This window comes from Talpa europaea, assembly GCF_964194135.1.
Source record: "Talpa europaea genome assembly, chromosome: 4".
Classification (NCBI taxonomy): domain Eukaryota; kingdom Metazoa; phylum Chordata; class Mammalia; order Eulipotyphla; family Talpidae; genus Talpa; species Talpa europaea.
Genome location: NC_140070.1, coordinates 83,096,760 through 83,240,938, shown reverse-complemented (window position 1 = coordinate 83,240,938; position 144,179 = coordinate 83,096,760).

Genomic DNA, 144,179 nt, shown 5'->3' with positions numbered 1-144,179 from the left:
CCAAATCTTTAAAGAATAACTAATGTCTCTGATCCTCAAACTTTTCCAAAAAATTAAGAGACTAAAATTTCAAATATATTTTATGAGCCCAACATTACCCTGATGTCAAAATCAGAAAAAGACACCACACATACTCACACACAAAATGAAAACTACTGAGTAATTCCTCTGATGAAATAGATGCAAAAATCTTCAACAAGTTCTTAGCAATATAATAATGTACTGAGGGGGTCGTACACCATGACCAAGGGCAGTTTATTCTAGGGACACCCAGATGGTTCAAAAACAGTCAACGTAATTCACTACATCAACAAAAAACATAAAATCTTCCCTTTTGATCATATCAATGATCATATCGATATGATAGGTGATCATATCAATACATGCTGAGAGATCATTTAATAGAAGTTACCATCCAGTTATGATAAAGAAGCCTAAACTTAATATGTGGATTACATGGCAAAGATGAATTAATGCTACAGATGGAATTAAGCTTGCTATGCAACTGTCTTTGCCACAGAGGGGTATATAGGATTATTTAGCTAAGTCAAATGTCACAGGGTTTTATAAATTGAAGAGAGGCAGAATAGAGAAGGCCAGAGAAATGACAGAGTGGCATGATTCTGTCTGATATCTCTGACTTTGAAGATGGAGAAAGCATAAGTTAGGAAAGTGAGTAATATCTATAAAGTAGCAAAGAAAAGGTATAGGATTATCCTCTCTAGTCTTCAGAAGGTGTGCAGTTCTGCTGGCACCTTAATTTTAGTCAAAGGAAACCTATTTTGGACTTCTAATATTTACAACTATAAGATAATAAGTGTGTGTAATTTTAAGCTGAAATTTTTGGTAATTGTCAAAGCAGCAATAGAAAATTAAAATAATCAATTTAGTTTAATATTTGCTTAATAATGGACATATCAATCAATCAGAAAAAATGTGTCCAAAGATTTACATACATCTGGTCAATTGAATTGTTCCCAAGTTGACAAGACAGTGTTTCTAAAACAAATAAATGCTAAGACGATAAGCTTTTGTGTGGGAAAAACAATTAACTTTGATCATAATGTCACACAACAGTAAATAAAAATTAACTCAAAATGTATCCTAAACATAAATACAAAGCAAAAGATTAAAATCTATTAGAAGTAAACATAGGAGAATATCTCCATAAACTGAAAAAGACAATTTTTTCTTAGAAAGAAAATGAAAAGCAATGTCCTTAAGAAAAAAAAAAACATATTTCAGCAAAATCCAGTATTTACAATCTTCAAACTGTAAGAGCAGAGAAATACATAGGTAAGTCATAGACTCAGACTCAGAGGAATGTTTATAATAAATCTTTCTGACAACAGACTTATATCCAAAATATATAAATGTTATTTTATTCAAAAGAAAAAAAAACTGTCCACAAAGGTACTGATGCACAAATCTTCAAAACTGTTTCATTCATAATAGAAAAAACATGGAAACCAACCTAATACACATCAACTGGTGAATGATTAAATAAAGGTCCATGTCCAACAGGAGAGCAATCTGTATAAAAAATATGAATTTCTGATATATGCAACAATATGGATGAATTTCAAAACCTTACAATGAACAAAATAAATGCTACAAAGAAATACACTCTATGTGTTTCTATTCATATTAAATTCTAGATTGGGCAGAGAAGTCTATATCTCTGTTAGAGAACAGATTAGAGAACAGATAATGGGTACCTGAAATAGGAGGGAGGCTAGCGTAGATTGATGGCATTAGGGAATGAGGAACCATTTTAGACTTATAGAATAATCAAGGTTTTTATCGGGGTAGTAGTTGTGCAAGTATGTACATTTATCAAATCTTATTAAACTGTAATCTTAAAATGACACCATTATGTTATATGAAAATTATGTTTTTTAGTTCTCTTACCAAAAAAAAGAAATGAATCAAACGCATGTTAATCATTTGTGATATACTTATAATGTGTGATAAGCATAAAATAAAAAGTCTCTTCCTTGAAATACTCACACAAATGTTGAATATTTAATATAAAAAAGTTATAGCTAATTTTCTTCTGTGGCAATCTTTTGTTATAGATTTTTATAATGCAAAGTCTTTGGAATTAAGGGTTCAAATCTTGTCATTCTCTATTGAATAAATAAATATTAACATTGCATGAGTCTCAACTTTTTTTTCTATAGAATTTGAATAATAATAGGTACCCTGAGGGTTTTTTGTAGTGTGACAGTAATCTGTTTCATTTCAAATTTCTAAGACTGAACTGGACTGCACTAATCACATTGCAAAATATCAAGCACACCGAAGCCTCCTACATTTGCACCTTCAAAGGGAATAGAAAAGTAATGCTCAGACTTCTTCTATTTGTTTCTCTAAAACAAGACATACAAAAAAACTAAGAGACTTAAGCAATGTGTTCTCTTTCTTGAGAGCTACCTTCTACTTTGGAAGGAATGAGCAAGCACAAGGCCCAGGAAAATATGCAGTAATTGGAACTGGACTTGTAGGCTTAGCTGAAAATTATATTTTCTGGGAGACCTTTTTTTTAATGCATAATTCCTTTGCTTGATTGTAGAGTATGTCCTCCCTTAATGTTATTGATAGATTCTTGAAAACAGACTTTGTAATGAATTGTAATGAAAGCAGATTCTCCAACAATGTCCTTTTGTGAAAGTCAGCTGGAATTTCTTTTCTCATCAATGTTATAATGAAACAAAGTTGAACAAAACATTTTTATTTGAGGACCTGCTATATTAAAAAGCAAATATAGACTGTGAGGAAAACACATGAATAAAGACTGCACTTTCACTGCAAAGTCTGATATGGAAATTAAGCATACATTGGTAAAGAGATGTAAAGAGTCATTAATACAGAAAGAAATTTGAATAATATCATATATGAAGAATTAGAGCAATACCTAATTAGCTGTGCAATAAATATGACTTCTTTCTCTCCTATCCTACAAGTCCTTAATCATTACTCTGCAACTACCAAGAACCAAAATCAGGTTGAGAACCTGGGACAGAAGAAGCAACATTATTCCTTCTAATATATGACTAAGGAAGGCACCCTGATATCAGATGTTGGATAATTCTGTTTTGGCCGATTACTTGTGTTTTGTTACAGTGCTATCAAACCAAAAAGTTGGAAGCTAAATCCCATGGTTTTCAAACATGAGCAAGATAAAACCATTTCAATATTTTGAGATTTAAATAGCAGAGCTCAGACAAGAAGCTTTTCTTTCATGATGGATCCAGAAGGTTCAATAATATGCCATTGACAGAGCTCAGCAAGTCTCAACCTTGCCATTATTCCAGTTCAGTTAAATTACAGGTAGAGATAACCCTAAAATCACACCAGTCTATAAAATGTTTCCAAATGTGTTAATCCAATAGGCGGCATTGAAATCCGGGCTGGGGGACGTGAGGGAGTTCTTTCTTCCTTCCTCCCTTCACTATGTTTACCTATGACTGAAAATGCAAACACATAATGGAAATATGTGTTCAAACTTGCCAAGTATATATATTTTTTTCCTTTTTCAAAAGACAAATTGAATAGTGCTACTATTAGTAAATTGGGAAGAAATCTTCATTTGTGTTGCCAAATTAATAACTTTATAAAGATTACAGTGTCATTTTCAAAGTCACAGTGCAACATAAATAATATCCTGTTGTTTTCACTTCATTTGTGTACTTCAGCATATAAATGATGCAATGTTTCTATAAATATGTTGACACCCATCACCTAACATGCACAGCTGTTCTATTGCAAGTAAAAATACTCACACAATGACCAATATCTAAATTTATTACACAACAGCTTGCATAGGAAATTATTTTGATGCTGACACTATAGTTATGTACAGGCACCAAAAATTGGCTTAAACTGTCTCAGCAAAAGTATGGACACATACTAAGAGTTTCTTATCACAAGAAAGCAATTATGTCATTTCCTTTGCATTTTTTTCACCCTCTAATTTGTGCTGGTGTTCTATTTGATTAACAAACCCTAATTACAGATGCAAATTAGTGAAAATTATATGAGTTATTATGACTACAATTTAAGGCAATATAATCATTAAATTTGATTATTTTATAATTCAATTATATTTTGATTATGTCATTCATTTGCCATTATGTGTATTATTTAACAGATTTTTAACTGTAAGTATACATATAACACTAAGTGAGCAATATTTCTTCTTACAGTTACATATGATTTAATTTATTATTTTGGCTTATTTTGTTTGGAAACATTAATTTTAAGTAAACTATTCAAAAATGATAAACCAGTGTTGAAAGGTACACATGAAATTAAAGGAAGCATCAAATACTCTAGATGAGTTGAGAATTAAATATTTTAGTCAGTGAACTGTTAGCTGTGTCATTTATATACGAATGAAACTAATTTTTTCCTGAAATTCCTATGTAATGCTTACTTGTACCATGAACTCTAAGGCAGATTCAGATCATTGGTATATATTTTTGTTTTTTGTTTTTGTTTTTTAAATTCATATGGATGTCTTTTTTTTTTTTGTAATTTATTTATACAAGCACTGGGTACAGTCAGAAGCACCAGAGGGTGAGAGAATTCACCAGAGCCAGAGCGGGGAACAGAACAGGCAGACTGACGAAATACACTGCTGAGGGGAGTAGCGGGCGCAGCAGGAGGGGGATCGAACTGGCACTGCAGAGGCTGCAGGCAGCCCTGCAGCCCAGCACTCAACTGTTGTGCCACCAGGGGAGGCCCGGTATATATTTTTGAATAGCTTTTGGATTCTAAACATATAGTTCTAGTTTATTTTTCATTATAGTATTAGACTGTAAAAGAAAGCAGTACTTATGGAAATAGAGATCAACATAAATTGCTCTGTATGGTTATGATGGGTTAACGATAGTAAATAGTGTCAATTTTAATAAAAAAAATTTCATTGGGGGCCTCCCCAGTGGTGCAGCGGTTGAGCGCTGGGTTACGAAGCTGCCCGCAGCCTCTGCGGCGCCGGTTCGATCCCCGGCTGCTCCCCGGCCACCAGAGGAGGGTCCCACATGGCGCGCAGACCTCTCCTGCCGCCCGCTGCTCCCCTCAGCAGTGTACTTCAGTCTGCCTGTTCTGTTCCCTGCTCTGGCTCTGGTGAATCCTCTCACCCTCCCGCACTTCTGACTGTACCCAGTGCTTGTATAAATAAATAAATAAATAAATCTTTAAAAAAAAAAAAAAAAAAAAATTTCATTGGGCCTCCCCGGTGGCGCAGCGGTTGAGCGCTGGGTTGCGAAAGCTGCCCAAAGCCTCTGCAGTGGCTGCTCCCTGGCCACCAGAGGAGGGTCCCACATGGCGCGCAGACCTCTCCTGCCGCCCGCTGCTCCCCTCAGCAGTGTACTTCGGTCCTTCTGCCTGCTCTGCTCCCCGCTCGGCTCTGGTGAATTCTCTCACCCTCCCGCACTTCTGACTGTACCCAGTGCTTGTATAAATAAATAATCTTTAAAAAAAAAAAGGTTATTTCTTAAAAAAAAAAAAAAAACTTTCATTAATGAGTTAGGCAAAGAATATAAAGTTAGACTTACTGCTCTAGAGAGAGCTAGGACCAAGATTTGGAAAATAGAGTTAATAAATTTCCACTCAACATGGAAAAGAACTTTCAGCAATGAGAGCTACCCAAGCATAGAAAAGTCTGCATCTCAAGCAGTCAGTTCCCTGTCATTGGAATTATTCGAGCAGAAGCCAGATATATGACTATCATTTGGGGATGGTGTGCATGTGGTGAGAAACGAGATTATGTGACCTTTAAGGTCCCTTCAAATCCTGTTATGATTATAAGTAGATGTCTGATTGAAGCTAGTTTAGCATACATATGGTGATCGTCAAATTCAGCCAGAGAATAAATTGCAGATATCATAGTGATTGGGGAGAAACAAGTATATTTTCTAAAATCTTGTAGCAAGGAGTTGCAGGGTAAGACACTGCAATGAATCAGTGCTTGGCATGAAGGAGACACAATGATTTAGTGCTTCAGCCTCAGTCCATATGGAGTTACTTATCAAATGGCAGCAATTGCTGTAAAGCATGCTAGAATGAATCTGCTGCCCACCACACAAACACTGTATAATGTCACTCTTGATTGCAGAGTGCTTGCTTCTAAACATAACAACAACAACAAAAAAAAAAAAACAATGACTCAATGATTGGAGGGGCAAACTCAACACTGTGTTTAGTTGTAAAATAAAAAAGGAGGGGGGTTAACGTTAGGACAGAATACTAGTAAGTGTGAAAGTTGAAGTTGTATATTATTGTTCAACGCTTATCATCATAAACTTAGTTCTAAGATAAGTACAGAATAAACTTGAGATGGATTTTCAAATCTGTGCTATGTCCATGTCCACCCAGATCTGTGCTCTGATAGGGTGAGCTGTACAGACATATAATTGAGATTTCTTGCTTTGGGCTTCTGGATGGATGCTGACACTGGGAAGTCTGAGGGGCTTGGAAGACATATGGAGAGTGAAAATAGAAGTCAGATTAATTATTATCATAACTTCTGTGTAGGGAGGTGGGTCTCACGGTGTTGCATACCTGATCTAGGTTCCAGTTTCTATGAGGAGGCCTTCTCAGCCTCTTTATCTCTGAGTTTCAGGGAATTTCTACCCACACCCGCCCTCCTCCCCCCCCATGCCTAAGAAAGGAAGAGAAACCTCATCCTCTTCTTTCCCTAAAGGCTACTAACTCTAGGGCATTGCACTATGTTATTGCTAATCTACACCCTATGAACAGTTTTACTTAATTAAACTGACCCACTGGCAGCTTGCTGTATTTTCCTTCAGGTCCCAGACCGATGCTCTTGGTGACTTATTCGTTGCACTACCAGTCCTATTTGGTTATTCTGGCTATCACACATGTTTTAGGGTAAATTCGTACTGCATGGAGCTTAATGAGAATGAACAAAAGAATTTCAAAAGACAAGAAATTTGTAACCAGCTACATACTTGAACTTTTGACAGTTTAAAGGTATTCTAACGATTATGATAAAAAATGATAGTCTAATCTCACAGAACTAAGTTGAATGATCACTTTGTGCTATATATTCATGGTACAAACCCATAAGTATGTACAATATTTTCAGTGTATATTATATGTTATATATGTGTACAATAATATGTATATATTTCTTCTAATTAGCCAATAATGGCCAATTTTGTTATGTTTAAAACTAACAATATAATTTCCTCTAAGAGTATTTGATAAACTAGATACTTTGAAATGAGCATAAGAAAAATGAAATACATGTTAAAATTATTTGTTTCTGTATTGGTTTGGATAAGAACCTCCTTTAAATTCAAATTCTTTTTTTAAAAAAGATTTATTTATTTATGCATATAAGAACTGGGGTACAGGCCAGCAATGCGAGGGGTGAGAGGATTCACCAGAGACAGAGTGGGGAGTGGAACGGGCAGACTGATTGAAATACACTGCTGAGGGGAGCAGCAGGTAAGACAGGAGAGGTCTGCTGTGCCATGTGGGTAGCTCCCTGACCAAGGGATTGAACTCCTGCTGCAGAGGCTTGGATAGCTTCACAGTGCTGTGCTTGACCCCCTGTGCCACCAGGAGGGCCCTAAATTCAAATTCTTCTTGGAACTTTAGAATGTGATTTTATTTGAAAATAGGGTCTTTATAGATGTAATTAGTTAGGTTGAGAAGAGGCTATATTGGAGTAGGGTGAATCCAAGTCCAGTGTGACTGCTGTATGGATAGTAAGAGGAGAAGAAATACAGAAGAAAAAGACACAGAGAGGACATGAAAACATCATTCAGGGGAGAAAACCATGAGAAGAGAGAAACAGAGACTGGAGTCAGATTTTACAAAATAATGAGTGATAAGGTGGCCAGAAACTACCAGAAGCTAGAATAAGCAGAGAAAGATCATTCTTAGAAACTTTAGAGAGTATGATTCTCCTGATGACTTGATTTTGAACTTTTGTGCTCCAAATCACTGAAAGAATAAATTTGTGCTGTGTAAGTCACCCAATGTGTGGTACTTTGTTATGCGAGCTCTGGGAGACTTGTAAACAGGTCTATTTAATACGAAATATCACCTCAACTACTTCTTAAACATATCTTAGAGAAAGCTGATATTTTTAATTTATTCAAGATTAAATTTCATCCTCAAGATGATATATCTAATTTACATAGTTTGGTCAATATGCAAAAGGAAATACAGGATGTGAGAGGTAAATTATCTTATATAAAATAATGTTCATTTTGTTATTCACATTAATAATCATGTGTCACTATTTTATTCTGGTAAGCTATTTCATATTTAAATGTCTACAGATAAAACTATACTAAGAATATATGGGTTTGGAATCTAAATCACAGTACTTATATACAAAAAAAAAAGCTAGACTATAGCTCAAATTATTATGAAGAATAGTGTCTTAAAGAAAATATGTAGTTGTTGCAATACAAAAAAATTTTTAAATTGTTTTTTAAAGATTTATTTATTTAGTCGTTTATTTATCTATCTATCTATCTATCTATGTATCTATCTATCTATTTATTTATTTATTTATATAAGCACTGGGTACAGTCAGAAGCACCGGAGGGTGAGAGAATTCACCAGAGCCAGAGTGGGGAACAGAACAGGCAGACTGACGAAATACACTGCTGAGGGGAGTAGCGGGCGCAGCAGGAGAGGTCTGTGCACCATGTGGGACCCTTGCTGGTGGCAGGGGATCGAAATGGCACTGCAGAGGCTGCAGGCAGCTTTGCAGCGCAGCAATCAACTGTTGCGCCACCAGGGGAGGCCCCTCCAGTACAAAATTAATGATAATACTTAAATAAAATTTTAATTATTGAGGAGAAATAAATCATATTTTTTAATTTAGTCAAGTTTAATTTGCATTAACATTTTCAACTTATTCTGTCATTTCAATGAACAATAATAGGATATTTAAAGCTCATCACCTTGTATTATTTGAACAACAGGGCATTAGTTCAATCAGAAAAAAATTCTTAAAAGTAATCAAGAGTTTTTTTTTTCTTCTGTTGCTTCAAATATTCATTCATACTAAAGCAATAGGTGTTTGAAATTAGTGTTATGAAAACATTGTCATTGGTGGTTCATTTTTCTTCTGTTTAACTAGTATAGAAGTGAATAACAACACATAAAACATATTATTTGACATGAGATAGCGGAGAGCAACTGTGGTTTCTTAATTAAGTCTATATGAGGAAAACAAAAGAAAGCAAATAGGCATGTGGTCATAGTAAAATACACTTACTGATTATAGGGATATAAATACCAATTATATAATTCATCTAACTGGCAGTCTCAATTGGTGATTATGTGACTTTAATGCAATCAAAGAGTCAGTTAAACTAATCAAAGAGTCAGTCAAACTGTTTCTTACTATTTATCTTTCAATACATGCATATGGCTTAAAAAAAAAGTATAAAGAACACTTTTCCCCAAAATTAGATTTATTGAGGTAAAGCAGGCTACATCTTTGTATCTGCTCCAGGGATTATAGGTTTAAAGCTCTACACATATATACTTTAACACCCTGCTGATGAATAGTGTCCCAACAACTCCCCCACCACATACCACTGGGCTTCTTCCCTCTCCCCACTCCCACCCCACAACCATACCACAACTTCCAGATACCCCAGTTCTGCAGTCAGATGTTAAAGAATTTATTATTGCTTTGGTTTTGCAAAGGGAGGACAAGCAAGGACCCATTAGCTAGAAAATATCACACATCATTCATTCATTTTTCTTGATTAATTCATGTAGAAACATTTAATTCTATGTCATAATTATTTTAGGCAGCATTCAAGATACTTCATGTGGCAGCCAAGGCAGTATGCTATGCACATCTCCCTTCTGGAAAACCTGCAGGAGTGACTTTATCACTGCTTGTTCAAATTCACCACAGCATTCACTCTAAAGGCACCTGAGATTTTTTTGAAAATTGCACTAGGTTTAAATCTATTCTTTCCTAGGCCCTTTTCCCCAGGTCCTCACTCTCCTTTCCCAAGTGTCAGACCCATGTCATGTGTCTCATATTCTCTCCACCCCTACCAAGGATGACTAATCCTATCTTGATATCCTCTTTGGTTCTATTCCTGGAGGACAAAAACTGAAAGATAAGGGCACTGAAAAATTCCTATTTTAGGGGAGGTAAAAGATATGCATAAGGGTGAATATAGCTGAATAAACACCTATTCTTTAAAATTTCATAAAAATAACATAGGCAGATTGTTCAGGCAACAAAGAAATGTCATCCTGCAGCTTTTGAATGTGTATTATATATAGGCTACATTAGGATGGAGAAAAGTAAATACTGAACATATTGGCTCTTAGATATTTGCACTAGCTCAGTTTCTCCTTCTTTTAGATTCCTTGTGCTACTTCACATCTCAGTCCAATGGTTAATGCTGGAGAAGAACATCAGAGAGTGAAGCAGAAGCCCACGGAACAACATCCTCAAAACTGAGGTAGTATAAAAGAGTGAAAGTGTAAAGAGCTTAGAATTTATTCTGGTGTATTTTTTACCTACTTGGCTTTTCATTTACAACTCTGACACATATCCTGATGACTCAGTTTGACAACCTTTATTTCAATAATCAGATAGACGGTAATGACTTACAAATCTGCAATGTTAGTCCAATTCTCTCCCCTCAACTCCAGTTGCCTTTATACCTCTTTGTTCATCTCATTTATAAGCACATCAAATTCTTCATGCCCCCCAAATTCTCTATCCCATCTCTGCCTCTGTCAACCTTACAAGCAGCTAGATATCTCTCTTCAGTTTCAGTGACCTCTACTCAGGCGCACAGCCGAGAAAAGCTGAAGAATCATTCCTAACTCCCCATTTTACCTTCATTCTGCTCCTTAGCACAGTTAAGTAATTTACCAAGTGGTATTTACTGTCTCTTGAAATTCTTTCATGCCAACCCGTTCTCTGTACTATCATGGTTACTTGCCCCAAGCAGATTCCAGTTATTTCATTTCAATTATTACAAAACATCAATAACATAAGTGGTCCTTCTCTCTCTGTTCCTTCTTACTTTGGCAAATTCTCTACACAGCAACGAAGACTGAATTAGACATCTGGCTGTTTTAATGACCTCTTTAAAATTCTTTGTAGATTTGATGTAAAATATGAACTCCTTTTTTGCTATACAAGATATTCTATATTTTTACCTCTTTGCCTATTTCTTTCTTTGTAATTTTTACATCTCATTCCCAAAATAGAAATTCAAACAAACACACACACACACACACACACACAGTGCATGCGACTCTAATCCTGCCTGAATATCAATTTCTAGGTCATTTTTCCTTCATTTTCTCTGTGTAATTTGATTACAGTTTCCACTGCCTGGGCTGTCCCTTATACCCTCTTTCATGGCCAACCCTTTAATCATCCTTTTGAGAGCCTGTCTTTCTGGAGAGAGCATGTCTTTCTTAGCTAAATGTGAAAACATGCCTCAGAAATTATTTACAGAAACTATATCTTTCATTTTTTTAACCCCCCTGACCAGAAACTATATCTTTAAATTGATACTTGGGAAGAAGTGTGTGATTCTTTGGCTGTGAATACCAATGCTTACACAAATACAAAATCCCCTAGAATGAACGCTCAAAGTCCTAATATTATCAGTCATCATAAAACATCAAGTTAAACTGGGTGGAAACTGGTATAAAGAAATAAATGAAAATAAAATGTTTCATCAATAATTTAAACCAAACTTCTTAAATAACTAAATAATTCCCTGTCACAGTGAGATTACTATGTTTAGATTTGTTTTTAAATGTGTGGCCATCACAAAAAATTCTAGACTATCTTTACACTCAAACTTGGGAAGAAAAGCTATAGCCTTTAGATATAAATAAACAGTTAAATGGGTGGTCAAAAATATACTGGGTTATTTTGTAGGGGGACACCAGCTGTAAAAAATAACAATTTGAGTCACTGTTGAGGTAGCAAATATAATGTAACAGCAGAGACAAGATGACAGTTTGATGTGAAAAAATCCATCAACCCACATGGTTTGTGTGACATAGATTCTATGGAATGGCTCTAACCTATCCATCTAGTGGAAATCTTATGAACTCAGACAAACGATGCTTTGAACTTTATGGATAGAATCTCAGAAAAGAAAATAAGTATACTATTCGGATTCATTCAAAAATATATATCAATTTCCAGCTTCCATGATTTATTAATGTAACAAGAATGCACAATCAAGTACCAAATAATATTGATACGTTTCTCAGGTGAAAAAATAAGTTTCTGTGGATTTTCAAAGCAACAAAGGATCTACCTGAGAAATGCAGCAGTCCCTCTATCTTTCACTTAATATACCTGCCTTAAAAAGATGACTGATAACAGCCCTCCAAATTTCAAATGGCTGAAATATAATTCTATTTGAAATCTAATTTATTCAAATACAATATGATGAATAATATTATGTGCTATCATTGTGTTCTATATTATGAAAAAGACATAATACTGATCACAAGAACCAATCAGTTGTTGTTATCAATAACGAAAAAGACTAGTATCCTATGACTGAGAAATAATCACAGATCCTGAAAACAATTTGTGTAGTCAAAATATGTAAAGTTGAGTCGTGATACTCTTAGCTACTACATCACTCAAACTCTCTGTGTTTTTTCCATATTTATAAAATGAAGGAAAATAATAGTACCTACCTCATAGTGTGTTAAGAGGATTAAATAAGTTAATACATATAAATTGCTGAAAACAAGGTGCTCAGTGATTGTTATCAAGGATTAATGTTTGTGTATAAAGATTAACAATAGTGGTTTAGAGAGGGATATCTTCAAGTACAGATATAGGGCTGCTTGAATCTTTCTTTCTTATTTCATAAGAAATAATTTCCAGGGAAATTATTTGGGCTCTTGAAAAATGAGCAGTAATTTCCCAGGATGACAGCTGGGCAGGCACTTCAGCAGAGGGGACAACATGCTCAAAGATAAATAAGTGAGAGTTTGGAAAATGATAAATAAAATAGAAACATAAGGAAATCCATCTAATCCACTTATTCAAATTAACTGATATCTTCTGTATGAAAAAAGTACCGAATAGTACTCACAGCATGCTAAAAACGCTCATGGCTAGGTAAAGTACACTTTAAGGAGTTTTTTTTTTTTAAATTGCATTTTAACTTCTATCATCAAAATCAGTTGGTTTTCATGAAGATTGTTGACATGTTTTGCCAGTGACATAGTTTGCAGTGACCCTGCAATTAAAAACTAGGATTGTATTATATTAAAACATCCATATTCATTTACATTTTCAAGAATATTTTAAGAAATTAGTCAGTTTTTCCATAAAAAAGGAAATTGATTTTTGCACTTTATCATGATCCTAATTATTTTGATATTAATGAGAAGAAAATGAATCAGCAGCAACTCATTGACTTTCACAGTTCATATTGTAACTTACATGCATATTGAAGAAATATATTACAATTTCAGAGTTAAAAAAAAGTAGTTGGTTTTCTTTGTAATTCTGTTTCTGATTATTGCAATTATTATATAATTATGTAATTAATAATACTTAATTCAACTAAGGGAGTTCAAATTAAATAGTAGTTACTATAAATTAAATGATTTGTAAATACTTATAAAGGTGTGTTATTTAAAAATTAACTGGTAAATTAGGCATGAAAAATAATAATCAAACAATGAAAAGATATAAAAACAATCAGGAAAACAGCTTCAAAAATCTGTAGATAAGCCAAAACTGGAATACCTAGATTATGATGAAAATTTAGAAGATACAATATATAAAGGAAAAGACCAAATATCTCTAGAGCAAACATCTGCCAAATTAATATCTTGAAGATGTTTCATATAGTAATATAATGTTTATAATGCCAATGTATAACTTTAAAATTATTTCTTGTTTTGGAGTACACATTTTTCTCAAGCACACACGGATCATTCTCCAGGATCAATCACATACTGGGATACAAGACAAACATCAACAGATACACCAAGATTGAAATCATACCAACCATCTTTTCTGACCACAAAGGCATCAAACTAGAAATAAACCATAAAAAGAAGGCAAGGAACTCTCCTACCTCATGGAGATTGAAAACCACACTACTGGAAGACCACTGGACTAATGAGGAGATCAAAGAAGAAATTAAAAAATTCTTTGAATTGAATGACAAGGAGGACACCAATTTCCTAAATGTATGGGATGCAGCAAAAGCAGTAATAAGAGGAAAATATATAGCAATAGAGGCTCACATCAAGAAACAAGAAAGAACTCAAAGAAACAACCTAATCTCAAAGCTCAAAGATCCAGAAAAAGAACGACAAAAAAACCCAAAACCAGTAGAAGAAAAGAAATAATAAAAACCAAAGCAGAAATAAATGAAATTGAAACTAAAAAAACAATCCAAAATATCAATGAAACCAAGAGCTGGTTCTTCGAAAAAAATCAATAAAATAGACAAACCCCTAGCCAGGCTCACAAAGGGAAAAAGGGAGAAAGCACAAATAAACAGGATCATAAATGAAAGAGGAGAAATCACAATGGACACAGCAGAAATCAAAAGAATAATCAGTAACTACTATGAACAGTTATATGGAAAGAAGTTTAACAATCAGTAGGAGATAGACAAATTCCTACAACTCTACAATCACCCAAAGCTAGATAAAGAAGAAATAGAACACCTAAACAGACCAATTACAAGCAGCGGAATTCAAATGGTAATCAAAAACCTCCCCAAAAACAAAAGGCCAGGACCTGATGGATTTACAAATGAATTCTACCAAACATTCAGAATTAGTGCCTATCCTTCACAAACTCTTCCAAAAAATTGTGAAGGAAGGGACAATACCAAACACATTCTATGAAGCCAACATTACACTAATACCAAAACTGAACAAGGACAACACAAAAAAGGAAAACTACAGGCCAATCTCACTAATGAACACTGATGCAAAAATCGTCAATAAAATTTTAGCTATCAGAATCCAACAATGTATCCATAAGATAATCCACCACGACCAAGTAGGATTCATGCCAGGGATACAAGGATGGTTCAACATCCGAAAATCAATTGATGTTATCCAACACATCAACAAAAAGAAATATAAAAACCATATGATAATATCAATAGATGCTGAGAAAGCTTTCGACAAAGTGCAACATCCATTCATGATAAAAGTCCTTGAAATTCCTGGGATACAAGGAACATACCTCAACATCATAAAGGCCATATATGACAAGCCAACAGCCAGTATCATTCTCAATGGTGAAAAGCTGAAAGCATTTCCATTAAGATCTGAAACAAGACAAGGATGTCCACTCTCACCACTGCTTTTCAATATAATACTGGAAGTCCAAGCCAGAGCAATAAGACAAGAGAAAGACATACAAGGAATCCAAATAGGAAAAGAAGAAGTCAAACTATCACTATTTGCAGATGATATGATAATATACATAGAGAACCCCAAAAACTCCACAGAAAAACTTATTCAACTCATCAATCAGTTCAGTAAAGTAGCAGGATACAAAATCATCACTCAAAAGTTAGTAGCCTTCCTATACACAAACAATAAATCTGAAGAAGAAGAAATCAAAAAACCATCCCTTTTATTATCAAAACAAAAAAAATCAAATACTTGAGAATAAATCTAACAAAAGAGGTAAAGGACCTATACAAAGAAAACTATAAAACACTGTTAAAAGAAATAGAAGAAGACACAAAGAAATGGAAAGACATCCCCAGCTCATGGATTGGAAGAATATACATTATTAAAATGGCCATCCTAAAAAAAATTAAAAAAATTAAAAAATAAATAAAATGGTCATCCTACCAAAAGCAATATACAGATTCAATGCTATTCCAATCAAAATTTCAATGTCATTCTTCAAAGAAATAGAACAATTATTGATGAGATTCATATGGAATCACCAAAAACCCCGAATAGCCAAAGCTCTCCTGAAAAAAAAAAAGGGAATGGAGGCATCACACTCCCAGGCTTCAAAGTATACTACAAAGCCATAATCATCAAAACTGCATGGTATTGGAACAAGAACAGACACATAGACCAATGGAATTGAGTAGAAAATCCAGAAATAAACCCATAGATTTATGGTCAACTAATCTTTGACAAAGGAGCAAAGAATATGCATTGGAGCAAAAAAGTTTGTTCAATAAATGGTGCTGGGAAAACTGGGTCGCTACATGCAAAAGAATGAAGTTTGACCACTACCTCACACCATACACAAAAATCAACTCAAAATGGATTAAAGAACTAGACATAAGACCTGAAACCATTAAATACATAGAAGGAAATATAGGCAAAACACTATGTGATATGCACATCAAAGTCATCTTTACAGACACATCACCCAAAGCAGTGATAGTGAAGACAAAGATCAACAGCTGGGACTACATCAAATTAAAGAGCTTCTGCACAGCAAAAGAGACAATAACAAAAACAAAGAGAAACCCCACCAACTGGGAGAACATTTTTGCACACAACACTAATGATAAAGCACTGATCACAAAAATCTGCAAAGAGCTGATGAGACTCAACAACAACAAAGAAAATAATCCTGTCAAAAAATGGGCAGAAGAGCTAAAAAGAAACTTCTCTGAAGAGAAAATGCAAATGGCCAACAGGTATATGAAAAAATGTTCAACATCACTTGTAATCAGGGAAATGCAAATCAAAATTACCATAAGCTACCATCTTACACCAGTGAGAATGGCACATATTAAAAAAACTAGCAACAACAAATGTTGGCAAGGATGTGGGGAAAAAGGAACTCTCCTGCACTGCTGGTGGGAGTGCAAACTGGTCCAACCACTATGGAGAGCTGTGTGGAGATTTCTGGACCTACTAAACATAGAGCTTCTATATGATCCAGCAATTCCACTCCTAGGTATTTACCCAAAGGACACAGAAACATCAATTCCAAAGAGCATCTGCACCCCTATGTTTATAGCAGCACTGTTTACAATAGCTAAGCTTTGGAAACAACCCAAATGCCCCAAAATAGATGACTGGATCAAGAAGATGTGGTACATATACACCATGGAATATTACTCAGCATTCAAAAAAGATAAACACATGCAATTTGCAGCAACATGGATGGCGCTGGAAGGGATCATGCTCAGCGAAATAAGCCAGAAAAGAAAAAGAAAAATACCGGATGGTCTCACTCATAGCAGGAATCTAGAAAACTTAAATAAGGGACCAGGAAAATTAATAACTATAAGAAAGTGAAAATCAAAATCAGCAAAAAACTATGAACCAGAGACACTCTATAAGGAGTGGGGGGCGGGGAGGGGAGGGATTGGGGTCAGAATGGGGGGTTCCAATTGTATGGGGAATATAAAAATAAAATTTATTAAAAAAATAAAAAATATTACTTGTTTTACCAGATATTTTTAATTAAACACTACTATTGCCAATTATTTAAAATGGAATAGTTTCAGTTGTAACCTGTTTTTTTTATAATGATATGCACATAGAGAAAATTGATGAAAAATTAAGCTGGAGATATTAGCTAGATCAAATTATGAAGTACCATTTTTTGCTTTTCTAAAAGCACTGCCCAGAACTTTATACATACAAAGACTTAACGGTGTTATTAGAAGATATTTTGTGTATTTAGAAACATTTTTATTGATTCTCAAAAATGCCTTAAACTTATATAATCTGCAGTGTGTGTGTGTGTGTGTGTATTTGTTGTTGTGTCAATGTCATAGAGTGTATACTATTCTCTAAACAGTAATTCTCCAATTCAATGACATAGCATTTAGGAGATCCTCTTGGAGAAAAGTTGGGTCATCTATAAATTGTTATTGCTCCTCTAGCACACTGGCAATGGGAATTTGAGGACCACCATGAATATGCTGTCTGTCATTGACCAAAATGTCCATTATATGGTTCATGACTATAATTATTCCCATATTCAGAGGATGCAATAGTTTAGAGAATTTCTCAAACACGTTTTTGGTTTATGAGGTGTTGAGTACACTCCCATTTCCTGTGATCCTACATATTGTTTAAACTCAGTTTATGAATTACCTACTGGGTGAGATTTCCCCCAAACTCTACTGAGTTTGTCAATTATACTTGTATTTCTCCATAGTATTGTTAGAGGGTCTTCATTAAATCATGTTATAGGATAATTTCTTAGTCTTTATGGAAACATACCTCATCCACTTAGACGATGAGCTATTCAGAGACACTCCAATATCTTATACAATGTTCCCAGAATGCTTCAACAATGAACACTTGACTAGACTGACCAGATGGCTGCATTAAATACTTCTAAAATAATGGTTTATTACATAGCTCTTCCACTATGACTTCATGACTTTCTCATTGTATAGAATACAGTTAGTTTTTTTTTGGATTCTAGCATGTATGTAAAATATCCCCACGTGTTTCATCAGACCAAGCATCTTGCTTACCCCAACTCCAATTTTCATTTGTTCCAGATTCAATGGTTTCTTCCATTCCTAATATCTCTTATCCTTGCTGCATGTTTATGGTCCCGTAGGCTCTCTAAGCTTACATTTACACCTTTTGCTTATGACCTACATATAAATATCCTTAATAGGCCTCTTTACTTCCAACTTCCTGCATTTTTCCCTACTCCATTAGTCTATCTGGAGATATTCTTCATATGCCTCCCTAGGTTTAAAATTTAGCTGAACTCAAGAGAGCTGCATTTCCAAGTGTCAGAGTAGCTGATTAAGATAGCAGGCCACAAGGACAGTGGCAGTTAACCTTTAAACACAAACTGTGGTAGGTTCAACCAGACGAAGTGCTGATTCTTCTGATCCATTTCCCCTCATGGAATGGCAATAATAAAGATGATCTCACTGAAGTAGAAGCCCCTGAAGATTTTTTTGTTTTGTTTTGTTTTGTTTTGTTTTTTTGCCCAGGTGAATTTAGGGAAGAGTGAGGGAAAAGTGCGGTCTTGGCAGACTCCTGACAAAGTTTTCCATTAAGATATCTCCAGATGAAGATATCTGAACTAGAAATGCAGGCAAACACAGAGCAGGACAAATCGGGGCACAAGATTACTAGATTGCAACTCCCTTCGGAAACTGCAGTGTTGGTTTGCACCAGGTCTTGAAGGCAGCCTTTCCCCATGGCACCCACTGGTAAAGGCTTAGTAATTGCCTATGTTCAGCCCTGAAATATCACACACAGCTTTTGTACTGTACTCCTCATCCTGGAGCATGTAATCCAACGTTGGCTAGCCATAATATTTAACTTAAATTTCTTGAGGACAGGACCATTTATTTTTACATTTTCCATTTTACTAATCCAAGTACTATTTCTTGATTGAATTTAGGAAGCTCACACTTCTTACTTCCTATCATTAATTATGGGGGGTGAGGAATAAAAACTCCTTTTTTGGAATAACTATATTTACATATAGATATACATGTACCTGGGGTGGTGGTAAGTGTTACATTAACAAAGTTTGTAAATACCTTGAATAGAATAGAATCTAATAAATAGCAATCACCCAGTCATAGTTATCACCCAGGAAATACATATATTTTAAACATTGGGCAAAATATTAATTTGGTAGATTTAGGAAGATAAGAGATGCAAAAATTGCAGAAATTTATTTCCCCCAGGTAACCAGAATTTTTAGTGCCTTTTGAAATGTTCATGCTCAGTGTTTTGTTTTTTGTTTTTTTTTTAAGATTTATTTATTTTTATACAAGAACCGGGGTACAGGCAAGATGCATGGGAGGGTGAGAGGATCCACCAGAGACAGCAGGGAACAGAACAGGCAGACTGACGAAATACACTGCTGAGGGGCGCAGCAGGGGAGACAGGAGAGGTCTGCTGGGCCATGTGGGATCCTCGCCAGCTAGCCTGGAACGAACCGGTGCTGCAGAGGCTGCGGACAGCTTCACAGTGCAGCGCTCAACCGCCTGCACCACCAGGGAGGCCCCATGCTCATTGTTTTGAGCTTAAGAATTATTAAAATAATTCCCTTTTGCTACATAAAAAGCGTTTAAAAAAATCTAAAATCAAACACCTTTAGATCGAAATTTTAGAAAAAAGTATTACCTCTTGACCACCATAAAGACAACAATGCCAAAAAAAAAAAAAGAGTCTTATTCTGGCAAGTTGAAATATAGTTAATGCTTTACTCAGGTAAACTGTCATTGATGAAATGCCTGCCCCTAAGCAATGAAAGTTGCCATAATGAAATCTCTGCTGCTGACTTCCAACTTGCAGATGTGAATTTTCAAAGTGCTATTGAAAAGAAAATGTCTTTTGCTATAGTCAGGAATTTGCCTTTCCTTTTAGTAAGAGTCTGTATTGTTCTGCTTTAATTCTATTGTATCAACACGTGTTTTGCTCTCTGCTTTTCCCCCATTAGGTCTACTACAAAGACATATTGGAGTGGAGAGGAACAGGGAGGAGATATTCAGTATTTTTTGGCATTTATGAGATTTTACATGAATCAGATAAAAAAGGGGAAACTGGCTAAACTGATTTATTTTTTGAAGTGTGAACTAGCAGGGAAAGTCCATATGACAACAAATGATCAGTTAGATTTCTTAACTCATTGAACTGCAAAGATTTTGCACTAAGTTGACTTAGCTAACACATTTTGGAGGATTAATTACACCACCAAATTTCACTTAATTTATGGACTTTATTGCAAAAGTAGACTTTTCATATAAAACATTTTTTGTTTTGTTTTATTCTTATTTCAGTGGCATAAATAATGTTAACTATATTTTGAGATTTTATTGGGTAAATAGAAAGCTTGTATTGGTAAACTAAAGGATTTCATTACAAAGGACATCTTTTTGCATACATTTAACTGTTTTTTAAGAAAACATTTCATTTTCTTTCTCAGAGTTGTTTTATTAACAGCACAAGGATTCTTTATTTTTTTAAGGCCTAGAACACATTTATTAAACATGTATTTTTCTCCTTTAAAATTATTAAACTGCAAGTGATATAGAATTCAATTAGAAGCAAATAGCTATTTCTGAAAGTTTAACTACTTTCTAGTTCATATTCTCTGTTTCCCAGCTGAAGAATTTGAAACCCAGGACCTAGAAAGATTATTAAATGATTGGTGTCAGAAGAAACAGAATAAGAAAAGAATATGAACTTTCTGTTTTCTGAAAATTGGAAAGGTTTATCTTACAACATACTACCCCCACTGGTTTTAGAATTATACATTTTTTTTTATCTCACTAGATTTTTTTAATTTAAATTTTATTTTTATATTCCCCATACAATTACAACCCCCTTATTTTGACCCCAATCCCTCCTTTCCCCCCCCCCCCTTGAGTGTCTCTGGTACATAGTTGCAGTGAGAATGGCACATATTAAAAAAAAACTAGCAACAACAAATGTTGGCAAGGTTGTGGAGAAAAAGGAACTCTCCTGCACTGTTGGTGGGAGTGCAAACTGGTCCAACCACTATGGAGAGCTGTGTGGAGATTTCTGGACCTACTAAACATAGAGCTTCCATATGATCCAGCAATTCCACTCCTAGGTTTTTACCCAAAGGACACAGAAACATCAATTCCAAAGAGTACCTGCACCCCTATGTTCATAACAGCACTTTTTACAATAGCTAAGCTTTGGAAACAACCCAAATGCCCCAAAATAGATGACTGGATCAAGAAGATGTGGTACATATACACCATGGAATATTACTCAGCATTCAAAAAAGATAAACACATGCAATTTGCAGCAACATGGATGGAGCTAGAGGGGATCATGCTCAGCGAAATAAGCCAGAAAGAAAAAGAAAAATACCGGATGGTCTCACTCATAGCAGGAATCTAGAAAATGTAAATAAGGGACCAGGAAAAAGAATAACTATAAGAAAGCACATGGATTCTTTAAATGAAAGTTTTCTTTCTATAGCACTCTTATTCTTAAAAATATTATGTAGTACCTCAAAATATATTTTTTTAAAACGATAATCTTTTCATCATTACATACAAATATGCTATATTGTTCTTAATTTAGTTAGTAAATAAATGATTTCAAAGCTTCAGAAGTTAATTTTCATGTTAAAAAAAGTCAGAGTCATTTGTTGGAAGGCAAATTTTCTGATTTATTTAGATTTAACTGTGATTTTGAGATTTCTATGACCATTCTTTCATGATAACCTCCACAACATCTATTCCCTATGAAAATATTTTGCTTGTCATTAATGATTAATAATTTCTGATTTGCTTATTCAATAAGGTTATATTTCTGATTTGTCTAAAAATCAGAAATCTCCTAATGCTGTCATACTATTCCTGAATAGCAGTATCAGTAGTTTAGACATATAGAATCTTCTAAAAATTTAACAACTCCAAGCCTAATTTTATCTATTGGGGATTAGGGTATATTCAACTACTTACAAGTTGAATTTATCATCATGTATTTTGTTCTTTTTAAACTGCATGAGCATTTCAGAGAAAAACTAACAAAAACTAACAAACTAACAAATCAGTGTAATTCTTAAAGAAACAAAACTGTAAAATTAGTCTTGTCAACTTACCAAGAATCTTTTTTAAAAACCCTTTTAAAGGCTGAATTACTGCAAGCTAATTTTATGATGGATGAAACAGTCACATCAAATGAAGTAAATCATTTTTTTCCCCTTTGACAGAAATTCCTTTTAAGTTCTTATCTAGTGAAAAGAAACTTAGTGAACACAAAATACATCCATCAGTTCCGCCTTCTGAAAAACTAAGTCTGAGGCACTTAGAAAAATCATTTTAAAGATCCGGGATATGTAAGATCGGATTTCAAAAGAAGCTCTATTTGGTTTGGCACTAAAAGGCAATTGAGTTGCTGGTGGCATCATATCTTTGAATAGTAGGTAGAGGGTTAGAATTTTCCATTCATGATTTGTGATGAAAGCAAGAGAGCAAGGAGAGAAAGAGATGGGGGGCGGGGGCAGAAAGACAGAGAGAGAGAGGGAAGGAGGGAGGGAGGCCAGAAGGGAGGTAAGGAGGGAGGTAAAGAGTGAGAGCGGGGCCTCCCCTGGTGGCGCAGGTGGTTGAGCACAGCACTGTGAAGCTGTCTGCAGCCTCTGCAGTGCCGGTTCGATCCACACCGGCCTCGGAGCTACCCACATGGCGAGCAGACCTCTCCTGTCTCTTCTGCTGTTCCCCTCAGCAGTGTATTTCGTCAGTCTGCCTGTTCTGTTCCCTTCTCTGTCTCTGGTGAATCCTCTCACCCTGCCGCTGCCCTGTTCCCCGGTTCTTGTATAAATAAATCTTAAAAAAGAGAGAGAGAGAGAGAGAGAGAGCAATTGCACAAGTGTGCTAGGCTGGCTGTGGAGCAAGTATATAATAAATGCAGTCTAGGTATTTAGATGTGCTTTTGTTTGGTTAGTGTCTATGCTGAATGTGTTTAAAAAATATATATATTTATTTATTTATATTTCTCTTTCCCATGGAAACCCTAAATAAAGTACATTGCTAGACATTTTTTCCCACTTGTGTGAGTTATATTATCCTGTTATTAGTTCAGATGTATAGGATTGTCTTCCTTTTAAAGTTTAAATTTCTAATTTCATGAGTTCCATCATCTCTCCTTCCTCATTTTTTTCATCTCTTCTTAAACAATGGCCAAAGCAATTAGCCTAAACCACAGACACACATCTGAAGTACAAGGGTATTATTGACTTTGTTGCAAAAAGATTATGACGGAAAAGTTATATTCAAATTACTAAAGTTATCTAACTTCTCTACTTATCCAGTTACCATGATGTGATGTGAGTATTCTCAGAATCCTCTTTGAAAGTGCAGCACATGTATGGATTACCCTTTAGGCCATTTTGTATTCTTTACCAGTTTATATAATGCTCAATGCAACCTTTAGCCCATTACTCAAGCTTTCCCTCTAAAAGACCTAGAAAAGTGAACACAATGCTGAAGGGTCGAAGGACTCATTACAGTATTTCAAGTTTCACTAAAAACTTGCAGCGATCAAGACAGCCTAGTGTTTGTGAAAGAATCAACAGATAAATCAAAGGAATAGAATAGAAATCTCAGAAATAGTCCCACATAAATTTAGTTAACTGGTCTGTGGCAGATGCTCAAAGGCAATTCAAAGGGGAACAGATAACCTTTTCAACAAATGGTGTGAGAACAATTGGACATTCCTATATCCACAAAACCTACACTTTTCAAAAAATTAATTCAAATGGATTATACATGCAAATGTATATGACAAAACAGTAAATTTTAAGAGGTAAACATTGGAAAAAAACTAAGTGGCTGTTAGGTTAGCAATGAGTTTTCAAATAAAAAATAAGTTTTTTTAAGTAAGTGGGAGATTATTAACATGAAAAACTTTTGCTGTGAGAAATATATTAATAAAAAACAAGTGACAGTCTTGGAGAAAGCACGTACCAACACATTTCTGATTAAAGTAGTTGAACACCAACCTAACAAAAAAATCAACAATAAGAAAAAAATTCAATTTAAAAGTAAGCAAAAGGTCTAACAGAAACTTTCAGCAAATAAAATATAAAAATGGCAAATAAACATGAAAAGATGATCAACATCATTTATCATGAGAGAATTGCAAATAAAACTATGAGATATCACTACACACCCATTAGAATAAAGCAAATATTCAAGTAAAAAAAAGTTGAATTATGAATAGGTAATAGCTAGTGAGGCTGCAGTGCAAAAAGAAATTTTTTACATTGCACATGGAAACTTTAAAGAGAACTTGTGTTTCATTGCAAAGCTGAACAGCTTAACCACATACTGCTCCTAAATATTTATTCATCTGATTTGAAAACTTATGGCTGCACAACAGTTTATGGCATCTTTATCCCTATTTATTATGAACCGCAAGCAACCAAGAAGTCCTTCATTTGATAAGTGTATAAATTGAGATATATCTAAATAAAAATAATACTCTATGAAAAATAGAAATAACTATCAAAAATGAAAATACATCGATGCATTTTCAATGACTATTGCTAAGAGAAAAAATCCAATCTGGAAAAGTTACACACTGTATGACACCATGTATATGTTATTCTGGAAAGGACCAAACTATAGAAACATTAAAAGGTCCTTGGTTAACTGGGATTTCGTGATATGAGAGCGAAGATTGACTAGATGAAGCAGAGGATAATTTTTAGGTCACTGAATTTATGTTCTTATGACATTGTAATCGCCTATACATAACTCTATGTTTTTATCAAAACCCATTAATACTACAGCACAGAAAATAAACTAGAATATATTAAAATATCAATAGAAATAATTGTAGCCAGGGGAATCCCAGATGACATAGAGAATGTGATGGTTCCATCTAACTGCATTACAAGTAGATGAAATCACTAAAGGTTGTGGATGCAGAGAGGTGCTGACCTAAATAGTTTTGGAAATAAACAGGATCTATAAAACCAAAAGTAAACAAAATTGTATGTAGCACTATGCTCTTAAGTATTAAAGTGATTTCCGTTGTGGGCATAGCTTAACGTGTCTGATACTACTATGTATATACAGGAGAATTGAATAATTACATAAATGGAGGGCAGCTGAGAGAGGCAGGTTCTCACTCCTGTACTCAAAGTTTACAGATAAATAGGGGGGAGGGATGAAGTAACATTGTGGTCATAAGTTATAGCTGGATACGTCAGTATGACCTCATGTTCACTTAATAAAGAGACAGATGTTTAAATATGAAAATATTTACAAATTTGTGTATAAAGCATATTCACATGCATTTCTTAGCTGAGTCAGCTGAAATGTCCTAAAAATAATACCGATAACAATGAAAAAACCTGCTACTCAGAAATTGATTTATGTTACCATTCTCCAATAAAGGGAACTTAGGCCCCTTGGAGAAATGGGACTGGTTTTAAACTGAGGCAAAACATATATTCAGATGAGCTTGAGCATAAGATAAAGAAGTGCACAAACATTTCAATCCACACAAACAGTTGGTGGCCCTCTTCCAAAGGAACACAAGAGCCAAAAGCCAAATGAAAGCGCCCTCAGCTGTCGACACTGGCATAATTTGAGTAAATAGATAAAGTACTGAATAATTATCCAAAGAATATAATAAAATTTCAGGGGTCCATAATGGTTTCAATAATTGATTTAATAAATTAATACATAATATGGAAAAGAAAAATTTCCTTTGAAGAATTCCAAATAGTTATGACGGTTTTACCATCAAGGATGTAAAACCTAACAACTGCACACTTCCTTAGCATGGGCTGCAGAGTGCTTTTTTTTTTAATCAGGGTATAGTAAAGGGGAAGTAAAAAGAATGCTATTAGAGCAGAGAAATCTGACAAACATCCCCTCAGCAAGGCAAGCAATGTTGAAAACAACAGACATAAGTAAGATTGAAAGTATGTGCCATTGATATGATAGATTAAAAAGGTACTTTCACTCTGTGGTCTTCTATTCAATAACCCCTGTCTAATCATGACAAGCACCCTTCAAAATACATGATAGGCACACCACAAACTGTCAAGGGCATCAATAATATAAGTACATTCTAAGAAATTGTTACAACCATGTTAAACCTAAGGAGGCTTGGCAATTAAGGTGCCTATGGTACCCTGGATGCGGTCCTGAAACAAAAACAGGATATTTAGTAAAAACTATGATAAATCTAAATAAAATATACAACTTAGCTAGTAATAATGTATCATTATTGGTTCATTTATTATCACAAATGTACTATCTGAATGTTAGTCATAAAAAGGAAAACTGAGTCTGCATTTAATAGAAAATCTATGCTAACTTCACAGATTTTCTGAAAATTTAAAATGTATAATGCTAGGTTTTGTGAATAATAAAAAATTTAAAGGCAAAATGTTTATGGGAGACTCTTTCAAATAACAACTCTTAACTATAAACAAAGACACATTAAAAGGTACACATTGACACACTTATGAAACGATTGAGTAAAGTTAATTATTTTTTAAATTTCATTTTTTTTTTATAGAGGCATGTTTTATTTATTTATTTGTTTGCTTGCTTTGTTTATACAAGCACTGGGTACAGTCAGAAGCATGGGAGGGTGAGAGAATTCACCAGAGCCAGAGCAGGTAACAGAGCAGGCAGAAGGACTGAAGTACACTGCTAAGGGGAGCAGCGGGCAGCAGAGGAGGTCTGCGCGCCATGTGGGACCCTCCTCTGGTGGCCGGGGAGCAGCCGGGGATCGAACCGGTGCCGCAGAGGCTGCAGGCAGCTTCGCAACCCAGCGCTCAACCGCTGCGCCACCGGGGAGGCCCCTAAAATTTCATTTTTAACAGCAATAAGGCTATATAGTAGCTCATTTAAGAAATTGAATCCTTACATTATAAATATATGTTCTAAAATGTACATAAAATGTGGCTTAGCTACTGAAATTTGACAATGTATACATGCAGATTTATTACCATGTGTTTTACAAACTTTTTTAAAATTAGAAGTTTAAAAAATTAGTGAGTAAAGTGTTAATTCCTGTATAACTAAGAGCACCAGTAAAATCAATGGCTCCCAAATCCATATCACAAGTACAAATATTCCTCATCTCTAAACATCCTAAATGCAATTTCTACTTGAGATTCCCTAGAAAGCTTTTTACCTTTCTTAGATATCATGTCACTCTACCGAGAGAGAAACCAAAGATGAGCAAGTTTTTCTCTATCAAATAAATAAATAAAAGGGGGGGTACAATCTTTGATATAAATCTATTATTAATTTTTTTTAATGTGCTGGGGGCTAAATAAAAATATCCATTAAAATATACTATGTTAATTGTCTTGCAGTTAAGAGTTTAACTTTTTTCAACTTAGTGGTTTCCAATCTTGACCACTTCATATTTTTCAAAAAGATTGGGATTTTATGGGACATACTCTAGTAAATCTGTCTCCACTTAAACCCCTCCTGTAGCAGGATTTCCACAGAAGAAGAGCTGATTAACTTCTCTGTCTCTGTCCTTCAATTGGTGGTAGCAGACGCAGGCAAATTCTCCTTTGATATTTCTACTGGAAAATTGCTGGGACTCACTTGGAAACAATTGAGCTCTGCTTTTTTGAACTGACAATTCAAATGAACCCTTATTCTGCCAAATTTTAAGATATTTGACGACTTTATGAAACAGAATAAGAAAAGGCAAAAATTTAAGTGTATTTTTAAATGTCAAAAAAAGCTATTAGTAAAAATGTGAAACAATTGATGACCAGATTTTATTAATATACAAAATATTTTAAATATTTCTAAGCTATTTATTTAAAACAGTTTTTTTTTAACCTGTCTTTTCTTAGACTCTGTTTTATTATATTTTTCCTTTATTATGGAAACCTATTCTTGTAAAATACGACTTTACATTCCTCTCTTCTTAAGGATAACTTCAGCAAGTTTTCCCCTTTGGATGATAATTAGAGGGGGAAAATAAAAGCAATAATACATTTAAAAAAAAAAAAGGAGCATCATGCCATGGACTCATACAGCAATCTTTTTTGTTTTTATTTCTAGTGTGGTTTTACTTTGTAGGCATGAATATTTGTATATTAGAAGAGAGAGGTTAGAAGATGCTAAGTATTTTCTAAACTAGTTGCTTCTGTTTCTAACTGCAATACTACCTCTATGTTGTCATTAGAAGATGAGAAGTTCCTAAGATTTTCCTCAACTGCTTCTTTTGCATTTAATCAATTTTCTCAAATGAATAGGAACAATCAAAATCACTGAGATCAAATGGTATATATCAAATTTGGAAAAAGTATAAATGATTACAATCAAATAGTTTTACATAGAAACTAGATCAAATAATTCAGTTGCATAAAAAAGGGAAAAAAATTAAAATCTCATCTGAAAACTGTTATCTTATTCCTGTTAAAGGACACATCCATATCTGTGAAGAGGTAAAAATTTTCTCTACAGTAAAAATATTGTTTAAACTAGAGCAACTACAAAATTTATCATTAATTTTTTTATTCATTTAGATAAGTTTCCATGGAAACTTAAAAGGAGGTGATAAAAATAAATAAGATGAAGAGTTAAAATAGAAAGAGAACATTCAGAGTATGTGATATATACTGTAGGCAGATATGGTGAAATCAAATAAACAAGCTCTGATGACAGCATTTTTTGGTTACACCTTAAGACAGGAAAATCAGAAGTATTAAATTAATGTTATTTAACAACACCTTATGTTTTCTGATCTGAATAATTTGAAAATATAAAACAAGACAGGTGGTTAAACAGAAACAGAGCAATTGTGTTGTTTCCTTTATTGTACAAGACATATTTCCTGATTAATAATATTTTGATAAATGTAAATGAATTATTTTAACTATTTATCTGCATCTTTCAGATTGGGATCATACTATGTTACACATAATTAGAAAAAGTTCTTACACTGCACAGAGAACAGAGCTGTTTATATGTGATAATCTGAGAGAAGATTATTTGACCATCAAAACCTTTACATTTACTTTTGGGTTAGAGAAAATATGACTTTTTTCTTAATTCTAGCAGACATATATGTGTCACCAGCAGCCTTATAACTCAGAAAAATGTAAGTAACTGTTCCTTCCTCTTTAACTACTTGACTTTTATTAAGCCCCATATAGTTAATTAAAAATGTTATCAGTATCTGTGTGTGTGTGTTTGTGTATGTGTAAGGGTGGATCTTCTTTGAAAGTTAAAACAAACTGAGGCATCCAAAGAGGGAGGGATAAGTATGAGGTTCTAGAAGGAAACAGTGAACTTTGGTGGGGGGGCTAGGGGTGCTTTGGTGGTAGGAATGCTATGGTGACTACACCTGAGGGGAGAAATACTATACTTTCACAACACTAACAAGAATGTAAAACAATGGTACTTCAATAAAAAATTAACACAAAAATACTTAAAAAGACATTAATGTTTCTGTTAATGTTAACAAAGACAAGGCAGATCAGGGACAATTAAATCTTATGCTAAAGAATTTTCTGTAAGTTGGGCTATCATCCTGTAATAGATGGATGAGAGTGGGGTACTTCAGAAGAGGACAGGTTGTTGAGACTTGGTGATTTAAAATTAACTTGTGACTGTTTCCAAAGCTTAGCTATTGTAAACAGTGCTGCTATAAACATAGGGGTGCAGGTGTTCTTTGGAATTGATGTTTCTGTGTCCTTTGGGTAAATACCTAGGAGTGGAATTGCTGGATCATATGGAAGCTCTATGTTTAGTAGGTCCAGAAATCTCCACACAGCTCTCCATAGTGGTTGGAAACAGCCCAAATGCCCAAAAATAGATGACTGGATCAAGAAGATGTGGTACATATACACCATGGAATATTACTCAGCATTCAAAAAAGATAAACACATGCAATTTGCAGCAACATGGATGGCGCTGGAAGGGATCATGCTCAGCGAAATAAGCCAGAAAGTAAAAGAAAAATACCGGATGGTCTCACTCATAGCAGGAATCTAGAAAACTTAAATAAGGGACCAGGAAAATGAATAACTATAAGAAAGTGAAAATCAAAATCAACAAAAATCTATGAACCAGAGACACTTTTGGGGGGGGGTGAGTGGAGGGAGGGGAGGGATTGTGGTCAAAATGGGGGGGTTGAAATTGTGTGGGGAATATAAAAATAAAATTTATTATAAAAAATAAATAAATAAATAAATAAAATTTTTAAAAAATTAAAAAAAAAGCAACTTGTGAGACCCTTAGGAAGCAAGGATTTGCAAAATCTTCCTTGTTATTTTGTGTGAAAAAGAAAAAGAGAAAACAATCATGCTCTCTGAGGCAGCTAATAACATGAATCATATTCTTCACATGGACATTTCTATGATGCCGAAGAGTAAACACTTGAGAGAGAAAACTTACCCACAAAAACCTAAAACCTGGGCCTCCCCGGTGGCGCAGCGGTTGAGCGCTGGGTTGCGAAGCTGCCCCCAGCCTCTGCAGCGCCGGTTTGATCCCCGGCTGCTCCCTGGCCCCGGAGGAGGGTCCCACATGGCGCGCAGACCTCTCCTGCCGCCCGCTGCTCACCTCAGCAGTGTACTTCTGCCTGCTCTGCTCCCCGCTCTGGCTCTGGAGAATTCTCTCACCCTCCTGCGCTTCTGACTGTACCCAGTGCTTGTATAAATAAATAAAAATAAATCTTTAAAAAAAAAAAAAAAAACCTAAAACCTGTTCTGAGAGCTACTGATGCTATGCAGAAAGTCAGATACAAAGCAAAATTAATGCAATTGGTTAAGCTAAGTTCTAAGTATGCCTGAAAATGAAAATAAACTCCAAATAAGAGGTCCATGTGCCATGTGGGACCCTCAGCAGTGGTGGCGGCGGAGGGGGTAGGGGGGAGGGGGGCTAGGGGGGAGGGGGGGTAGGGGGGAGGGGGGGTAGGGGGGAGGGGGGGTGGGGGGCGGGGCGGGGGGGGGCGGTCGGGTGGAACCCGCGCTCCAGAGGCTGCAGGCAGTTTGGCAACCCAGCGCTCAACCGCTGCGCCACCGTGGAGGCCCCAGACCCTCTTTCTTTAGGGATCTGTATCGAGTTTATTTACAATGATAAGAAATTGCAGGTTATAAGAGTGTATAAATAAGGCCTCCCCTGGTGGCGCAGCGGTTGAGCCCTGGGCTGTGAGGCTGCCCGCAGCATACGCAGCGCCGGTTTGTTCCCCCGCCGCCGGCGAGGGTCCCCCCCCCCAAAAAAAAGTGTATAAATAATCAGTGGAAAAAAACAACTCTATAATGTTTCTGGTCTATGTGTGAACTACATATATATGTGTATATATAACTCTGTATACACACATAATGCAATTTTAAAAATTAGACTCCTCTAATTTATTTCCATAGTTCAAATTGTTATTAAAAACATGAATAAAAATCTTAAAACTCCCTAATTGCTTGATCTATAAATAACCCCATAGACAAGTTCTGTAAATTTTTTTCTAGTCACAAAATTCGTAGTATTTATTTTATAATTAGTAAATTTTATGCTTCTAAGGAACTCAGTTTTTTTTTTTTTGTTGTTGTTTGTTTTTTTAGTATTGCAGAGAATTATAAAGAATAATGATGACAAAGACAATTTGAAACATTGTTCAGGGACAAAACCTTAAGAAAACTGCATCATAAAAAACTGCATCAAGGGCCTCCCCAGTGGCGCAGCAAATTGAGCACCGCACTGTGAGGCCATCCACAGCCTCCACAGCGCGGGTTTGATTCCCTACCAGGTTGATTCCCAAATGGCGCAGCAGACCTCTCCTGTCTCGCCAGCTGCTCCCCTCAGCAGTCTATTTCAGTCAGTCTGCCTGTTCTGTTCTCCGCTCTGTCTCTGGTGGATCCTCTCATCCTCCCATGCCTCTGACCTGTATCCCAGTTCTTGTATAAATAAATAAATCTTAAAAAAATAAAAGAATATTAAAAAAAAAACAAAAAAAAAACTGCATCAGGGTCTCCCTGGTGGCGCAGGCTCTTAAGTGCCGCACTGTGAAGCTGTCCGCAGCCTCTGCAGCACCGGTTCGATCCTAGCCTGCCGATGAGGATCCCACATGGGGAAACAAACCCCTCCTGTCTCGCCTCCTGCTCCCCTCAGCAGTGTATTCCATCAGTCTGCCTGTTCTGTTCCCCACTCTGTCTCTGGTGAATCCTCTCACTGTCTTGTGCATCTGGCCTGTACCCTGGTTCTTGTATAAAAATAAATAAATCTTAAAAAAAAAATACTGCATCATTTACTCTATAATACGAATAAAAAATGACATTAAATCAGCCAAACATACATACAGTGTGATTTATCACATACATTACTATTTAGCATCCTATTAGATCAGTGTTAAAATATATGGTACATGAAACTAACTTTATATTATTGTTTGACTGCATAAAAATCAGGAAATTCATTGTTATAGCTTCCTTTTACAATAACAACACTTTGTTCTCCACATGACCACATAACACTTAAGTTCCTTTCTCAGAAAGCACTTATACAATATCTGAAGATCATAAGTGAATTGTGGGCAAGTAGTAAATTATACATTTTTAATGAATACATGAACAAATATTTATCAATATTATTCTAGATTTCTACTTATAAATGGAAACAAGACAGGCTTATTTAAAAGAATTTATGTTTTAAAACCTCTAAGGCCTCAAAACATTTGCTCAATCTAATTTTGATTTAGAATATAATATAATTTGGCATTGATTAAAACTTAATTCTAGCCATACAATTTCCAAATTAAGGTTAAAGTTTTATTGCTGTCTACTTATTTGGGGTGGGGGGGGGAATTATTGGCAGGAGTCTCAGTCCTTCTCATAGATTTCTTCAAAAATGTCTACAGTCACTCCCCTCCTTTTATCACCCTTTCAATTTGACTTGTAGGTCTTTTTAAGTGAGAGTTTATTGTGTTGCTGCCTTCTATAAGACTTGGCTTGTGATTTATTTAGCCAAAGTCCTGCCGCAGAAGTGATGATGTACCAGTTCTGAATTTAGGCTTCATAGAAGTGCTACATAATTCTATTCTCTTCCTCAGAATCCTATTGCCACTGTGCACACAAGGTCAAAAGAGTCTGTTGGATGAAAACACATGATTCAGACAGCATTGTTGTTCAGCCCTTTGCCAGCTAATCACTAAATTATAATGGTCATATCAGTCAATACAGTAACGAGTCACTTAGTGACATTGCAGAGGAACAATGGACTGCATGTATAGTGGTCTCAGAAGACTCTACCATTATAGCCCAGGGGTACAGTAAGCAGTTCCATCTAGGGTAGTGAATTTACACTCTGTGATGTTTGCACAACAACAAAATCACCTAAGGACACATTTCTCAGACTGTAATCCTGTCTTTTTAAGTGACTTATGACTGTATGTATGTATGTATGTATGTATATATATATGTATACACATATATATACACACACATATATTCATAAAGTCAAATTTATCATACGAAATACCTCTACTTCCGCTTTATTCTAATACTATTATTGCCTTAGAATTATTAGCTGTAGTCATACTCAGTGGGAATCCTAGTGTTAACATCTTCTGAATCCATATAGAGGAGTAAGTACTTAAAAGCTTTCTAAAGTAAATTCTCAAAGAAAATGAAGGGGAGGGAAATCTTTTGCATTATTTTATACAGGGAGAATTAAACTTCTTTTAATTTGTACTTTTCCTTACAATAGAAGCATATGAGCATGAGGTATTTGAGTTTCTTTAGAACATTTTAATGTGATGATTTGCCTTTATTTTCTTTAAGAAATTTCTCCTGGATAATCATGCTATTTTTTTTTTTTACTTCCCTCTTAACTTGCCTTTCTACAGGCAAAGAGAAAAATTGTCAGTTTACCTTTAATTTATTAAAATATAAAAAATATGTTCTCATTAATTTACCCTTTGCCTTATACTTTATTCCTATTTAAATCAGTTGATGTTTATTTTAGGCATGGTAAGAAAGTTAGCTGATTTAAAAATTCAAATTGAAATCTCAGTATTACAGTTTTGGTCAGAGTCACATTAATCACAGTTCATGTTAAACCTTTACATGCTGTAGAGTAACTTTCTGAATAATGACTACCCTCTAGGATTATCAATTATTAAAACAGAAGTCTTTTTTGGAGGAATGTCTATAGCATTTCTACTTTCATTGATCTCATGGTATGCATTTAGTTAGAAAGATGAAAGAATAATAATTTTGAATGCATTTTCAAATTATTCTTACTGAATATAGATATATCTTGAAATTATCTTTGATCCAAGAACTATGATTTAGTAAGCTCTACTCAGAGCTTGTTTCCTGCTAACTATAATTAGAGCTATTGATGCAATATTCTTATATGGAAAAGAGATCTGAATCAAGAGCTGCAAAAATTATATTATATCTTCATATAGAGATTAAAGGTAAGATGCATAAAACATATTATGGGGTCAAACACCTCAAAAGGGACAGCTAAGTTTTTTTCAAAAGGCCCAGAATGGCTTCCCAGTTACCCTAGAATGGGAACTAAAGGTGAGCCTTGGGCGATCTATTACCATTCCTTTAAAAATGCAAATTGTTTTGCCTTGAGAACATGGTGTGTCCTGAAAGCTAGGAGAAAATTTGTCATTGCCTAAATTCTTTGCCCCTTCCAAACAGACGAAGAAATCACCCTGTCTTAAGCTTCAGTCATTTTCCTAATATGAAAAGGAATCATGGCTCACCCTTTTATGAGCAAGGAGAATGTGGTTGGATGATCTCATCCAGTTGTAGGTTTGTCAGTGAACACATCCCCTCTGACTAAGAGTCTCATCTTCGTGCTCAGATAAGGATGAGGTAACCAATGTCCTTGTCTGTGAAGTCTCCTCCTCACTCTCCTTGATACTTCAGGTTCCTAAATGCAGGATAAATATTTCTGATCTGCATAATTATTCTTAGAATTACAACTATGTAAATTCTCCATATATGTATTATTAAAAGATTATTTTTCCTTTGCTAACCCATCTGATGCTGTTTTGATTCTTAGTTAAGAACCCAAAGGGGTATAAAATGGTTTATTTTGTGCCCTGATAATGCAAATACATAAATGCAAACTGTCATGCCACAACACTAAAATAAATAATCCTGCCTTGAAACTTATTAGAAAAGACATTGGATATCATCAGTTTTCTATAAATATTCAAAATGAAGTAACAGATTATCTGATAGAATTATACACACTGCCATATGTTAGTCAGCTTTATCTCTATCTTTACTTTAGATAATTCGGAAAATAAAAAGTAATTTAACAATAAAAATAGATTTTGTTAATTTAGTCCAATTTTTAAAATTTGTGCAATTTTTCTCTGTCAATTGACAAATTATCAATTAACTAATGTTCGTTTCAAAAGCAATCACTAATGAACACAATTACATTGATAATTATATTCAAAACACTGGCATCCATTTCTTCAAAAATAATACATGTATTGCTCTTGGGTCTATATCTCTTTTTAGTTGTTTTACCTTCATTTATAAAAGAAAAACTTTAAAAAAATTTTTACATTTTCTTCTTGAATTTACCACCAATAAATATTTGAGATATTTTAAAATTATCATTGCACAGAGAAGGTGGTCTCATCTGTAGGTCATATGGAATTGCACGATTTTCTTATAATTTTTTAAATTTCCAGATTTCTATTTTAGATTGTCTTGCTCTATCATTTTAATTGATGGTTCATTCTGCTCTTTGTAGCACATTTAAAAGATATCCTCAAGCTATAGGCTCTTTCTTTCTAATGTTCTTTAAGAGTGCCAAGAGTTCAGCATGCTAAGTACTCTCTAAAATAAAACAATTATTTTAAGGGAAAAAAATCTTTCTTTTATGGTAATTAGATTTTGAATCAACTGAGTTAGTGACATATTTGTCCTTGAATTCTGCTTAGGGCTATTGCAAATAGAGGATATATAAGAACTATTTTCTCACATTGGTCAGAAAGATAAAAGGTCACATTTAAACAAATCAATAAAAAATCATTTTTCACTGAAAACTTTTTAACAATCACAATCGTCATTACAATCCAAACCGATCATCTATAGACAAAAAAAAAGTAATTGAAGCACCAAGGGGATAAAATGCAGGATGACATTAAATACTGTATTTTTTTTATGCCAGCCAGTAAAACTTCTTGGTATTCTCCCAACTTTATTCCGCCAATCAATTCCATAATATTTACATAGAATGTCCCAGTTGTTCTGTTTGTCCTCATTTTAAGATCATATCTGAATTTTCAAGATTTGCCATAGAAATAATGACTTAAATGATTTATATTGTGAATATGATATAATTATTTGAATAAAAATATCACACTGTCAAATTTGTCATAATATCTTTAATACCAGTAGGAAATACTTTGAATGCTCTATGACAATGTTAAATGGCTTCACTAATTTTTTTAAAAGAAACTTATTTCGAGTAATTTATTATGTAGTAAATATTGTAATAACATGGGTACTACCAAATATTTGTGGCTAAATAAATTAATATGTAAGCATAATGATAAAATCTTAAACATCTATATTGGCAGTAATTATGTCACAGGGTGGTCCCCAGGAAAAGAGGAGGTGCCAGGTTCCCTGCAACCCCACTCAAGGGAGGGTGGAGCTGAGCAGGGAGGAGAAGAAGCTGCAGAGGAGACTGGGGAAGGAAGAAAAAGGATGGACAGCCAAAGACCTCGAGGAGGCATACAGAACAGAGAGACGTGTGAAGAAGTTGCACTTGCCTTTTGGTCCTGGACTGGTTAAAAGAGATGTGGGTGAGAGATCTGTGTGGAGGTTAATAGTAGCAGCTTTGATTTTGATTTTGCACTTTTCCTTACAGAAATGTTGGGCTCCTTCTGTTCTTTTCCAGTGAGTCCCCACCAGAAGGTGCTTTACACTTTGGGAGGCTTTTCAGCCTCAGAGGCCCTGCTTTGGGCCAACCCTGTTTGGCTGGACGTTTACCCACGAGGGGATGGGTAACTTAGGGTCCTTGATTTGGAAACTACATTCTTCCCCTTTTCTGCATTACACACAAATTAGAGGGAGAAGATAGTTCTACTAATAGTTTCCCAATAAAATCCCCAAAGTTACCCATTCCCTTGTGGGCAAATGCCCCGCCAAACAGCATCTCCCAGAAGCAGGGCCTCTGAGATCCAAAAACTTATTTACTGATTCAAAAACTTGCCACAAATCTAAGGCACCTCCTGACTGGGAATAGCAAGAAAGGGATAAGGCACGTCTGGGACAAAAGGACAAATAAAAGTACAAATCAAGGTAACATCTGCCCATGTCTCTGTCAAGGACAGCCTTGGCAAATGTCTCTCATCTGTGTGTCTCTGCCCTACATGTCCCGCCTCTGTGCATCTCTTTCCTAGACCCCTGGGCACAAGTCAAAGTCGGAGACACAAGATCCTCCCTTTGGAGCCTAACTGTTTTATTGTATATAGTTTCACCTACCCACTCAGCTTGGCCCTAATTCTCAGTAGCTAGTCCCAGATGCCACAAAAGTGATGGGGTAGGGGAGGTGCATTTTACCTCTCCTAACAGTGCTGTATTAAGGAACAAAATAAACAAATACTTAGAAAAATATATATTTTAATAATTAACCTTAGTTATTTCTAAAATGCAATTTCAAATTACTAGTCTATTTATAGAAAATAAATAAATAATTAGATTAAATACTTAAACTTTGAAATCTAGGTTAAATTATTGATATTACAAAAAAAAATCTTGTCTCCTTAGATTGTTTATTCTTCTGGCAAATAGATACAATGGGAATCGTTTTTAAATCAAATTGTTTTCCAGGCAGCATGTAATATCCAAAAATTCTCTGCTTGATTTACTCTTTTCATAAAAAGATGTTTCAGTGTAGAAATAAGCATAACAGCAAATGTCAGTGTAGATAGACATTGATATATTTTATACAAAAGGAGCTCTGTTACCTACCTCTTCCAGCACAAAGTATCCGTGGGTAACTTTAACAGGCTTTACATTTTATTTTACTTAACCGCACCATATCTTTATGCTTTATGCTACACATTTGTGTGTCTGTAGGAAAAGTCTGAAATGATTGGAAAATCAGGTGTCCTTCTTAGCACTACTTTATTTTCTACCATTTTATTTACTGATTCATAGCTTTGCTTTTCCTGTGATGTATTTGTATTCAGAGTAGAATTTAATACCTCTCATCTTGCTGGAAGCTGAGACTTTCCATCACATTACCTCTGTATTTAGAGAATTCCACCAGGTCCCAATAAAGCAAAGAATTGATTTTTTAAGATCTTGATGTTAACTCTCTGGGTTTACACAACATCAATCTATCAGCTCTTTTTTACTTTATTTTTTTTCTTCTTTGCCAGAACATCTTCATGGCTTACCTTCTGAAAACCTTTGGTCTACATTAAACTATATTCCCTGTGGCATTATAATACCTCAGGCCACAAATCGCTAGTAGCATTAGTGTCTTCTTAAATAATATTTTTAAAATAACTACAAATAATCTACTTTATATGCCCCCTCTTTGGACATATCCTGTCCCCTTTAGGGTCAGTCAGTAAAGGTGAAGAAGAGCCATGAATGAAACAAGCTGTCATAATTAGCAGGCATGCAAGTTAGTACACTGAAGTCACTATAACAGCAGAAAGGGATTAATTTTATCTCAACTCAGTGCTTCTTCCTATGAAGCAATAACCGCCACATGGAATAGGTGAAATGACAAGGATGGCTAACCCATATATCTTATTTGCAACAGCTAACCAGTTTGTAGGAGAAATCACAAGTGTGCAGTTACTAAAACTCAGAATTCTATTTTATCTATAATTCAAAAAAAACTGCAAAAGCAATTTCATCCTTGGTTATTCCATCTTTTATTTGAACCATCACTAAGTTCTTTGCCAGGACCTCTTTGCAAATGAAGTTACCTATGATCCTATTTAATATTTGCTTCTTTTTAAATATGACTTTTCTAGCATTACTTAATTTTAGAATGAAATTTTTAATCAACAATAGAAAATAAGAGATAAATGGTTTTGTCTTTTCTTCTGTTTTCCACTCGGTCTTCCTTTCTTGATAACCAGGGAAATTTCTGTGTGGCACATATAAGCCTTTATTTTTCTAAGTATATGTCCTTTCCTTGTTCATCACAAACAACTGTTGTGTTATTCCACAATAATTTTCATACTTAGCACTGCAAACACCAATAGACAAACTGTCCAAGCAAACTTCAGTTAGACATATTCTGCCGTGGCATTTGAGATAAAGTATCTTCCTTCTTGCAAATATCATAGATTTTAAGCTAGACATGCAAGTGACAATGTGATTAGAACTGATGACCTGCCTTCTTCTTGCTTTTCTGAGGTTCTTCAGGTGAAGAGGAGGTCTTGCAGGTACCTCCTTCACCAGAGTTATACTTTTGGTTTGCACACAATAAATTTCCTACAATTTGTGTGACCCTATGATAAACAAAGAGAACATCCAGCCGAGATCTCTAACTCGTCCTGCCTCACGTGATCTAGTCTCTCCTCTCTCTCTCTGGTTGTACTCCCTGTTACATTTCTCTTCATACTGCATCCTCCTTCACAGCAAACCATCTTGCTACTACCTGTGGTTCTTTCTCAGCGACCATGTTACACCTGTCTTTTAGTCTTTGTCATTGCTCCTTTCACAGACAGGAATACATTCAACTATTTTTTGCTGGCACAGATTTCAATTTGTCATTGAAATTTCAACACAGGGACCCCTTATGTCACCAAGTCTCTTCTATGAGACTTGTTATGAGAAAGAACATCCTTTCCAGTCTCCCCCTGCCCCACACCCATCTGTATGGAAACATTTCACACTCTGTATTAGTAATTTTTGACATTTGTGTTTTTTTGTCTTATTGTTGCATTTATAAGGTATAATTCATATAGCACAATAAAAATTATACTTTATAAACAATGGGAAGTTCTAAAGTAGTATATAAATACCTATTTAATGAACTAAGCTGCTAAGATAATTACTCACCATTGTTAACATTCCAGAAATTGGTTTTCACCCAACGACATAGAGCAGGAGTGCGTCTCAGAAAGTTATCTATTAGCCACCTGTACCAGAATATTTTGGGTGGGCAGGAAACTAAAATGCAAGTTTTTAGGCAGCTCCAAGGTCAAAATATTAGCATCACTGAGGATAAAGTCTACAAATTTGTACTTTCCCTAATCATATGCTATCTTACACACACGCACACACACACACAACACACACAGTTTGAGAATCTCTAGTTAACTGGAGATTAGAGTCCAAATAAATTCAGTGAACTAGAGATGTGCTTTAGGTTAAATTTCCTTGTGCCAAAGCAACTAGCCTATGATATAGGTGAGTCATCATTTTAGCAACTACAGGATTTCATGAATCATAATAAAAATAATCTGTGTTATAAAAGGAAATATACATATTTCCTTCCAAACAGCAACTATGTTCAAAATTATACATGTCTCAGTAGTTGATGCCATTAATTTAGCAAACGAGGTTGAGTTTCCTGAATGTTACTGCTTTATCTTTTTTATTTTATATTTATTAACAGCATCTCTCATTATAATTATGACAAACTTGAATTGCTAATAATTATTTTTCATATATATGCCTTTTTTCCCCCAAGATTGAATACTCCTTAAAATCAGGAATTGAACTTCCTTTATAATTGCATTGCCCATAAAAGAATGAGTGAATCATAGCACACCACAGCCAGGAGAAAAATGCTTCAAGAGTACGGTTATTTCTACTATTTGCTATCAAAATACAATATACAGATGATGAAACATCTAGTCAAGGCTAGTTCATTTAATTACCTTAGAATAGTGGGCTTAGAAATAAATGCATTCTTATCATCTTTTCTTAAACCATTATTCAAAATTTTAAATAGTGCATTTATAGTAGCTTGAGGACATTGTAGTTATATTTAAACAGAACTGAACATGAACCCCAGGATTATAGGAAAGATGGACCTTCTATCAGAAAAAGAGTGTATTGATCTCAATTTCTCCCTGTGGTGTACTTTACTTTTCAATGGATATAGGACATATGTTGTCTCATGCAGCACTGTTTGCTTATCAAAACCTCCTTAATTTCTTTTTTTTTTAATTTTTCAGACAGTTTTCACAACTATAATAGCACAGGGTTGCTCCAAAAGCAATTCTCATGTTTTTTTTAGAGTCAAATTTTAACTGACCTTCAAGTAGAATGCATGGCCTCTTGGCACTGCTAGGATTTCATTCAATCTGATATAATAATGAATTTTTGTTTTTGTTTTTCTAGCTGATTTTGAAATTTAGAAAACTAAAATTCAGATATTACTAAATAGGAGCAATGTTTATAATTAGTAAAATACTTTATATCAACATATGTCTATGAAATATTTTACCATATTTTCAGTGACAAAGTGACATTTACTTTTTAAAAAATCTCAGACTCATAATATTTTATATACTTTGAATTATAGTCAACATATATGTTAAATCATACTGAATTTCAAGTTCTATATAAGGCATGCACATGGTAGAAGTATGAATAAGGCCTATTTCATATATTTAAAGTAGCTCAGAGCTTGTTAAGTGAATTAGAATGTGTAATTAAATAGTGTTCTAGAAGCTAGAAGAGGTTAATCACCAGAGAGAAATTAACATAAATTATGGTGTGTGAGTTTGGGCAAGATATTTAATTGCTTTAAGCTTTAATTTTTCCCATTTGAAAAATGGAAAAATAGCAGAATAAAAAAAAACTGTTTCTAAGACTACAAACAATATACCCCAGTGCTGAAAATTTGGTTGCTACATGCAAAAGAATGAAGGTTGACCACTACCTCACACCATACACAAAAATCAACTCAAAATGGATTAAAGAACTAGACATAAGACCTGAAACCATAAAATACATAGAAGGAAATATAGGCGAAACACTACATGATTTGCATATCAAAGACATCTTTACAGACACATCACCCAAAGCAGTGATAGTGAAGGCAAAGATAAACAGCTGGGACTACATCAAATTAAAGAGCTTCTGCACAGCTCAAAAGAGACAATAACAAAAACAAAGAGAAACCCCACCGACTGGGAGAACATTTTTGCACACAACACTAATGATAAAGGACTGATCACAAAAATCTGCAAAGAGCTGATGAGACTCAACAACAACAAAGAAAATAATCCAGTCAAAAAATGGGCAGAAGAGCTAAAAAGAAACCTCTCTGAAGAGGAAATGCAAATGGCCGACAGACATATGAAAAAATGTTCAACATCACTTGTAATCAGGGAAATGCAAATCAAAACTACCATGAGATACCATCTTACACCAGTGAGAATGGCACATATTAAAAAAACTAACAACAGCAAATGTTGGCGAGGTTGTGGAGAAAAAGGAACTCTTCTACACTGTTGGTGGGAGTGCAAACTGGTCCAACCACTATGGAGAGCTATGTGGAGATTTCTGGACCTACTAAACATAGAGCTTCCATATGATCCAGCAATTCCACTCCTAGGTATTTACCCAAAGGACACAGAAACATCAATTCCAAAGAACACCTGCACCCCTATGTTTATAGTAGCACTATTTACAATAGCTAAGCTTTGGAAACAGCCCAAATGCCCAAAAATAGATGACTGGATCAAGAAGATGTGGTACATATATACCATGGAATATTACTCAGCATTCAAAAAAGATAAACACATGCAATTTGCAGCAACATGGATGGCGCTGGAAGGGATCATGCTCAGCAAAATAAGCCAAAAAGAAAAAGAAAAATACCGGATGGTCTCACTTATAGCAGGAATCTAGAAAACTTAAATAAGGGACCAGGAAAATGAATAACTATAAGAAAGTGAAAATCAAAATCAACAAAAAACTATGAACCAGAGACACTTTTTGGGGGGTGGGGGGCGGGAGGGGAGGGATTGGGGTCAGAATGGGGGGTTTGCAATTGTATGGGGGAATATAAAAATAAAATTTATTATTTAAAAAATAAATTAAAAAAAATAAAATGGTAAAAAAACAAAAACAAAAACAAAAAACAATATACCCCAGTGCTTCTTGCAGTCTGTTAATAGGTCCTCAAGAGTAAGAACTATTATTACTCCATTACTTGAGGAGACTTTACCAAAGTGGAGGAATTTATCTAGAATTAAAGGAAAAGGCAGGTGGTTGAAAGAGAGAGATTCATAAATGTGATGTTTCCAGGGGGATCTGAAGGGTGGAGAAAGCATTCTGATATTCTTAAGGTAAATATACAGGAAAAGAGTTTAAGAGATAAATTCTTGGTAGAAAAATACCTTTATTGTGGCTTAATAATAAATATTAAGTATGATTTAATTAGTGAATATTAAGTATTTTTAGTACATTTCATAGTTGTTTTAGTCAACTCAACATTTTCCCTTTAAAATTATGTATATTTTAAAACTGTGCATTAAAATACTTCATTAAAATTGATGCATTTTTTTTCCTCAAAAGAGAATATAGGATAGATTATATAATATATATCGATCAATAAGGTAGGAACTATTTAAGTAAACAGAAAAGCCAACAAAATCCTTAATAACAACCATACAATGACACTGTTGTTATGATTGATGAGATAAATTTGATGACATGCTGTGCAGTTTAAAAAGCTGTGATTGCCAGTAAAATACTACCACAGTTGTATAATGAATGATATTTGTGCTGGTTTTGAGGGAAGGTCTGAGCATCAGAAAATGGAGAGCAGCCCTGTTCTGGGAAAGAAGGACAGAGCATATGTTGTGTTTGCTCCAAACTCTGCATGCAAATCAAATTATCAGCCGCACCTCGTAATACTGACATTAGACAACTCTTTTCTTATACTAAAACGCCTCCAAAAATGAGTTCTTTGATTACCTTTATCACCATCAATCAATGTATTCCCTACCAATATTTTTTTAAAATACAAACAAAACAGAGAAATGTATGAGAAGAAATTTTGGTATATTTCTATGTTGAAAAATTCTGCCAAGCTTTTACTGGCAGGAACTTTACTATTAACTGTGCCAAGAGAAGCAGCAGGTATTTCTTTTGCTTGTCTGTTGGGGTGGAACTAAGTTCTCTGTCATTTTATATTTTATCAAAGCTGCCAATATTACCATAGAAAATCCAAATAAAAATCACAGCTTACTTTACTATTTAGCATGATCTTATGGAATAAACTTAAATTTTCATGGGCAAACTGCAAATGTATTTCTGGATTTCAAGTTACATATATTTTTCCAAAAGAATTAATTTTCATATTAGATTTCCTTTCTGTGTTTTTAGGAAAGGCAACATTAATATTTTTGGTACTAGTTCTCTAAGAGAATTTAGGAATCCCACTATTCAGTTAAGTGAGAAGCACAACACTGTTGAAGAAGAAAAGATTTATTCAGTGAGATTTTGGTAGAAGATACTGCCTAAGTAGTAGGCACTAAAAGAATAAAGGCACTAAAAGAATAAAATACAAATGCAAGCAAAGAGATTCACTGTGCATTAATGCTAAATATCAGGCATGTTAATCATGGTAAGGCATGTTCCAAAAGGTATTTTTTTTTAAGATTTATTTATTTATTTAATTTATTTAATTAATTTATTTTATTTATACAAGCACTGGGTACAGTCAGAAGCGCAGGAGGGTGAGAGAATTCACCAGGGCTAGAGCAGAGAAGGACCAAAGTCACTGCTGAGGGGAGCAGCGGGCGGCAGGAGAGGTCTAAGCTCCATGTGGGACCCTCCTCCAGTGGCTGGGGAGCAGCTGGGGATCGAACCGGCGCTGCAGAGGCTGGGGGCAGTTTCGCAACCCAGTGCTCAACCGCTGCGCCACCGGGGTGGGGGGGAGAGGGGGGGAGGCCCAAGATATTTTTATTAATTACAGCAGGGAAGAGATTTTGAGGAATGTTTGTGGGTTGAGGCTGAGTACTTTATTAGACCAACTTTTTGTCATTGCATATCTGGATTTATTTTGGGGATATTTCAGAGTCTTAATCGATAAAGAAAAAGAAAAACATGTCTTTGTAAAAGAACATTCTTTTTGGAGGCATATTCTTATTACTAGCGCTCTCCTTAAAAACTTCACTTTCCATATATATTTGAATATCACATTTCCCAATATATTATAAGACCGTGATAGGGAACATGATAAGTGTTACTAAATTTTGAGATAGTGGGGAGAAAGGAAATTAGGAAGTATTGCAGGAACAATAGCATGTGGGTGTTGTAAACATATATGCTGACTACAGAGAACTTCTAGTTTGTCAAACATAAATTACCTTCCAAACAGCCTGAGCTGAGTTTGTGATGAAAGGATTCTTTTTTAACACAGCAGAGTCAGTGTAAATAAATAAAGTCCAGACAAGAGAAGTTAGCTACAGACTGTTAATGATGCTGATATAAGAAATAAAATTCTAATATTTACCTTGTGATAATACCTCTAATATTATGCCAACATAATTCCTGCATGATAGTCTGCATACAACTCAAGAAATTATTTTTTAAATGACCAAAACTAACATGAAAATTGAAAAATTCAAATGTATAAATTAAAAAACTATTGCTTGAAAAGCAGAGGAAAGTCTTACATTAAATCGGTTTCAAAAACAGTAACTGAAGAACACTTTAATTACTAGCTTTATTAATATCAAATGAAAATGAAAATGACATCTTTAAATTTTAAGGGAAAAACTGAAACCCATAAACTTTCATATATTTGATGCTCAAAGTCAAGCACAGAAACATGAAAACATCATACTCAACTTGCTTTAAGTCAATGATAAAACAGTTTTTGAAGTCATCAGAAGGAAAAAAAGACACTATCCACAGATAAAGATGACAGCAGATTATTCATCAGAAACAATTCAAGCAAGAAAACAGTTAAGCAGATTATTTAAAGTAGGAAAGAAAAAAAAAGGGATATATCTTTCAAATACGAAAACTAAATTAAAGAATTTAAGCATGCAAAAACTGAAACAATTCATGCAAATTAAGACTGGAGCAGTCTGAAAGAAAGCTGGAGCAGTCCAGCAGACCCCCTACAATAAAAAAGAAAAAAACTTAGGCCTGATGGAAAAATGAGTTCAAGGAATAAAAGGGAGAGGAGAGAGAGGAAGTAGTAATTGCATGAATGAATATATGAAAGTTTTTATTATTTAAATCTCCTAAAAGTGTTATTGACTGCTTTAAGAAATAATAATGTAATATGGGATTTGTAGTATCTATAAGTAAAATGTACAACATCATTAGAATAAAGGTAAAAGGAGAGATTTTGAAATCTACCAGTATTTCAGGGCCTCCCTGGTGGTGCAAGGGGTTAAGACACAACTTATGAAGCTCGCCACAAGCCACTGCAGCACGAGTTCGATCCCTGGCCAGGGAGCAACCCACATGGGCAGCAGACCTCTCCTAGCTCGCCTGCTGCTCCCCTCAGCAAGTGTATTTCAGTCAATCTGCCTGTTCTGTCCCCAACTCGGTCTCTGGTGAATCCTCTCACCCTCCACACCTTTGGCCTGTACCCCAGTTCTTGTATGCATAAATAAAATAAATCTTAAAAAAAAAAAAGAAATCTACCAGTATTTCAAATTAAAATTTTCCATTCTCTAAATAAAATCTTTTACTTTTAACCAGAACCTCCCTCTAAAACAATCCTGCTATGGATTTCAAACCAACTGATATGATTATATTTACATAAAATAATATATAATTATAATAATATTTTAAGTTCCCCAAACTTGAAAAGGTCATTCAGATATCAGATATTAGTGTCCAAAGAGAAGAGCTGGCTAATGCTTACCACACATCAGAAACAAACCATGTGGCTATGCTCTTTATCTTTTCTTTAGCTCATCTTTTGCTTTCTTTCTGAATCATAGCATTTTTTAATTCAAGCACATATGTTGGTTAGTATGGTTTATTTTAAGTTGAGTTTACTTTTTTATAATAACACATTTTACATATTAAAGTATATAAATATTCTTCACCCCTTATTAAGAACAATAATCACTACCACTTACCTGAAACACATGAACAAATATTTTTTTTTTATTTTTCCATGTTTAATATAGTAAAGAGCTTAAATGTCATTTTAAATTTACAATTAGGTAATCCCACCTCAATCACAAATGTTGCTTGACATTCCAAATTTTGGTGACAATTAGAGAAGCTAAAACTGAGACAAAGGAGTACATACACACAGCCTAAAGCGACCAGGGCTTCAATATATTTTCTTTATATCAGATTGCTGGCCTGTTATTTTCATATATATTTTTCCTTGTAAGAGCAGCTAAAAATATGGATTTTGTATTGATATCACATTAATTTTATGGTTTATTAATATTAATGTTAAATTTAATATGCTGATACAACTATTGTCTGCTAAACATGTATGTGTACACACACACATAATGTAACTGCTCTGTGCACAAAATAAAACATGCCCAAAAGCTTGCATGTGAGTGCAAAACACACAAAATACACACACATGCATGGATACAAATACGCACCATGTGTGGGGCATATTAGGACTATGAATTTCTGTTTAAAATAAATGGCTGCTCTTGTCTAATTTGAACATTAAATTTTCATGTCTTGGAGAATAAATATTTGGAAAAAATATTGTTCGGTTAGTGCTAGCACCAAAATGAAGTCAAGTGATTAGATAGTCTATTTCATAAAAGTAATTTAGCAAAGGATTTTTTTTCACTTCTCCATATTTGTTATTTTTTTTATAGGTGCAACCCTTGATTTGATCTCACCTTTCATGGTTGTTATTTCTTTAATCTGTTTTTTTCAAATACTTTTGAAATTCTGTCTTTGTTGTTGGTTACAGAACCTGTATCACAGGCTTGCAATGAAGCTTTCTGCCTCACTGAACCACTTTCACAGACTTTGTATTAAAAAGGAGTGGGGCTCTTTCTTGCCTCTTGCTTTCTCTAACCTTTCCACTTAAGGACAACAAACTACTTTGAAGGAAACCTGCAGATCTCAATATATCATGAAAGAGGATTGATTATGCTTTTGCTTTTTCCACAAGCCTCATGTTGCATGAAGTTGTTATTATTTTGGGTCAGTTGTATACACATTTGAAACTCAGCTTGGTCAGACTATGACTCCAGATGTAGAAACCAGCTAAATGCCTGTGCCTTAAAGAAAAAGGACATCTTGGGCCTCCCCGATGGCTCAGCGGTTGAGCGCTGGGTTGCAAAGCTGCCTGCAGCTTCTGCAGCGCCGGTTCGATCCCTGGCTGCTCCCTGGCCACCGGAACAGGGTCCCACGTGGCACACAGACCTCTCCTGCTGCCCGCTGCTCCCCTCAGCAGTGTACTTCGGTCCTTCTGCCTGCTCTGTTACCTGCTCTGGCTCTGGTGAACTCTCCCACCCTCCTGCGCTTCTGACTGTAACCTAGTGCTTGTATAAATAAATAAATAAATCTTTTTTTAAAAAAAAGGACATCTTAAATTTGAAATTCTCAACAATGCATTTTTATTATTTATTCTCAGTTTTAAATTGTCTTTGGATGGAAAAAAAAAGAAATAGAAACTTTAACCAAATAGCAATCAATTTTGTGGTTTGAAATAATGTTTATCACATTTAAAGTAGTTGATGATAGTAGAGATATGATACAAACATATATAATTATATCACCTATACTTGCAGTTTATAATAATCAGGTAAGACCAATCTAAGAGAATAAATGCCAGCAATAGTCTAGCATTCATTATCAAAGAGTGGACTTTGAGATGATATACAAAAGGCTATCTTGCTTATTTTTGTCTTTCATTGAAATAAATCTTAAAATCACTAACCCAGAAAAGAGTGCATTCCTCTTATTAAAGAAATATACAGAGATATGAATTTAGCTATAGCTCTATCTATACATTGTGGTAGAGTTGATGACATATCTTCACCACTCTTCGATGAGTCTAATAAACTTAATTTATCATGGAAGAAAAATTCTGAAGGGAGCGGAATAAAACAATTCACTTGGGAAATTCAGTGGCAACTTAGAAACATGTTATACATACATTCAATGGGAAAGGGACAAATGAATATTTTCACAGGAGAAAACAATTGAGCACCTAAATCTCAATTTGTATTCTCTACACAGCTTATGGTACAATAGTAGTCCATTACACCTTGATTTTTAAAGGCATCAGTAGAATTCAATCTGTGTCTTGTTTTAGGCAAAAGGGCTGGCAATCCTGATCAAAATCTCAAAGGCATTCTTTGCATAAATAGAACCCCCAAAATCCTAAAAACTGCAAAGAAGCACAAAAGATCTTGAGTAGCCAAGGCAATCTTGAGGAAAAAAGACCAAAAGTAGCCTCATCATGCTCCTTAACGTCAATCTATACTCAAATCTTTCCTAATCAAAGCAGTGTAGTATTAGAATAAAAACAGATACACAGATTAATGGAACAAAAGTAAGAGCCTCGAGATAAACCCACATATGATGAATAAAGGTATATCTCTTTAATAAGTGGTGCTGGGAGAACTAACTCAAAATTGATTAGACTTTAATGTAAAACCTGAAAAGATAATATACATAAAAGAAAGTATAGATAATATGTTCTTTGTCATTTAGAGACCTCATGGAGACTCAACTCCAATCACAAGGGAAGCAAAAGTAAAAATAGACAAAACTATATCAAATTAAAGAGCTTTGCACTGTAAAGGAAGCTATTGTCAAAATGAAAAGGCAACAAACTGAATAGAAGAAGATATTAGCTGCAAGTCCAAAAGAATGGTCCTCTGAGGCCACTCTTTTTGCAAAAGGCTATCTTGTTGCTGTCGCTTCACATGTCCATCCCTCTGTGTGTGCATATCTCTGATGCCTCTCTCTTTTCTTGTAAGTATACCAGGCATATTGGATTACAGCCTCACCTAAATGGACTCACTAAGTTAATCACCTCTTTAAAGACTTTATCTCCAAATAAAGCCATATTCTGTAGAAAATGAGGCTCAACATATGAATTTGCAGGCACAATTCACCCCATAATAAGACATTTACTGACTCTTAAGTTGTATATTTAAACACAAAGTAGAAAGCAGTATTTATGTGATTAAATCCTCCACAAAAATCTTAGTAGTGTTGTAGTGCTGAGGAGACAGAAGTTGGCATTCAAGTCCCACCAAGATGAAGGTAATTTAGTTAAGAGAATGGGGGAAAAAAGGGAGAAAGACTTGAAGTTGAAATGACTAAAAGGAAGGGAATGGCAATAGAAAATATACAGCACTAGTACAGCTGAATCTGGATCAAGGGGATGTAAATATTCTATAACTGCTTTCCAGAAAAAAATAAGTGAATTGTTTTGAGACGAAGATAATATAAGGCAGAACCTTTTAAATGTTTCTTAAAAGTAGCCACATTCAATAAAAGATCAAGAGACATTTCAAGAAGATCAACTTGTGGGATAGACCCACAAGTCAATGTACTTTTCCTCTAAAAGAGATTGAGAAATTCCAAAATAAAAACGGTTTTGAAGTCATCATTCCCATGATTATGGAAAAAAAAAAAACCCAAAAACTAGAAAGTAATTTTTCTTTGACCTATCAGAGAATTGAAATTGCAGGTAATTTGCCACCCCAAAATCTAAAGAGAGAGGTGAATCCAGAGAGTCACAGCTTAATTCTGCTTACCTGGAGCAGAAGCAAATGAAGTTATAAGGGAAATAATATAAAATCACATTTCTTTTCATTAAGAAAAAGAACTAGTCAGAAGTATTTATAACAAAGAAAAGTCTTGTAAATAAAGATGTACAAGTTTTATGTAAACTTTCTTAATTCTCATGACAAGGAAAATCTCTGTATTTTAAAATGTAAACAATAGCTAAATAATATTTTAATAGAAGAATTTTATGAAAATTAGTTATTAGAAGAAAAGAAGAACCTGGATTTGAAGCACAGTGCTTTAGCCTCAAATCTTTTTATTAATGGACTCATTCATTCACCAAGGTAAATTATTGAAGGGCTACTACTCTGCTTCTCATTCGATAGGAATGTACTTGATAACAAAGTTCAAACCAGCGATTATAACTTAAGACAAGAGTGACAGATATTTGCAAGAAAGTACTGCCTCTGTGTTCCATTAGTTTATGCTGACCATAGTGCAAATTAGAGTAGATTACCATATGAAATAAAATTTTCCAACTCAGTATACCTTAAAAGTTAGAAATTTTGGGGCCTCCCCTGGTGGCGCAGCAGTTGCACGCTGGGCTGCAAAGCTGCCCACATCCTCTGCAGTGCCTGTTAGATCCCTGGCTGCCAGCGAGGGTCCCACATGGCTCGCGGGCCTCTCCTGCCATGCCCGCTGCTCCCCTCAGCAGTGTGTTTCATCAGTCTGCCTGTTCTGCTCCCCGCTCTAGCTCTGGTGAATTCTCTCACCCTCCCTCACTTCTTACTGTACCCAGTGCTTGTATAAATAAATATTAAAAAAAAAGTTAGAAATTTTGTATCTATCTTCCAACTGAGAGGAATTAATTCCAAACAACTTAAAGCTGCTAATCAACGGCAGGATCAGGTAATTTTATTGTTTTAACAAAGGATGAAAACATGCATTTAAATTTCATTTAATTTTGCTTTGATTAATGCATATTCTTTTTTTTAAAAAATCTTCACTTTTTTGGAAGGTTATTAGCTTTCATTTTCTTTGGAAAAATTGTAGTCTTGTAATTATCGCTGCCCCCTATAAATAATGAGTCTCAGTTTGCATAATGCTAAATTTTCTATATAAAAATATAATTGAATTTTCTGGACACTAATTCCTTGATATTTTAAGAGTTTAATTTGAACAAATTTCAGAATTTATTTTAAGTTGCCCCTATTGAGTTATAAAGGATAGGAAATTTGTTATTCCTTGGAACTAATTTCCTCATTATTGTCCCAAAGTCCTCTATATGGAATCTGAAATTTACAATGACATAAATACCAAATAATTTTATAAAATAGCAAATTAAAGCTAAAATATGAATGGATATTGTATCCACAAGGAATATATTAAAAGGTGTTTTAAAGTAGTTTGTATCATGCATAGTGTTACATTATGCTATCACTTAATAGGATGGAAAACATCATTATTCAAACATGACTCCAACTTTTCAACCAGCTGTTATTTTAAAGACATTACTAATAAACAGTATTACTTTGATAAAAACTGTAATGTATTAGGGAACTAATTATTTAATTTCAACATAATTTGTCTGGTCATAAGGAAGAGAAGAACCAATCTTTATGCCTGGCTTATTTGTCTTTACTAAAATGCACTGGGGGGGGGAACTCAAATTTTTAAAAAGATGGCAATAAAATGGAAACCATCCACTTTCTAATGATTGTCTACCTCAGGGTTGTGGGCTGAGTACATTACACTGATCTGTCCTATGAGATCATAACAAAATTACAATAGAAGTTAAAAAAAGAAAACCGACTCACAGCAATAAAAAGGAAATTTTCTAGATGGTATAAATCAGATGAAGGATTGGTGCCTAGTGAATCAGAGATGAGAAAATAATAAAATGAAATGAGCCACATGGAAGTCGTTCTGATCTGTAGAACTCTGAAGAGGGCAACAACCCCCAAATGAAGGGAAATTCAAGTCAGAGGTGTGACTGAAACAGATTGAGTTGAATGTCTTTATTCAGATAAAGGCAAATACCATATGATAAAATGTATATGTGGAATCTAAAAAAGCCAATCTTGTAAAAACAGAGAATAGATGGTAATTACCAGAAACTGTGGATTAGGGGAATAGGGGTATGTTTGTTAGGGGTACAAAAATAGAACTAGTAGATAATCAAGTTTGAGAGATTTAAGGCATAGCAGTGATTATGGACAATATTTATTCATAAAATTAAAATGTATTGATGGTAGATATTGTTTCTTCTAATCACAAAAAAAGATAATAAATATAAAATGTGAAAAAGGTATTTTTAATACTATGGTGGCAATTATATTGGAACATACCAATATATCAAATTAATACATGTACAACTTAAACTTTTACAATGTTATATGTCAGCTGTGACTAAAAATAAATTTTAAAAAAGAAAAAAAGTCTGTATATGTAAGAGTTGTATCTTTTTCCATCACATGGGGCTAGTAGCTTGAAATTTTATCATCTAGCAATAATTAATCAATGAATATAAGGCCATAAAATAAACCATGATACTCCTACAATTTATTGATAAATTCTAAAACTAAACACTTGTTTAAAACTTCGCTAGCCTCTAAATGAGAAAGACATAATCAACACCCTCAAAGAAAGTGATAAGCACATATTACAATCTCTGTGCATCTATCTACTGAGGACATTGGAAGGCACTTATAGTAAAGATAAAGTGACCTGAATTTGGCTAACTTTATACTTAAAACACCTGACTAAAACACATTTCTCAAAGGTTCACATTTTAAACATGATAAACTGTGATTACCGGGGGAAGACTTTCAATAAATTACTTTACCCACCATTTAATTGAAGTCATTAAGTGAGTTCTACTTGGATGCTTATAGATGTACCAAATGATTTTTTAATTTTTTTCTGGATTATTGATTTAATGTATTCAAATATGTTGTCAGTCATTCAAGATTTTCTATACAAAAATGAATATTCTTTTTTTAACCAATATTGGAAGTTTATGGAAATTAACCTATATTTTTCTTTTTAGAGTTAAACATTCATTATTGATTCAAAACCTTTGAATAGACTAAGGGTAGCTTTAGTAGAGGGCTTGAGGGTGTAGTGTGATCAACATATGACTTTGAATCATATATAGTGTTGTAAACCAATGTTACATCAAAAAAAAAAATCCTAAAAGGTAACTTTAGATGCAAATTATACTCCCAAATTTTCACAAATTTCCAATATTTTTATTTTATTTATAGCAAGTGAATTATGCATGTGCCATAAGAAAATGTTCAACATAAATCTTTTAGCACACACTTTTATTTTAGCTAAATTAGCTACACTATTCTCAATTATTCAAACTCCTTTGAACAAATTAAAATCTGAGAAGCATTAGAAATCTGAGAAGCATATAGGAATATATTTCCTAAATGTTCCTGTTTGATTAATGAAGCAAGAAAATTAATCACTATTAAGAGATAGAGTGTTCAACTCATCAGAAAGAGGTTGTTGAATAATAGCAGCCAAGAAAGCTTCATAAATTCAGGTTCACACAGGTTTTCATAGGTGTGTGGGGATGTTGTGTTTATAGATATTATAACAGATGGCATCTATATAAATCTGTGTAATCACACCAATGAAAAGGTAGAATAATATTGATAAACAAATATTTATAAAAATTCCGAAGTCTCTTGTGTAAGAAACTAGTTTTCTGATGATGCTTAATATGGAACCTGGGAATAAAGGGAGAGTATGTCACAGAAACTTGCCTTTCAAATGGACCAAAGCTGCTATTTAAGAGCAATGGCAATGTCCTGAAGGTTTAGTAAACTAAATTCCTTCTAAATCCAAAAGTAAATTAAATATAAAAATCACAGAACTTGAGATCCAAAATTTAGTCTACTTCTTTAGTGAGAAATGAATTTTTTCAAGTTACACCTATAAGGTCACAAATCAGAACCCGGGTAGGAACCAGTTCTCTTTTTTCCCCAACTTTAGATGCTTTCAGCAATTCCATACTAACTTTGAGTAGAAGTTCCCAGTAATAAAGAACACATTATTCTGTTGCTAACTCTTTGTGATTTAAATTTAGAGATGGGGGTTGGAGGGTTGCTATCACAGCTGACTAGACAAATCTGACAAAATACATGCAACATTTTTCTACTTTGAGCCACTTTCAGAGTATTTTTTTACAGAGAATTTTTGATACTGTTAGTGTAGCTCGAATGTCAGAATATGGCAGGCATCCAGGGTTGTCACTCCCCGAAAATAACAGAGTTATCAACACATCTTGATTCCCTCTATAATTAGAGAGATTTAGTCTATTAACCACTTGAATGCCCAACGAACAAACGATATATTGAAAAGGCAGCACCTGTACCAACAAATGAATTCTGAAAAATTACTTTTTAAAAATAAAGCAAACTGTTCAACAGACCTAGAGTTTCTTACAAAATACTCCTTTAAGTGTTTCCTGATACTAGAACAAATTGTTGCTCAACTACAGTGAACCAAACATCAGTTAGTCTGAGGAAAATAAGGCACCTGTCTAAACTAACTGCTTGTTTGTCTGACTGATAGTTACTAATGTTATAATTCTGTTATTCAACCAACATGATTTCCCCCGTAAGTAAAAAAAAAAAAAAATCTGTTGCATGTTTCTTACTGTAAAAGTATCATACATTTATTTCAAAATATACAAAAATACCAATAATCATAAAAATATGTTATCTGTGCTCTTACACTCATAGTCAACAGTTTTATACACTTTCAAGATTGTTTCTTACATACACAAGTTGTACTCAAATACTGCTTTTTTTTTTGAGCTAAACATTTTACTGTAAAAATGATTTAACTAATCCCCTGTATATATAATAACTTCTGAAATAAAAAAGTCTAACTGTATATATACTTACACACACACACACACACACACAAATATTACAACATGAATGGAATTGGTGGGAATTATGAGAAGTGAAATAAGTCAGAGAGAGAGACACACATACCCAATGATTTTATTTCTATGTAGAACATACAGAAACAAAGGAAATGGCAAAACTAAACTAAACAAAGCCTAGAAATACGACTGCAAAACTCAGGCTTCTAGATGGGGAGGGTGGAGATGGAAACAAAGAGAGGAGGGGACCAAATGGTGAGCCTGATGATACAAATATCATCACATTGAAATTATTGCTATACTGGGGCCTCCTTGGTGGCCCAAGGGGTTAAGGACTGCACTATGAAGCAATCTGCAGCCTCTGCAGCCTCTGCAGCACAATTTCGATCCCCGGCCGACCAGGAAGCAACCCACATGGTGAGGCAGACCTCTCCTGACTCGCCCTCTGCTCCCCTCAGCAGTGTATTTCAGTCAGTCTGCCTGTTCTGTTCCCCACTCTGTCTCTGTGAGTCCTCTCATCCCCCACATCTCTAGCATGTACTCTAGCTCTTGTATGCGTAAATAAATAAATCTTTAAAAAAATAATTTATTGCTATACTGATCCAGAAGTCACAATTATGTAACATTAAATGAACATCTAGATAGCATACAGTTGGGTAAGAGAAGATTCAAATTACTGAATCTGCATTTCTGTAATTATCACTTCCATACTGAAAGGAACTTTGGCAAATTTACCTTCCTCCTTCCTCCTAATTTTAGTGACAGATTAGAGTTATGAAAACCTTTTATATGCCCTCCAAATGTGGTTCATCTTAGAGAATAATTCCTGTACCCTTGAAAAACATGTGCATTTTTCTGTTGTTAGATTAAAGCATTTTATAAATAACAATTAGGTCAAATTGTTGAATATGTCATTCATGACTTCTATATTTTTGATTTTCTATCTACTCCTGTATCAGCTACTAAGGAAGGAGTAGCCATTCATTTTCTATTTTCTATTTGCCATTTATTTTTATCCTCCCACATTTACTTGGTTCTTTATTTTCTCTCTTTTTTCTTTCTCTTAGGTAGAATAGTGTTTATTATTCCATTATTTTCCTCTTCTGATATCCAATTAGTTTTAGCTTGCCATTGCTGTTTGGGTTGATTTAAGTTTACAGCACACATTCTTAACTTACCATCACCTAGCTTCTATGGATACTATTTATGCATTATTTAATAATCTTGAAACAGAAATATTTTCATTTCTTCTCTTGGCCTTTAGCTATGGGTCTCATACATTTTACTTCTGTATATATTATAACCTGAGCTTAGTAGCCTCTGGGAATTTCTCTTAATTTTAACATCTCAGCAATAATTTAAAATAATTTATTTTTCCAGAATTTCTAGGAATTTTTAGTAGGAAATGATTCCATTGTCTGTCTACTGTATTTCTATATATACAAAATCTGAGACATTTAAGCATATATATCTGAAAAAATAAGAAAATATGTTAATTTAATCAAAGTCAGTTATCCTTAAGTAAACACACTCAAAATGGGAAATTACTAGGAAAGATTTGGTGAGCAAAAGCAATTCCAATTTTCAAAAAAAAAATAAAAGGAATATGGACATCATACATTGGGTTGCAAAGCAGACTATCAGTGACTACACAGGAATTCAAAAAGTAAGACAGTAATTAAATATCCAGTAGAACATAACTTTCCCTTTTTTCTCCTTCTATTGAAAAAAAAAAAGTCATCAAATCAGTCCACTAATATCACCCTCCCATATTATTAAGTTACATCTCCATCCTTCCAATTTTAAAGTACAAAATTCTCACAGTCATTTTTTAATTTTCCTTCTCCCACATTCCATGTTTGGTATAACAGGAATTCCATTAAGCTCTATAAACAAGTCTGCACTTCCTTCTATTCCTTTATTTCTTGAATCCATTCCATTCTGACTTTTGCTAATACTACTCTACCAAAAAAGATTTTTTCAAGGCTGCCAGGGAACATATGTTGATAGAATTCTGAATTATCATATTTGGCCTAACAGAAGTATTCAACACAGTTGCCCACTCTTTTTATTTTTTCAAACTCTTAGATTGAAATTTATTTCTCTTGATTTTTCTTGATACTTCTGTTCATTTTTTGCCTGATTCTATCTCAAATTTAGTGTCTAAATATAGCAGTTACCAGGACTCAGTTCTTGAACTTCTTTTACAACTATATTATCCATTCTCCACACTTAAATAATTTTAATTCTTAAAAATTTATATATTCACTTCAGGTTTAAGACCTGATGCTAGATTTATCTATTCAACTTCCCTTCTTACACTCTGCTTGGCCATTTACTAAGTATCTTCATTATAACTTTTCTGTGAGCTAACCCATCCCAGTGCCTCACAATCCAATCCTCCAATCCAGCTGCTGTTACAGTCCTCTTTAAGTCAACACTGAATTTTTTCTCTTTATCTCATACCCTATATTGTATCCATTAGAAAATCTTGTAGGTTTGGATTCAAAATGTACTTTAAATCACATTTATTTTTCTCTCAAATCTGTAGCTAACATTAATGGCAATAGTAGTAATATTTCTTCTTTGGGTTACTGCAGTAGCCTCTTTGTTGGTATATTCACCACCACCACCTCATACTCACCTAAAGAATATTCTCAATACAACACAGTCAGTCTCTGTGTGTGTATCATCAAAAAATTTTAAGCCATAGAATAAATCATAGTATTCTGTTCAATATTGCCCAAATGACTAAAATTTCACTTAGAGTAAAAGGTAAACCTCATAAAAGTCTATTATCTAGACCCCAACTGTATCTTTGATGCCAGCTCTCATTCCTCATTCCTTTGCTCCACCTTCCAGTAGAATGGTCTCCTTTATGTTTTTTTTTTTTTTAACTTGTCAAGCACATTTAAGATGTAGTCTTATTAGCATTTGCAGTTTCCTCTGTAATACTCTTCTCAACATTTTCATGTCTCACTACTTCAGTTTATTTCCATTTTACTCAAATGCCACACAGCTAATTAGAACATCTGTATAAAATAGATTTTATCCTAAGCCCTGTATTTCCAATTTTGGCTATGATTTTTTTGGACATGACACCACAGGACAGGCAATAAACACAAAAATAAGCAAGTGGGACTACATCAAACTAAAATGCATTTACAAAGCAAAAGAATCAACACAATAAAAAGTTAATTAAAAGACTGGGAGAAAATATTTGAAATAATACATCTGATAAAGGGTTAAGAGTCACAATATACAAAAAAAGTTCAATAACAAAAAAAAAAACTGATTAAAAATAAGCAGAATACAGTAACTGAATAGACAGACATTTTCCCAAAGAAGACATACAGATGGTCAACAAGCATATGGAAGGTATTCAACATCACTAACATCACAGAAATGCAAATCAAAGCCACAATGAGTTATTACCTCAGACCTGTGAAAATGGTTATTATAAAATGATGAGAAACAACAAGCGCTGCCAAGGATACAGAGAAAAGGGAACATTGTGCACTGAGAATATAAATTGGTGCATCCTCTAGTGAATATAACACAGAATTTTCTCTAAAATTAAAAATAGAGCTAGCATATTGTTCACAAATTCCACCTTTGGGTTTGAACACAAAGGAAATAAAATCACTATCTTAAAAAGATAACTTCGATCCTATGTTCATTGTTCATTTATAATAATCAACCTAAGAGTTCATCAATGAATAGATGGATGAAGAAGATGTGATATACATATATACATACACATATAATATATATGTGTATGATGCATACGAACACAAAATGGGTTGTTATTTGTTACATTACATTATATTATTCATAAAAAGGATATCTTGACATTTGCAACAAAATGTATAAAACTCCAGGGTGTGATGCTATATGAAATAAGTCAGATAGAGAAAGTCAAGTACTGTTATGATCTCACTTATATGTGGAATCTGCTAAAAACAAATACATGGTACAGAGAATAGATAAATGGTTGCCAGAGCAGGATATAGGAGGTGGAATAAATAGATGAAGGGGGTCAAAAAAGTACAAGCTTCTAGCTATATTGTAAAGAAGTACTGGGGATGTGAATATTTACCATAATGACTATAGTTAACAATTCTATATTACATATTTGAAAGTTGCTAAGATAGTAGATCTTAAATGTCTTATGGTGAACATTTTTTTCTACTATGTACAGTGGTGGATATTAGCTATATTATTATGGTAATCACTTAGATGATAGATGGATAGACAGGCAGACAGAAGGGTAGACAGACAGACAGACATGATATCCATTGTGTTGTCTACCTTAAATCAATGTGCCAATGTAATGTTATATGTCAAAAAACAACACTACTAAGGAAAAGGCAAAATAAAAATAATAAACCCATTCATATGTGAAAATCCAAATGCTGCTGAGAGTAAGTTTTACCTAGATTTTTAGTGGGCTATTTTCCTCTTATTAAGAATTCTTTATGGTAGGCACAAATTGGTTAACATCTGCCCATCAAGGATTATAAAATGTTAATTAATATCAGTGAAGTTCTCTTGAATATTTCATGTCTTCAGAGAATGGTGAATCTTTTAAAATAGAGCACTGCCTTCAGTAAATGGTGTTGAGAAAGCTGGACAGCCACACACAAAAGAATGAAATTAGACCACTATCTCATATCACACGTAACAATTCAATCATAATGGGCAAAAGACTTGGATGTGAGACCTAAAACCACTACATAGAAGAAAACATAGGCCACATATTCCTTGACATCAGCTTAGCAATGTGTTTGGCTACTCCACACCAAAGAAAAGGGAAAGAAAAGCAAAAATAAACAAATGAGACTATATCAAATTAAAATCTCTGCATCGTGAAAGAAACTAAATCAAAACAGAAAGACAATTTACTGAATGGGAAATTATATTTGCATATCATTATCTGGTAAGGGGTTAATATCTATCATATAAAAAGAACTCATAAAACTCAGCAATAAAAGTTAAAAAATGAGATCTAAATAGACATTTATTTATTTACTTATTTATTTTTTAAAGATTTATTTATTCATGCATACAAGAACTGGGCTACAGGCCAGATGTACGGGAGGGTGAAAGGATTCACCAGAGACAGAGCGAGGGAACAGAACAGGCAGACTAACTGAAATACACTACTGAGGGGAGTAGCAGGTGAGCCAGGAAAGGTCTGCTGCACCATGTAGGTATCACCCCAGCCGGCTGGGATAGAACCCGCGCTGCAGAGGCTGCAGACACTTCCCAGTGCTGCACTCAACTGCCTGCGCCACTAGGGAGGCCCAAAGAGGACAAACAGATGACCAATGAGCACATAAAAAGCTATTCATTATTTCCTATTGCAGCAATGCAAAACAAACAAACAAACAAACAAAAAACCCTGAAATATCACCTGTAAGAATAGCTATTACTGAATATCTGAAACCACAGGTGTCCACATGAGATGCATATATATTATGGCAATACCTTCCTAACCAGGCAAGAGAATTCTTTGAGTATATTTGCATGATTTCAGTGCTTGGGGATTTTGCTTTAATTTGTAGACAGAAATTGAAAGGAAGAGAATAAAAATTTAAAGCAACAATAAAAACAGAAAGTGGTAGGTATCTTCCATACAAAAAACAGTCAGCCAATTCAAGCGTGATTATGCTTGAAGAGCAAGGCACTGAAGTTTATATTGACACCTTGGCCAGGTAAAGGAATTGAAATTAAAATTGTTAATAATAAATGTGTAGGTGATCAGCATGATATAGGCAATAAGATTTAAATTAGTGAAATGCCCTAATTACATAGAATACATTATTTTCAGGTATCTATAAATGTCCCAGTTTATATTTGCTATTAGCATAATTAAAGGTAGACAGGGCACCAAGTGCTATATAAAAACTTGCTGTCAGGATTCTACACATGTGGGAGGAGAGCTCCAAACAATAACAAAGAAAAAGTGGTATGCTGGGTGTTTTACAAAGTATTTTTTGTACGATTTTCTGATTTTGTTGGTATAAGGACTCCCATTGAGGCCAATTTCAAGAAACCAATAGAGAATGACCTAAAAGTTGGGAAAAGATGCACAACTGGGTTCTATGAGGTAGCTTCAAAATAGCACCTGAACACTTATGGTGCGCAGTGAACCCCAAAAGTGTCTACACAGGTGACTCCACATGGCTGAGTAACTGACTATCCTAACATTGTGAACTCCTTCTCACATAATGTACTCAATGAATATTTATAAAATAAGTGAATGTCTCAAATGAGTTACAGTAATTTTTGGAGCTAGAGTGCTTTTAGAGTAATTTTTCACTTCTGGATTTTGCATTTTAATAAGGATATCGAAAAATGGAAAAATATCAGAGGATATTAATAAAATATTAGTAAGAGTATATGATAACATGAATATCTAAAGAAATGGAACAGCTTGCTTATAGGCATGGAAATCAAAAGGTTACTTGATGAAATATTTGAAGTGCTTTCTTGAATGAGATATTTATTTTTCCTATGTATGACTTTAAAATTTGAAACATAAAGGAAATACTACAGGCAGATTTAATTTGGTAGCTATGAAGAAATTTTTTCAATTTCTTTGACACCTTTGAATACATAATAAAACTGTAACATTAAGTAATCCATTGGCATGGGTTCAAGAAAAGGAGCATTATTGAAAACCTTATTTGGGGCCTCCCTGGTGGTCTAGGGTTTGAGTCCCAGTGCTACCACTGTGATTGCCCACCCCTACCCCACGGCCTGAACCTGAGCACATCCCCACCTCTATGCCTACCCCCATGGCCTGAGTTTGATCCCTTGTCATGGAGCTAACCCACATATGTGCAGCAGACATCTCCTGTCTTGCCCGCTGTTTCCCTTAGCAGTGTATTTTAGTAGGTCTGCCTGTTCTGCTCCCCACTCTGACTCTGGTGAGTCCTCTCACCACCCCCTCCAGTCCCCACAACACCTCTGGCCTACACCCCAGTTCTTTTATGCAAAAATAATAAATAAATCTTTAAAACAAAAAAAGAAACCCTCACTTTGGAAATGCAAATGTCTAGTAATAGAAGGCTAGGATGAATAACACCAAAGCCTTCTGCAGTCTTTAGATTTTATGATGATGTTTAAATAAATTCCCACAGCAGAGATTTTTGTGGACTTTCCCTCTGATCCTAAAAGAATTTCTGTATGTTATTAATCATTATTCCCATAGATGAAATTCTTCCAATTTTATGCAGACAAATGGAAAATTGTCTCCCTATTCATGACTGAAAGGAAGACTGCTTTTCTGAGAAGCCATGTTCCAACTCAAACCACTACATTTAAAAGAACTGAATATTTAATTTACATAGCATGAATGTAAATCATGTCTCCTTTTGCATTATCTATAAAAGTATTCTTTTTTCTCAAAATAAAAGTATTCTGTACCATGTGAGAATGGCATATATATAATATTTATGTAACATATATATGAAACATGAACTATATCTCCAACCACTTTAAATATTGATATTTTTATATAAAATAAGTATAACTGATAAAATCTCCAAGCCACATCTCCACCTCATTTTAAAAATATTCTTCCTGACTGGAAATACATGCCTTACCCTAGTTTCTATATTCTGACATTCATTTTTTACCAGTTCTAAAAAAGATTGGCCAAGCTTTGTTTTCTGGTGTTTATACTGTACATATATTTCCAGGTAAAAATATTAAGAATAAGACCTCTCTTTGATAATAACTAATATTGTGAGAAATTATCTTAGGTTATCAGTATTGTCACCTTGAAAATGGAAAATTAAACTAGGAGAATATAAAAACCAGCTATAGTTCTGTAATCTCTGTACCTAGGGAACAGTGACACAGAAGTAGAAAACCTGTGGCATAGGACTTAGTTAACAGGCATCAACACCTTAAATGTTGTTAAAATTTATACTGGTATACCCAAGTTACAGTGTAGGCACAAGGACAGAGATATTGACTCCATCAAGAAGCTCTTATATGCCATTAAGGGACAGTGCCATTGTTTCTACAATATGAGGAAAAACTCTACTTCCTGATGTGAAAACAAAATATTGTTTGTCACATCTAGTGCTTTCCACCTCTATACTCATCCCAGGTGTCCAAATCATAATGCTCTCCCAGTGCCAGAGAATTTTACAGGAGCATAGTATGATGCTCTCTCAACACAGTAACTTGCTAAATGTTATTCCCAGCTCCCTCGGTTTATTTCCCTATCCATTTTCACTGCTGCAGTGTTTCATGACATATACCTGGACACATCAACCATCAACTAAAATCCTTTTGACAGCTTCCATTGCTCTTGAAATAAAGACCAAAATTCATGACCTCTTTAAAACACTGCCAGAAGTGTATTTTCTTAACTTCTACTCAATTCTGTTAAGCTAATAAATGAACAGTTGTGCTTCAGGTCTCCCCAGACTATCATTCTTTGACTTTAGTATTCTTCTCTTTTGATTTGGATTGCTTAGTGCACTTATAATTTTATGTTTATTAAATCCTTTCTCTATTTTCTGACTTTAAATATCCTATAAAACTTATACTGTTACAGTCATTTGATAAACAACTAGCTTTATATTTATGATATACATATACTATATATATTTCTACTACTAATAAGTGTGAATTATTCTATTAGAGCATATACAAAAATATTTAGATCTGTGTTATATGCTATTATAGAGGTACTGATGAGAGGAAGAGAGAGAAAAAGGAGGGAGGGGGAAACTAAGGAGGGACATAGGAAGGAAGACGTGCTGTGCAATTCTTAATTTTCAGGAAAATAAGAACAGTAAATATAAGAATTTTATATGCCAAAAAACTGCTGTGTTCATACTGAAGTGTGAGGTTTATGTGTTAGAACACTTTAAATCAGTCTTAGAGCAATGATGGTTAAACATAGTTGTCTTCAACCACATCCAAGCAGAAATTCAAATATAAAATGATACATTATTTTCCCTGAGGAAATTGTTTGCAACTCAACAAAACTTGGCCACTTTAATTTGTGATATTTAATATATATTGATTTAGAGTGCACATCTCTCAGAGATTTATGGAGTGAAGAAATAAAGCAGTAATAACAGATGACTCAAAACTAAGAATCACATTTCATGTGAAATATTGAAAAATAGAAGCAAGGTATTTTTATTTGCTGAAATTGAGTACTCCTTACTATAAGGAATACACCTTACCCATAAGGAAATGATGTAATGTTTGAATGGCTACAAAATAAATTAAAAGTTTGTATTTTTAATTCCTGAAATAAAGCATACAATGTGTAAATAATTGGTTTTCAAATATTTGTGATGATCTACAGTATAGAAAGCAATTTTGAAGAGAGTTGTTAGTAATGATTGGTGCTTAAACATAGTGTGCATCATATTTCACTGCTGTAGACAATTCTTAGAAAGAATTAAATAGGACCAACATCTGGATCATCCAATTTACCATCCTTTATTCTGAGGCATGAAGTTTCTTGTCACAAATACCTGTGAAATAGGCTAATACATAAACCTGAAACAGACAACCTCAAAAATAAAAAAGGTTACCTCAAAAATAAAAAAGGAATTTTATGTTTTAGAAAACACATGTGTATTTGCATTTTGAAAGGTAAACAGTTCCAGGGCCTCCTCTGGTGGAGCAGCGGTTGAGCGCTGGGCTGCGAGGCTGCCTGCAGTCTCTGCAGTGCAGGTTCTTTCCCTGGCGGCTGGCGAGGGTCCCACAAAAGAAAAAAAAAAAAAAAAAGAAAGGTAAACAGTCCTAACGTCAACTCATTAATTTTCTGGAAAATGATAAATGAATGGAAATAAAAAATATGAGCTATTTTTTAAAATAATAGATAAAGGAGATTAAATGGTGAGATATACACTTTGTTTTTACATATAGTTTTATATGTATAAATATATAAAAATGAATATCTTTCTTTATTCAATATCAATAACTAACAGATTCTGGTTTCACCGTGACCATACACACATTCCATAATCTCCCTTACTTTAATTTTTTTCTTTTGCATAGAAGAACTGGGGTGTAGGCCAGAGGTACCAGGGGGTGAGAGGATTTACCAGAGACAGAGTGAGGAGCAGAACAGGCAGATCTACTGAAATACACTGCTGAGGGGAGCAGCGGGCGAGGCAGGAGAGGTCTGCTGTGCCATGTGGGTTAGCTCCCTGGCCTGGGATCGAATTCATTCTGCAGTGGTGATAATGCTGAGCCTTAACCCCCAGGCCACCAGGGAGGACCCTAATCGCCCTTTTTAATCATTCTTCATAAATATATGCTCTAAAATAGTCCTTTTCTAAGTTAATGTTTAAAAAAACTCTGAGTTCTAAGACTAATCTCTTTAATCATGTGAGGTCAATTTTATATTACATCCTAGCTTTTCAGCTTATTACAGTTTAGTACCTTAGTAAATCTCAAACTATGAATTTCATCTTTTTCACTTAACATCAGTGAAGAGGGTGGCACTGACAGAGAACACTAGACTCACAGGCAAGCAATGTGGTGTGGTAACATATCTAAAGATGTGGGATTCTATATTTCTGAGTCATTGTAAACAAATGTTAGTTTAATAAAGAGTAATTGCACAAAGGTGTATTTAGGTGGAGTAAGAAGAGACTCACAAATACTGAGAATGCTAGGAAAAAGAAAGAACTTAATTCTTTATGCTGATCAACATTCTCAGGATGTCCCAACATTAAAAGTGTACCCTAAGCTCCAGTGATCTCTAAATGTTAAACTGATTGGAAGTCAAGTAGAAGCAACAGCACAGCTTTTGTCAAAATGCCCAGCTTACATGTGATCTGGCAGCATCTTTCAACAGGGTCTTTTCACACGTGTTGTAACTGCCAAATCATTCTGAATCCACTTCACATTCATTTTAGCTTTCCTTGGAAACAGAGCATGGATTAGAGTAAAACCAGCCTAGACCTCTTGTTCAGAATTAATGTCAAGGTGAGCTTGACTTTTTGGAAAAGTAAAAAAAATCTCTCTTCTCTCTCTCTCTCTCTCTCTCTCTCTCTCTCTCTCTCTCTCTCTCACACACACACACACACACACACACACACACACACAGAGCGCACCTAGTTTGGGGTAGTCTATAGTGACATATTAGGTAGCTAGAAACATCAGTGTATAGATTGAAAGGGAAAGAGAGAAAAAAGGAGAGAGAGAGCAAGAGAGAGAGAGAGAGAGTTGTGAAGCAGGGAAAATGAGATTGAGTTTTTGTGAGTAACATAATTCAATAAAGCATATGAAGCCTTATAGTTAGATGGGATCTTAGACATTATTTGACTTTGCTTTATCATTTTATGGAAACACATCTAAGGCTCAGGAAGGTTAACTGATTTGTCCAATGTCACAGAGACACCAAGAATGGCCTTTATTTCTTAGAATTCTCAATATGTAACTCAATGAGAGGGAGTCTTATGTTCTATACTTAATTTATAGAGTCTTACTGTATACTTTAATAATAATACTATGGAAAATATTTTGCTAAATGTGTTTTATCATTAAAAAAGGTGCTTCCTCTTAAATTTTACTAATTTATGGGAAACAAAGCAAATATTCTTTTACCCCATATGGAAGTAGGTAGAAATAGTTACTAAAGGAAAGTTTGATTTCAAGAGGAAAAATTTCAGTTATTTAGAAGCAAACGTTAAAATATGCTCTGGTTAAGAAATTAATAATAGTAATATATACAATTCATTTTCCATCACAGTCTTTTCAAATTCAGCATAGATTACATTAAGACTGATAGCTTAAAATTTGGAAAACAGATATCTTCAAAAAAGGCATATTGCTAATTTAAGTAAGAAGCTAAATGAATATTAGATTTTAATTAAAAAAATTTCAAATAGTTTGACTTTTGTACATTTTAATGGAATTTCTAGTGGTAACAATGTATAAGATATAAACCATAGTTTCATAACACAGTGTATACCTAAGAAAGTATTTTATCCTTTATATGTCATGTTTTTATTGGTTGCCAATTGTGCTGCCTTGTACTGAAGTTAATGAAATTCTAGTTTAGATTATGACTCTGATTTCTTACTTTGAAAATTGTTTTTTAATTTTAATGGCACAATTATATGCAAAATAATATCATATTCTAGGGTAATTGTCATTTTGCTACTAATGACAATATTTGTATTTCCCACCACTTACCATAACTCTATTTGAGGCCTTGCCAGTAATCATTTTCCTCTAATACTTGAAATACAATTGGTGTGGCATAAAACTGTTGTTATCTAAATTGTTATAGATATAGTGTTGAGTCCTAAAGGAGAAGAAAAAGTTAATAAAAAAGTCAATTATGCAGATAACAATAACTGATAAAAGAAAGAATAGCTACCCAGTCAAATATGTAACAAATAACCATCAGATAAAAATAAATAGAATCAGGACACTATATAGTTATAAATTTCCTGAGGATTTGGGTGGGGGAGATGACCATAGGTGGAGAGAATAATCAATAAAAAATCACCTCGTTGAGGTTACAGATAGATACTCAGGCTGTATTTAGAGAAAATAATTGTAATAACAGTGGGAGGAATAATTTAAGAAAAGTAAAGATTTTTAAATGCTGAAAAGTCAAAATTAAAAAGAGCAAATAACACATGCAAATGAGTGCATATATATGTAAATATTTTAAATGTATCTATTTTTTGCATTTTAACAATACTGCATCATCTTCCTCCAAATGTACTGAGACCCAGTGTCTTAGTGAAATTGACCAGGTAAATGATGGCAGCAGTACTTTCACGCTCTTTATATTTAAGCATTTGTGTTTAATACTTAATTGGAGTTGAAGGTTGGAGCATAATTTCACATTTTTTCATAAGGTATCTGGTTATTTCTCTTCTAATGTTCTGTTCTTTCTATTTCCTTCTTGCCAATGTTGCTTTAGTGAGAAGAAATAATGTGCTCCCATGCCAGCCTCAGGGCATGTGAACCACACAGGGCTCTGCCTCTTCTTACCAAATAGGTCTGCCACATGTGCTCTGGACACTAAAAATGCTTACCAGTGCCACCAAATCGGAGTCCACACACATCACCACCCATTGTCAATCATGACAAATGTCCAATTAGGACTACTCATCCCAAATTGATCCTGATTAACAAATTCATATGATGGCTAACAATCACTTTTATCTTTTTAAAACTTTGTGAGAGATTTTATAACAACAAAGATGTTTTCAGGGCCACCCCAGTGGCACAGTGGGTTGAGCGCCACGCTGTGAAGCTGTCCACAGCCTCTGCAGTGCGGGTTTGATTCCCGGCAGGCCAGGGAGAAACCCACATGGCACGACAGACGTTTCCTGCCTCACCCTCTGCTCCCCTTAGCAGTGTCGTCGGTCCTTCTGCCTGCTCTGCTCCCCGCTCTGTCTCTGGCGAATTCTCTCACCCTCCCGTGCCTCTGACTGTACCCCAGTTCTTGTATAAATAATTTTTTTTAAAAAAAGATGTTTTCTGATCTTGTTAATTCACGTCAAGTTGTTCCTTTATTCTTAAGTCTGACTCAAAAAGGTTCTTTAGTAATAGGTATTAGAAAACAATATAATCCATCACAACTTTAATAATTCCATTAAAGTACAAGATTAGCTTAGTCCAAAACTTCTACACATGTTAACTTAGAGCTGCAGGTTTCATTAACATGTGTAGTGAGGGACATGTGGGGAGAGAAAGAAAATCTCTAAATGTTGGTTGAGTATAACTATGAAAAACTGGCAGAAAACAAAACTTTATATACTAGATATCTAAAAGATTAGATAAATAGAAATTGTTTTAAAAAGTGCAGTGATGGTATCAATGCATTCTCCCCAGATTCCCTTATTAAATTCATTTTGTTACAGACAGCAAACACACAAAAAGCCTATTTCTAGTCTCTCTGAGTCAGGACTATGTGTGTAGTTGAGTCATATGTACCTGTCAAAATGAAAACCTGTCTGAAGCTTCACGTAGAAATTCTATCAAGGACTCATCTAATAACATGCTCTTTATTTGAAATAGGTTTTCAAGACCTGGCCTCAAACTCAGTTACAAAAGTGCAGAAGCCTGCCCTGCCAGCAGAATCAAGTTTGTTGCTGGTGTTCAGCAAATCTCTTCACTGGCATTCCCGCCACCAATTTTAAATACAGAATTTATTTGCCCCTTTTTGGATCAATGCATTAGTTCAAATTTGAGAACATAGCAAAGAGTCTACAAATGGAACCAGGTTTTTATATTTCAGCCACAATTCTAATTGCGTGTGTGAAAGCATTCAGGATTCTTTTATGAAAGGAGCTAGAAAATGTTTTATTTCCTTTTTTTTAAAGGATCTTGGAATACTCAGTTTTAACTATACCAAGACAAAACATATCTGGATTTCACACTCCTTTTTAATGATTCTAGTTCTCTATTTTCCCAAAAATATATGCATGTCTAGCATTGTGCTCCGAACTATTCCAAATGTTAGCTATTACAACCATTGCAGTTGTTACAGTATACCTAACCAAATCCCTTGTGAAGATACAGAAAATTCAAGTCCTTTTACACAGAAGGAAGTCTGATACCACCTGAAGCATTGTAGAATTGAACCAAGTGCTGTAATCAATGTTGGTCATTACAGAGTTAACGATGATGGATCAATTGATGGTAACACTTCTAAGAAAGCACAAGCTTTGGTCAAAGAGTATATTAAGTGCAGCCACTTTTTCACTTACTGAGGAAATATAGTCTCCTTGTGAAAGGACAAGACAAGACTCATGGAGAATAAAAGCCAGATGCTACCCAGGTCTACATAGAAATTCTCCTAAATTAGAAAGCCTCCACTTAGAAAATACTATCTAACTTACTCTGGTTTGTGGTATGGAAAATGATAGTCATTGAAAGAAAGAAATCATTAATTATTTTATTGAATCATTTAAACACACCATAAACTGGGCAATTTTATTACCATTGTATGAACTAGTAATAAAAGACTAAAATGATGTAGTACAATGTGTATGAAGTTACAGAATTAGTATGGGTAAGTTTATGGGCAACTTATCTGGCACTGACACCATCATTGTACTTTTTAAAACAATTTCTATTTATCTAATATTTTAGAGATCTAAATTTATCTGGCCTCAGGCAGCACTCCCACTGCCCACCTCTGACTATGCAGGTGCCTCTTTTCACCAACTCTCTCCCTCTGCAGAGCAGCATCCTTCCTGCCTGCCCATGACCTGTCAAGGCCTCCCGCCGGCAACCATGCAGGCCTCTCTTAGCAAACCTGTTCCTTCTGGGGCAGCTCTTCCTGCCCTCTTGTGTCTATGCCAAGTGTCTTTCACTGTTTTATCCTTTCCCTAATAAACCTGTTCTTTAAATATTAAAAAAATAAAATAAAAATAAATTTATCTGGCCCCAGAGTCAATTTTGTCCTGTCTATGACAACACATTATACTCATATAATTAAACAGAATACTTAGATAACAAACTGCTTCCTCCCTGTATAATTGTAAGCCAATACCTGGAGGGAAAATGAACATGCCAAAAAAAAAAGTTTGAATCTATAATAGGCAAACCCTGTGAATAGAGGAAAATTATATAAGTAGTATACACATTTTTATTTTTTGAGCAAATATAAAATAAGCTCACATGAAAAATCTATTAGTCCAGCCACTCAATTTGTGAATTCCTAGGTTCCTAACACTGTCCTCTTTCCAAGAGAATTACAATAACATAACTCTGGTAAATCACTTTTAGTGTATAACAACATACACCCATGATGTATCCAGATACAAAGTGTCAAAGAACAAAATGGCATTAGGGGTGATAAGTTCAATAGAGACAAGTATTTATCAGAATATTTTAAACTATAACATTTTGAAAATAATATTGAGATTTTTCATCAAAATACATGATATGAAAATACTATTAGTGCACAAATTAAAGAATAACACAAAAGTTCATTCATTCTTAGTCAAAAGTTCATTCTTACATTTATAATGATCATTGAGTTAAAAAATGCATGGTCACAATAATTTGCAGGTTTTTTTTTTCACTTTGATGATATATCTAGTAAGACAATAACATGTAAATTATGGGGCCTCCCTGGTGGTGCAAGGGGTTAAGACGTAACCTATGAAGCTTTCCACAGCCACTGCAGCATGAGTTTGATCCCCGGCCAGGGAGCAACCCACATGGCTCAGCAGACCTCTCCTGTCTCACCAGCTGCTCCCCTCAGCAGTATATTTCAGTCAGTCTGCCTGTTCTGTTCCCCACTCTGTCTCTGGTGAATCCTCTCACCCTCCACACCTCTGGCCTTTTTACCCCAGTTCTTGTATACATAAATAAATAAATCTTAAAAAAATGTAAATTATGAGGGTCCTGATTCTAATATTTATTATTTTATTTTTCTGATTCTACTTAATTTTCATAGGACATAAGCACATACTTAAAATGGAAAAATTTCTGACAATTCTAACTGAAAACAATTCTTTAGGCTTTTTTTAAAATTATATTTAATCACAGATTTGACTTTCCATTTCAGCAGACAGACAAAGCAAAAGCACATGGGTCAGTAAATGCCATGAGTACCATTCATGAATGCATGAATACAAAGAAGTAAATGCATAATAAACAGCTCCTACCAAAATGCAAAAACTTCTCTTTTTAAGTGAATATAATTTTGAGTAGTAAATATTGAGAACACCCACTAAACGACTTTGATCTCAGATTGCCAATCATACCTGAGCTTTTACCTTTATCTCCAAAGTTCCTAGAATATAGAGTTTAAATCCTTCCTGGCTCAAATTCTTTAAAATAGTTTTCCAGAGTCCAGAAAGAGAGTAGGAGAAGCTGTGAGAATTATGGAAGGATAGAAAAAAGCTAAATACTATAAGATGGAAGCTAAAAGTCATAAGCTATAGGACCTAGGGACTTTGGCAGGGGAGTAGAAACATGACCTAATATATGCATGAGAACATTGAAAAGGAAACTAAAGACATTCCTTTTCCTTCACTTTGCAAATTGAGAGAATGATCTATTTTTCAATTTATATGATTTAAAGTTAAATAATTAGTGCTAGTATGATCTTATACAATTAGTATAAAACCTGGAACAGATAAATATCTAAGAGTGAACAACAGAAAAGGCTAAGAAAAAAGGAGCTGAACTTTAGGGACATTCTTACATTCTCACCAGTAAACATGAACTTCAGACTTGTTATTGCTATTTCCTCAGGGAGGACTTGAATATTTTAAGTAAACTCAAATACTTTTCTTGGCATTACCCATAAATAACAGGAAGTGACCTTAAATTCTCATGGGAATAGGCAGAATATATGCAAATAATATAACTAGCTTAGCAAATATCTATTTAAAGAAAAAAAGATCCACACAGGCTAACCTATTGATAGTAGATATAAAAATTCATCATTCTTCCAATGACTTGTCTAATCACACCAGGGGAATTGTAATTTATTCAGTAGGAAGAAGGAAGTGTTAGGGAAATTAGCTAAATAAAATTAGACAAATGTAGTCACACAGTATTACTAGTTTCCATGGAGATTGTTATGTGGATCTATTTAGCCCTACTGTGATAATCAGATCTTAAAATTGGAACAATAAAAGAAACCCAGCCATATTTATCTCCTATGAAAAATGTCCTTTTATTTAAGCTTAGGATTACACAAAACACTACAAATATACCCTGCCTTCACCAAGACATATGAAATATGAATTTCTGTCATGGTTTTTTCTAGCAGTGGAATTATTAGGTAGGGCACTGCTTTATTTCATAAATACACTGAAATTAGCACTTGCTTGAAAGATCTTTTCAACTGGTCTCTTATTTTAAAAATATTTGTAATTCTTCAAAGTAATTTTATTCCAAGTAGTCACTGTAGTACATTTATAATGATCATTTAATTATATCCTGCAAAAGAAATTCCCTGTGGCATAAAATATACATCACTCATAAATACTTTAATTCAAAAATAAATCAACCATCATTACATGTGGACGAGATGATATTTGGCTCATATTCTACTCTTACAGTTAATGCTATAATTCATAAATATTATGTTTTCACCTTGGAGTATAAGGCAGAAACTCAAATATATTTTTCATTTAAAATGTAATATTACTCTGATTTTTTAATGCACACAGCAGGTTGTGGGGTGTAACTTTTTATCTCAAACACTAATAGACACAGTTTTTAAGTCTGAATCTACAAGTACTAAAAGTATCATGCTCTTTTAACTAGCAATCTACTTTGTAGAATTCATCATAAGAAATTACTTATTTATATAAAAGAGCCCATTTTAATAATGTAAATATTCAATATAGAATTGTTTATAGGAGCAAAACTTGGAGATTAACTAAATGTGAAATCAGTGGGAAATGGTTTAGTAAATTATGTAATAGCCACAAGAGAGAAATTTAGACAAGTCATTTTGGAAACATAATATGCATTATGTTTTAGTATCACTAAATAACACTGACAATAATTGCATGGGGCCAACACTAACAAAATTATGAAAAAAATAATTTTGTAAGGATGCTAATCATCTGCATGTAAATACGCATTTGCTATTATATAGTTTAGACAAATGAAATCTAAACAACATTAGTGCTATTTCAAGGCATGGAAATAATTATGATGTTGTAAATCATATAAATAACTCAAAATCTATATGCCAAAATACATATGCTTCCATTGTTTTACTTTGGAATTAAATCCTTCATAGGTCAGAGAGCAATTATTTTAATCCATTATCTTTCGTACTGGGAGATAAATCAACATTTTCTGAAAGTAACTTCACCTCGGTAAATTTCCACCTACAATTTTTTTTATTTTGCAACTCCAGTTTCATAAATTCCACTTTTATGTCACATAAATAACACTAGAAAGGAACATGTGCTGCATGTCTTATAAATGCTCAACTGTTTCTGTTTCGGTAACTTTTCTATATATGAAGGATAGCAGGTTATGTAATTATAGAAGTGGCATTTATGACCGCAGGCTTTCAGTATTGTGTAATCATATCGTGCAGTGTGATATATTAAATGTAAGGTTAGCAAAAGCAGGCAGGCTGTACTTAAAGTCAACAAGAAGCCATCAACCTAGAAGGAAAAACAGTGACTCTGGCATGAATTATGACACATCAGACTACATGAGGTAGGCCTTTTCAAACAACCACAACCATTAACAGCTTGTGAAAATACCATTAAAGGAATCATTTCAAATTGGTAATATTTATCACATGCAGACAGATTTATATAGAGCTCTTCAGATTTGGAACAGAGCTGCTGGAACTTCATTGATTGCTGTGAAACATGGTTGAACCACAAAGACTTTTGCAACATCTCTCCCCATGTCCCTTTTTATTCTGTACTTTGATATTTTGTCAAGATGAGCACTAAATGTGATTAAGAACAATGATTTCTAAATCTGATTTGGCTTCTAAGTTGTCATGTGAACTTGGCCATGACATTTAACCCAGCAAGACCTCAATGCTCTCATCTAGGAAACAAAGAAATTATACAGACATTTATAATATTCTTTAAGATATAATGCTTTAAATAGGCTACCACTAGTTTTCATAGATTGTCACATTCCCCTGACTTCTTGTGTTATTATTTTTGTGAGGTTCTTTGCATTTACATGTGTTATTCTTTTGCTCAGCTACTATCTCAAAAGTAGAAATAGAGGATGGTTGAAATATTAGAAATGAGTGCATATAGGATGTACAGAGGGTCATTAAGGTGAGGTAAGAATTAGAAGGGGTGGAAATGAAATTATGAAAAAATCAAAATTTATTAATTTTACATTTATCCCTAGAAATAGGTTCCTAGATATTTTGGTCACATTTCAAAGAAAATCACAGGAAATGAAGACTAATTTTTTGGAAAGTGAACAATAACTCTCCACTAATGTCCTACTTATGTAATGAATCCACACCATCTAGCTTCGAAATTGGTCATGCTTTACCATGGATCAGATAGAGATAACCTAACTAATCAATCTTTCTAGGGAGAGGAATGTGAACGTCCACTTTGGTCAACACTAAGAATACCTGCACCGCTGCTTCTAGATCTATCTGGTTGAAAAGATTAGTTCCCTAAGAAAAACTGGTGCTGTTATTTCTTCTACTCATTTAAAAATGGAAAGAATCCACCTGGATTCAGGACTAGCTAAGAAACCTATGAAGAATAGAAAAAATAACACCCAAACATATGTACACACAAATCAAAACATGGTAATATCCTTAAGTCCCAAAACATGTGCATATATTAGGTTACACTTAATCAGCATTCAGACGGTTGTTAGATGACCTTAAAATAAACTATCCTAGATGATCCAGGTGGATTCAGTGTAATCAAGACAAGAGTGTTCCTTAAATGGGAAAGAGCAAAGCTGAAGCATGAGTGCTAGACTGCGGAATGTGAAAACTCAGCTACCCAATACTTTCCAGAAAGGAATGCAGCCTGCTAATATCTTTTGATGTCTAAAATGGTAAAATAAAAAAAAATCATATTATACATGTTATTTTATATTTGTGATAGCACAATAGAAAACTAATACAAAAGCCTTAAGTCATATAGGATAAAAAGCCTATTTAGGTTATACAACAACTGTATGAAAACAACTGTTTTTCCTATATATTACTCCAGCAAAAGTCAACTTACTGATGTTAAATTTTTCCTTGTCAGAAAGTTGAATCGCTGAACTAAAAATTCACACAGAGAGTGGACCAGAATTCTCAAACTGAAAATTGGACTTATAATCTAGTCCTGAAACACAACTCTATCTATGAAGTCTTTTGCCTGCACCTAAATTAGAATTTACATTTTTATCTAATTATTGAGAATATTTTAAGTAATATTTTGTCTATACCATAATCAAGTTGTAATTAAAATATGATTCAAAAGATAGTTTCCCATATTTTCTAAACAAAAAGATATAAAACTCACAAATGTTTAACACTTTTATCAAAGGAGTTTACTTTGATAATAATATAAATTCTGGTTATAGCACTGAGATTAGAATGTTCCCAGTTGATTACAAGAAGGTAATGTGCTGTTGCCAATGTCTGCTTTTAGATGTGTTAATAGCTGCCTTATGTATTTTGATGCCACTTCATTTGGTGTTATAATTTTCTGATGTATAAATCCCTTAATCACTATGGCATGTCAATCCCTGTCTCCTGTTACTCTTTTTATTTTTTTTTCCAAAGCTGTAGTCCTTTTTTTATTTTTTTTATATTTTATTTTATATAATTCTTACATCATTTTTCATCTTCGCACAATGTATGCATTTTCATTTTGGTTATATTCCCCATACAATTGCACCCCCACTCCTTATTTTGACTCTAGTTCTTCCTTGCCCCGCCTCACCCTCCTCCCCCCACCCTGTAATGTGTCTCTGGTTTATAGTTGCTTGTTGATTTTGATTTATTACTTTGTATTGATTAGTCTTTTTCCTGGTCTCTTATTTAGGTTTTCTAAATTCCTGCTATGAGTGAGACCATCTGGTATTTTTCTTTTTCTTTCTGACTTATTTTGCCGAGCATGATCCCTTCTAGCTCCATCCATGTTGCTGCAAACTGCATGTGTTTATCTTTTTTGAATGCTGAGTAATATTCCATTGTGTATATGTACCACATCTTCTTGATCCAGTCATCTATTTTTGGGCATTTGGGTTGTTTCTGTAGCTTAGCTATTGTAAACAGTGCTGCTATAAACATAGGCGTGCAGGTGCCCTTTGGAATTACTGTTTCTGTGTCATTTGGGTAAATACCTAGGGGTGGAATTGCTGGATCATATGGAAGCTCTATGTTTAGTAGGTCAAGAAATCTCCACACAGCAATCCATAGTGGCTGGACCAGTTTGCACTCCCACCAGCAGTGCAGGAGAGTTCCTTTTTCTCCACAACCTCGTCAACATTTGTTGTTGCTAGTTTTTTTTTTTTAATATGTGCCATTCTCACTGGTGTAAGATGGTATCTCATGGTAGTTTTGATTTGCATTTCCCTGATTACAAATGATGTTGAACATTTTTTCATATGCCTGTTGGCCATTTGCATTTCCTCTTCAGAGAAGTTTCTTTTTAGCTCTTCTGCCCATTTTTTGACTGGATTATTTTCTTTGTTGTTGTTGAGTCTCATCAGCTCTTTGCAGATTTTTGTTATCAGTCCTTTATCATTAGTGTTGTGTGCAAAAATGTTCTCCCAGTTGGTGGGGTTTCTCTTTGTTTTCATTATTGTCTCTTTTGCTGTGCAGAATAATCAGAAACTACTATGAAGAGTTATATGGAAACAAGTTCAATAATCTAGAAGAAATGGACAAATTCCTACAACTCTACAATCATCCAAGCTAGATAAAGAAGAAATAGAACACCTAAACAGACCAATTACAAGCAGCGAAATTCAAATGGTAATCAAAAACCTCCCCCAAAACAAAAGCCCAGGACCTGATGGATTTACAAATGAATTCTACCAAACATTCAGAAAAGAATTAGTGCCTATCCTTCACAAACTCTTCCAAAAAATTGAGAAGGAAGGGACAATAAAACACGTTCTATGAAGCCAACCTTACACTAATACCAAAACCTTACACAAATGGTTCAACATCCGAAAATCAATCAACATTATCCAACACATCAACAAAAAGAAATATAAAAACCATATGATAATATCAATAGATGCTGAGAAAGCTTTCGACAAAGTGCAATATCCATTCATGATAAAAGCCCTTGAAATTCTTGGGATACAAGGAACATACCTCAACATCATAAAGGCCATATATGACAAGCCAACAGCCAGTATCATTCTCAATGGTGAAAAGCTGAAAGCATTTCCATTAAGATCTGGAACAAGACAAGGATGTCCACTCTCACCACTGCTTTTCAATATAATACTGGAAGTCCTAGCCAGAGCAATAAGACAAGAGAAAGACATACAAGGAATCCAAATAGGAAAAGAAAAAGTTAAACTATCACTATTTGCAGATGATATGATAATATACATAGAGAACCCCAAAAACTCCACTGTTACTCTTTTTAGTTGGAAGTCTTGCAGTTTCTGCCCTCTTTGTGGTCCCATTTGCTTCTAGGTTTATTTTCTAATATTGTACTTTGAGCCTCTGTTTATTTTTGGATCTCAGATGGGTTCCTAGAGACAGTAGAAAGTTATTTGTTTTATGATCCAACCAGCCACTCTCTTTCTATTGGTGAATTCAGTCCAGTTTTATCTATTGTGATTATTGACATGTAAATGTCTGCTTCTTACATCTTATCTTTAGTTCTTTGACTTTACTTCCTTGCCAACTTTTTGGTGGATCTAATTTGGATAATTTTTAGGCATATTAAAAAAATAATTTTACTCAGAGTTTTCTCTAAAATACTATGGTTGCTTAGTAAACTTATGCTTTGCATTTATTTCTTTGAAATAATCCTCTGAGCCTAATCCTAAATGATTTATCTCTTGGCACCGAAGGAATATACAAAAAGAACTGGATTATTCCATTTCACTTAGTTTTAAGATATTTCAAATCAAAGCAAAAACTAGGTGTGTCTCCATCCTTCGTCCAAACTGTTCCTTAAGTTTTATCTACATGAGAACATTGTTTAACCAATGGGGCAACAAGTTCATCAATTAAGCAAAAGCAATACAGAATTCACCTTTTTTCTCCCCCATAGAAAGAAACTAACAATGTATAAAACCTTTGAAGGATGAATGCAATTTGACTCTTATTTTCAGGGAGAAGAAACTTTTAGCAATCCCTTGCTAGTGAATTATTTTAAAACATTATATTTGCTAGCTTGAAGCTCTTTTTGTTTCAAAGACAGTACAAGGTGGCTTTTTATACTTATACATGTACACAGTAGAGTAACAAAAAGATGTAAATGATTTTTTATTGATTTAAAGTGCCTGGTTATCTTGCCATCACTTGAAATCAATTCTCCTTCCAGTTTTCATAACCGAGCAGCTACATTTTGACTACATGGTAACCCTGATATCTAATTCTAAACTGCAAAACTAAGATTCCTATATAAAGTCACAAAATTTCACTTCAACAAAAAAATCTTCCAGGTGAACCAGATTCTGTCCAGGATTCTGTTATAAATGTTGGCTGGAAGCACAAATGAGAAGACATATTACTTTTCCTGATGTTATTGCTCAAAGAATAAAACATCTGCAATATCTTAATGTTTCCTTATACCTGATGGTAGTTCAATGTACTTTTGTCAAGAAGGCATTAATGTCCCCTTGGCTCTACTTGCTTTAGTCTGGCTTCTTCCTGACTCTAGGCCTCTCTTTTCCTGGGAAATTTACTTCAGGAAACTTATAATTATAAATTCTTCCTCTATCCCTTTGAGATGTAAACATTTTTAAGAGCTTTTTGCCAGTACCACTTCCAGGAATGTCTTTCTCAAGGACCTAAGGGTTGTCTTTTTAAAATGTAATCAGGAAGGAAGATAATGCTTTGTAACCTAGTTTTTGTAGGAGGATAGCAGCCTAACTTAAATTAGCAAACACATTATCTTCATCACAGAGAAAAATGTGTAGGAACACAGAAATAATTCAAGGTACTGGACACATCTGATTGATCAACTTCCTCCCTCACATCCTCCAACATTCTTCAAGTAGCTTGGTCAGGTACTTAAAAACTCTACTACCTTTTGTTTTAGCTGAGCTGAATTCAGACTCAATTATAGCTTCTCTTTGCTATTGTTGTAGCCTTGATAAAGTCTTCCATGCCTGATTTTTTTCTGCTACAGTTTTTGCTTTTACACTAGCTAAATTTCTGCTTAATGTGTTTCATTTCCTCCTGTTACAAACTATTTTGTGAGTAATATTTTGGGGAGAATTAACAAAGATCTTTTGGTTTTCTTTCTGAGAAAGATACACCGAAAGAGAGGCATGCCATTAAAAAACAAAAACAACTTATATTTTAAAAGTGCTTTGAACTCCTAAAAATGGTTTCACTTATTTTCCAGAGAGTTCTCCAAGATGATTAAAGATACAGAAATCTCTCCCCACCAAAGTTCCTTGTGCAACATCGGAACAGGATGAAACTACAAATCTATACCCAGAATGAACCTGAGTAGTGGATTTTATGTTACACACATGACCCACTTTACTTCTTACTGAAAGTTCTTTGGACCAACTATTATGTTTGAACTACAAAACATTCACACTGAAAAATACCAAACCCCACAAAATATAAAGAAGAAGGAGGATACCTCTTTTGGAATAGTTAATTGATCCTTCTTGTTCAATCTGTCCTCAGATAAGTAAACTTCCTATGTTAGTAAATGGAACATTTTAGAAAAATTAGTACTATATAACTGTCAGTTAAAAGTTTGCCATCTTTTATTACAAGTTAAATGAGTATTTGCATCTGAATATTTCTAGTCAGCCCTAAAATATTCAACTGGCAAAGTGTTCGGGTTAAGAGAAAAGTTCAGAGCAGAGATTAATATGAAATGATCCATAGGCAAAGAGTAAGGTGAAAATAATGAGGTAAATGAGTAGTAAGGATAAGCACAGTATTATGACTGCAGTTAAGATAATGGCTGTTTTGGGAGTTGCTTTTCAAAATTCCTGCAAATTTTATCTTTTCTACAACTCTTTTAAGTTGTTTTCTATTCAGATTCATCATGTTTCATTTTAAATATGGTAATCTAATGGAGCTGGTTTCCAAAACCTCTGCTGAAAGCACCTTGCCTGAACTATTTTATAAGTACAAATAATTGTGCATTTGTTCTCTCACTGGGTTTCATTACCAAGGAAATAGACAAATAATACCAGGTATGAAAAAGACATGCTGGGACAAATAAAATACAATGCTAGTTGTACTGCCCCCAATGCCATATTTCAACTATTGCTTTATTTTAATTTTCTTGCTTCTGTTTATATATTGGGATGCATTACAAAGCCATTTCTTTACTCATAAAATTGTTCTGGGGGCCTCCCCTGGTGGCGCAGGCAGTTGAGCGCTGCACTGTGAAGCTGTTCGCAGTCTCTGCAGCATGGGTTCGATCCCAGCCAGCGGTGCAGCAGACCTTTCCTATCTTGCCCACTGCTCCCTTCAGCAGTGTATTTTAGTCAGTCTGCCTGTTCTGTTCCCTGCTGTCTCTGGTGAATCCTGTTACCCTCCCACGCATCTGGCCTGTACCCTGGTTCTTATAGAAAATAAATAAATAAATATTTTTTAAAAAAGTCAACCTTTAAAAAAAATAAAATTGTTCTGGGAATTTAATGACACATTTTAAAATTGAAAAAAAATGTATACATTTGACTAATCTGAAGCAAACTGAACATTTAAAATAAAAAATATGATCATTTTCAATATCCCCTCAAATACAAGGTTAATACAAATTCAAAAATGTATTTCCCACCCCTCAAATACAGAGATTAAAAATGTTTTCCCACCCCTCCAACCATCACTTAATGCCACCACCACATGAAAAATAAAATTAAATAAATGTGATCTTTATAGAAGATAAAACAAATGTCTATTTATATCCAACATTCATAAATTACTATTTGGTGGAAAAAAATTACTCGACATTATAGTATGGGGATAAGTCAGTTTCAGGAAATAAAATGACTTATCAATGATTATATTTAATTTAAATGCAAACCCTTCTTTCCGCTCATCATTTTTAATACTTGCTCAGTCTTAGGGTGTTATGAACAGCTCACTCAGTACTACTTATTCACTGCCTTAAAGTAGATAGCTCTGGATATAGTTAAGGCCCACAGAATATATTCCATGGGGAATTTCTCAATTTTGAGCAATGCAATGTCTGTTGAAATGTGAAATATTTCCTTAGATCACCTCTTATCATCCAGCAGATTCTTCAGTGACTAAGACTAGAGACAACTGAAAGGCTTTTAGCAAAACTTAAATTTCTGTCATGAGACTGACAATCAAAAAACAAACAGAGCCCAAGAATTTAATGAGCATAATCAATAGTTTCACAATTGAACCTCCATCTAATTAACTTTTGGAGGGGCTTAGATCAACCCTTTTAGCAGTAGTAGTAGATGTTGCCAATATGGATTTGAAGAGAGTAAATTAACTATATGAAATATTTAGCTTTTTAAATTAACACTCTGGTGACTTTCTGTACTAAGTAACCAACCACATCAATACATTAATCAATAGAAAAATTTGACTTACCGAGTTATTTCTATTGGCCTAAGAATTGAAAAATCCCTTAGCCTTACATCCAACTCCACATATAAGTAACTATGCAACCTTGGTGAAGCCATCAAATCACCAAATGCTTAGGTTTCCATCTCCATAAAACAAGAGCCATGATTGGTAGATAATTAGTACTTTTTTCATATGTAATATACAATGGGAATTTAGCATTTCATCTTTACTAAAAAAACTAAAAAAATCTAAATAGCTATTGATTCTAATTCATATTTCAAAGATTTTAATTAATGAGTGCATTTATAATTCATGCTTATGAACAATAGACCACACTTTTAATAAAGAAGTGAAAAAAGAAATCCATATGAGCTTTTAAATAACAAATTATTTTTATAATATAAATAACCAAAACTTTAATATTAAGGTATTAAGGAAAAAATTCAAAAACTAGTGTTCTGGATTCATATGTTCAGTGGTACAATCGCTGAAGTCATTTATTTGGATTTTTATATTAATCACAGTGGGCAATGAGTGAATTGTAGTTATTTTCCCATTGTTCTTGCTGCTAGATTTAGCCATATTGACCTCCCCAAGGCCTCATTAACTTCGATATGAAGACTCATTGGTAAAGCACTGGAGATCTAGGTCAAAGCAAACAATGCACTAAAAAAATAAAAAGATAAACAGGCAGAGAAGTCTTGATTTAAGTCTACTGCAACAGGTGATAGAGACAAGAGCATAACACGAGCTCAGTTCCACTGAAACAAAAGGCCAGAGTTAAGAGCTGGGGTGGGGATATCATAGGCTTCCAATGGTCACTAATTGATAATGCTGGTAAACATTTCCCCATGTTCATGAAGGGGTAATATTATTGGAGGAAGCAAGATTCTCATATAAAAAATGGGATGTAGGGGTGATAGCTTCCTTGATTGCATTTCAGAGATTGCTCCCAGTAATTGTAAAAGGTAATTCTGAACTGTAAAACTGATGAGGAATTTTTATTTATTTATTTTGTAAAAGATTTATTTATTTATGCATTCAAGAGCTGGGCTACAGGCCAGTGATGCAGGGGGGCGGGGTGAGAGGACTCACCAGAGACAGAGTGGGGAACAGAACAGGCAGATGACTGAAACACACTGCTGAGAGAAACAGCAGGTGAGACAGGAGAGGTCTGCTTCGCCAAGTGGGTTGCCTCCTAGCCGGCCAGGGATTGAAATTGTGCTGCAGAGGCTGTGATTGCTTCATAGTGTGGTGTGCTTAACCCCTTGCACCACCAGGGAGGCCCAGGAATTTTTTTTTTAGATTTACATATCAAAGGGACAGAAAAATAACTGATCTTCTTTCTATACCTCAAGAAAGTCAGGGACATAGAGTTAGGAAAAGACTTTCAATAAGTTAATTGAATTGAGGAGAACATTAAGGCCATCTCAGGTGGTACTGTTGATATGGAGGGAAAAAATAGTACTTTAGAATCCATCAAATTAGAGCATCAGGTTTTTAATACACACAGCTATATTTTCTGAACATGTGGCTTGACTCATGAATCATGAATAATACTTTTTACATGTACAAAGCTGCATTTGTATCTAGTCGTATTTTTACTATATTCACTTTTATTCTATGTATTCCTCCATACCAATAATTTTTTCTGTTCTCTTCAATAGCTAAGGAGGGATAAATAAGTTAAACTTTAATCCCATTAATTTATAGATGAGAGTTCTATGGTTTAAAGTTAGACAATGGTTTAAGGCATTAGCTTTTTCTGTCTTGATTTCAATTTTATTATATTAATATTGGTTTACAGCACTGCGTATGATTCCGTGGAATAGCTTCAGACTTCCTCAGGTGTTCATCACCACACAAAAGCCACCACCATCAGGGCATTTATATCCCTCCACCACACACCATTGCGTCCCTGCCCCCTTTCTCCCCATATCTGCCCACCCACTCTAGTAGCCTCAATTATGCAAACTTATTTCTAACTTTTCTTCGTTTGTTTTTTTTTCACAATTCCTTTGTTTTGTTTCTCTATTTTCCATATATGACAGGAATTATCTGGAATTTTAAACCACACAATTTCAATAGAATGTAACTATAAGCCTTGACCCATTTCTCAGTAGAAAGTTCCCCTCTAGCCTGTGTACTTGTGTGACAGTGGTATGTATGCACAAAAGATGAAAGTGATACATATTTTAAGTTGAAGATAAACAAAATAACTTTTTACAGGAACTATGACAACATATAATCTCAAGCCAAATGTCATTATTTACCTGTTTTGTGAAGGCAACTGGCAATAATTTTTTGCCTTACTTTTAAAGACAATGTGGTCATTATAAGAAAAAAATACATTGATATTTAAGAGATAAAATAACAATTTCTTTTATAATATCATATGTCCATAACATGATGAGAAAATACTATTACATAGTTGATTAAAAAGTAGGTCCATATTCATCCAGCTAATCAATGAAGATTCAGAAGTTTCTTCAATTTGAAATTATGTTTTTGTTTTTCTGACTGAATACACTGATCACCAATGGAGAGCCCGTTTGCCTTATTTGTATAACAAATTTAAATTTTCCTCTTTAAAAAAATTAATTTACTTTGATTAGTTAAATATTTTGAGTCCTTAAACTACCCTGACTGCCAAACCCTTTCGTATAGTCACTTGAGGTGACTGAGTGAAGAAATAATGATGAAGTTATATATGACTAGAGTGAGAAAGAAAAGGCAAATGGGAACACCTTCATATTCTACCTCATAACAGGACTGTAAATATCAGACTGCCCTAAAGAGAAATGCTGTTTGTGCTAGAGAGGATCTGTCAGAATAATAGACAGACATTCTATAAACTTCCCGGTCACTGGCAATTTAACTTGCTCCAGGGATGAAAATCCCAAGCTCTAGAAAGAGCTCCATTTCTCTTCAAAGAGAAATCAAACTTGTGAATGTGAACAAGCTATATAAAATTCATTTTACTCACACTTGAAATAATATATTTCTAGGTAATACAAACACTATGAACTTTTGATCTACTAGTGAGAGATCTATCAAACAATAGAAAATGGGTCTCAAATAGTTTTATTTTAGGAAAGAAAGTTCACTGGAAATGGAATCTATTTTTGTGGATTTTTTCTTCTACAATAAAGCTTAAAGTGAGAAACCTTTACAAGAGGATTTCTAAAACAATAGCTGTAGTTTGGAGGTTAAATTTATATCATAATCATAGAAGAATATTGAATCTTCTTTAACTTATCATGAAAGCATCTATTAAGAGCAAATATTTTAACTTTGCATTTAGGCCTGTTTCTTTCACTAGATAAATTGAAAAATCAATTTATAACAATGTGGGAGATACAGTGTCATATTCGCAAAAGTGAGTAGCTTGAATGCACTGTTCCATATTTTCCCAGCATATGAAAATTTGCACAATTGAGATATCCAAAAGTAGGATAAGTTGAAATCAGTTTGTGACCCACTCAGTTTGAGGTTTTTTTTTTTTAATATTTTGGTGTTTTATTTATTTTTTTAAAAGATTTATTTATGTATTTATACAAGAAGCAGTGTACAGGCCAGATGCGCTGGTGGGTGAGAGGATTCACCAGAGACAGGGAACAGAACAGGCAGACTGACAAGACACACCGATGAGGGGAGTAGCTGGGGTGACAGGAGAGGTCTGCTGCGCCATGTGGGACCCTGGCTGGGCCGCTGGGATCCAACCGGCGCTGCAGAGGCTGCGGACAGTTTCGCAGCGCTGCGCTCAACCTCCTGCGCCACCAGGGAAGGCCCTCAGTTTGAGTTTTTAAAAATAGTTCCAAGTCAGAGCAACATTGGTAAGGCCAGTCTTTATATTGTATTCATATCATTTGAAACGATATATGATAATTTGTCAACAGAGGTCAATAAGGAATTTAAATGAGATGGAAATTTTCCAACAATTACATAGTAGATTCAAACAAAATGAAGAAATTATCTTTATTTCTAAAAAGTAATATAAGAATGGAGAGGGGGAGAAGGGAACACTTATCTACATGACTCAGCTAGATTTCATATTGTTCTAAAATCACCTACTGCTTGTTCAACATTCATACCATTCCATCTCTTCATTTATCTTGTGTTGGATGCTTTCTAATTTTTTTTGTTTCAAAAAGAATTGTATTATTGGAACCTCCGGGTATCACAGGGGTTAAAGTCTCAGCGCTATCAAACTATCACCAGTAACTGCATTGAGTCTGATTCCCTGGCCAGGGAGCTAACACACATGGCACAGCAGACCTCTCCTGTCTTCACCGCTGCTCCCCTCAGCAGTGTTTTTCAGTAGATTCGCCTATTCTGCTCCCCACTCTGTCTCTGGTGAATCCTCTCAGCCCCTGCACCTCTGGGCTACACCCCAATTCTTATATTCATAAATAAAAAATCTTCAAAAAGAATTGTATTAAAATAATTGTTAGAAATAATCATATATTTATTTGGGACTTATAACTAAAACACTTTTATTCTATATCTAATGTGAAATATTTCCAACTTCTGAGACTATCATGATTATACAATATTAGTCTCTGCTAAATAATAAAATGATAAATATAAAGAACTCACTGGTAATGTGAAATTCAAATAGTAATTGGTACAATTCATGGAATCTGACCGACTAGACTCTATGGCGCATAATTTTATTCTATTTTTTCTCTTAATATCAAACAATATAAAAAATTCCAAAACAAACACTTATTTCACAAAATTCATTTTTATTATAAAATGTGTTGCATATTTACTAAACAAACAAAAGAGATCATTTTCTCTTTTCTTTACCCCCATGTAAGAACAGTCCCCACGGACCTTTCTATTATCTCTCTCATGTGAAAACTTGCGTACATTGCAATAAAAGTCTTCTAGGAAAACTGTCTTCATTCTGTCAGCAAATTATGAACTACTTTGAAGAAGCAGTTATGTATACATAACTATATATATATACACATACATATATTATATATATGTATATATATAACTATATGGTGGAAAGTAAGGGTCTAGTTTAATTCTTACGCATGTGGCCATCAAGTTTTTTCAGTAACCACTTGTTGAAGACTTTCCCCTTTTGAGTGGTTTTGGCACACTTGCAGAAAGTCATTTGACAGATTATGTTAGGGATTATCCTGGATTTATATTCTGTGGGAACTCCCTATTTCTGACCTAACCAATTGCTGACCTAACCAATCTAGAATTTTAAATAAAATTCTAAGAGTATCTAACATTTGTTTCATATTGAAAACTATGGGATCAAAATTTAACAAAATGTTGCTATTTTTCCTAAATTTATATTGTTGTATAGACCAAGAATTTCATATTGTCTAATCTTTTGTTAGATAATTATCACTACATATCAAATTACTACAAACATAGTGACTTGAAACCACATGCTTTTTTAAAATCTCAGTTTCTTTGTGTCAGATGTCTAGGCATCTTACTTTATCCCTACTCAGGGTTTCCTAAACTATAATTCAGATATTTAAACAGCAGGCCATTTACTTCTTCTAGACAAGAATCTTTACCCCCAGTGTGATGACAACTCATATTCAAGAGTATATTAATGAGAGTCATATCTAATCACCTTTGACATTTAATGTAAATGAGTCAAGAGAATGGTTTCCATCACATTTGCCATATCACATCTTAGAAGTAAGTCACAGGTCTGCCTGCACTAAAGGGAAGGAAATTTAGAGGGAATTGTGGACCACCACAAGATAGCTAGCTTAATTTTCAAATATATCAATAATTTATATCATAACAATACAATATGAGTTTAATTATTGCTATCAAAGTCTCGAGGAATTTCAAAAGTACCTATTTAGATAAGATTCTCTCCAGACCAAACAGTTGGAAGGAAAAACTATTGTTATGCTCCTGAAGTACATTAATGCTTAGATTACCACAGGGTGAAAAGTACATTTGAAATTAGTAATATGAATGACTGCATTATAGACACAGTGAATTTAATTAGATTTTAATGAATAAATCATGCTAGTTTGTATATTAGAATGGTCATTCTACCATATCTGTACCATGGGCAATACAATTTGTGAGCTGTAAAGGTTTTAGAAATGTTCAGATCAATAAGATAAAATCTTGCTGATCTGATTTCTTTTTGTAGGTCTGGTTGCTTTATTGTTTATTCTTCCTTCCATGATTTTTCCACTAATTCACTAATGAAGTCATTTTGAGGCAGAGTTTCACTAAATTAGGCCTGGCTATGCAAGGCTCTAAGAAAAAATGACATATTTGAGGACCCTATATCACGTTATTTTCCTTTCTTTTTTATCTTAAGAAAGATAAAAAAAAGTTATTTTCCTTTCTTGTCTTTCTCAAGATAGCATTACACATGAAAAATTAAAAATATAATAAATATGAATAGTATTTTAATCTGTTCGTTACTTAATAAAGTGGCTGGAAATGCTAAAACTAAAATCTTGTTTAAAAATAAATTACATTTAATTAAATCGTTATCATATTTGATGATGCAATGCCAATAATATTCATAAATATCCAATTACTGGTTATTAAAATTGAGCTCTATACACATATAAATGAAATAATGAAAAGCTCAAAAATTAAAAATGAAAAGCTATGTCAGGAAAGTGCCCACTTTGTAGACATCTTACTGAAAAATGAATTTGACTTGAACAATATCTAGTTATGTGTTTCGGGTAACAACCTACATATTAGATTTACTCATAATTGTTTTATTACAGAGGAAAATATTGAAATATTTATGGATTTGGAGAGTATTTTTCACCAAGAAAGAAAAAACAGAAATTTATGCATATATTATCTTCTACTCTTCAGATTGAATTTTGAAATAAATTAAGAAAAATAGGTGGTATTTTCCCCTGCTATTTACCATAGTGCTTTTATTACCTCATTACCTCATGTTTTCTCTCCCTCTCTCTCCTTTTCTCTCCCTCTCTCTCACATGTGGTTTCAGAGGTATTCTCAGTGACTATCAGGCTCTTTAAAAAATAGTGCTAATCAAATTCCTACTATTGTGATAGTTAATTTTATGTGTCAATTTGGATAAAGAATGCCCAGGTAGCTGGAAAGGCATTATTTCTGGGTGTGTTTATGAGGGTGTTTCTGGAAGGGATATATATTTGAGCCGGTAGACTGAGTAATGATCACTCTCATTTATACCTATGGGCATTATCTTAGCCACTTGGGGTCCAAAAAGAAGAATGTGGGGAAGGGTAAATTTTCTCTCTGTGTGTGAGCTGGGACATCCATCTTCTCTTGCCCTTGTCATTTGTGTTTTTGTGTCTAAGGCCTTTGGACTCAGAATGTAACTTCTCCAAAATATTTCACACCCTATCAACTACCCTTGTTCTCAAGATTTTGACTAGGATCTACAGCATTAGCTCCCCAGTTCCTCAAGCTTTTGAACTGGGACTGTATTGCACTATCTTTTCTGATTCTTCAGTTTGTAGATACTGATAATGGGGCTCACCAGATTCCATAATCACAAAAGCCAATTCCTATAAAAAATCTCATATGCATACATGTGTGTGTACACATATATAACATATGTGTGTACACATATATAACATATGTGTGTGTATATATATAACATATGTGTATATGTGTATGTGTATATGTGTATATATATAACATATCTATATAAAACTATTGCATCTCTTTCTAGAGGATACTGACCAATACAACTACAGTATTAAACTAAAGTTTTAGCTTGGTTTTTAAAAAAGTTTTGTTTCAAGTGTCCTCACTGGAATACCTCCCATTTGTGAGACTGGCACAGTGGATGTTTTTGTTTAACTGTAAAACATTTATTTTCCCTCCCCTCCTTTTCAATAATAGATGTACAATTTTGCTTAGATGTCTACTGCGCTCTAAACATACTGTGTGCAGCAGAGAAAGCTCAGTTAGCTGTTAGCTCTAACAGTAGGTCTGTAATTCAGGATTAGGCAAGACCCTTGTTAATGATTTTTCAGGATAAAGCACATAAAACATTTAGAAAAATGAGAAGGATTCTTGGTTGGTTGTGTATGGGGAAACGCTTTCCTTTCTCTTCTGCAAGACCATCTGGAAGGAACATTATATGCTCTGTTACAATTATATGAGAGATGAGGCCTGCAAATCCTGCAGGTATCTTGATTGTATCACAGCCTGAAGAAAGCTACAAGAAGAGAGATCTTTGACAAGCAGAAATTTTTCTAGGGGCCCTGTCCCCAGGCCTCTAGTTACTGGATCTAGTAAAAGTGTTATCATTCAAGCCAGTCAATATTTGTAGCTTTAAGATCTTTCATCGGTATATTCCCTAAAATTTTTTTCCTGATAATTTTAACCCATTAGACTGTTATTTGAATTATTTGAATTACCCAAGTCTTGATTCTTTCAAAAATAAAACCAAATGTCTGTTTGATGTTGCATGTAAACTACACACACAGACACACACATACTCCATTTGCTTTTTCAGTGCTGTTTCTTATTGTGAGGAGTACTTTTCTGCATGAAAGGCAGCTTCTTCAGATAGTACTTACAGTGAGAAAGGAAAGGGAAAGAAAATTATTGTAGGAATTTAACAAACAGGAAATATAAGGACAGAGATTTGAAGAATGCAAGAAATAAGCACAATCCACATAATCGGTAATTCTGCTCCAGACATCACATGAGTTAATCATATCTCTCAGAGAGAGAGCTTCCCCATGGTGAAATCTGGAAGTAAACATCTGGAGGATTTAGTTTAAAAAATATTACTTGAGATATCTTACCACACAAAAGTACACAAAAGTTGTGGTGGTATCCTGATTACTTAAAACCCTCTATTGCTATATTCACATGGAAATTGGTTTAATTAAGACATACACAAATGCATACACAAAGATTGTTTTATCTTTCTTTAAAGTATTACTGAGCAAAGGGCTCACTGCTGGCACTAGGTCTTGAGAAAAGAAAGATTTATTGCAACTGGCCAGAAAAAACTCAAATCCATCTCTTTGCCCAGCAAATGGAAGAGGTTTATACTGATTTAGGGGGAGTGAGGGTGAGACCAAAGAAGTTATATTTGATGAAAAACTTTATTAAAATTGTGGTAAAGACAAAGAGATTTGAACTTGACTGAAGTTAGTTTATTAGCTTGCTACAATGCAATCCATATACAGAGAAGCATGAGGAAGCTTTCTTTTTCTACAGGTGACTGGAGTTTTGAATTTCTGAGGGTTTTTTTTTAAAGATTTATTTATTTATGCATACAAGAACTGGGGTATAGGTCAGAGGTATGGGGGTGTATGTGACAGGATTCACCGGAGACAGAGTGGGGAGCAGAACAGGCAGATCTACCAAAATACATTGCTGAGGGGAGCAGCGGGCAAGACAGGAGAGGTCTGCTGTGCCATGTGGGTAGCTCCTTGGCCAGGGTTTGAACTCGTGCTGCAGTGGCTGTGGATTGCTTTAGAGGTTGCATCTTAATCCCTTGCACCACTAGGGAGGCCCATGAATTTCTGAGTTTTGAACAGTCACTCTTTGTAACCGCCTGGCTCTGCATCAGTGGTCCCTTAACTATGGCCAACTTGGGATGCAATCAAGGTTGACAGTGTCTGCACACACTTGCATTATTTGTCAGTAAGTGTCCAAACTCTGAAAGCAAGTTTGAAGGAAGTTTAGAGAAGATGATTGTTCTTTTGTGTCTAAGATCTGAGAAAAATTTAACTATTTAATCTCAATATCCTAGTTATTGTGGTGAGATATATAACAAAGATATTCAAGACCTAATTACTTTGTAATATAAGAGGGACTTTGCAGATATGGTTTAGTTAAGGATATTGAGACAGACAAATTATCCCAGATTTTAGGTAGACCCTAAATGTAATAACATGTGGCGTTTTAAAGGACAAGTAGGGACGAGAGTTGGGGGGACTTACCTTAAAAAAAAGGAAGTAGAATTGTGGTGCGAAAGCTTACTGTTGCCATTTTTTATGTGAGGATGACATCACAAACCCAGAAATGCAGGTGACCAGCATAAAGTAGAAAAGGCAAATAAACAAGATTCTTCCCTGAGTCTCTGAAAGGAGGCAGCTTTGTCAAGGCTAACTTTAGCCCAGTGAAAATGATTTTGGATATTTAGCCTCAGGAACTGTACAAAAAACTGTATTTTTATGTTGCTAAATTTGTGGAAAGTTGTTAAAGAGACTACGGGAAACTAATACAATCATCTAAGTTTTTCTCCTTAAAATATCAAATAAACCAACTTAACTGAATACTTCAAAGAAGAAAGAAAATTTATTTGGTAACTGTAAAGCATTCAACCTAATGAAGAAACATTTTTTTTTTTTTAGGATTCATCATCTTCATTCCAGGGACGTGCCCTGTATTTTTAACCCATTCTTTTTAAAACTCCTTTTTCAATCTTAAGACTCTATCCAGATTTCATAATATTCAACCCATTGACCATAATTTGCCCACTAAGAACTGAACATAACCTCACTGCTAAAGTCTTAGCCTTCATATTTAAAGGTAACACAGAAGATTTGCTTCACTTAATCATTTTTATTTTTGCCATATTAAGAAAATTAAAATGTTACTGACATTCTATTAGGATTTTTCAAATTGGTATTTTGAAATCTAATTGAAGGTCTCAAACAATTCTGATGTGAAGCACCATGAGACTTGATAGACATCTCCCTGCCCCCAGAATTCCCAAGATAGTGAATGAAGTGACAACAGTACCCTAGGACCCTTCTCCTACCATTAAACCAAACTCTGCTTTAATTTGTTGTATGTGTAAAAACAGCATGTATCTATCTCCACCAGCACAGAGAAGGAAAAAAGCAGCTTTCTTCTTCTTCCTAACAGATGTTTATATTTTATTCTAAAACAAAATTTAAATTATCTGGGGTAATTTCTTAGGATACTTTTCCCTTAGAAGTTTTGATTCCTAAGTCTCTGTGCTTTCTCCATGTTTGGTGACTCAGACTTTCAGGACTGCAAACAAAATTACAGCTAGATTGGTTTTCTAATATTGTAGAAACATGTTTAGAAGATAAACGTTGATTTCAGACAAAACTGAATTTTTTTCAAGCGTTTAACCATGAGGGGTTTATATATATATATATATATATATATATATATATATATATACACACACACACACACACTTACATATAATGTTCACATGTATGTATACACACATACAACTTTAAACTTCAATTATCTATAAACCAGGAAAAATAATTTCTAGGTTTCCAGGTTGTAATTTCATAAGCCAAGGAAAAGGATCCTGGGGTCCCTCAGTCTGATCGCAACCCCCCAACATTGCAGGCGGGTAAGCTTGGAGTAAACCAGTTGTTTTCCACTGCACCACCTGCTGAAAACCATAGGGATGGAGCCCTACTCTGAAGCCTGGGAAAGAGCAATTTGACACTCTATGAGCAAGATTGAAAAGTGGACTCCAAAGACGCCAGTGAGGGCAGGCAAGGAGTCAGTATTTATTGATTAGTGAAAAAGCAAGGAAGGGGCCTCCCCAGTGGCGCAACGGTTGAGCGCTGGGTTGCGAAGCTGCCTGCAGCCTCTGCAGCACAGGTTCGATCCCCGGCTGCTCCCCGGCCACTGGAGGAGGGTTCCACATGGCGCGCAGACCTCTCCTGCCACCCGCTGCTCCCCTCAGCAGTGTACTTCGGTCCCTCTGCCTGCTCTGCTCCCCGCTCTGGCTCTGGTGAATTCTCTCACCCTCCCGCGCTTCTGACTGTACCCAGTGCATGTATAAACAAACAAATAAATAAATAAATGAAAATACATGCCTCTTAAAAAAAAAAAGAAAAGAAAAGAAAAAGCAAGGAAGGAGTGATCCAGGGAGACCATTCTGGACAGGAGCGACTTCCCAAGTTGCCACGGCTAGTGTCTCTACAGGTCTTAGGGCTCGGTTTTGAGAACAAAGGAATTAAACTTTATTGGTTGAAAAGGTAAGAAACATGGGCTTGGTCAAAGTTCATTTGTCTTTCTCTCCAAATAGGGTCCAGTTACTGTTGCTAACTGTGAACACCAAACAGTTGCAGCTTGGGGTCCTGGAGTGCTTGGAAGTCTCATGGGGCTTCAGACATGTGTGTGCATCTGTGAGCCTATGCATGCCTGTAGCTCCTGTCTGCATCAGCCTTGATGCAGGGCCTACAACTTCCCTCTGCAATAGCCAGGGGTTTTTATAAGCTGTCATAGATAGCTCAGCAATGCACAGGCGGGGAAAAAATTATTAATAAAAACAATGGGCCCTCTTATCTGCCAGCCTATGAGAACAGCAAAGTTCTGTCCTTGAGCCCTAAGCTTATTCCAGGACTCTTCCTGTCTCACTATGTGTAGTAATTTCCTGGTATCAAGTAGTGTTTCATCCATTACAGCTGTTTTCACTCAGCTACAAAATAACAAATAAATATTCAGCTGTTTTGTTTGTTTTTGGTTTAGAAATAACATGCATGCTAGTTTTTCCTAACAAATTATTCATTTTTTCAGCACATATGCATTGTGATTTTAAGGGAACAAATGGCAGATAGTGTTTGTTTTTAAAATCTTTTCTTTTTAATGGCTTGAAGCAAATGCATTTTTTAATATGCTGTGAATATTATAGAATAAATCCAACATTTCAAGAGTAATTGATTTTCTCTTATTGTATTAAAACCTACAGTGCACTGGAAAAGACAGTAATAAGCACCAGAGATTCAGTTTTAAAGATAATGTGAAGAATTTTTTTTTAACTTTTCTTGAACTTTAATGTCTTTTTGAAGTTGGAACAGGGAAGATTTGTGCTAATTTAAAATGCAATCACCATATTAATTGGTTGCTTGATATAGGAAAGAATGCAATCACTAAATATTTTCCCTAGAAAATTAAATATGAATTTAAAAAGCACTTTAAAGTACAATCATCAGTGAATCATTTTATTGCCAAACTTATTTCCCTATCATCTTGACTATCTAAATCTGGATCTGTAATCTTACCACCTTCCTTCCAAATAATGACCACATCATAATGGATTTAATTTTAATTAAATTCACTGTGCTAAATTTTGCTTTGAAGAAATTATTCTGAACTCAGTAGTAATCACAGATAATTTTAATTGAATATGTAAGAGTAGAATTTGGCCCTTTAAGATTTGAGAGACGGGCCTCCCGGATGGCGCAGCGGTTGAGCACTGGGTTGCGAAGCTGCTCGCGGCCTCTGCGGCGCCGGTTCGATCCTCGGCTGTTCCCCGGCAGCCGGAGGAGGGTCCCACATGGTGCGCAGACCTCTCCTGCCACCCGCTGCTCCCCTCAGCAGTGTACTTCAGTCCTTCTGCCTGCTCTGCTCCCCGCTCTGGCTCTGGTGAATTCTCTCACCCTCCCGCGCTTCTGACTGTACCCCGTGCTTGTATAAATAAATAAATAAATCTTTAAAAAAAAAAAAAAAAAGATTTGAGAGACAATAAATTAGTAGTTTTATTATAAAGAAGTATTGGATCAAATATTTTGGGTATATTCCAGTATAATTTTAATACTTAATTTTCTAAATTATTTCAGACCCAGTTTTATAACCTAAAATTAAGTACTTCAAAGTCCCTAAAGCCAAAAATATTTTTTTGGTCTTCATTTTGCTACTCTGTCTAGCAATAGTAGCCACATTAATCTGAAATCACAGATTTTTCTACATATTTGCTGCATAGAGGAAATATATAGATTATTTAGTTCCAATTATTAGATACAATATGTAAAAGACTGACATTATTGAACTTAGATTCAAGTGAGAAATATACAGAAAAAAACATATTACAGTCTGAGTAGGTCACATATGTGCTATTTTTTGAGGGATCCCCCAAACGAAATCATCCTATGTGTGATACAAAACAGATTTTGATTTAGCGATTAAAAATTCTATCACAAAGATGGTTTCCTGAAAGGAATTGTATAGTCTTTATATGTTAAGAGATTATTTGCCAAAATGTTATATAGAAATTTAATACATAGCTTTAGCAATATTATAATCTACCTCTAATCAAATTTATCAAATTGTTTCCAAGCGATGGCTACATAGGGGTAAGTCTACTGCAGGGGCCCTCTCAAATGACTTAGATTTGAAGGTAAGTATCATCAGCTGAAATTTAGAGATGAATACCCCTAAAATTCTTCTAGTTTATCCACAGTAAAAACATTTCTTAAGGAGTAAGATTAGGAAAAAAAATGTAACTGCATTTTGTTGCAATCAGATCAGAAAACAATTATAGCCTCAAAAGACATTCTTAAAATATGCTAGTCCTAAGGAAAGTACACTACATATTGGCTGAAATAAAAATTCACAGATATTTTACTTTAAAAGGGACTAATATATACAGATCATTATGCTGCTTTTAAGAGAGAAAAGAAAATGAAGAAATTATTCCATTAATTCTAAAACAAAATTCACCAAGGAAAAATATTTTCCACAAAGCAACTATATTGGGGACAGAATGATCATATTTCTCAGAATATTGTAAATCTGTATACTAACACTATGAAGACATATCATTCACTCATGAATTTTTAAAGAAAACACTACTAGATGAAATTAACACACAGAGACATGTAAAAATATCACCTAAAGACCAGTACAGGGAGGCACTGGGCACAAGGCAGGGGTGGACTGGCTGACTAACAATGTAGAGAACATTTACCAATTTGTGAGACTTGATTGAACTCATGTGCTAATCTAGCTTCAGGGGGTACCTAAGAGACCACCTCCACAGGGTAGAGCAAATTCAATTATCATAAATAAAATGTTTTTGTTCTCTTAGTGGGTTTTCCTGTTACAATCAGTAATATGTTCATAAGCTGAATTTAACCACTTTCATGTAAATTATGGTCATCTGTTGAGCTATTGAAAGGATAAAGAATGTACTGTTTTATTGTTATTAAAAAGTTTGTGGAGTCTATTATGACACAGATTACAACAGTAATTATGTTTGTGGAGAAAGAAAAGATAAAAATATTAAGAATTTCAATGTCTCATATGATCCTGAACTTAAAGGATTATATTGTGCTAATTTTCAACAGTATTGCTGTCCAAAGGGAGAACATAAGTGTAAAGATAAGGCTGATACATTATTGCTACTGACTGCCAAAAACTTAATAAAAAGTGCCTCCCTGGTGGCACAAGGGGTTAAGCACAGCACTGTGAAGCTATCCACAGCCTCTTCAGCATGAGTTCGATCCCTGGCCAGCCAGGGAGCTACCCACATGGCACAGCAGACCTCTCCTTTCTCACCCGCTGCTCCCCTCAGCAGTCTATTTCAGTCAGTCCATCTGTTCTGTTCCCCACTCTGTCTCTGGTGAATCCTCTCACCTCCCCACATCTCTAGCCTCTACCCCACTGTACCCCAGTTCTTGTATGCATAAATAAATCTTTAAAAAATTAAAATGGATATTTTCATTTAATATCAAAATCTACCAAGGATCTGCACATCACCTCCATGTCTCTGGATAAAGTTGAGAGTATATGTTTAAAAACAAAATCTGTATGCAAAAATTTCCAATTAGAACTTCTTGACTACCCTTTGATTTTAGGTAATCTGTAAGCTACAGGAACTCTTAGACTCTTTCACTTGAAAAATAAATTAAATACTTTTTTAATAGTCCAGGGAAGACTCAAAACCTGAATCAAAATCTTTTCATTTATAAGCCTTAGTGATCTTTTCCCGCATGGTGGGAAATCTCATAAAGATGCAGATACATATGAGCTATAATGCTGCAGGGCAGGACATCATTTTTCTTCTTCAATATTAAGAGCGAAACAGGCTTTTGTTCGTTTGACACACATTTGCCTCTCCAACACTGGTTTCTAATAGACTGTTTGTAATGACCAGTTAAGAAACTACCGGGACCATGTCCATTCTGATGATGATTTAGTTAGAAAGAAATATGTTGCATTAGGTCCTATGTCCCAACTACATTGAATTCAAATACTGTATCCTTCAGGTTCCATGACTCAAAGAAGAACTAAAATTAAATGCACTCTAAAAATGATATCCTCCTCAGGCTGCCTCTTTTTAAATTAAGAAGCTTGAAGCATTTTTCACAGCAATAGTCAAAACACCCTCTCACCTCCCCCACCATTTTCTCCTTATAACCTGTTAAAATAACACTGTCTACAATTATGGCATCATTTGTTATGCATGATATAATAGACTGCAAATATAAAGAGGTATTATCATTACTTTTGTCCTTTGTTCTTTCAAGCCAGAATATTGCATACTTCTTTACTTTGACATTTATTGCTTTTAGATTGGTAATAGAATGGTTTGTGTTGCTCATTATCTTGAATGATGATAATATTAGAGGTTGGGGAGTCTGTGTTCTATGTTAAGTAAAGACTTTGTATAATTTAGCAAAGGTTATTACTGGACAATTACCCAGAATACAGTTCAAGTCTAAAAAAGTTTAGTCATATCCAGTCTTAAATAGAATATTTACTATGGTTTCTAGGAAATTGGATCAGGTAGTATTCTTACATACTTTTTGCTGCTGCTTCATAGGTAAAAATTGCAATGACATAATTTGGCTATAATAGTGGATGAAATAAAATGCAAACTTATTAGGCTTTGAATTATAGGTTTATTTTATTCAGGGAAACATATACATATTAGTAAATTTTATTCTCTGATGGTGCTAGGAACCAGCATGTTATACACACTATCCTGATATATACCATTGTTCTCTATGAGACATCTTCAAGTCCTTCATACCAATAATCAAACATTCCACAGAATTCACAAGAAAACATCAGACAGAAAGAAAGATAATTTGTTCATGGGGAATCTGATTATATCTGAAAAAAAGGTACTATATAACATTGGACAATAATAGAGGGAAAATAGAGTTGAATTTCTAACTTCTAAATAATCAACACCTTTAATATTAATGATTCAAAGTAAAACACAAACTTGAAAAGTGCCATGTATTAACATACGTTAGTCAGAGGTCTGGCATAGGGCTTGTTTCCTGTTATTTATTCATCAAATTTGCTCAAGCTGGGTAAAACATTTGCAATTATTTAAAATTGTTTTCTGTTTGTAAGGTAGTTTAAAGGTTGATTCCATTTTAGTCTACATAGGGGTATAGAGAATTTGAAGGAAATACCAATCCAAAACTCTAGAAGTAAGTATTGTCACTCTTAAAACACTAAGACTCTTGAGCCAAAGTTGCCTACTTAGGTAACCAAATGTAAAGAAGAAACATTTAAATTTGCAATCAGTAATAATTAAGAGAAGTAAAATTTCTAGTTAATAAGCTAAAAAATTATCTGTAAGTGATTTTATTCTTTTAATAGAACATTACCCATTTGGGATGTTATATTTGTTAATTTTTAGATATTTCATTAAAATTAGTTTTTCTAAGACACTGAAGAAATGTTTTCTTCTTAATATCAGCACTTAATATATAATATACATGTTGCTGTTGTTGAAACAGAAACATTTCTTATGTCCTATTAGGAAAATTTGCTGCATATAATACTTCAGTGAAGAGGCTTATACTGTCATGAGGAAATATTCAAAAACAATCTATGAAGAAGTCAGTTTGGTTGAATTCAACAAATCTTAGTACGTTAACTAAAGCATCTTAACTGAAATTGTTATGGCTGAACACAATCTTCTATCAAGATACTCAACCAAATGAGTCAAGCGTGTCAAAATTTTAAATTGCAATTCAAATTATACGTGGAATTGTCTTATCAAAAATTATGTTTATCAACCAAATCTCAAATAGTTGAGCTTATGATGTTTCTTCCTTAAACAATGTTACAATGACTGAGATTTTATGTCCATAATCCAATGTGTATGGGAGATTTTATACAATAGTAGCAGGACTTAATTACTATTGAACAAAAATATTTAAGACACACTAAAGGAAGACGTATATTGATTCAAGTTAAGTCGCATGCCATCTGGATCACTGCATCTTATTCACTGCGCATTCAACCAATGTAAATAGAAAACATTTTTCATGGCATGACTCCATAACAGATGTCTTATGAAGCATCATGCTAATAGAAAATGCTCTGGAAATTGAACTGTATGATATATCTGGGGGTAGTTTAAGTACTTCAAGTGAAGGTAGAATAAGCCAGTGATGTAACAACCATTTCATGCATTCATCAAAGGAGTCATCAAACTAAACAGATAAGATATATTGACCTACATAAAAACAGTTCATAGATAACATATTTTATTTACAGATTAGTGAGACAGAGAAAATATACTGTATGCTACGAGGTGTTAATTATGACAAGATGAAAAATTTAAAGTAGTTATCAAATTCAGTCCTTTAAATTGCCCTAAGATTTTACTTAAAACAACACATTTGTTATCTCTCAGTTTCCTGGTCAGTAATCTGGGCACAAGGGACCTCCCTGGTGGCCTAGGCTTTAAGTCTCAGCACTATCACTGCAATGGAGGGTCCGAGTTCCATCCCTGGCCAGGGAGCTAATCCACATAAGGTGCAGCAGATCTCTTTTGTCTCCCCCTGCTCCCCTCAGCAGTGCATTTCAGTAGATCTGCTTGTTCTGCTCCCAACTCTTACTCTGGTGAATCCTTCCAACCCCCCCTCGCTCCTCTTCACGCCAGCTCTTCTACACAAAAATAAAATCTTTTTTTTTTAAAGAAATCTGGGCACAGTTTTACCTTATCCCTCTATTTCTTGGCACCTCATTTTACTTCAAGTCAATTTGATGTCCAAGACAGCACAATTATATTCCAATGTCACTTGCATGGTTGTTGGCAGGATTCATTTGTTTGATAATCTTGGACTGAAGAGCCACTGTTTCTTACTGACTATTGATTGGAGACTGTTCTGATTTCTTGCCATGCGGAACCCACCAACATGGTAGTTTGTTTTATCAAAGTCAATGGGAGATGGAGGGGGGGAGGCTGCTTGAAAGGTGCAAATAACAATTTCTTATAACTTAATGTTCACCCCTCAACATTGCCATATTCTACTACATAAGAAGCAAGTTATAAAAGGGATGGGAATACAGTAAGAATAAAACCTTTCTCAGTTTGTGACTCTATTTTGCTCTATTTAAACTATTTTTAATTTTTTTTTTCAATCAGAAAATGAGATGCTCATAGTTGAGGTGCTGGTGGGAACCACTTTCCCTTTTTTTTTAACTTACATCTGAATCTTAACCTTTTTAGAGAGTATATACTTGAAATAGTTCAAACGAAATTAAAAGGAAAGATAAAGAGATTTAGAAGTTATGTGATATATAGTACAGAGCAAGATTTATCCATAAGAAAGAAACATTGGGGGCCTCCCCTGGTGGCGCAGCGGTTGAGCGCTGGGCTGTGAGGCTCTGCAGTGCCTGTTCGTTCCCCGGCCACTGGCGAGGGTCCCACAAAAAAAAGAAAGAAAGAAACATTGGACAACTGAGGTGGAGAAGGTCAGGAGACTAGAAGCAAGAAGTGTAGGTCACCCAAAGTAGGATTTGAAAAAGTCACATTTGCTCTAATTTGGCGTGTGTGTGTGTAAATTGAGGTAACATTGGTTTATACCACCACATATGATTTAGGGGAAAATGTTCACACTTAGATATGTCACCACATCAACCACCAAATTATACATGGTCCTTTACTGTAGACCATTAGGCCCCCTCTCCCCTCTCCCTTCTCTCCTGCCCTCCCGCTCCCTCTACTAAGCTCAAGAAGAATCTCATATTTTATTTTATTTTATTTTTAAAGATTTATTTATTTATTTATTTATACAAGCACTGGGTATAGTCAGAAGCGCGGGAGGGTGAGAGAATTCACCAGAGCCAGAGCAGGGAGCAGAGCAGGCAAAAGGACCAAAGTGCACTGCTGAGGGGAGCAGCGGGGCGGCAGGAGAGGTCTGTGCGCCATGTGGGAACCTCCTCCGGTGGCCGGGGAGCAGCTGGGGATCGAACCAGCGCTGCAGAGGCTGCTGGCAGCTTCACAACCCAGCGCTTAACAGCTGCGCCACTGGGGAGGTCCAAGAAGAATCTCATATTTTAGCAGTGCATTATGATCAATGGAATATATTGATTCTGCTGAACCTTTTGTAACCATTCCATGTTTGCCCAAAATAGCCTATTCTGTTATTTTTTTCTAGATGTATGACTCATGTTACAGGAAATGTATGTTTGTGTGTGCATGTGTACACACATATATACATATATTATATGCACACATATATGAGAACTCGTATTAGAATATTGTAGTATCTTATTATTCCAATAGGAACCACCTTCATCTAGCTAAAAATGTATATAACAAGATCTTGTTATATTTCACAAGATATTCAAATTATAACAATGAATGTTAATGATATTAAAAATTATCTATAAAAGAATAGACTGTTGGCTTCTATAAGATATGATCAGAAACTTCTCATATCCTGACTATACTTTTATATGTGTTCTGCTGTGACGATGGGAGGTAGAAAGAACTAGCAAGAGAATGTAATAATGAATTTTAAAATCTTAAGGGAAACACTATTATTAAGATTTGTTATAGGACATAATTTGATTATACAGAATGATAAAATGTACAATCCCAATGCAATTACCTAAACATTGTTAGTTGAAATATCTTTCTTTGTCTACTATACCCCATATCACCATCAGATTTTTTTCAAGAAAACATTATATTTGGGCATCTACAATATCCTTCTACAGTGTCTAAATTCCCCAGACTTACAGTCTTGCCCCAACTGATGTCAATTTTCATACTTTCCTTGGAGAATTTCATCTGCTCTTATGTATTAAACTGTTTTTGCATACTGAAGTGCCTAAACCTATTATCTGCAGATTCAATCTTTTAACTTTATTCCAAACATATCTATCAAACCATCTGCTGGAATTTCCACCTACCTGAAATATGGAATCAAATTCAAATTCAAAGCACCCAAAGGAGAGAGAAGGGGATCTTGTAAGAAAAATCAGGTTCTCTGTAATTGGATATTTGTCCTGCCATACAGTTGGGTTTCTATAATAGAAAAAAGTTATTTATGGGACTAACTTTAAAAATCTGTGGAACTTTCCCCATCTTCACTCTTCCAGGTAGCTAAGGGAATGATAATAATTTTTATTGATTCCACAGAGCTTTGATTGAACTTTAGACAAAATAAAGCACATGACAGGGTGATATGATATGGAATGGCTTGTTCTGGACATCGTGGGGAGGCTGATCTGAATATCTTAGGAAGCTCCATCCTTCATGACCTTGAAGTTCTGAAGAATTATCAACTCTAATCTAAGTTCCCTAAAGTCATTAAGTTTTCATTACCATCTTAGTTTTCATTTGTTTCTCAGCTATCATTTCTTGATATTGTCAGTATCCTAATGTCAAAAGTGATTTCCTATTACTGAATATATTTGGGTACACAGTTAAGTAATATTGTTTCAGATTATGACTATTTGACCAAAGAAGAAACAGCAGGGATGAAGTTGATTAAGCCAAAGTACCCTGCTCAGTTTGCCTCATGACTATATTTCAACTAGTTCAGGAAACAGTTTGATCAGATTTGATACAGAAGCTACAGCGAAATAAAAATGCTTTACTAAATGTGAATTCTAAATCCATATTACCCCTTCATCAATTTACCATTGATATATTTTATGTGTTAACACAAACTATGCTTATGCACATGCATACATGTGAGCATATACCATTAATTTATTATAACTGTCTCCCAAGTCAAGTTTAACAGGTTGAATAGAAACTTTTAAAAGAAAATGGTGTCCACTTCCATTTCTTCAAGTTCTGACTTGTCTCAAGAATTGATCTATCTAGGGCCTCCCCAGTGGCACAGCGGTTGAGCGCTGGGTTGCGAAGCTGCCTGCAGCCTCTGCAGCGGTGGTTCAATCCCCGGCCACCGGGTGAGGGTCCCACATGGCGCGCAGACCTCTCCTGCCATGCCCGCTGCTCCCCTCAGCAGTGTACTTCGTCAGTCTGCCTGCTCTGCTCTCCCCTCTGGCTCTGGTGAATTTTCTTATCCTCCCGTGCTTTCTGACTATACCCAGTGCTTATATAAATAAATAAAAAATAAAAAATAAAAAAAATAATTGATCTATTTCTTGAAATTATATTCATTCACCTGTGTTTTCTATTTCTCCCCATATTGGAAAGGATGTCAAGGCAGTGGCTTTGTAGTGTACTGTTCCTCAGAACTCTCCTTAGCAGCCAGCTACCATGGGAACCAGGTTGGTAGGTGTAATCTAACTTCATAGTCATTTTTCTCCCTTCTTCCTATATATGCCACTTTTGGCTACCAGTAGTCATTTTAATTGCAAAGGAAGAGTAGTATAAAACAGCGGTAAGGATATTTAGGCTTATTAGGCTTGTTGATAAAGATCTTTTGGTAAAGTACATTACAATTTATGATTAATTCTACTTTGTAATCTTAACTAGCACTTTGATCACTTGTATTATCAGATCATCTGGGCATCAACACAAATTCAACAAGTAAAATGTTAAGGTACATTACAAAACTGTATCTTTTTTTGTCAATGTCAGATACTACTAGCTAGTTTGATTTGCTTTCTGTTAGCTTAAAAGAAATACTGTGCATACAATCTTTATAAGAATAAAGAATAAAACTAACATTTTGTAGCAATGTAGATTTTTAATTTTTTGAGGGAGTCATATTCTCATTTTAGTACTCCTCCTAATGAATTTGAAATATTTAGACACTGCAATCAGAATTAAATTTGTTCCATGGAAACTTGAGAGCTGTCACATTTTCAGACAAGTTTAAAGCAAGAAATCTGGAAAACAAACCTCTCTCTATGAATTATACTCTATTTTTCTTTATCTCTTCCTAAAGCATAATTTGTACTTATATATTTCTTGGCAGAGAAAATCAATAAATGGAAAAGGAATTATAGTGAATGCATATTTTCTAAGTCCATATGATGCCAACTACCTACTTTTATAGTTTGTTTTGTATTAACTCATTCTTCTAGTGGGGAGTCAACATGACCATAAGTATATATAGACTAGAATTATACTCTTAGTTGTATGTTGCATCCCTTCCAGATGTCTCCATAGGCTTTTGACACATTTTTACATAGTCTCTTAATCATTTTTAAGGCTCTACACATAAGAGCTATTCAATTCATGAGTATTTTTCTTTCTTTCCATACCATTCTCCAGTGAACTGAGTTTTTTTATTAGTAAATTATCATAGTTTAATATTTTATCAATATGAGAAAATACACATGAAATATGATTTTAAAGTAACAAGTAAGCTTTAAAGGAAATGACTATAATTATTTTGACATCATGGGATGGTACTGGTGATCATTTCACAAAGTTTGAATAGTAGACATCAGAAGAAGATCGAGGCAAAGTTAATATTTAGGTATTGAAAAATAATGTACCAAAAGATGAAAAACTTTTAGATTATTAACATTAACTAAGACACTTCATTTCACTTAAGTGACAAATTTGTATTACAGAAATCAGGAAGATTAAGAAAAATGGCTCATGCAACAAGAAACCTTGGAAAATGAGTTCAGTGACATAGAAATACACACTGAGAGCCTCCCGGGTGGTGCAATGGTTGAGCACTGCTGCAAAGCTGCCTGCAACCTCTGCAGCACTGGTTCAATCCCCAGCCACCGATGAGGGTCCCACATGGCGCGCAGAACTCTCCTGCCTCGCCCGCTGCTCCCCTTAGCAGTATGCTTCATCAGTCTGCCTGTTCTGCCCCCTGCTCTGGCTCTGGTGAATTCTCTCACCCTCCCGCGCTTCTGACTGTACCCAGTGCTTGTATAAATAAATAAATAAATAAAATCTTCAAAAAAATACACACTGGATGAAGTAACTATTTTAATTACACCTTCATACACATCTTCAGGTATTTAAATTTAAATCCAAATCAAATTGTAAATGAATATATTCTTTAATAATCAAATTTCTTGTATCATTATTAACCTATTGTCTCTCACTCCAAATCTAGTCTATTGTGCCTTTTTTTCCCATGTGGAAGCTGAGAACTTTACAAACGCTGATTATTCCCGGCCAATTAACTTTTTATATTCTGCCAATAAAGGACACTGGAGACATTAGAAAGCAAAAGAAGGGTACAAGAAATTTATATATTTGTATTTTCTTGCTGAGTACATTTTTATCAAATTTTAGCTGTTCCACAGTTTCTAGATCCTTTTGGTCCACTCAGAATTAGCCTCCTTGGACCATCTAAGAACCAGTGGTGACTAGGGAATAGCCCACTTAGTGTAGCTAAAGTTCCTTTTTTTCCTAGTGTGATGGTTGGAAGTTGCTTTCTGTAGTTAATAATTCTGGGTATAAAGAACTCAGAAAGTAAAAGTCTCTTTGCTCTTCCAATTTTCCATTATTTCTGTAAAAATGTACCTATATTAAATTTCCTCTATTCAGAATTCTAGTTCTCCTGATTAGACACTGATAATTACAAGCATCATGTTTTATGGTTTTAGCAACTTGTGCTCAATTTTATTTTTTTCATTTATTCTACATTAGATAATCAGAATTAAATTAAAATAACCTTTGATTATTTAAATACTATCATCACTGTTCCATTCATAGCCTTTTAATTTAATTTTTGACAATATAATTAATACTCACTACTCACCACCTAAAATAAAAAGGTAATTCACTAGAGTTGGAAAAATTTTTCATTTTAATGAATTTTATCAGGCTAGTTGGATAATCATTGAGAAAAAGATATATCTTGACTCCTTTCTTACACAAGAAAGAGCTAAATAACCATAAGAGAAGATACTGCAAGTTGCCTAAGATATTTGATTGAAAAATAAGATATTTGATTGAAAAATAACATTAAAAGTCTAAGTAGGCAAAATATAGAGTATGTGTATATACTAGATTCATATCCAGATATAAAAAGATATGAACATGAAAAAGAAATTCAATAGAAAAATGGCAAAATACTTTCATATTAATATTACAAGAGTTTATCAAATGGACAATAATTGTAAGAAAGTTCAATAGTGAAATGAAATGCAAATCAAACCCACAAAATATTGAGAATAGCTAAAATTCAAATGAAAGGGGAGTAGGAGAATGTAAACTAATGAATTTTGGATTGATATGGAGCATGAGCATGATGATAGTGGAGCACGATGGTGTAAATCACTGCAACAATTTTGGAAAACTCTGGCAGGCTTTACTAACCTTGAACTATGCAGACTATTTCACAGTTCTAACATTATTTGCACTGGTGTTATTTGTAATAACTTCAAATTGAAAACTATGTGACGACCTATTCACAATGGAGCATATATACTAATTTGACAAATTCTCACCAAGAAACTATACAGCAGCAAAAATTAACCCCTATGTCTTTAAAAATACAGATTTGGGGCCTCCCTGGTGGCGCAAGGGGTTAAGAAGCAAACTATGAAGCTATCCGCAGCCTCTGCAGCATGAGTTCGAAACCCAGCCAGCCAGGGAGTAACCCACATGGCGCAGCAGACCTCTCCTGGCTCTCCCACTGCTCCTCTCAGCAGTGTACTCCATTCGATCTGCCTGTTCTGTACCCCAATCTGTCTCCGGTGAATCCTCTCACCCCCCACTTCTCTGGCCTGTACCCTAGCTCTTGCATGCATAAATAAATAAATCTTTAAAATAAATAAAAAAGCAGATTCATCTCACAAAATCAATGCTGACCTAAGGAAACTGCACACTAGAGTTCATACCATCTGATTTAAATAATTTGAATTGCAAAAACTATTCTACATTATTAGCAGCCAGGATTGTGGTTACTCCTGATAGAAATAGAAGATATGACTGAAAGAGAGCAGGAGTCCTTTGATCTGAATGTTGGCTATCAGGGTAGGTTTAGTTTTATAAACTCACTAGGTTATATATTTGTGAAATGTGTACTTTTTATAGTTATTTTTTCCATAACAAGGTGAAGGATGTAAGGAAGAGAAGGACCTGGGTAGACTTACATCTAACCCTATTTATTCACCCAACCTCTTTTCCTGCTTCCCATCAGCTGAGGTATTTATCATCCAAAACACTATGTAACCTTATCATTTTATGGACTTTTATTTGTATTTATATATTTCAAAACAGTATTTTCAGGAATCCACAGAATTGTTAGTTGCTTTTAATTATGTAACAGGATATGATATATATGTGATAGCTGTTATGATTCATTTTCCATATGATATTATATTACAATTCACATTAGAGCACAACTGTCTCTATACAATATGCATGTGTACATACATATGTGTGCGGGCTTTACATATACATAAGTTTGCCTAAATATTTAGATGTATGAGTTAAGTTCAATTCTTATACTTTACTATCTGACTTCTTAAGTGATATGTTCAATGACATTATTAAAAATTAGTTGTTTGCATAGAAATTGTGATGAAATTTCTATTGAACTTTTCTTCAAATTTTGATACATATCAAATTAATTAAATATAGCTTTTTGAGTTAAAAACTGTAACTAGTTTATTTTTATTAACATTTCTTTTGCATCATACACATGAAAATGAACATTAATTTTCTAGGTCATAATACTCACACTTTTATTGACTATGATCACTATATACATCAAGGGACAAAATATGACATGTTTTATATAATTCAAGCAATAACAAACATTGAAATGAGCCTTTATATATAAAAACTGAAACTTATTTCTTTATTATAATAACCAATAGTGCTGCTCTTTACTGCTATGAGCACATACAATTGTAATTCTGAGCACAATTTCTGATTGATAAATGCAACATTCACTTTCTTACCTTTACTCACATATGGATATTAATAGGCAGCAATCATTAGAATGAAATAACTCTTTCCTTAAATATAATTGGAAGAATTATCATAAGCAACTGAGATGGAAAAGTGATATATCTTAAATTGCCTTTAATAGAATGGGTCCTAAATAAGAGCCTTAGAATCATAAAAAAAAAAGTTCTTTATTCCTAAGGGTATCATTTTCCAGGCTGGTTGGAGATGGAAATATTTTTATTTGAGGGGAAATATTTTTATTGCTCGGTGGAAGATATTCTACACCTGTGAAAGATGAAAGTTATTTACTCCCATGGGAGTATCCCTGAAAAATAATCCATAAACAAATTACTGAATTAAACACAGTTTACTTCACAGACCTTCATTTTTATATTGAATTTGAAGTGGGAAAAAAAAAACTTCATAATTAAGCACAAATCTGCCTTTCAAAACAAATTTTCCTATTTTAAAGTTAAAAGAAAACTAAAATTGGTATAAAAGAGTGTTTTCATCTTCTCTTATACTTGTTCAGACATACTTCAGTAAGTAGGCAAGAATTCTATTTATGTGTGCTTTTTAAAGAAAACTCGTATTAAGCCAGTCCTGAAATTTCACATCAAATAGTTCACTTACAAATCAAGATAAGAAATATTAGTAGGGTTGGCAAATGTTTTCCTAAGGAGATTTTCCCTCTTCTTCTTGTTTATCTTGTTGATAATTAGTTCTTATAACAAGGAAGAAAACTAGATATTTCTTTGAATCAACATTCAATTTTCTTCAAAGAAATGTACAGAGAAGCTTATTCCAATATATGTGATTTGAGGTAGTCAGAGACCTGCTTTTTTACAAGCATATTTGTGTTGTCCAAGAGTCTAACTTTTTTCACAGGAGCAAAGTCTAAATAACTGCCCTATTTTAGAATGATGAAAAACTCTGGCAGGATCTACTAACCTTGAACTATGCAGACTATTTCACAGCACTAGGTCATCTAGATATACATTCACCAAAAAACCAGTTCTAACATTATTTGCAATAGGTGACATGATAACATATTAATAACCATCCTATTAATCATAGTAGCATGTGATTAATTTTTATAACAATCTATGCTACTAACTCTTGTTTGGCAACCAGGAGGTAACTTGTTAGGCATCCTGGAAAGAAACGGTTTAGAATGTTGATATAACACAATGAATCAGATTGGCAAATTAGGATAAAAGAAGTGACAATCTTACCTAATATTAATACTATTCAATGATACAAATGATCATTAGGGAAAACAAAACAACATAAAAACAGCACATTCTGATTCTTCCTTGCTTCATCAGAATACATTCAGGCTAACATAAGAAAACTCTTAAGTAATATATTGGTTAGATTATTTACATAGAAAGGAGTCACTTTTTCATGGAACATCTTTATTTTATATTCAGTTGCAGAGCTTCGGTGACATTTTCGAGAAAACCATGCCCCATAAACTCAGAGATTCCAGGTTTGTTTAAAATAAGCAATTCTAAGCAGAATAGGTACTAAATAACACTGCTAAAAGGATTATAATGTTAAGGACTCTCTGGCTAATGAATATTGCAAGTTAGTTTTCAAAGCAGTCTGTCTTTAAAACGTTTGCAAGGTGAAGTTGAAGGGTCTCCTTTGGTTTTTTGTTTGCTGGGAACATTTGCCTTTGAAAAAGTAGAGGATATATTGAATGCCCATTGCTTATCATTTTCTCCCCAAAATTATCAAATGTAGGAGAGAACAACTGATGTAATGAAAACAAGTGTTTTAAAAAATAAAAATGTTTTTCTTGGAGATAAAACACCAAAATGAGGGAAAAGGGTTTGAGAAAGAGAAAAGAAGTCACTTAGGAGAGTATTTGTTATTTTGAAAATCTATCTATATCTACCCTAATATCTGAATAAAAATACTTTCACCATAGCTTCACTATGAAATTATTGAAATTTCCATAATTGATGTGTTTTTTTCTTAAATATTATCTAAGAATAATTCTATGCCAGCATACAGGATTTCAACATAATGGAAAAACATAATGGGAATGCTGTGTACACTGAATAAATTTTATTCTGTTTTGTCAGGGTAGCAGATGCTAAAACAATTGGTAAAGTTACACTATCTCTCCCTTGAGATATGGTATGTCAATTTTAATTTAAAAAATACAAAGCAATTAAACACAAAAATGATAGTCACACTTAAATCATAAGGTAAACATACTGAATGACTTAGTATCCTACAAGGTATTAAAATCTCATAACAATAAAATTAAAGTAGTGAAGGGATAGCATTCTTAAATATAATATGATTCAAATTGTTCCTAAGAACAAAATTATGGTGTTTGGAAGAGAAAATGCAATCAGTTTTTATAAGATTAATCCATATATGCAGACTATCTGAATAAATTTTCACCCTCACCCAAGTGCTTGTCAGAAGTAGATGCCAAATATAAACCATCTCCTCCCCTTTCTCAATAACGTGTCAGAAGAATATGATTAAATGTTCAAGGAATTGGTGCATCTCCATTGGACAGCTTTTGAAAAGCAGGAATTGTGAGACTTACTCTCAATTTGTTACTGGCCAGAACATAATAAGTTTAATATATTCAATTAATTATTGAGTTAATGAATGTCTCATTTCCTATTTTTTTTTATAAATCTTTTTTTTTTTTAATAGAGGCATGCTTTTATTTATTTGTTTGTTTGTTTGTTTTGTTTATACATGCACTGGGTACAGTCAGAAGCATGGGAGGGTGAGAGAATTCACCAGAGCCAGAGCGGAGAGCAGAGCAGGCAGAAGGACCGAAGTACACTGCTGAGGGGAGCAGCGGGCGGCAGGAGAGGTCTGCGCGCCATGTGGGACCCTCCTCCGGTGGCCGGGGAGCAGCTGGGGATCGAACCTGCGCCGCAGAGGCCGCGGGCAGCTTCGCAACCCAGCGCTCAACCGCTGCGCCACCGGGGAGGCCCTCATTTCCTATTAATAACTAAATGAACCTCTATTTGCAGTAGGCTATTATGTTGTACTTCATTGTGAAGAAATTTAAGAATTTGTAAAACTATAGTTCAGATAGCCTTTGACTCTTCCATCTAAAGTAGGTTCTTGATTCTTTTTGTATGTTTAATGTTTTTATATCAAGTATTTCTAAATCTTTCCTTCTTAAGATATTCTATCAAATTAAACATGGGTGCATCTTTTTTTTTTTTTTGTCTCATGACTTTCCATAGACTGGACAGCTACTCAAAAAATTAGCTCCTCTTATTTGCAATTTAGGAAAATAGAATCTATGGCTCGTTTTCAAATGCCAACTGCTGAAACACAAGGTCACCAAGCAAGATGAGAGCTCAATGTTCTGTGAAAGGATTTGAAAAATAATGACCAGAAAAACCACAACATGTACCTCATATCTAAAATGCCATTATTCCTCCTGGATAAAAGAAAAGCAGGAGTAATACCCTTATAATTGCCTTAATCATAACTTATTAATAAGACCATTGGATAACAGTTTGAATAAGTAATCAAATATGCCTCAATAATTAGGATTGATTAATCCTAATGGCAAAAAACAGAATGATGAAAAATAGTTAATTCACATCAAATAAGTTAATAATATGTATATAATAGTAATAAGGCAGGAATTCTTATGAAGTTCTCAGAGTAAAAATAAAAAAAATAAATAAGTTATTAAAATAAGTATCAGAAATTTGCATACCAAATTTTGTCATAGGTAGATTCAATTACATTTTAAGCAAATTCTTGGTCCCCTGACTTTAGGTCAGAAATAGATTTAGTGATGGAATTTCATATAAATGCTTATTATCAAGGTTTCTTGGACTAACCACCAAAAAGGAGGTGACATAAGCAGGTATGGATACAGGAAGCAGTTGAATCATGAAATATATGAAGCAAATGTCTCAAGGCATTGAATTCTATTGACAGCTTTGAAGCTAGAATATAACTTCTGAATTGCTCCCCATCCTTTGAGACATGGGAACTGGATTTTGTTACCCCATTTTGACCCTATTTTTTCAGCATGATGTTGCTCTGAGTAGGGGTCCTAACCTTTAATTTCTGGGGAGACATACAACACTAGGTTGTTAGCAAGTATAAAAAACTCGTACCTTAGTGAAGAAAGTGGCGGAGGCGTAGTACTTACTCCATTGCTTTATCCAAATAAATAACAAAAATACCAGCTTCTTATGACCAAGAACACTGCTTTACAATGGCTATTTATATGAAACTTATCAGGGAAATGTATATTTTAATTATATAATGGAGTCATTGAACATTGCAGATACATTTCCTTATTGTTATTTATTATGTTGGATTTTTTGGCTATTTAAGATTAAAGGAAGTAGAATATTTAACTAGTGTGATGGTTAATTTTGGATGAGATCAGCATTACACCAGTGATTACTAAATTATAATGTCAGTGGGCTTCACCTAATCAGTCAAAGACCTATGGAGAGCAAACTACCAGCTTTCCTGAGCAAGATGGGATTCTCCAGCTGAGTTCCTTTTGAATGGAATTGCACCATCAGCTTTTCTGGGTCTAGAGGCTTCTGTCCCACACAATAGATTTGCACTTGCCAGCTCCTATACTCAGATGAACCAATTATTTATGGTAAATTTCCCTGTACATATTTATACACATCATATTGGTTCTGTTTCTCTCAGAAACCTTGATTAATACATTCAGTTTAAACTAAAACTGTTAACCTATTATTAAAAGTTATAAAAATTTCACATTGTTTTTCAGGTAATTATCTTTCACCTAATTTTGGTCTTATTTTTATATTAATATTAAATTCCAAATAGAGACTCCTGCATAACAGAATTGGATATTTGAGCAAGAATTCCTCAATAAAATATTTAAAAACTCATGTTCCTGTCTATAGTTTAATAAAATAAGACAATGTTAGACAGGATTTTTAAAATCTCAAATATTAGTTTTATTTTTCTCCTTTATTGTCCTTCCCCAAACTGCATAGGAGCATTTTAGTGAATTTATTAAAGCTGTTACCTCAATTGCAAAATATATATATATTTAATGAGTATAATGGGTATTCTTGATATTGTAGATCTTATCTTAAAATAAGCTCTTTCTCTAATGAGGAAATGGTTTCATTTTAGATTTTAAGTCTAATTGTACAATAAACTTAACTTCATCATCAATTTAACTACAGCTTACACCTGAAATTGAATTTGATTAACTAAAAGGGGGTCAAGATACTGATCTTCAGAGAGCGCATTTGAAGGTCATTAAAAATCAATCAATCAATCAATCAATACATGGTTACATGAGAATCTAAATAAAACATAATTGTAAAAGTGAAACTTCTATTTGCCTTCTAAGTAAAACAATATATCAGTATAGTTATCAGGAACTTTAAAGATGATTGATAGATGAGAGACAGAGAGAGAGTCAAAAAATATATAGGTAAAGATTTTTTTTAATTTAAATTTTATTTTTATATCCCCCATACAATTACAACCCCCTTATTTTGACCCCAATCCCTCCTTTCCCTGCCCCCCACCCCCCATAGAGTATCTCTTGTTCATAGTTGTTTGTTGATTTTGATATTTTCTTTCTTGTAGTTATTCTTTTTCCTGGTCCCTTATTTACGTTTTCTAGATTCCTGCTATGAGTGAGACCATCCGGTATTTTTCTTTTTCTTTCTGGCTTATTTCGCTGAGCAAGATCCCTTCCAGTGCCATCCATGTTGCTGCAAATTGCATGTGTTTATCTTTTTTGAATGCTGAGTAATATTCCATGGTGTATATGTACCACATCTTCTTGATCCAGTCATCTATTTTTGGGCATTTGGGTTGTTTCCAAAGCTTAGCTATTGTAAATAGTGCTGCTAAAAACATAGGGGTGCAGGTGCTCTTTGGAATTGATGTTTCTATGTCCTTTGGGTAAATAACTAGGAGTGGAATTGCTGGATCATATGGAAGCTCTATGTTTAGTAGGTCAAGAAATCTCCACACAGCTCTCCATAGTGGTTGGACCAGTTTGCACTCAGGAAAAGACTTTTTAAAGAACACGAAAAGATGGAACAAATCCAAATCAAATAGCATGATAGTTCAACACTATTAATAATTATCATATCAATAATTAATTCAAAGTATATTATCTAAAAACTCAATGATAAGACAGATTTTGTGACAGTAAGTAAAATAGCAAACAATATACTAGCTGCCAGAAAGAACTGAGGAAAGGAGGAAATGACAGGAGATGGAAGGTGATTGGGTATTGACACTGAAGTACCAGTAGAGGGTGAGTAAAATGTGTACATATGAAAGTTTGATGTTATCATCCCCAAATTATACAGGTGTATAAACAATTCTCAAATCAATAAAATTGGGGCAATATTACTAGCATAGACATAGGTCATATAAGTCAGTAGATAACTTACAATGAAGTTGGTCAGCCAAGTGTTAACACACAAAATGATTCAATAATTATATTCCTATTTCTTACTTGTATCCAATATATTCCATGAAAAGTTAATAAATAACTTGATGACATCTAGATTCAAATAGTATTATTGAAACTCAATGCCTGTACCAGAGCCAATTTGTACCAGAACAAATTACTGTACCAGAATGACAATCTTAAAAAAAAATTAAGGCAATATAACTTATTTTAAGTGAACCAATATTGATTCCTGGTGATCATTGTTTTCATTTCAAATGCCCATAAATCAGAGCAATATTTGAGAAATATGCTTCTTACCTATGTTAAATTTGCGATTCTTTATTTTAGAATATAATTAGGTCTATTTCTGAAAACTACAGCTGTGCATTTCAAATCATTTTGTAGAATATTTCAAGTATTACCAAAAAACAATTTGAAAATAAGTTAATACAATTTCTTAGGGTCAGGGCATTTTAATTAATTTTAGAACAATTAGTTGCTACCATAAAATCTGTATGACAAAATAAGTAATTTAGCTATGTGAAGCATTATGTTGTGCTCTATGTAAATTAGTCTTTAAGACCCTTTCAGGATAAAAGTTCTATAAGTAGAAACAATAGGTTATATTTCTATGCTCCCTACAGGATTGGTAGATAGCAACTGTATAGAGAACTTTGAGTAAAATCTTTCAGGTCTCATGTCCTGTCACTCTCTCCTTGCTCCAGACACACTGACTTCTTACCATGCTTTGCCTACAATAAGAGCAATCCTCCCCTCTAGGCCACTGTCCTCACTCTTCTTGCTACCTATTGAATCTTCTCCCAAGTTTCCATATGGTTTGCAGATATCCAGTGAAAGACCTGTCATCAGAGAGACCGCCTTGATCATCCTTTCTAAAATTGCTTAGCATTTATCCTGACTTGTTTTTATTCATGACAGTTTTCACCATGTAGTATATGGTATGCTTATTATCTCTATTCTGTTTCTCCCAACTAGAATGAAGCTAGTCGAGGGCCTCCCTGGTGGTTCAGGGGGTAAAGTCTCAGCACTATCAAGCTATCACCAGTCACTGCAACGTGAATTCAATCCCCGGCCAGGATGCTGACACACATGGCGCAGAAGACCTGTCCTGTCTCACCCATTGCTCCCCTCAGCAGTGTGTTTCAGTAGATCTGCCTGTTCTGTTCCCTACTCTTTCTCTGGTGAATCTTCTCAACTTCCACATCTCTGGCCTACACCCCAGCTTTTTTATGCATAAATAAATCTTAAAAAATATATAGAACGAAGTTGGTGAAAAGAAGGAATGTAAACATGTGGACAAGAACCTTTGTATGAAGACAAAAACAAGGACCTCAGTGCCTAGAAATGTGGCCAACATGTCACAGTTGGCACTCAGTGAACAGCTGATGAATAAATGAGCGAAAAAATAAAAGAATGCATTGCATGCTTCCAAGATTTCATCAAATTATCCTGAATTGATGTTTACCTGCCAAGTTAAACAAGTTTGATTGAACTGTTGATGATGTAACTGATATGAGATTTGTAGTCAAGGTACAAGGTAGCAACATTTAAAAATGTAGTTTTATTCCTTTCATTTCTTTGATCATTATTATTTGCATGTTGTCAATGAAAATAACTTGTCACTAGGATACTTTATTACAAAACCTGATATACAACTTGTGAAACTTCACCAGAACCTTATGTCTGTCTCATTTTCAAAGTCATACCACAATGGTCATAAGAAATTCATTTTGTACAAAAAATCATATTGAAACTCTTTCAAGAGCCACTGGAATCTGATACAGATAGTAATTTGTGTATTATGCACAAGCCACTTTAGCATTCTCTAACTATTAGCAAGAAAATCATATTTGAATTGATTTGTTATTAAAGCATGCCTTCAAAAATTAAAGAAAATGACAGAATTGTAAGTGGTAAAACCAAAATTGATTTAGGAGGCTTTAAAGTCACCAGGTTTTCTCACTCTTAAATGGGTTTTATACACATACAACTTTCAATAATATTGACTATCTATTTGCAGTTTTATATCACACTTCCTCTTCATTTCCTTTCTGCTCTGAGCTTTTATTTAAAAAACTCTTAAGTGCAGCTCTCATCCCAAGACTGCCCACCTGTGACTACGCAGGCATCTCTTTTAATAAACCCTGTCCCTTTCTGGGGAATGTATTCCTGCCTGCTTGTATCTATGGTGGAAAGAAGCGTCATCTTCTCCTTTCCTTTTTTTATGTAATAAACCTGCCCATTTTGGATATATTAAAAAAGTCATAAGAAATGGAAAAAATATTATGTCTATAGTTCAGAAATGAAAACATTATTGAGGACATTATTTTACTTTTGTCCATTAAAAACATTTTTCAAACATAAAAATTTGATAACATAAATGCAAATGAATCAGAACAGCTGAAATTATATTTTTCTTCCAGTATTTAGTAATAAAGGGATGCAATAAAATACTCCTGATTTGAGTAGGAATTCCATTATAATTGAAATGTACATACACATTTTAAAGTCTGCATTTTATAGCAGATTTTATTGAGACACATATATTATTAAATGAGTCCTTTTCTACGTATCATGTGTTTCTCTTTGCAGAATTTAAAGTAATGTATTTTGTTAAGTTTCTGACAAAATATCGGTTAATTTAAAACAAGGGGCAAGAAACCACCTTCACTTCTTATGAGTAGTTGAATTTGCCTAAGGGAATTCCTTATCACTTTATTATATCTATACTACCAATACACATTTCTTAAAAAAAAAAAGACTTATTTATTTATATAAGAACTGGGGTACAGGTCAGAGGCGCGGGGGAGTGAGAGAATTTACCAGAGAAAGCAGGGAGCAGAACAGGCAGACAGACCAAAGACACTGCTGAGGGGAGCAGCAGGCGAGGAAGGAGAGGTCTGCCACACCATGTGGGTTTCTCCCTTGCTGGCTGGGAATCGAACCTGGGCTGTGGGGGCTGCGGACAGCTTCACAGTGCAGCACTCAACCTGCTGCACCATGGGAGAGGCCCCTACTAATACATATTTCTTAAATAAATGATGCCTCAAGCCAGAAAAAGGTATTTGATAGTAGGTCCCAACTTCATGTAATAATTTACATGAAGAAACTTAACTCCATTCATTACAGAGGTAGGCTTTATTCACATTAATGTGAATATGCTGGTATTGATTGTATTATGTGCATTTAACATTTTTAAAAATTGTCAGTAATTGTATTGGAGATGGTAATGAATAGTTTAGGCTTATGTTGACTCTCCAGCTCATTGACTTTATAAAAATAATTTTTCACTTTGCTCCTTGTTATGCCTGAAAATAAAAATGAAAATTGTACTATACTTAGGAAAAGTCTTTATATCAAGTAGTAAAAATTCATACAGTACAATTCTTTCCCCCAACAATTTCCCCCTCTACCGAAGCTTATACTATGGCACTGACTTCACTGGATTGTTGTCTAACTGCTCTAATGTATCTCAGCTCAGTGTTAATTTGATACTTATTATAAACTAAAAGGAGATTTAAAACAGAATGTTTGGTTGCTAGTTTATAATAAAGCATTGGAAAAAAAGTTGAGATTCAAGAGCTGTATTCATTTATGCAGTAGTTATTTTCTTTTTCTTTTTAAAAGATTTATTTATTTATTTATTTATACAAACACTGGGTACAATCAGAAGTGCAGGAGGGTGAGAGAATTCACCAGAGTCAGAGGGGAGAGCAGAGCAGGCAGACTGATGAGGTACACTGCTGAGGGGAGCAGCGGGTGGCAGGAGAGGTCTGTGTGCCATGTGGGAACCTTGCCCAGTGGTTGGGGATTGAACCGGCACTGCAGAGGCTGCAGGCAACTTCACAACCCAGAGCTCAACCACTGCACCACCGGGGAGCCCCCTATGCAGAAGTATTTTCTATAATACTCCTCCTGTCACAACTTCATTATGTGTCTGATCTCATTTCTTGCTACTCTAATTTTTTTAACCAGTCCTGCAACACAGATCTGCTATCTGAGACATGTGACGCACACCCCTGCCTCATGGCCTGAGGATCTGCTCTTTCCTCTGCCAGGAATGTTCTTTCACCAGATGTCATGCAGAATCGTAACACTCTCTAGGTTTTTAGTGAAAAGTTATTTCTTTGTGGAGAGTTTTCCTTGCTGCCTATGTAAAATTTTAGCTTTTATCATACATTCCTAGCCTTCTTACCAGCTTGAACTTTTCATTAGTATTTGTCATCATATAGCCTCTACAAATCTTATTTAACTTATTATTGTATAACTTGTTCAGTGTCTACCTTTACTTCCTAAAGGCAGTAATTTTAACTTGTTTTGTTCACTACATTGTCCTCAGTGCCTATTTTGTCCCTCAGTAGGAACAAATAAAAGAAATTCAAAAAAGAAATGAAAAATTATTTTCCCTCTCCTTTTTATTTAAAGTTGCTAAGTTCTTATCAATGCTTTATTTTTTTATTTTATATATTTTACATCATTTTTCATTTTTGCACAATGTATGCATTTTCATCTTGGTTATATTCTCCATACACTTCCCACTCCCCCTTACTTTGACCCTAATCCCTCCCCCCTTCCCCCCCTTATTGTGTCTCTGGTTTATAGTTGCTTGTTGATTTTGATTTTTACTTCATTATAATTAGTGTTTATCATTCTCAATGGTGAAAAGCTGAAAGTATTTCCATTAAGATCTGGAACAAGACAAGGATGTCCACTCTCACCACTGCTCTTCAATATAATACTGGAAGTCCTAGCCAGAGCAATAAGACAAGAAAAAGACATACAAGGAATCCAAATATGGAAGAAAGAACTCAAACTATCACTATGTGCAGATTATATGATAATATACATAGAGAAACCCAAAAACTCCACAGAAAAACTAATCAAACTGATCAATCAGTTTAGTAAAGTAGCAGGATACAAAATCAATGCACAAATAAATCTGAAGAAGAAGAAATCAAGAAAACCTACCCTTTTATTACTGAACAAAAAAAAAAAATCAAATACTTGGGGATAAACCTAACAAGAGAGGTAAAGGACCTATACAAAGAAACCTATAAAACACTGTTAAAAGAAATAGAAGAGAGCCTCCCCTGGTGGCGCAGGCAGTTGAGCGCAGCGCTGTGAAGCTGTCCGCAGCCTCTGCAGCACCTGTTCCATCCTGGCCGACTGGGGAGGGTCCCACATGTTGCAGCAGACAACTGTCTCACCTGGGCTCCCCTCAGCAGTGTATTTCATAAGTCTGCCTGTTCTGTTCCCCGCTCTGTCTCTGGTGAATCCTCTCACCCTCCCGCGAATCCGGCCTGTACCCCAGTTCTTGTTTAAATAAATAAATCTTAAAAAAAAAAAAAAGAAATAGAAGACACAAAGAAATGAAAAGACATCCCCTGCTCATGGATTGGAAGAATTAACATTATCGAAAAGTTCTTACCATTGCTTTAATTTGTACTAGATATGGATGGGATCCAAGCCTTTTATTTGCCAATAAAATCTTGAATTCTAGCTAAAATATGCCTCAAATGAATTTGATACTCTGTCATTCCTGCTTTTCTTTTGCTTTTGCTTTTTTAAAAAGATTTATTTATTTATGCATATAAGAACTGGGGTACAGACCAGAGTTATGTGGGGTGAGAGGATTCACCAGAGACAGAGTAGGGAGCAGAACAGGAAGACTGACTGAACTACACTACTGAGGGGAATAGCAGGTGAGTCAGGAGAGGTCTGCTGAGCCATGTGGGAAGCTCCCTGGCTGGCCGGGGATTGAACTCGTGCTAAAGTGGCTACGGATAGCTTCATAGGTTGTGTCTTAATCCCTTGTGCCACCAGGGAGGCCCCTTTTATTTTTCTACATTGACATTATTAAAGAAGAGACCAATTTCTAAGCCCATTTCTTCAGACCTTGTTTTTTTTTCCATGTCAGATCTTTGGAATAGGAAATAGAACTATTAAGAAAAAGAATGAATACTTTTGATTAAAAATGATTAATTAGTTCTGATATTCCTGCGATGGATCATAAGATTATAAATTATTAAAATTTAAAGGTTTCAGAAATTACCTACTTTGAACTTTTCATTATCTCAAGTGAAGAAATTGAGGAAGTTATTTTCTCATAGCTGACACTCAAAAATAATTTATTGAATGCATGCTACCTGTGTGCTATGACTGGAGTATTTTTGCTACCTCAAAATTAATATATTGAACTCTTGATCCCCAATGTGTTGGTATTATTGTGCCTTTGTGAAAAATCTCACAGAGTGCCTAACCCCTCCTCCACATGAGGACACAAAGAGAAATCCTGCAGAGGATCCATGCCCTATCATGCCGGCATCTTCACCTAGAACTTCCTTCTCCAGAACTGTGAGAAACAATTTCTGCTGTTTATAAGCCACAATGTATATTATATGTTATTGCAGCCCAAACTCACTTTATCAGGTGGCTGTTGTGATGAGTTTTAAGTAAAAAAGAATTGGAGTCATGGAAATTGGGTTACCCTGACTTCGTGCATCTTCTTGGTTTCTCTAACTATATGTGATGTCACATCTCTGTGATAGTATAGACAACAAAATTGGTTTCTCCAGTGTTGTTACCATTGACCCCCTTTGTTAATGTCGGTTTGTAACCTTGGAAAATTCCTGGTGAAATTCAAAACTGACCTCTGTACAGAGGGCAGAAGAAATGGAGGATCAGTAGGTGACAGTTTTATAAGTAAGGGAACTTGCATATGAGGCTTGTCTTAACTAACAAGATGAATAGATCTTCACATTGTCCACCAGAACCTGAAGAATCTGTATCCTTTAAGTGATTCCCAGTATGGGAGTGTTCATTCCTGTATATTCCATAGTACTGGAATGTTCATTCCAAGATCAAGAGAGGTGAGTAAAGAGCCACCAAAAACCTGGGTCAAGTTGAGGGTCAACCTGCCATTACATCCTTCAATGATCTCCTCCAAAGGTTAAGTGCTGGCTCTACTTAGGATACATTATTCTCTGACACTATGTACCTTGCTCAGATTCCAATTTCCTTAGCTCAAAGTTAGAGCATCTAGATTTTGTTAAGTTGTCGTCAGTGTTGATTTGAACAGATTGGAGGCCAGAGAGCAGCCGGTGCAATGCTGCAAAGAGAAAGGTCATGAATGATGGAGGTTTGGGCTGAATCAGAGTTGAGGGTCAAAGAGGAAGGAGATGCCAGATATATCAGTATTAAGGAGATAGTATATGGACATCCCCTTTCTCACACACACACATCCTGGATGCACAGACACACACACTCACAGCCCTGTTGAATATGACTCTTCAGAGGGTTATTTTACCTCAGCTGAGGCCAGGAATCAAAAGAACATGCCACAATTTGATGGCTCACTGTGTTCCAGTAAGCTGATATCCTTAGGATTTAGTAATCTGTAGTTTCTACTAATGGCAATAAAATTTTTAGGAGAGGCACTTGCCCTATAAGCAAGATAAGACATCCCTTATGAATAACTGAAAACCAACAATGACATTCTGTTTTCTTTCTCTGTCACAATTGATAAGTCACTCAAAAACCCTGCAATAAATATTTTTAATAATAACAAAATCATATAATTAAGGGGCTTGGGTTGGATTTTGAAGTAGCAGTGTAATTACAACTGTCTTGCAGCATAACCAAATGCTTACAATGTAGAACAAAGAAGACACTGTCCCAAAGGTCTAAACAGACAGCTATTCAAAAATTTGTGAAATAGTGCTGATTGTTGGCTTGTCGCTCCCTGCAGATGGTATTAAGCACCTATACAATATTTCAGCAGAGCTTAAGATAGAACCCTTTAAACAAACATTGGTGTGTGAGGGGTGCTAGACAAACATGCATTTACAAGTAAAATATATCTGTCTACCACACGTTTGATATCATTTTCAGGGATATCTAAAGTGATGCAATTATCCCACAGATGACTTGTTCTGGGCATTGTATCAGTTATGTAAAAGAGATGGCATGTTTCCCTTAATGGCATGTCTGGTAGGTGTGGATAGCTTTCAGCTGACAAAAGTTTTACAATAAATTTCAGATGATCAGCCTGAAAGGGACTTGTGTCTCTTGGTAGGGATAATAGAGGCATCTGCTGCTTTAGTTAAGTCTGCCTTTTCTCTTTGCTTTTTTCCTGTAAAAACTATGGTCACATTTAACCAATCATGTAAATGTTATTATTGTCATAGACATTATGGTTATGAATACTTAGAAGCTGTACCCCAGTCCATAAATTGATATTGTTGATTTGATACTCAGTATTTGTTTAGTAAATCTCATCTCCATCATCACTCATGAAGTCAAACAAGCATCAATATAGCTAAGAAGATTTATATCTTGTTAGCATAAGACTTAAGAACTTATCATGCTGTGCTTATACACACATATGTAGTATATTATTTAATATATGCTATATAATATGTAGCATGTATTATATATAAAGTCCAGTCTCTTTTCTACTGAAAAAGTAATTCCCTCTATAACATTTGCCTTCCAGCTGGGTCAGTGACATGCCACAGGATTTTGGTTTTAGATTGCATTGTCCAAAGTTCAGAATAGTAAACATGTCAATTGAAGGCAGAATGCACAAAATGGTTTAGGAAACACAATGCCCAACATAATTAGAATCTAGAACTATAGGCAGTATCTAGAATGGTGGTCTTTTCTATGGAGATAAAAATGAAAATTATATTTAAAAACAAAACATTCAAAATTTACCTGATGGTTTAGTCATAATAAATGAAAAAGTTCCAATAGCAGTACAGTGTGTTTACCATAAAAGTGAATGTAATTTGGATTGCATTTAGGAAAAAGAAGATAATTTTGACTTCCTTGCGTCCTGTAATAACTGCTAACATTTAAGAAGCACTCTGTAAGTGACAAGCATTAAACTAAAGTCTCTATAGCTGTTATTTTACTTGAAGCTCACAATTAGGCATGTATACACTCCAGTTATTTCTTATAACATTAAGAAACTGGGACAATGCAAAGTTGAATAAATTGCATTAAGTCATAGTAATTGATCATGTTTGCAATATTACATTGGTTTGGAAATAACAAATGTAAAGAAATATAGTGGAAGTTGATTATATTCAGAAAGCTGCAAAGTTTCTAATAAGCTAGACACAGAATTATCAGAAAGTCACTTCCACTGGGTACATCATTGATCAAATTAACTCAAGTTATTCTAGATTGGAAGGAATCTGCCTTTTAGTGAATGGAATAGCAAAGAATTTTCTACCATCTTTAATTTACCACAGAGCATATAAAAGATAAATGGTCAGAAATGATTTAGATTTTCAAAATATATTGAATGATTATCTCATTAATGGACAATGAGGTAAATGCTGGTTTGTGCAGGTTAAACTTGAGGTCTAGCATTTTACTTTGGGTTAAAGCCACTGAGTTCCCTGCAAGTTTAGACTGCAAAACAACTTATCTATTTTCATATGAAAAAACATAGTTTCAGGTCATATGTCTAGTTCTTTAATCCATTTTGAGTTAGTTTTTGTGCATGATTTGAGGTAGTAGTCAAGCTTCATTTTTGTGCATGTAGCAACCCAGTTTTCCCAGCATCTTTTTTTTTTTTTAAAGATTTATTTATTTATTTACACAAGTGCTGGGTACAGTCAGAAGCGCGGGAGGGTGAGAGAATTCACCAGAGCCAGAACAGGGAGCAGAACAGGCAGATGGACAGAAGTACACTGCTGAGGGGAGCAGCAGGCAGCAGGAGAGGTCTGTCACACCATGTGGGACCCTCGCCGGTGGCCAGGGACCAAACCAGCACTGCAGAGGCCTGCAGGTAGCCTCGCAGCCCAGAGCTCAACCGCTACACAACCAGGGAAGGCCCACCCAGCATCTTTTATTGAACAAACTTTCTTTGCTCCATTGCATATTTTTGCTCCTTTGTCAAAGATTAGTTGACCATAAATCTGTGGGTTTATTTCTGGATTTTTCTATTCAGATCCATTGGTCCATGTGTCTGTTCTTGTTCCAATACCACACAGTTTTGATTATTATGGATTTGTAGTACAGTTTGAAATCTGAGAGCATGATGCCTCCATTCCCTTTTTTTTTTTGTTTTGTTTTGTTTTTTTGGAGAGCTTTGGCTATTCGGGATTTTTGGTGGCTCCATATGGAGAAAAAAGGAACTCTCCTGCACTGCTGATGGGAGTGCAAACTGGTCCAACCACTATGGAAAGCTGTGTGTAGATTCCTCAACCTGCTAAACATGGAGCTTCTATAAAATCCAGCAATTCCACTCCTATGTATTTACCCAAAGGACACAGAATCATTAATTCAAAAGGGTACCTGCACCCCTTTGCTTATAGCAGCACTATTTACAATAGCTAAGCTATAGAAACAACCCAAATATCCAAATGCCCAAAAACAGATGACTGGATCAAGAAGATGTGGTACATATACACAATGGAATATTACTCAGCAATCACCAAAGATGAACTCATGAAATTTGCAGCAACATGGATGGAGCTAGAAGGGATCATGTTCAGCAAAATAAGCCAGAAAGAAAAAGAAAAATACCAGATGGTTTCACTCATAGCAGGAATTTAGAAAACGTAAAAAAGGGACCAGAAAAAAAAGACTAATTATAATAAAGTGAAAATCAAAATCAACAAGCATCTATAAACCAGAGACACACTGAGGGGGGGAGGAGCATAGGAGGGATTAGAGTGAAAATAAGGGGGGTGGAAATTGTATGGGAACTATAATCAAAATGAAAATGCATACATTGTGCAAAAATGAAAAATGATGTAAAAATATATAAAATAAATTTAAAAAACAGGATAAGAGAGAATACAAATGTAACATCATGAGAACCTTTAGGATGTTGCTTGACACATGAAAGGGAAACAATTTAACATAAATTTTACTGTAACATTTCAAAGTGAAACTTCTTACTGAAGACAGTTTCTGCATTGAAGTTTGGAGTTTCTATTTAGATCTAGGTAGATCTCTAAATGATATATAAGCATAGGATTGATTTGTGGATATTTACATGCAGAGTCTCAGCATCACATATTTAAAGGAGGAACTGCTGTGCCTCTTTGCTTGAACTTTGAAGGTGGTGGTGTGCCGGGGTGAAGGAAGTGGCAATACTGCCAGTGGAGTGACTCTGAGCTCCATCCTTAGTTTGCCTTTCCTGGTAGCCACTGCAGTTGTAAAAGTGAAATAGTATTGCAAAGTGTATGAATTATCTACATGAAATTAGGAATGTAGTTGTTAGACCTGAGGGGAGATAAAGAAAAGGGGTTCATTGCTGGAAAGCATAGAGCAAAAACCTGAAGAAATTCAGATTCGTCTAGTCCTTGCTTGCCCTTCTAAGACTCAACGTCTTCCTTTATGAACTGAAGGCACCAGCCAGAGATCTGTAGTATTCTCCAAATTCTGAAGGTCCATAGATGACTTCGGACAATTTTAGGGGTTAATCTCATGCTAACCTAGATGTGAGGATAATGCCAAGGTAACATGTTATGTATCCACATAATTCTATGACTAGGCTTACCTGAATTACTTTTATCTCTTCTCATTTAAAGTATCATATACCTGGGATTTTCAGAGGCAACATTATTTTAAAAATCCCAACCATGTCTCTCTATTAGTCAAACACATATCTGAGCATTAAATATAAACTCTGATCACTATAAATAGACACATTACCAAGGTTCCATGCTCAAATAGGGTAAATATCCAAGATACAGAATCCTTACTCTATACTAATTTTGCCCTCCTGTGAGACTTACACCTAGTTTTCATAAAGGTTGCAATAGAAATGGTTTGAGAATAGTTCTGCTGCCAACAGTGTAGCTAGACCAAAATTCATGTTTTCCTGTTCATAATTCAGGCATTTAATCCCAGTATGGCAGATGTTAAAGTAGACGAAATGATGATTGGGACATGGAAAAAGAAAACATAACACCCACTGACTCTATGAAATGTTGGAATCACAAGATTTCATATTAGACCTTCAAAAGCACATGATAAATGTGTACCCACGTCAAGTTGTTATGGGTTCTGGTCAAGGGCTCTCTGGTCATTTCTTTAAAAGTCAGGTTTCTTTTTAAAATGAGAGATTGAAAAATCATCTTCTTTGGGGAATTTTGAGGAAAAAACTATGCTTTGAGGATGGTGATAACCAAGTTTTTCATGTGCCTATGAGGATGAGCTATACAAATTTCCCAATTTTTAATAATAAAATAAACACTAAATAAATGTAATTAAACCCAGATCAGAGATTTTATAATAAAAGGCAGAGGTTAATAGGCAATACAATCTTATAAATTCTAAGGCATGAGTATCAAAGTCATAAAATCAAAAAGGATAATAACATAAACCTGTCAGGAAAGATATATCTCTAGACAAAGTGAACACAGCTAACCATCCAGATAAGTTGAGGCAAAGGTTATTCTTTTAAGCTAAACTAAGTATGGTTTTCTTTGAATTAATGAAAATTCATTCAATATGTTCCATTCCAATATGTAGGTGCCAAAACTGGAATATATTTGCTTTCATAATACTTGAGATAGGATGAAAGAGAAAACAAAAGAAAAAAAATGAAGTATTTAAAAATTAAGAGGTTAGGGCCTCCCATGGTGGTTGAGCGCTGGGCTGTAAAGCTGCCCACAGCCTCTGCAGTGCCAGTTCGATCCCCGGCTGCTGGCGAGGGTCCCACATGGCGTGCAGACCTCTCCTGCTGCACTGTCTGCTCCCCTCAGCAGTGTATTTCGTCAGTCTGCCTGTTCTGTTCCCCGCTCTGGCTCTGGTGAATTCTCTCACCCTCCCGCGCTTCTGATTGTACCCAGTGCTTGTATAAAATAAATAAATAAATCTTTAAAAAAATTAAGAGTTTATACTTTATCAAGATTTTGTGATGTTAGCATAAATTTCAGGACTGTTTTCACTACTTTTCTATTCATCTATGTCAAAGCCACCTCTATAATGACTTTTTTCCTTTTATTGAAAATGAATACTGACATTATAAAATCACTACTTAGATTGGGACAGATGACTCAAATGAAAAATCCCTGTTTTGAGAGTGAAAAAAAAGAATGTTCTCAGAGGTCTGAAATAAATTATTTGCCGGGACTGTGTGTACCTGGGCACAATAGTCTTTTCAGCAACAGACAGAATAGCTTGCCAGGCTCATAAATCTGAGGAAACAAAAGGCAAACAAACACCTCAGAAAAACCAGCCCCACCAAATCAAAGAATGAATAATCTGTCTCTTATTTGGAGCCGAAATGTAATGTGAATAACAATAATATTACATACAAAAAATGCATAAAAACCTGCTGCTAGCTTAGAGAATTGGATTCAACTACAGAGGTTTTTTTGTCCATGAAATTTACTTGCTTGAGACAGTGGTAAATCTTGAAGTTACTCTAGACTTAACATTTTTCAAAGCTTCTAAATACCCAGGACTGAATTGTATGGATATTAAAAATATGTATATTCTATAAGAATAAAACTATTAATATAGTAACTAGTGCCTCAATGTCCTCCATCCCAAGACCTTCAGAAGATTTTTTTACCTGCAGATAAACAAGATGCAATAAGGCAGATCACACACAATGGGAACCATGAGTTGTCTCAGCAAGAGGGTTGTAGAGAGGACATAGAGGATTTTTCTTTATTTATGTAAGTGATTTAGGGGAAGGTTTAAGAAGCAGAGGTTCACTCTGGCTGGGCGATATCAGGAAGCAGGGGTAATTCTATATATATTCACATTACATATACAATTCTGTTCATTCTATTACATACTTAAGCAAAGGTTAACTGGAAGAAATAGGCCATGCAGATAGGTCTACAGTGAATTCTTCTCCTTTTCTTTATTCACCTAAATTTATTGAAAAATTTTCAATAAAGTTCTCCCTTCTTGTTGATAATTCTTTTCTCTAGTTTTCCTGAGATATTGTTTATACTTTAATGCCGCCTATCTCTGCATTGTATTAAACTAAACATTGCATATTTCCTGAAGGTAAGATCCATCACTCATTTTTTTATCTTTAAATTCCATAATGCTTACCATTAACTTGGGTTTGTAAAGTCCTCTACACATGCTTGAACTGTCCTTTTGGCATGTTTGACAAAAATAGGTAGCAAAGAGTCAGCAATAAGTAAGCAATTGTATCCTAAGAAAATTCATACAACTGAGTTTGTAATATTTTGATATGATTACATCAAATATTTCAGGTGAATAGATTTGAAGTTTTTTTTTCCAATTGTCAGCATTCATGGGAATTACCCAATAAAAATTTTTCTTACCCTTTGTTTTTTTGAAGACCCTTGGATTTAGGATCATACTGAGTTTATTTTATTTTTTTTTAAAGATTTATTTATACAAGCACTGGATACAGTCAGAAGAGCGGGAGGGTGAAAGAATTCACCAGAGCCAGAAGGGAGAGCAGAGCAGGCAGAAGGACCGAGGTACACCGCTGAGGGGAGCAGTGGGCGGCAGGAGAAGTCTGCGTGCCATGTGGGACACTCCTCCGGTGGCCGGGGAGCAGCTGGGGATCGAACCGGCGCTGCAGAGTCTGCGGGCAGCTTCGCAACCCAGCGCTCAACAGCTGCGCCACCGGGGAGGCCCCTAGGATCATACTGATTTTAAAGAGGGAAAACAATAATGAAAGAACAGAGCTATAATTTATTAAAATAGACCTTTTGCTGATGATTAATACATGAAAATACATTACCAGCCTTGCCTAGTCTTGTAACTAAATGTCCATTAATAAATTTACAAAATAATTTCTCCCTGTCTGCCTAAATAAGGACATATATATAGAGGTGCTTAATTCAGGAATACTGGTTTCAAAATGTCAAGATAATCAGAATTCTTACTAGTATATTATTAGGACATACAAGAATGGGGATGAAAGTCCATATTGTGAACAAGGAAGAAATGTCAGATAATAAAAATTCTGAGAAGCGCATTTCCAAACCCCTTGGTTTTGGACTAAATATACTAGGAAAGGCTCAAGGTATATAAAAATAGAATAGCCAGAAAGTCTACGGATCCTTTCCTCCTTTCTTCATTTTTCCCAATGAACTCCAAATCTAACAGTCTTAATGTTGAGGCAGCACAATACCTGATCCAGAGGATGGTTTTTCCCAAGACTGGACCTCTAGTTTTTAAACTTGAGGCAAATTGCTTCACCTTGTAGGCTTCGTGGTAGGTTCCTCAACACCCGTTACACACAGTTCTACTGCATCTGAAGCCCCCTAGAGTTTGCTACAGCAATGTGAACCATCTCTCTAGCATTTCACAAGGTATCTGGTGACTCAACACCAGTAGTGTTTTGGTCCCTTGATCTTAGATCACTTTGAACAGAATCAGCTTTACTCTTTCACATGTGCATTACTGTATTTTGCAGATTACTAATCATGCTATGACTGTATTAGCCTTGAGAAGGAAAGAACTAAAATGTCACCACTATTCATTTCTGTAACAGGGAGTATGAAAAGCCTTTTTTCTCTTTTTCATCTCACCCTTAAATTGTTCATAATATGATTATAACATGGACACTGGTACCAACATTCTTTATTAAGTGGGAATCCTGTAATGTTCTGTACTCCTTAGAATCTTTGATATTCCAAATAGCAGTCAGTACTAGGCCTTACTGCTAACCTCTAAGCTCAGATCCATCATTGTCTCAGCTTAACATTTGAATTCTCAGCTTGGCACTAGCTATGGGCTACACATTTGTTTTTGTTTTTTTTCCTTTATAGCTATGTAAATTTTGTATGCATACCCAGAGACCTGCTAGCAACAGACCTATTTTTGAAAGAATAAATAAACTCACTTTGAGTTTTTTAAACCGTACTCAATGTGTGAAGATAGGTATTTCCCTTCTCCCACATGAAGGCTAGAAAGAACTGTAGTTGGGTAGTCTTATAACCTAGTCAACAAAGTGCTGGAAAAAACTGCCAAAAATTTAGGTTCTGGTTAAAAAAAAAAAGTTTTTGTGAAAAGCACACCTTTTTAAGAACAGAATTGGTAAAGTGTTTCTTTCCCCTCCCCCTTCCTGAGGCATAAGAGGATTTACCTCCCAATATTCAATGAAAAAACTTGGTTGAGATCCTCAAGATAAAACTCACAAAAGCATGGGAGCTCTTCCCATGACTGAGGTTTTTGTTTTTTTTTTTTTTTAATTTTTTTTTTCTTACAATGTTTGCTTTCTTTTCTCAGGTGTAGGCCCAGAGAATTTCAACCACCAATTCACCTGTGCACCATGACCATAGGCCCTTGATTGAGTTTTTAAGTCAGATTTATCCATACTTAGCTTTCAGCAATTTGTGAATTATACTCAGGTCTTTCTGCCCTGGCACTAGTTCCCATGAAGTTTCTTTGTAGGCTTCTGTTCCAGGAAGTTATGAAACTGCCTATCTCTCAATTTGGAGGTATTTGATTGTCCTATATCCTCACTTCTCTGATGTGCCAATGAAGATTTGTTAATCTGCAGTTTGTTCAGCTTTTCACTTGTTTTTAGAAGAAGTGATGACTTCTGAATTTCTTACATGCTGAAACAGAATCTGCTGTCATGGCATTTTTAAAGTATGAATGCTATGTATTAAAGACTAGCATTCTATATTTCATTTAGAAAGAATTTTATCCTCTATACACATACTCTATATTACTGCTCAAAGAGGTTTAATTTTAAGACAGTTTTTGTAGTTATTTAGGTAATTATTAAATGTTATCATCACTCCCTGATCTCATCTATCTTGCAGAATTTCTGTGAATAAGAGCAGATCAAGCACAAAGTATAACAAAGAATTAGAGGATTTAGTCTTTTTGCTTTGACCCATAAAATGACAGGAACATGAACACAGTATGAGAGTGTTAAGAATGATCCACATTTCAATTACAAATAATCATTTAGTTTTTTTATGAAAGTTTAAATTTAATAAACCTATATTGTTTGAAATTTATTATCAGTAATTTATTTTTTGGAATTATTCTTTTCTCATATATTGAAACATAAAATCACCTTAACCTATATCTAAGACTGATTTTTTAAATAACAAGTAATCAAAAAGAATTGTTTTTCCTCACACTGTGTATCATTCATTAAATGGCCTTTGCTTGATAACCACAACATTTAATAGATGATATTCTCATCTACATAGTTTACACAATTAGCTAAATACTAAAGTATCTATTATAAAAATGTGTGTATTTATTTTTACAGATTCATTTATTTATGCATACAAGAATGGGAATACAGGCCAGAGGTGCGGGGAATTCACCAGAGACAGAGTGGGGAACAGAACAGGCAGACTGACTGAAATACACTGCTGAGGGGAGCAGCGGGTGAGTCAGGAGAGGTCTGCTGCTCCCTGGTCGGGGATGGAACTCGTGCTGCAGAGGTTGCAGTCAGTTTCATAGTTTGCGCCTTAACACTTTGTGCCACCAGGGAGACCCTATTATAAAAATTTACTTTTCTTATATAAGCAAAGGGCATTTTCATCGATTCTCAACAATTTTCTCTTGCCCATTTTCACTAGTACCATGAGATATTTTCATTGCCTTCTATAGTATAATGTATACATTATAAGTACATATATATAAATATACATTATAAGGAGTATACATTATAACTATGGAAGAATGTAGCATATTGAAGAAAAATCTAGGTTATAATTGCATATAGTTAATAACAACATCTTACAAAGTAATTGTCAAAATTATTGGACATGATTTCTTCCCTAGATGTGGGCTCATTCCAGTTCAAGAACTAGATACATCAGGGACTCTCAGGGAGAAAATCCATAGTGATGACATCAGAGAAAGTCTTTCTGGGAACTAACATAAAGACAATAAGCACTGATTCATTGAAAAATTCCTTTAGCTGGGCTTCTAGGGATAAACCTCATAACTTTTTCATACAGCAGCTGTATGGTAATATTTCACAACTTTAAATCATAGTACATTTCACAGGGCCAAAGGAATGAGACTATCACCATCAATCCCAAACACATGTGCACTTGCATGTACACACACAGCACACACCTATATCACACACATTCCATATAGGTTTCTGTTTACATCTTTGTTCTTCTTAGGCAGACTACAGCTACTTTAATGAAAACAAACCTAAAGCTTAACTACAAGCCATGAAGAGAAGAACTCAGGACCTTTTGTACCAGCACTGTCTGACAGAATTTTCTGTGCTGAAAATATGAGCGTGTTTGTTGTCATTGTTCAAATTGTCGTCACCAGCTCCATGTGTCTATTGGGTTTGTGGAATGTGGCCAGTGTGCCTGAGTGGAATTTTTAATTATATCTAATTGCATTAATTTAAACTAAAATTGTGCATAGTGACATGTGGCTAGTAGTTACCATATTGACAGAATAATACATAGTCTCTAGATTTCTGTTCCTTATGGTTTCCCTGGGAGGGAGCTTGCTTTACTGCACTATCACAGTCAGACTTAACTCTGGCTGCACATTAGATTAGCCCAAGGATTTTCAAAAATCTCAACTTTCTAGCATCACTTTTGATAATTTTATTGTCTATCCAAGGTTTAAGATAATTGTTGCAGTCCATGTGTGGACTCAAAATCTTTGTCTATTAATACAGGTACAACCTTTTAAATTAAAAGTTACTCAGTGTTTTACAAAAACAGTATGAGAATATGCCCAGAAGATACATCTATTCTTATCAGTAATTCTCAAAATGTTTTCAGAAGGACAATAGATCCAGAAGATGTTAGTGAAAGTTTTGCTATCAAGTAATCTGTGATAATCGGGGTTAAAAAAAAAATTATTGCAGGATTTCTCAGAAATTTAAATGCAAATGCATTAGGAACTTTTAAGAAGGATAACTAGCACCAAGGTTGCTTGTCCTCTACAATTTACATGACAAGGGCTTACTGACTGACATTCTTCTAGAGTAATATCTTGCCAATTATACCTTGGAAAACAAAGATACTGATCATGTGACTTAAGAAGTAAAAAAAAATCTTGTTGCCATTCTGGAAAGACCAAAGTTTGATCTTACTAAGGAGCCTGATAAGTTTACTCATATTTGCACAAGTTTCTTATTAGCCAGCTCCTTCAGTAGATATTATCTTATATTCAAAGTATTGTTTCAAGTCAGGCCTTTCAAATTAGATGGTCCAAATTTGAAAATTGATCTTCTATGCTCAAGAAGTTTGAAACTTGGTACCTCCCTGGTGGTACAAGGTGTTAAGATGCAGCACTATGAAGCTATCCTCAGCCACTGCAGCAGCACGAGTTGGATCCCCAGCCAGGGAAGTGACCCACATGGCACAGCAGACCTCTCCTGACTTGCCCCCTGCTCCCATCAGCAGTGTATTTCAGTAGATATGCCTGTTCTGCTCCCCACTGTGTCTCTGATGAATCCTCTCACCCCTGTACCTCTGGCCTGTATCCTAGTTCTTGTATGCATAAATAAATAAATCTTTAAAAAAAAAAGTTAGAAACTGTTTGAAATTTTATCCCCCTCGCAAGCTAACAATTTAGTTTTTCTGTGTCCCTGATGCTAGTATTGAGAGAAAGCCATGAAACCCTTGAGTCTTAGACAGAGGATTTACTCTGTAAGGCACAGTAGGCATCACAAACTACTTGTCTATATCCGTTTCTTAAACTCATGTCTTACAGACATGCAGACAGGCGCAGGTGAATGCTTCATGCACAGAGGTTTGTGTAACAGTGAAGAATTACAAGCTTAGGAAGATCCGGTTCTAGGAATGATTTTTGTCAAACTTGCTCAGCACCCTTACAGAGAGACATTGTCTTTATTTTCCTAGTATGAAATAAAATCTGCCTTTTGCTCTGGTCTGAGAAGAAGACCATATCTCTAGCTTCCAAGGTGGTCACTATACTGATACTCTTGAATAGATTATCTGGGACTAAACTATTAATGCCTCGCCACAAAAAGTACAGAAATTCATAATTTCTGAATGGAGAATTGTTTCCAAAAATTATTCACTAGCTGTGTTACCTCTCCATGTTTCAAAGGATATAGCAATTGAAATAAAAATCACATCTGCTTTGTAGAATTTTTCAGTGAATTAAATAAAATGTTTGAGTGCTAGTACAAAAGCTCAGCTGAACAAAAATGAGAAATTCCTGTACAATTCTCTAGGGAGACTTAGCTCTCAGCCTTCTGATTTTGCTCAATGGTATTAATTGGTTCATTAGCAAATAATTTTTATATCATGCATGTTATATTTGCTAGCAAAGATCAATTATTACCTTTCTGTTGTAATAAAATTCTATCAATTCAGAAACCCTCTTTCTTCTCATCTGCTCCTAGGTATGATTCAAGGCCTTAGGAACTCTGGCATTAGAGAAATGTATCTGGATTTCCAAAACCTATCCATGTAGTTTTACATACTATGTGAAACCCCCACTTGTTTTAAGTTATAAAAACCTGCTGTGCATGGGCCCATAATGAAACATTGGAATGTTCCTTCCAATCTTGGAAATTGAGATTTGAAATTTTAGACTTAAAAACAAAGCATGGGGCATCCCTGTTGGCGCAAAGGGTTAAGGTGCAACCTATCAAGCTAACCGCATCCACTGGAGCATGAGTTGGATGCCCAGCCAGGGAGCAACCCACATGGCACAGCAGACCTCTCCTGACTCGTTGGCTGCTCCCCTCAGCAGTGTATTTCAGTTGATGTGCTGCTCTGTTCCCCATTCTCTCTCTGGTGAATCCTCTTACCCTTCCACATCTCTGGTCTGTACCCCACTTCTTGTATGCATAAATAAATAAATCTTTTTAAAAAATGCATGGCCTTTGGGCCTCCCCGGTGGCGCGGCGGTTGAGCGCTGGGTTGCGAAGCTGCCCGCAGCCTCTGCAGTGCCGGTTCGATCCCCGGCTGCTCCCCTGCCACCAGAGGAGGGTCCCACATGGCGCGCTAGACCTCTCTTGCCGCCCGCTGCTCCCCTCAGCAGTGTACTTTGGTCCTTCTGCCTGTTCTGCATCCTGCTCTGACTCTGGTGAATTCTCTCACCCTCCCGCGTTTCTGACTGTACCCAGTGCTTGTATGAATAAATAAATATATAAATAAATATTAAAAAAAAAATTTAAAAAAAATGCATGGCCTTTCTTTTCAAACACTCTAGGCAATGAATTTTCTGCTTTGATTTCATGAACTTGCATTAGAGCTCAAACCCAAAGTTTCAACACCTCATTTTGGGGATTTTGCCCTCTCCATAATAAAGTGTAAGTGCTTCCTAATGGGCACTGACAAGGGATGAATGGACTGAAACTTGACATGATAAATTTATTTCAGTTAATATCTCAAAATGTTTTTTGTTACATATGCATAGAATTTTGAGATGGGAGAGATTTTTGACTCAGATTTTTCTGAAACACTTGAACCTAAAGAAGTCGCCCATTCTTCCCCACTCCTGTTAAGAATCAGCCCATGCCTCAGGAAGAAAAGTTGTCCTTATCTTACAAGGCCATAGTGCTCCCTTCTGGAGATGCCCCTACTTCTCTCCAGGTCTTGATGCAATAGTAGAGTTGAATAATTGCAATTCCAAGCCATCCCGGGCTGGGACCAATAGAATAAATAAGTGATACCCAAAAGTAGCTGCTGGAATGAGAGAACAATTATCACTAGGATCAGTTTGATCAAAGAGTCTGGAATATGGAATAAAAAAAAAAGGACAGCTTATTGGCTTAGGGCACTATGTCAGTATAGAGGATTTTACTGGACCCTGAGCTCATGGTGCAAACTTGCTATTAGGACTAGTTCTACCAGTTAAGACATAGTGACCCAAGCTAAGTGAGATTAAAATGACTAAATTACCAGAACAGATGGAAAAAGAATTAAAGTTCAAGGAAAGTGGCCATATTTGGAATGGATATATTAAATGAAATCTAAAGATTGTATATGGTTATTCAGTGAATTATGAGAAAATGCAGAAAATTTATGTCTTAAGACTTTGAAAACACTCCATTCATAGAAACTTTCAGAAATACATTCCTGAGAAAATTGTTTAGTGGCAGTCATCATAAGAATTTCCATTATGGCTCTCTTCTGTGGGTCATGTCTGAGAGTAGAGAAACTATCACAGAAGTTGTCTTACTGAAAGCAGGGGGAATGATGCTATGTCCCCAAAGTAATGGGAACAAACTGGCAGTTGAACCACCAGAGCCTAGGGGGTTGTAAGTATCATAATGACAAATTTGGAGTAGCCCGTACACTAAGGTTACACAACACAGGGAGTCATGGAGATGATTCAAAGACCACAGCATCCCTGAGTCAAATAAATGACAGCTAGCAAAGGTAGTACAATTTCTGTGTGTGCAAACATAGGTGAGGAGCACAAACCTGAAAGCAGTCATTCCTATGAAAGGTACAGTATGTTGCCCAGTTTCCAAATCCAAGAAGTTTTCATATCTGAGTCAAATCTGCTAACTAAACAAGTAGCCTGAGATCCAGAAGAGGAATACTGGAATACCATAGTCAATAGATGGTGCATTGAACCACCCCGTCCTTTGTCAAAGGGACCTGTGGCTACTTACCTGAATGATTACATACTGAGTAAAGAGAAACACAGAGACATTTCAGGACCAACAGACTTCAGACACTGATACTTGAAGACTTCATTCATTTTCATAGGCCTCTGTTACAGTGGGAAGATGTGAATTGCAAACAATAAATGAAGTTTTGACACAATTCTAGTTTACAGTCATCAGTCATGTAGTTCTGTAAATCCAAGCACTGGTCATGTGTATGGTCCCCAAAAGAATTTTTGTGATTGACAAAATTAGCAGATTTAGTAATGGCTGTATTTGGCTCTGTGGGCAATGGAAAAGAGCTATCATAGGGAGGAAGATCAAGTAGAGGCCTCTGAAACTGTATGAACCTGAACTTACAGTTTGGATGAATTAGCAAAATAGTGAGATAAATGTCACTCCTTGAGATCTCACGAATGCCAGGAAAGTTATTTCTATTATATTTCCTTTTAATTCACCAATCTAATCTCTTCCAAAATTGAATAGAACTTAGAGAGTCAGTTTAGACTATTAAAAGAATAAATGAACAATAGACCCCAATCACAACTGCCAGATCTGACATAGCATTACAAGCAGGAGAGACAAATGCAAACTCAGGTACTGAATATATAGCTAGTGACTTAGACTTTTTAATTTATCCAAATAATAATATATCAGAAAGAGTTCACATTCACATAGAATGAACCCAATATTTACTTAGTTTAACCGCATCTTAACTATTATATTCTTTGTCTTAATATATACCAGATACATAGATGATATATGTGAACATATCATGGCATATAATAGTGTTTCGTTATAATGATGATAGCACAATGAGTAGGCAAAATGAGTAAGAGGTAGTTAATCTTGTGAAATTACATGTCTCCTAAGAATGGGAAGTTTCTCTCTCGAAGAATACGAGATTTGATACTTCAACAACATGAAAATACTTAGAGGTCTAATTACGAAGGGCATGTCAACACTTCCCCATCCAAAGCAAAAGGTAAATTGCTGTATCTTATATCCCTTGTAATCAAAAAGGAAACTCAAAGCTAGGAAGATCTCTTAAATTCTAAAGACACACATTCCACACCTAAGAATACTATTCTATTCCAGACACCGGGTGATAAGGGAGGCTGCCAGTTTGAATGAGATCTGGAATAAGAAAAGTCTTGGCACCAGATCCTTGCTGTAGAGCAAGCAGCCCTGCCATTCATGACATATGATCCAGCATATTGTGTTGGAGATTTCCGTGGTGGAAAAAAGATGTAATACGGACTTTGTGGCAAGCATCAATAGAATCAATAGAAAAATTTCAAAATGGGCCCCTAGGTTTCTGGAGTAAGGCCATGCCACTTCTAACCGAGAATTACATGTTTTTAAAAAAACAGCTATTGTCATACAGCTGGGCTTGGTAGAGATTAAATATTTGGCCATAAATAACCAGGGAAACTACTTTACAGTGAAAGACATGTAGAGGGAGCTCCTTGAACATGGAATTTAGAAGTTATATTCACCATACAAGCGGGTAATATTATAATTGCCTGGGTTAACTGTAACTGAAAAAAATATCTCAATACCTGAATGAACAGGGTAAATAATTATAACTATGACTGAATAAGTACAGCATCTACACTCTTAAAAAAAAAAAAAAAAGATAGGTTACCAAGGAATGAGAATCACAAGGAATGAGAGTTTGGGTCATACCATAAGGTAAGTCACCAAGACTAGCAGAGGAGACACTTCAGGGCAAGGGACATTTATTGAGGATAATGATGAACACAAGTTGTAGCCTCAAGACCAATTGGCAGGTGTCTGTGACCTCCCTGTTCCAGTATTCCCTCAGGAAGAAATCCCATTAAGGCTTGAAGGAGCTCTTTTTGAACCCTATGTAGTGAAGTGAAACTACATGACCCAAAAGCTATACTAAAGCAGACACAGAGATGAGCCCTGCAGATCCCATCAAGAGGAAACTCACTGTGATAAGATTAGCTGGCAACTTCTAGCCATTAACTCATTCAAGGTCTACCTCAGATCTCAAGGCAAAAGTCCTTTAGCTTCAGAGTGACATTTCATCAATGATTGTGCAAGGTTGGGGGGTTATAACCTGACCATTGTCTTCCCATACAGGAATTTTCTAATACAGGAATTTTCTAACAGACAGTCTTTGTTCTACTGCTCCACATTGGGCTAAAAATACTTTGCAGGGTGAGCAACAATGTCTGAGAACTACCCTGTGTAGTACTGCTCCCTCTCTCCTTTCCTTTGCTTCCACAGTAATAACTCACAATAAAACTTTCACACACTTAAATTCATCTTCGCATCTGTTTTCCTGAGAATCCAACTTGCCTCAAGTAGTCAATCTCCATACATTCTCTGATGTCATTATGAGGAGTGCACTGATAACATCTCATTTTGCAATCAGATTAGTCAAAAGCCATGACAGGGCCACAGAAATTAAAATATGCAATTATCCAGTCATGGGGGTCAAGACTGCATTTCGGTATAGAAAGATATGTGTATTATTAAAGTACATATAGAATTATATACACATGCATATTAATAAATTATACAGATACATGTATCTATTTAATTCTAAATGTATGATTCTTATATATACTTATGATTATGTATGGACAATTATATAAATATGTATAATTATATATGTATACTATGTATATATAGAGAAGGGTGATAAACTATTTTAGACAGTCTCATGATGTATTACCATATTGTCAATTTGTCAACAGAGGATAAAAAGTATCATATGGAAGATTTATGACTGAATAGTCAAGCTATTAGTTTTCAACTTGCTTGCTAAAAGAATTATAATCTCATAACCTTGTGTCAACAGCTGTCTGCTAGTACAGAAGAGAAAAAGAAGTGTTCATGATTAACAGCTACAAATTCAGAGAGATATAAATTTAAATCACAATAAATACAAAAGAAGTATATTTTATTCTTGAACTCAATTTTGTGAATCACTTTGACTGGGAATTTATAATTTGCAAATAACCAAAATATAATTTAATGCCAAAAAATCATATTCTCAGATAATAAAAACTCTCAGCCTTAATGTTGAGTATTAGAAAATATAAAATTGTTTTGAAATATGCTAGGACCAAGTGCTTATTCTCATATGAAAAGAAAATATACTGTCTTTTGTGCTCTCATGGTTATGATGAGAGTTTAATTTATTACACTCAGAAAGAGCACATGTTCATAGAAATTCTGCCCTTTATAATTTTGTTGGGCAGTTTATTGCTATGCCTTCAGTGATATTTATCAGTTCATGGACAACTGGCAGTTAAAAAGGTTCAAACATTAACATTTTAATTCATGTGCATATTTATTCCAGAAATAAGCTATACACAACATGGCTTTTCTATTATGTCCTCCCTTGAGCAACTATCAACTGAAACAGGTAGGTATCTTCCATGGTTTTACCTTCTCTTGGGAATGGGCATTTGGCATTTGAATATTCCAATAAGATTTAATTTGAAAATTAGAGTTACAGATGTTGACATTATCAAAATGATAAATCAGGTTTTGAACACTAGTGAATTTCTTAGTCAAGATTTTTTTTCCTTTATTACTTTAAGAAATGAACATAATCCAGTGTAAGAGCAAAGTTATAAGCATCAAATAAAAGATTTTTTCTTTTACTTGAGTGTGTTCTGTAGTTTTTTTTCACTTTCTAGAATCTCACAAATTGTACATTATATATATATAATTTTACATGATAGGTTTCTGATGAATGAGCCACTTTTCTCCATCAACTGTCAAATGGCTTATTATAGTTTGCATTTATGACGAACGAATTGTGTTGGAGTCATTTAATCAGAACCAGAAAAAAAAAATGCAAGATAGTAATTTACTTAAGGAATGAGTTCTAGTGGAGAGTGGTTATTAAGGTGGCTATTGATCAAATCACTTCTACCTCAGAAAAGATAGTGCATTAATATACAGGGTAGTTTGGAAGACTCAAAAGATAATTAAAGTCTACAATAGTAAAGAGAAGCAGAATAAGTAGACATTGTTCCTTGGGTATAATTCTTCGGTCCTAACATGTCTGTGATATTTCTTGAAGACTATTTTAGCAATTTCCATCTATGGTATTTGACAAAAATGCCTCCTTTATCCCACTTTTTAAATTAATTCATAAACTTTATTTTTCAGGGCAGTTTTACCATTATAAAAAATTCACCAGAAATTAGAGTTCCCATACAAACATTACTCACTCCACCTGCTACACACTGTTGTCCCTATTAACATTTCCTATTAGTGTGGTTCATTAGTTATGAATAATGAACAATATTGACACATTATTATTAATTGAAGCCCATAGTTTACATTAGGGTTCAGTTCTACAGCTTTTGAAAAATGCAGGTCATGAATCTATCATTACAGTTTCATATAGAATAGTTCATTGCCCTAATACCCCCTGTGCCCCACCTCTTCATCCCTCACTGACAACCATTGATCTTTTTATTGACTCTAAAGGCCTTTCATTTCCACAATGTCACACAGTTCTAATCTTATCACATGTAACATTTTCAGACAGTTACTACCTTTTCAATGTTGGAGTCTCCTCCCTGACCTGTGCAACTAGTCTGCCTCTCAAAATAGAAAGTCAAAAATCTTAGAGTATATATGCATTTTATTATAGAAGTGATACTTAATTTAAGCACCTACTACCAGATTTTGTCCAAATGATAAGGATATTAATGATAATAAAGAACATCAAGTTCAGTCTAGATGATCAAATGTGAGTTTACTCTGAATTACATCCTAGGTAAAAATTTAATTTTTATGTACTAGTGTATGTGTTTTACTTGGTATAGTTAAGATAGAAAAGGTTGTTTTTAACTTTTTTAGTACCTAATATCTATGAGAAAAAATTTTTTTTCATTGAATTTATATATAACCTCAAGCAAAATACTACTACGTCAGCTACATTGCTTGCGATCTTTTTCAATTGTGCAGTCTGTGGTGGAACATAGTTCAATTAGTATTAAGGTTGATTGAAGAAATTTCGCAGGCCTCCTTGGTGGTGAAAGGAGTTAAGCACTGCACTATGAAGCAATCCACAGCCTCTGCAGCACAAGTTTGATCCCCTGCCGGCCAGGGAGAAAACCACATGGCAAGGCAGACCTCTCCGGTTTCGCCTGTTGCTCCCCGCAGCAGTGTATTTCAGTCAGTCTTTCTGTTCTGTTCCCCACTCTGTCTCTGGTGGATCCTCTCACCCCCTGCATCTCTGGCCTGTACCCCAGCTCTTGCATGCATAAATAAATAAATCTTTTAAAAAAAAAAGAAGAAATTTT